The sequence below is a fragment of the Periplaneta americana genome, chromosome 12, assembly GCF_040183065.1.
Source record: "Periplaneta americana isolate PAMFEO1 chromosome 12, P.americana_PAMFEO1_priV1, whole genome shotgun sequence".
NCBI lineage: Eukaryota > Metazoa > Arthropoda > Insecta > Blattodea > Blattidae > Periplaneta > Periplaneta americana.
Window position 1 is genome coordinate 54,034,025 of NC_091128.1, and position 144,179 is coordinate 54,178,203.

The 144,179-nt window shown below is 34.6% G+C and overlaps 3 protein-coding genes across 10 annotated transcripts in view; 1 reads left to right on the top strand and 2 right to left on the bottom strand.

Annotated features, from left to right (window-relative positions):
- Window positions 1–7,456: 7,456 nt before the first annotated feature.
- Rac1 (ras-related protein Rac1) lies at window positions 7,457–43,073 on the bottom strand. Its single transcript, XM_069841333.1, has 6 exons — window positions 42,921–43,073; window positions 31,643–31,714; window positions 19,289–19,406; window positions 17,195–17,257; window positions 14,304–14,438; window positions 7,457–8,015 (listed from the first exon to the last, which is right to left on the bottom strand). Exons 1-6 carry the CDS (start codon window positions 42,953–42,955, stop codon window positions 7,860–7,862), a joined length of 579 nt encoding a protein of 192 aa, XP_069697434.1. The 5' UTR covers window positions 42,956–43,073; the 3' UTR covers window positions 7,457–7,859.
- A 103-nt stretch (window positions 43,074–43,176) lies between these two features.
- On the top strand, window positions 43,177–83,245 carry LOC138710439 (WD repeat-containing protein 13-like). Its single transcript, XM_069841332.1, has 10 exons — window positions 43,177–43,305; window positions 62,824–62,879; window positions 64,794–64,916; window positions 69,716–69,883; window positions 69,969–70,122; window positions 74,377–74,543; window positions 76,628–76,771; window positions 80,557–80,735; window positions 81,486–81,604; window positions 82,980–83,245. The coding sequence occupies exons 1-10, from the start codon at window positions 43,224–43,226 to the stop codon at window positions 83,189–83,191; spliced, it is 1,404 nt and encodes a 467-aa protein (XP_069697433.1). The 5' UTR covers window positions 43,177–43,223; the 3' UTR covers window positions 83,192–83,245.
- A 35,579-nt stretch (window positions 83,246–118,824) lies between these two features.
- promL (prominin-like) overlaps window positions 118,825–144,179 on the bottom strand; it is a 407,308-nt gene continuing 381,953 nt past the window's right edge. For 5 of the 8 annotated variants that reach the window (XM_069841337.1, XM_069841339.1, XM_069841340.1 and 2 more), the window contains 3 exons: window positions 133,190–133,288; window positions 130,833–130,917; window positions 118,825–123,443 (listed from right to left, as the gene is read on the bottom strand). In XM_069841337.1, the coding sequence (XP_069697438.1) occupies window positions 130,848–130,917; window positions 133,190–133,288 (169 nt within the window). In that variant the 3' untranslated portion in view covers window positions 118,825–123,443; window positions 130,833–130,847. The remainder of the gene's footprint in view (window positions 123,444–130,832; window positions 130,918–133,189; window positions 133,289–144,179) is intronic. The other 3 variants (XM_069841341.1, XM_069841338.1, XM_069841342.1) reach the window with 2 other exon arrangements.

Sequence of the window (144,179 nt, forward strand, 5' to 3'; positions counted from 1 at the left end):
AAATTTGAAATGATTCTTCATATGCTATGGAGAAGACAGAAATGTACTCTTTGGAGTTAAATTGTAAATATCAGATCTCTAAAACTACGACATTAACATGTCAAATTTAATAGCATAATGGGCAAAAAAATAAACTCCCATTTAATCAATGTCTTCTCTGTTCAAATTCACGAATAAATACAAATTAGGTGACGTACAAATTGTGATCTGGAAAGGGAGTTAAGACAAAAATTATAAAACTACTGACATTCTTTTTTTTATAAAGCACAAAAATTACAGTACTATAATTTTTAATTATTAATTATCTCTTGGAAATTCATATTTACATAGAAATGTCCATAATTGAAAGAGCATATTTTTAAATGCTTGTCAGCAATTATTTGCGGTAAATTAGTAACTAACTGAAACAATAATCAATAAATGTGGAACAAGGTCAGTACTATAAACAAAAATATCAACCGTAAATAGTGCATTATAACATAATCCAGTTGAATTTATAAATATAACAGTAACCGAATAAATGATTATTATATAAATAATGTACATTAGAAATTAACAGTCACTTATTTCTGCTGACTGTCCAACATGAATTGGAACATACACTCTCTATATTATAATGCTGTTTAAAATGAAGACAAAGAATCTGCATTAGTATAGTAAGTCAATTGATGGATCATCCAGACGTGTTTCAAATGTATATCCATTACTTTCATTAGTAAAAATGCTTGCAGCACTTACTTTCAATTTAAATGCAAAATAGGAAATATAAAATGTTAATACAATGCAAATCCTTTATAATCAGACCTACACCCTGTGGCAATTTTCTTTCTACATTCATCAGAGTTAGACCAAGCAAATCACAATTTCTATGTTACAATAATAGTCGTTCATTCAACTGTTACAAACTCACACAAAAATAGAGGAATTCTTACCATCAAGTACACCCACAGAGATGCATTAGAAGAGATACACAACTACTAAAATCAACACACCGATTTTTGTCACTGTATCCATTATCTGTTTTTAAAAATTAACATTTCCCTCACGAACCTTTACGATGTGTATGGCAACATATTTACGTAATTCGCTGGATAAATTTAATGGGGAAAATAGGGAAGGAACAAAAATTTACATTTTTAACATTTTATCTAGATGAAGATTTTAATAATTTATTGTGCGTGCATGATTGTATGTATACTAACTGTTGTGTATTTAGCCGCATGAAAAAGAAATATATTACGGCAAAATGGCCCCCATTTAACAAAATTGCGTTTTATTATTTAAAAATAATTCCACAGCACATCTGCATCAATGAAATAAACCAGAAAAGAATGTTCAAAACTTGACAGCTTAATCTTACAAAATTCAATGATACATCTAAGAAAATATAGCACCAACATTTGAGTCAATAGTTTTTTTTATATCTTATCTATCTCTGTATTTTCTACTATTTTCCAAAGATTTTCATATAAGAACTTCACGAAAACCTATAGTGCCATTGCCAATCATAACCAATGGCCAAAACTAGAAACCAATGGTTAAATTTTATCTGTCAAGCAATGGATTAGTGGAGCTAACCACTGCCAAGTTAGAGACAAAAATTTCATAGGAAACTTTTAGCACTAAAAGACCTATTAAATTGTCAATGACACAAATTTCCGGCCAAAGGTACCGGGAATAGCTATACTTAACTTCTACAACGCATCAAACAATTTAATCAGCAATGATGCATACAGATTTGGCTATATGCATAATTATTTCTAACTTCACTTTCACTCATGTATCAATATATTCATTTGAAACAATCAATAAATCATCTCTAATAACAACATAGCACACTCACTCTCTTCTTAGAATTTTATGACTACATACACGTCATTCAGAACAGAAGGATAGTGTCAAATTTGTGAAGTGTCTGCATCACAAATGTTTATTCAGAAACTTTACATTAAAGAACTAAATAAAACTTAAGGTTGTTGCACTTATCATTACAAATAAAGATATAACAAGTTGTTCAGAATACGAAAGACTACGTATATAACATTGAAATGCTTCATAAAGTGAATGGAAAACCAAACAACTAGATTAACATAACAATCAGTGGTAGATTTAAGCCAAACACTTTGTTAAGAAGTGGTTTTCCTTTATCTTAGTTATGATAGAATGATTTTTAAAAATATATATGCATTAACTACAAAAATTTAGTTTTTATCTGAGGTGATAATATCAACGTACAATGGACGTATTGTTGTTTTGTTTTTTTTTTTTATCTCTGCATATTACGTCCAGTCAGTTCATAGATAATAATGACACAATGAGAATCTGTAGTAATGCCAGTTATCATTTATGTATCTATAATAGTACAAAATAAATATTCTAATTGCCAATTAAAACAGTTACTAGCTTTGAGAGTTTGGGAAAAAAATCCTAATTCTTCAGTTTCAACAAACAGCAATCAGATAAAAAATATTCTTAATTCAATTACTAAATCGCTACTAAAAAAGTTCATTTCACTCATATATGACTGCCTAAATAAAACCTAATATAGCAGGCATGAGAGGATGAAACAAGAGTTAAAAGTGATACAATCCAATGCTACTCATCTTTATTCACTCGTACATTGTAACATTAGACGTTGATGGTTGTCTAACAATCCACAGTATTTCCAAAGAAATCACGATACTACATAATAGTATCTCAGGAGTTTTATATAAGAAGACATCATTTAAGGACTTTTTTTTTTTAATTACACATTCTATCCAAATTGAGTGGTGTTTTTCTAGTACTTTTATATATTACTGCATATCGTCTATGTATCTTAACCACTTATTTTTTTAATTTTTGCAGCATCACCAGTTTTACAAAATTTATTTATATATAAATTAAAACCCCGATAAGCCAGATCTAGTTAAATCAGATATTGTTTAACCTAGACAGACTTTCTGAATAAATACTGGATAATTCACTCTCATATCGAACTGAACAAATGCTGTGTAGTGCAGACGGTAAGATCAAATGTGTCTTTGCCATGTAACACAACTACTAAAGCAACTGCTGGACCAACGTATCAACTATAATGTGAACAGACTGTACAAAAAGAGATTTTTGTCTGAACTTTTTGAAGGTGAGGAGCCTGGGCATGGCACAGGCAGAAAAAAGAAAACCCTGCAGAATATAAAGTTATAGGCTACAATTTCAGATCGATAATTTTCAATTCTGGAACTCAGTGAATAATATAGTGATTTCTACATTAGTCAAGTCATGAAAGAACATTTTGTATAACAGCAGTGTCCAACTCGAGAGCAAAGAAATTAAAATCAAAGACTATCATGAAGCACTGATTAGGATTAGTGAGAGACTAGTCAGGTTAGAAGAGGCTGAAAACTGGCTCGACAATGATGAAGGTAATCCAGCCAATCATACAACGAATGAAGTAACTGAATTGAATGAACGAGGCTGGGGACTCTGATTGTGCATCTGACAATGAAGGTACTAATATTCGAATACCAAAAATGAAGTTGAGGTTAAACAATATTTGAATTGTGTGATCGATTTTATTAAAAAATGGCATTAAGAAAATTTCTGCACATTAATATCACATGAGATATTTCCATAAACATTAAAGATGTGCGGAAAATAACAAAAGAAAATGGTTTTTAACCCCCCCCCCCCGCCCAAAAAAAAACTATAACTGATGCTATCATCAGCGCAAGTATTGTACTTTGTTATGCTGCGATTATTATACTGTAATTGTTTTTATTCATGAAATAGCATATTTTTATTTCTGTTAATTTGGGCTTTTGATAATCTGGACAATTTTCAGTCCCAATTGGTCCAGATTAACAGGGTTTTACTGTACTATTATGTATATACATACATATATTCTTTTTCCCTTCCTACCACAAATATATCAATCTTTCATCACCACTACTTTCAGTTTTAACAGAATTATTCATACTTTGGTATAAAAGTTCTGTAAGAAAACTGATCTTTGAATGAAGTTGAAGCTGAAAAATGATCTTTCTCTACCTTAGATATAAATATTGTTTAAAATTTTATTAAAGTGATAAATTCAAATTTTAGCAACTGCCTGAAGACATTCTCTGTTTCAAGGTTAATTTTACTCTTTTTGAGCTTCGTCTGCTAAGCTTTCTCATTAGACTTTTTGTACCCTGCACTGTGAATTGTAAGAACTACCACTAACCATGTCCTGCTCCTCCTAATGAAATCTAAAAATTGAACGTTTATGAACAATATATGCAACTTTTCATAATTTTAAATGCTCAAAATGCTTCTTAAATCACGACATTCTATAGGCCATAAAACCAAATCCCAGAAAACCGGAAAAGGAGAAGAAAGTAATGATGACAGTGACTATAACTTCTCTACTTTTCATAAATGGATTATGGTTTATTTTCTTAAGCAAAATTTGCAATCTCTCGTGCGACAAGTTCAGAAAATTTTGTTATCGATGTTCTAGTCTAACATTTGCTAAAAAGTCCAAAAATCACACAGTAAACAAGGACGTTAAACTTCCAATTTCCACTTTCTGGCTGAAGGACATCATACTGTGTAATAACTGAATGAAGTACGGTGTAAGTTGTTTTAGGTAACTTGTATGACACGATGTATAGCTCGTTTATATACATGCAGTTACATTAAAAAAAAAATGATAAATTAATATAAATTAATCTTCCAGTGAATTACACACTGCTCAAATGTGGTGGATACTATGCATGAATCCTTGTGCAGAACGTAAGTGTTTTGTTTACTCTGTCCTTCTGATTTAGCACTCAAAAGGATTAAACATGCTCTTGCTTAGAATATGACTGTATAGGAAACTTTAATTAACATAACCTCAATATGATAAAATTTGTGGGTTTCTCTAAATATACCATGTGATCATTACCTTTAGACGCCACTGTGTAACAATCTTTGACTGCATGCGCGAAACTTGCAGCTGACGAACTGCTACAGAGACCACTGACTTGTGCTGAATGCGACGGAAAACTTAACATAAGTATTCATTCTAGTTCCAAAACAATGAATGTTTATATATGGTAACACACATCTCAGATGTAATTCTCAGTATTTTACAGATCTCTTTAGTGCTCGTCATTATTGTGAAGTGAAACATTTGCGGTATTTTTTATTTAAACATGAACTTCACACACGGGCATATTATATGGTAAGATAGTGATGTAGATCTCCAAAAGAGCAGTGTGTAGGACTTTCCACAAACATAAATATTACCCCAAATGTTCGCCTACTGTTTCAGCTTCTTTGCCAGCACTATAGCCATAAACATTCTAACAAAGTATAAACTCTCAAAAAAAAAAAAAAAAAAAAACTTTACTTGCTTATGATGCTTATTACAAGCTAGTGAACGCAACAAATTTGAAGTCTCGTATGAAAATATACTGCTAAGGAGTAATTAAATTTTCAAATCAATTTTTGATAATCATATGATGTGTTAAGTGGTATAAACTGCTACTGGGGAACTTTTAATAAACTCTACACTTCAGTACGGTACTCCGTATCACTTAAATCCACCACTGTTTCTGGGTAAATGGCATATTATCACAGAATGTGTGTATGTCAGCTGCATTATTGTTCTTCATTCCTGATATACAGGACAACTCTCATTCCACTTGCTAAAAAAGGAATCAATTTTTTGAACACAATCTGTGGACACAGACAAAGGCATCAACTACATTCATTATTATTTTTTTTTTATTTCAGGTAGTTTTCATAAAGAACAGACATCATATTAACGGTTAAACCACCACCAGTCTAAAATATCTTTCTTCATCTACATAACAGCTCCTGCCATAACAATGGATTGTTCTGAACATTTAAAAGGGATCTTATTCAAAATTACCCCTCATAATTACGAGTATCGAGAAACAATGTCTGGAAATTTAAGACTGATTTCATAACATAAGCAGAGCTGTAAAAGGAATACAAATTTTTTATAAACATACACTTAAACCTATGATCAAAAAACCTATTCTTTAATCAGAGTACAAAATTATACATTATTAATGCTTTATGAACAATCAGATAAGCTTCTGTACAATGTATTTTCATTTTAAAAGAATGTGTTAACATTTATTCTATATTGGAAAATTATGAAAATTTTCACAATTACAATAAAATTCTAGCACAATAAAGCTCAAGCCATTTACTTCTCACTATTTTTATAGTATAAAGTTATTTACAGCAATTAAGATAGGAGGAAACTTTACATGCCAAAATTAGTACCACAATGTTCAACAAAAATGAAACAAAGCTGTACAGAGGCAAGACTGGCGCTTGTAGAGTACACTGTACATACGATATGCTTTGTCAGGTTATGTCCCCTTACAGTGAAAGGTAAACTCCTTTGCATTTAATTTGCAAACACTGCGACTCCAACATAAGAAAAAACTCATCCTGCTAAATGAACAATTTTAGTTTTTTTAACTTTCGCGTTAAGACAACATAATAAAACCCTTATACCAGGAACTGAACATAGCCATAAATCTGGCCAAACAATGAGAGATATGTTTCACAGTATTTTGTCAACATGTACGGGTTGCTTTGTTAACATTGTTATTATTCTGTAACTTTCCTGCTGATTTAAATTTCCAACAGAAAACAGTACAATAGCTTCAAAATTTATATTACTAGATTCATTTCAGTAAGAGGCTATGCATAATCCAGATGGTGTTTAAAACATGAACTGAAGGCATGAACTATAAACAAAGCCAGGAGAAAAAATAATAAAAATAAATAAACCCAAAGAATAGAACAAAAACTTGCTATTACAAATACTGAACTAATGGTTTCTTGTAGTCAGACACACCATCTTTTAACATTTGTTTGGAAGTACACTCTCAACTTGATCCCATGCCAATAAGGTTTTTTATCAATTACCGTAAGATGTTGATTCAATTTAAGTATTAATAGCAAACCGCCCTATTACATAACATCGTGTGTTCATGGCAAGTTACATTCACTTGTTCTTATAGCTTTGATACTTTTCTTTACATCACACATCTCTAGTGTTTCACGCTGTCAGCAGTAGGAGAGTGAACTTTTTATTTGAGGAGATTATTTTGCAAGTCAGAGTTGATTAGAAAAAGACAGATCAATACTGAGTTTGCAGCTCTTTTGATCTAAAAACTGGGTGGAAGAAATGGAAAGGTACATACACATACAGCACCCCATTTTCAAGTAATAACAATCCAAAATTACAGATTTCCAAAAAAGAACTGAATTCACAGATGTATATGATAATTTTACAAAACTATCGATTGAAACAATTTACGTATGATAGAAATGAGCCATTCCATTTGTAGAGCTTATACACAGATGGTAATCTGTCTTTCTATGGGTAACACAAAGTTTTACATGGAATCAAGAAAATAAGGATGATCTAAAAAACATTTGTGAAAGACAAGGGACATGGTGGTTCTTATTTAGATGCACAGATCTCATAATAAAAATAAGCTAGCCTTTCATAGAAGACTCCAGCTACAACATATGATTTCTATGGAAAACTGCTATGAAAGTCAAAGCTCTGTGTATTGTTATGAGAAATGTACACATTTTTATTGACAAACATCGTTAAATAAATTTCATTGGAAGAACATTAAGGTAAAAATCTGTTAATCAACAAACCCCCTTATTAAAAGAAGAGGTGAACAGATTCCAACAGAAAATGTTAAGTTGGTTCTGCAACCACATGACATGGACCCATCAAACTTGTCTGCTAGCGGCCACTGGCATCCACTTGGGCATAAGCCCATATAAGGCTGACTTCCATTGTCATTGTAGTTTTAAATTCAAAACAACCGTTTATGTTATGTTACGGTCTACAGCAAGACACATTTCCTCTTTGGTTTTACTTGCAGCACAGGGCACAGTACTGCCCGAATTGCTTCATCAAACACTGTCTTCAAACCTTTCTGAGTTAATGCACTGCATTCTAGGTACTTAACAGCTCCAATCTCCTTTGCCATGGCTAATCCCTAGTGGAGAAAAAAACACACTTTTAGGAACAGTGACATGAGCAATCATACGAATACAAAAAACCATAAAGTGTAAAAATGTTCCTCACATTAATAATATTGTGTATTCCGAAATTACTATCACACATTTGAGTAAACTAATTACATAAAGTATATGAGAATATCCAAAGTATATGAGAATTATAGAAAGTACTAGTGGCTTGTGCAGCAAATGCTGTAAACTAAGTTCATTAGACATTCAAATAAAAATTTTTCAGATTTATTTTCAATGAAGAATACCAGACATTTTGAAAGTTATTTGTTTCCGTAATAATGAAATATACTCAATCTGAATGGTTTTTGTATGCCAAATACTTTTTCTTGAACCTATCCACCTTCAGTTTTTAAGTTTGAACACGAAAATGCAAGTAATAATGTCAGGGCGATCAGTGGGTTTTTCATGTGGGAGTAAAGCAATAGCTATTTCAGATCATTATGGATTGTAGGTGAAAGTTAAAAAAATGTCAGGTTTGCTATGCTTTCGAACAACAGACATAACATCTTAGTATAGCTGCCGCATGTAGAGCTTGAAATGTAGAGGGTAACATCATTTTATTCTGCCAGGAGATCTTGCTGAAATGATCGGAAGGAAGACCACATAATTTTGTAGGCTTCTTATTTTATCAGTAAGTAATACCTTTTGGTCTTTCCTTAGGAAATATAATTTTTGCGCTCTCTCGAGCCAATATTGAAGAGAATGACGCATATAAATATCTACACCACACCGACATTAAGTATAAGAGAAAGACCCAACCCCACTTGATTAACAACTATAAAAATATTTGATTTTTAATAACATTATTATTATTTTACGTAAGTTTTGTAGTTTATATATAGCCGCCACTCAGTAAATTATAGAAATAAAGATCTAATTTAAGATATTCTCTACATCTATTTACATAACCCCAAAACGTTTCATTTTCATATCAACAATATAGCATTAATATGTATAATTAATGAAAAATAGTCACATCATGGCATTAACTATAATAATATTTAATTTCTAATGCTAATAATGTCATCAAACCACCTCAAGTTTTGTAGATTTTAATATCCAATACACAGCTGTACTCAGAAAATTACACACCGCAGAATCAGACCTGTAAATTTTTTTAGTAAGTCTTGAAGTTTTTAATAACCAATTGAATTTGAGCTCTAAATATGTCAGCAATTCTGCAGGTCATGGCCTTCGTGGAATAGCCTATTGTTTATTATAGTGTGTGTTTTGTTTTATACTGAAATGCAATTATTTCACGAAACTGACGAAAGAAGGATTTTGGAAAATAGGAAAATTATGTAGGAAAACTAAGCTTCACTGAAAGTTACTATTTTTCTGAAAATCCTTGAATGCCAAGCTTCAAAATGACGGGTCATTCATTAAAATCCGTTCAGCTGTTTTCCCGTAATTTCCATTACCACTTCAAATTATATATATAGATATGAGAATATTCAAAGTATATGAGAATGGAAGAAATGAAATAGAAATTAGAATTAAAAATGATCCTGAGCACTTCAGTCCCAATGACTGCACTGTGCCTTCCTTTTACACATAATAGGGATTGGCAGTTGGTCCAGAACACATACTAGTAAACTTTTAAGGTTTTAAAGATCCCGAGATATATATTGCCAAGTAAATGAAATCTACATAAATCCATGTCATTACATTTTCGTACAATCTAGTGTGCCATCTTCTGCTGTTAACACCATACCTCGTATCATTTCTATGTGAGTGTGTAAGGAAAAATAATGATTAGAATCAATGTCGAGTGTCCTCTTTTAATCAGACATTACAGAAAATGGAACTTTCTGCGTATGATTTGGCTGTATCTATAGATTGACAAATCGAACTGAAACCCTGACCAAGTTGCTACGTGAGCGCTGTCTGTTTTGGGGTGAGTAAGTGAGAAAGCACGGGAGGAAGGGAGAGAGCACTATGAACTCAGTGTTGCCACATTTAGTAAGAGCGATACATAAGATTATTATTATTATTATTATAGAATTAGTATATTATTAATATAGAATGCAATACTTGTCTGAGGTGCTCTTGACTACCCTTATAACCTACATTCATCTTTCAGTGTAGCGCGGAGTTTTTAAATGTAGGTACTTAATTTTATTGTGTAGTACTCTTGTATTTTTCTCCTTATAATGCACCTATCCATGTCATCAAATATGATTTTTTTGCTCACTTTTCGGTTTTTACCCGGTGTGGATAATTTGGTTTGGTTACTGTCGAATACTTTCGTTTCTCTTCTAACTTTTTTAATTAATGATTCTGATTTTCCAGTTGCTGTTGCAGCTCGTTTCGTTGCTTGACACAATGGCAAATTAAATGAATTCCTGTTCTTCTCAGCATCCAAAAACTCAATTACCTTGGCAACAATACTTCTTCCTTCACTATGTACAACTTTATTCTTGCCTGTCTCCATCGATGTGAATTAAATATTTGATAATACTGTAGCTTAGGAACCTTTATACACAACACAACTCACTATCAGCTAGACTCTAATCGGCAACGTTGTGATCGCAGTTGTATTGTACTTGCAGGTCCACTCACAGTTTGTCAAACCTGCTAACAAAAGTATTAAAAGGTTGAGTAGTTGCCTGCAATGCTAGCATAATGGAACCTTCCTAGCCAACAGTCGAGGCAAAAATGAAGAATCCGTTATTGTGGTAATACTGGAGAGTGGTTCTTCTATTGGTCGCGATGCCCACACACACCCTCCCAGATACTTACAGGGGATTGGTGACTGAATGACGCAGAGCGAGGGAGAGAGAAAAAGAAAGAGAGAGATTCCAGAAGTTGGCGTGTTTTACAGGGTTTCACTATACTTGTTGTGACTTTCACTTTTTAATACCGAAGGTGAACAAAGTGAATGTAATTTATGAAAGTTTTATGCTATCAAAAGTAAAATTACGCAGTTTTTTCTCTCATTCCCACAGCTAAAAAGTTGAAACTTGCTAGTGATGAACGAAAGGAGAGTAATGCTACAAAAATAAATTCGTTCATAACAAACTCTACGAAATCTGCTGTCCAGTGATAAACAGGAACCTAAGGAAAACTGACTGGGACAGGTACAAACGAGACCTATCAAAATTGACATCAGACACCTCCAGGAATATTTGTTCAGCATTAATTAGATGTGGAGTTGGCAGTTGACTAGTTGTAACAGTCCATTCTCCTACCCGATAATAACAATTGTCAAGCTAAGGTTGCTGGCTCGCCAAGGCAAGTTCCTTGGTTGTCTAAAGAGCTACCTTAAAAAAATAAAAAAAACAACTTTTTAAATTTGCAAGATGAACTGGTGATTGGGCCCCTCCCAGGAAGATCTCACCAGTTACAATAAAGCCATTTGCAAAGCAAAAAGGCAGAGCACATTGCCAGGGGATGGGAAGCATTTCCAGCAGTGCAAGACTTACGAAGCCAATAGCCAAAGGAGCTCAAAAGATAGCACAATTAAACTACGTAATGGTAGTTACACACAGTCCGGTATGGAAACACTGCTTCAATTGCAAGTGTACATTTTCTGGACTCAAAAGTAAATATCAACTGACTGTGCAGGGGCGACCAAATCTGTGCCATATATGTCAGAACAGACAGGACTGGAATCTGATCAGAGATATCATCAACGTGACTAAAATTAGATCGGCTATTAATTCATTATAAATCAGTAAGACCCAATTCAATCATACCTATGCTTCTGCAACAGAAAACTGATTTATTGAAATTCTATTTTGCAGTAACTATAGCTTCTGGTTATGTTTCACTGGCCTGAGATGACCAAAATGATGTTTACACCTAAACTTGGACATCGTAGTTATGCTGAGGCTAAGCATATCGTCCAATAAGCCTATCATCATTTTTACTTACAGCATTGGCGAGATTAATGTATCGGTACATTTATAGAGACAGTTTAATAAAGGATTTTCCTTCATACAATACCAATTTCCCTATCCACTGGGTAAATTCACAGAAGCAGTGCTTCATCATGTTGTCTCAATCTTTGAGAAGGTGCTGGAATCTAAAGAAATTGCTATATTTTATACATGTATGGCCTTAGTGTGCCTCAATGTAAGTCATGTAAAACTTCAGATAGGTGTATTTATTTATTTATTAATTCATTTATTTAACCTGGTAGAGATAAGGCCATCAGGCCTTCTCTGCCCCTCTACCAGGGGATTACAATTATATCATGAAGAATAAAATAAAGATGTGCCCTTGTGAATGACTCAGAGTCAGGTGTGGTTCTAATGAATCTAAGGCGTTAAGACAAATGTCGGGATGAGCCCTAAGAGAAATGGGCCACGGACCTATATGCCCTTCCCCATAAGTTCCCCCTTTTTCTAACAAACAACTTAATGCCCTAGTTCAGAGTCTATAAAATTATGAAATACATGTGCAAGGTCACTCATGTAGTCGCAATGCAAAAGGACAGCAAACCTTTCAATTTGCAGATTCAGAATTCACTCCTCCTGCACTGTGAAATGACACAGTTCATTTCAATGTGGAGACTTACACCAGCCATCTCATCCTCGTCCCGTCCCGTGATCATTTTGATCACATTTCCATCCCCCTCGCGTATGTGGTACCTAAGAGGTTACGTCCATTTTTGGTTTTCCCCTTCAAAATTTTCTAGAGCTCCTTCAGTGGAGCAGCGTAACCCGGAGTGAGACTAGTGGCCAACAGGCTTGGAGCTCACATATTTAGTTTCTTGCAGCCCCGAACCTCTTGCAAGGATGCGTTTTGCGTACCTTTTAAATTTGTCCTCCCAACTCACCTCTTTCAATTCAATTCAATTCTTCTGCAACTGGTACTGATGATTTTAATGTACTTCTTTTGTGGTTTATGGATGGACAGTATAGAAGAATGTGTTCCAGATCATCATGATTATTACACCACAGACAAGTAGGATTATCAGAAATGTGAAATCGGTGTAAGTACAATTTATTGAGTGACAATGTGACCTGTTCTGGATCTTGCTAAAAATGTTTGAACATGTCTGGGCAAGTTTTTGTACATTTCCAGGTCATTTGGTTTCTTTTGTACAGACTGTAAAATTTTTCCTTTGTCAGAAGAGAGCCAATTGTTGATCCATAGGTTTGTAAAATGAGACTTTACTGAAGCAAAAGCATTGGATAGAGATATCACTTGAAGAGGTCTTGGTTGCAAATATGTTGCCTGTTTTGCAATATTATCGACTTTCTCGTTTCTAGGTATACCACAATGACTAGGTAACCATTGATATGTTATTTCCTTTTGGAGTTCTTTTGGTTTACTTAGTTGTTTCTGAATTGGAATAATTCTATGTGCATATAGGTTTGGTACATATTTAATTATATTAAATACAGCCCCCTTGGATTCGGGAAGTATGCAAATAGATTTTTCAGAAATTTGAGTAATACACTGAAGAGCAGCATCAATAGCTAGCAATTCAGTGTCAAGACTGAAGGAGGATGAACATGGTATGAAATAACTTTGATATTTTGGAATATAATACCCTGCTCCTGATGTCCCATTATTAGGATTTAGAGATCCATCTGTATAAATTTGAAGGTGCTCCTTATATGTACTGCAGAGTAGTTCCATGGAATCTAACTTAAGAATGTATGGAGGATCATTTTTGGAATGATTTCCTGGAATTTGTATGCTATGTTCTGGAATCACCCATTTATATGGAGGAATTTCGTTCACAACTGGAGTTTTAGCAATGAGTGTGTCTGTGATGTAGATTGGTATTTCTTATGAAATGACTTTTTTTACATAAAAATATATTTATATAAAACCCAAATAACAGCTCATTTTATCCTCCAGTCATTAGGGGCCTCTACTCTGGTCATGAACAGCATTAATAACAACACTGGGTGAGATCAATTCACGTGTCAAAACAAATTAAATGGAAGTGAAAGCAAGTGTCGTGATAAAGAGCATCAATTTGTTCTTCAATCATTAGGAGCTTCTGCTCTAGGTCTTGAACAGCATTAATACAACACTGTGCAAGACTGATTTACGTGTCAAAGCAATCGAAATAAAATAAATGAAAGCAAGTATGGTGATTGTTAAAACCCTGTTCTTTGGTCAATGAAGCAGTGCTTTTACTTTTACGAAAACCATAATTTTAACTAAGTTCCAATGATTTCAAAAGTGTCCAGACTTTCCAGTAACTGTATTTTACATGATCTCTATGAAATAACGTTCTTTATGCACATGTAATGAAGTGAACAATACATAGATAAACAATATGATGTTACCTGAGGATATGTTATGGGAGCCAGTTTCTTGTCCTTCAGTTTCTCAATGGTCTCCTTATCTTCTCGCAAGTCAAGCTTGGTGCCAACAAGGATGATGGGAGTACTTGGACAATGATGTCTCACCTCAGGATACCACTGTATTGAAAGAATGTGTTGCATTAGTGCCTACAATTATCCCAAAGTTCTGTAATAGCTTTCAGACAGATTTCCTCTCCCCTCTCCTCCCCAAAAAAAGCCTTCGTAGTTTGTAGTCTGTGGATGTGAGTTTTCTAACACCAATATGCGCGAAAATTTTAACAAAATTTGGTATACATAAAATGCTGCTCCTGCTACTATAATCGTTTCGCTGTAAGAAAAATCCTAATATAAACAATAGCACGTGACTGAAGTGAGGCTTCATTGGCTGTTGTTTGGCGCCATAAATTCTCAGTACGCGTTCCCACCTACTGTTGTACATTCTGTTCTATGTTAAACATTTCCCGTTACTCGTCAAGTAGGCCTAACCTCACTACTATGCATTTGTTTGCTTAGGAAACATTTACTTTATAATTACTGTAATTAAAACTCACTTTAATTTATTATATACATTAAGGACTTTTCTTTCTCTCCGCTTTTGAGAGGGTTTCCACTCTTATGTGATATTAGTTACAATATAGAAAGAGATATTGATTCTAAAATAAATAAATTTCAGACGGTATGTGGAACAATACAGAGAACGTTCAAAAATAAAGTTAGAAAAGAAACTAAAGTAAAAATGTATAAAGTTATGGCAGTTCCCACAATATTGTGTGGATGTGAAACTTGGGCTCCAACGAAAAAACAGAAAGATAGAATACAAACGGCGGAGATGAGGTTCCTCAGACAAGTTAAAGGGTGTACAAAACTTGACAGAATCAGAAATGAGGATATAAGAGAAGAATTAAAAGTACAGCCTTTATTGGATAAAGTCAAGAATTATAGACAAAAGTGGATTGAACACATGAGTGGAATGAGTAAGGAGAGATATCCATTGTTAGCAAGAAATTATCAAGCAAGAGGAAGACATGACGTCGGGAGACCTAGAAAACGTTGGGCTGATGAATTATGAAGTCGGAACAGGCAATTCCCTAATTCTTGGAGTGATGGTGATGATGATGATGATGATGATGTTTAATAACCACACATACCGAGGATGCAGAAGCCATACTTCAGTACCACGTGCTTACGTGAACAACTACGAGCTCAAGTGACTCCAGCTTGTTACAAGAACAGACTACCTTAGTATTATTGTTGGTATTCATCCGCGTTCATAGTACATAACAAAATATAAAAGTAGCTTTTCTCTTACATAGCGTTTTACATATAAGTGAAGATATATGTTTCATTGTATTTAATAACTAGAATTCAATTTTTTTATTTTCAAATAATACAAGATTATGGTTTCCAAATATGAACTATATTTTCCTGCGTCATGTGAGTGTTTCAACGGGGAACCAATCACGGGTACGACAGCAACGTGCTTATGTTTACATTAGGATTTTTCTTACTGCAAAAACAGTATAGTCCTTGAGTTTCAGTACTTAAATTGAAAAATTGGGATCAGAAGAAAGTCCTGCATCTTGAAGTAGTAACAGTTTGGAACAAAAACTTCAGCATTGTTGCATGTAGTGCAGCCCAGGAATTATGGGATAAAGTCAGAACTATACATGAACGAATATCAGACCTTTGTCTTCATCTACAAGCAGAAGACCATGGTTCAATTCAAAATTCATTACACCAGTTAAGTTCAAGTAGCAGTCTAAAACAAAATTACTTGACAATCATGTTCCAGAAAATAGAAATGAATACAAATTGGCAAATAACTAAGGTTAAGACAACTAAAATAAGTTAAAAGAAGCAGAAAATACGAGTAATAGACTGAACAATAATGTTAAATATCGTTTTACAAAACGGTAATTTTTTATGAGACATATAGGCCTCCGGCTTACATGGGCAATAGGGAGAGAAGATGGGGATGGGTTAGTTGTGAGGTTCGATATGAAGAATAAACAGAATTATTTAAAGAAAAAAGAAAAAGAGGTAGACACCCCTGTATCGAAACTGTGCCAATCCCTGACGACATTCAACAGAAAGGGGAATACCGAAATTCACCTAATTCCTAGCAATTTTAAAAGGGAGTTGGAGTCTACGGCGAAAAATGGGACACAATAAACTGAGTTGTACTATCAGCAAGATAATGGTAAGGTTATGGAGTCTCAAAAGCAAACGGTTTGGCAAAATGAGGAAGAGTACCTGAGCAGTCTCCTAGAGGGACTTATATGAATGAGTACTGACAGCTAAGACGTTAGAAGTAGAACATTTTGTGATGGGGAATGTTTTTGAGTGGATGGACTTCTGAAATGGTGAGGGTGACTATGGTCAGGAGCTGAGAGTGTGGCCTATTTGTACAAAAACGGGCTTGCATTCTCCCAAAAAACAGTGAAGTCTTGTCAGAAAGTGACCTCTCTGAAGAGATGTCTACCCATCTCAAAGAACACAATCTTGTAAACTGTCTTTTACAGCTTTGCCAGCTAAAGTTGGAACTTGTATAACACAAGGATGATGTGTCATAAGCCAGGGGAAGATTGAATAAGTAGTGTGGTAGATGAACTGCAATGTTTCCGCTGATTCTGGTGTGAAGGTGAACAAGTGATTCCAACAAAATGACATTACGGCATGTCAAGCAGTATCTTTCTGAGTATGTTGTTTGTTGAATTCATGAAAAAACAAAATTTTTAATTTTTGCTATTATTAGATTCAATGATGTGGTAGACGTCTTTCCAAAGTTCAAAATCATTATGTAATTATAAACATTTAGAGAGATTATAAACATTATATGTATAATACCTATTAAAATAGATTTCAATACATACCTTTGCTCTTACATTCTCAAATGATGCTGGATTCACTAACGAGAAGCAAATGAGGAAAACATCCTGCAAACAAACAACATGGTTACTATTTGCAAATAAATAAAATATAACATACAGTAGCTGTCAAAATTACAGACCGACTCTCTCAAACAGTAATTTTCACGTAAAGCTGCTACTTTTAGAAGTTTCATGAATTTTTATTAAAAAAAAATTAAAAGCCTCATGCTTTTATGACTTCCAAAAATTAACTTTTAAAAATATACACAATATTTCCACTTACTTACTTATTGGCTTTTAAGGAACCCGGAGGTTCATTGCCATCCTCACATAAGCCTGCCACTGGTCTCTATCCTGAGCAAAATTAATCCAGTCTCTATCATCATATCCCACCTCCCTCAAATCCATTTTAATATTATCCTCCCATCTACGTCTCGGCCTCCCCAAAGGTATTTTTCCCTCTGGCCTTCCAACTAACACTCTATATGTATTTCTGGATACGCCCATACGTGCTACATGTCCTGCCCATCTCAAACATCTGGATTTAATGTTCCTAATTATGTCAGGTGAAGAACACAATGCGTGCAGTTCTGTATTGTGTAACTTTCTCCATTCTCCTGTAACTTCATCCCTCTTAGCCCCAAATATTTTCCTAAGCACCTTATTCTCAAACACCCTTAACATATGTTCCTCTCTCAAAGTGAGAGTCCAAGTTTCACAACCATAAAGAACAACCAGTAATAATATAACTGTTTTATAAACTCCAACTTTCAGATTTTTTGACAGCAGACTGGATGATAAAAGCTTCTCAACCAAACAATAACAGGTATTTCCCATATTTATTCTCTGTTTAATTTCCTCCCAAGTATCATTTATATTTGTTGTTGTTGCTCCCAGGTATTTGAATTTTTCCACCTCTTCAAATGATAAATTTCCAATTTTTATATATACATTTCGTACAATATTCTGGTCACGAGACATAATCATATACTTTGTCTTTTCAGGATTTACTTCCAAACCTATCTCTTCACTTGCTTCAAGTAAAATTCCCGTGTTTTCCCTAATCATTTGTGGATTTTCTCCTAACATATTCACGTCATCCGCATAGACAAGAAGCTGATGTAACTCATTCAATTCCAAACCTTCTCTGTTATCCTGGACTTTCCTAATGGCATACTCTAGAGTAAAGTTAAAAAGTAAAGGTGATAGTGGATCTCCTTGCTTTAGCCCACAGTGAATTGGAAAGGCATTTGACAGAAAGTGACCTATACAGACTTTGCTGTACGTTTCACTGAGACACATTTTAATTAATCGAACTAGTTTCTTGGGAATACTAAATTCAATAAGAATATCATATAAAACTTCTCTCTTAACCGAGTCATATGCCTTTTTGAAATCTATGAATAACTGATGCACTGTACCCTTATACTCCCATTTTTTCTCCATTATCTGTCGAATACAAAATATCTGATCAATAGTTGATCTATCACGCCTAAAACCACACTGATGATCCCCAATAATTTCATCTACATATGGAGTTTAATAATAATAATAATAATAATAATAATAATAATAATAATAATAATAATAATAATAATAATAACACTTGCAAATGGTTTTTAAGGTACCAGAGCTTCATTGCCGCCCTCACATAAGCCCGCCATTGGTCCCTATCCTAAGCAACATTAATCCAGTCTCTACCATCATATCCCATCTCCCTTATATCCATTTTTATATTATCTTCCCATCTACGTCTCGGCCTCCCCAAAGGTCTATTTCTCTCCGGCCTTCCAACTAACACTCTATAAGCATTTCTGGATTCGCCCATCGTGTTACATGCCTTGCCCACCTCAAATGTCTGGATTTAATATTCCTAATTATGTCAGGTGAAGAGTACAATGTGTGCAATTCTACGCAATGCAAATAATAATAATAATAATAAATGGTTTATGATTGCCACGAGACTAGGAAGATGACAACAGATTAAAGTAACAGAATAAATAATTAATATAAAAAATAAAGTATTCAGTTACAGATATGGCACAAATATTTACATAGGAATAGGTTATCTAATACATTCACACAATGTGTACTCACAGTCTGTGGATAGGACAGTGGACGCAATCTGTCATAGTCTTCCTGTCCTGCTGTATCCCATAGTCCTAAATTAATAGGTTTTCCATCTACCATAACATTTGCTGAGTAGTTGTCAAATCTGAAAGACACAGGAAAAAAACAATGTGCATATTGATAATAATTATCATTAGTAAATTATTTACCAAACAAGAATTCCCATTTTACCACGATTTTGAATTGGCCTCAATGTTCAATATGTATTAATGAAGAGTTAAACATGTCTCCTGAAAACTTTTTATTTATTTAGTAGCAGTAGCAGTCACAATAGCAGTAGTACTATCATTTTCCATAACTATGGTCCTGAACACAACTATGGTCCATGATACAACCATTCAAAGAACACAATAGAAGTAACATAGACCGTTCGTAGATAGCTGCAGTGACTTGACTTCAAACTGAAGTACAGCAAAAATATAGATAAACGAAGTACTATGTTATGGAGTACAAAATTTGAAGGGTTGTATTGTGGACCATAGTTATGGGAAATGACGGTAGTAGTTTATTTAATTATACTTTCAACTTAGGAGGTTATTCCGCATAGAATTTAATGTGGACAAGAAATGGCCGACAATTTTGTCTAGAGTATTCTACATGGGACAGGGTTCTTTCACATGCTGTAAATCTATTACATAGGGCCCAAAGGTTTAATTACTTCTCAAAAGAAGCTGCCCTTTAAAATTCACAGCTCTTAATCACGTTCAAACCCACAAACCCCATACCCCAGGTCCAACAGCTAGTACAAAAACCTCTACACCACCAAAAATGTATATGGTATGTGGGAGAAATGTGCCTATACCCGTTTTTCTTAAAGCTGGGACATCACAGTTTAGCGACCAAGCTTGGAATTACAGCACTATGTTGCCAATATGGACGATCACGAGATCAGCTGATTGAGCTAGCAGTTGATATTAGTTGGCTAATGTTAAAAAATATTGACAACTGATGCGAAAGTACAGAACACAAAAATCGACAAAGCATGAAACACGAAATATATTAATACTGACGTGTGCACAACAAATGTCGCCAAGAGAGGTACTGAGAACTCACCACATGGGAACTGGAACTTTGGCAACTCAACAGTTGTTACCATAGCAACAGGCCTCTCATGTTATGTGATATTCAGTTATTTTTCTGATCACAGCACTAATGTCATGTCCCATATTTAGAAAAAAACAGGTATAATATACAGAGTGGATACTAAATATCCATCAAGTGAAGATCATTGTGTGACTGAGAATGTAGGAATAATGAATTTGAAAATAGAATGTTCATTGCTAATATAAATAATTGAGACGTTCTCTGGAATAATAACTTAATGTACGTTACATCGTTTTTCCGTTTCCAGCATAGATAGAATCCTTAATAATTTATCATCCTGCTGATAAAATATTATTTCCCTCTACAAACATTTGAATGTCATTTTTGCGCAATGCTGTTAGACTGTACCAGATCTGAAATGTTTGATGCTCTATATCTCAAATTCAAGATTTTATAGTTAAGTCCTTGTTCCAGAGAACAGAATTAAGGCTCATTCACAATGAAAATTAAACATAACGTACTCATTAACTTAAGAATATAAAGTTACGGTAAAATCAAGAAGTCATACCATCATTCATGATGGGAACATAAACATAACAGCAAACATACTTGGTAACCATGGAAACATAACAACGACGCCATTTCCTCATATTCTGTCGTATACTTCAGAGCTCCACGATTGTGTTCTGTTTGCAAATCACGTAAGCATAAGCATGAAAGTTTGGAGTTTGCAAACTTCCATGTTAACATCTTACGGTAATGTTTATGTCAATGCTTACGTGAATGATCCCATTTGGTACCCTGGGTGCAAACTTCTGTGTTTATGTTACGGTTATGTTTAATTTTCATTGTGAATGGGCCTTTACAGAAGCTAAGTTAAATTACTTAACAATCAAATTGAGTAAGAGGTACGCTGATCCAAAACACGATGTAATTAATGTATAAGCACAAGAAACTAATCTAGAGTGTTTAGAATGATGCACTGAGGTGCTGTGACATGTATTCGATATTGGAATGAGTAAGAATTTTGTTTTTCAGGAGAACGCATAGCAACTCACTGGGGGAAAAGACAGCAGAAAGAAGATACAACACTCTCGTTAATGTTCGAACACTGCAAATTTTTAAACATATTTTGGCTTACACCTTTAATAGATGGATTACAAAACAAAGGTATAATATTTTTAAAGTGGGTGGCCTACTCAAGAAAATACATCAGTTTGTAATGTTTTCTTGGCATATTTACTCAGAAAATTAAAACAAAAGTAATCACAGTTGGTTGCCAGTAAATAATCTGATATTTCTTGTACATACTTCTCAAATATATTAACCAGCAGCAGAGCATCCATCCATGTTCACAGTGTCACTTATATTCTTTTTTTTTTTTTTTTTCCCCACACTTCATTAGTGACATAAACTGTATAATCTTTTCGCTGTAAGAAAAATCCTCTTCATTGGCTGCTGTTTGGCACCATAGATTCTCAGTACGTGTTCCCGCCTACTGTTGTACATTCTGTTTCATGTTAAACAATTCCTGTTACTCGTCACGTAGGCCTAACCTCACTACTATGGATTCGTTTGCTTAGGAAACATTTATAAATACTGCAATTAAATTATTTTTAAGTCTTATGTCTTCACATGGACAGTTGAGGATACAGAAGACATATTGCAGTACCACGTGCTTACGTGAACAACTACGAGTTCAAGTGACGCCAGCCTGTTACAAGAACAGACTACCTCGGTATTACTGTTTGTATTCATCCGCGTTCATAGTACATAAAATATAAAAGTAGCTTTTCTTTTACACAGCGTTTAACACGTGAGTGAAGTTAAATGTTTCATCGTATTTAACAACTAGAATTTATTTTCAAATAATATAAGATTGTGGTTTCCAAATACGAACTATATTTTCCTGCGTCATGCGAGTGTTTCGGCTGGGAGCCAATCACGGGTATGACAGCAACATGCTTATGTTTACATTAGGATTTTTCTTACAGCGAAAACAGTTTTTTATAGTATACCAGGACTGACTGCTGCAAGCAAAATTCTGCTCGCTAACATGGCAAGATTGCTGTGCATCGATACTCGCACCAGTTAACTGCCCACCAGTGAGCAGAGTCCTCATGTTAGTGCATGATGGGTGTAAAGAAATAATAACATTCTTTGTTGATTAGAGTTTGTGAAAATAAAATGGATGAATGTAACTGCATTATACAACAGTTACTAACCAGTCTTTTGGTAATCAAAATAATAATTTGAAAGACAGAAATAATTGAAAAGGAAAGATCTACTCTGGCAATAACAACTTTTACCACAGAAACAAAAACCTGTGTGCGACATTTTAACCAAGAAAAGTATTTCAAGAGACCCACGGCTTTGTATAGTCGGACCATCGGATCTGTGCCCCCGTAAGATATGCGAACTAATTCCTTCTCAGCCTCGGTAATTCATTTCTCTCCCTGCATTCCTATCTCTCTCCCTTTCTGTCCCTCACTACTCACAATTTTGGCCTTCTTGCGGGACAGTTTACAATATTTGCACTTGCAGTCCAGTGTTGTCAACTCAACATGAATACTATAGCACGGAGTGGCGAAAGAAATATTATTAAGCAAGTATGTAATAGCATTTTGCGATGAAGAGAAACGAACGGGTCAATATCTGTTTCCTATAAATCAGGCAACGAAAAGAGCAGCTGTGATCACAGGTGAGGCTTATTTTATTTCAATTGATTATGTATTAAAATTACTTACTTAACTAATACTAATAATACAACATTTTATGTAATTTATATAGACAGGTCAGAACTCCTAATAAAGAAAATCAGGAGAGAGGGAGTCTGTGCAGGAGATGAAAGGCTAGAATCACCAGAGAAGAACAGACCATAGGGAACTTTTAATTATTATTGTAGATGATATGAACCAATGTATTTTAAGAAGAAAGATACAAGAATTTTATACCGTTCAAAAAGAAGTTTCAACATTGAAGAAATTACTGAAGCTTGCGAGAGAAGTAATAATTTCCAAGGTTGGAGAGAAGAACTATGGAAAGTGATTCGAGACATGGGATTTAGGTTTAAAAAATGTAGAAATACAAGATGTATTTTGATTGAAAGAAATAATCGAGGACCAGTTGTTTATGACAACGTTTGACGGAAGTTTGGCAACATCCCTTTTCGGCAAGGTTCGTGGCCTGCTGTTTAACGTGGTGGGAGGAAAGCGGGTGGAATGGAGTGGGTACAGGCGTTAACTTTTCCAAGAACGACAGCGCTGAAGGGGCACAGATCCGATGGTCCGACAATAGTTGTACGAATTTTGTTACTATTTTAGTGTAAGGAGAGTCATATAAACAGTTACCATGTTTTAAAATAGTGACGTGAGCTTACAGTACCAGACATTGGCTCTAAAATTGCTTTGTAGAAGTTTGGAAATACCAGAATACAAAAATGTTTGGTGTGGCATTTAAAATAAATTGTGACAAAGAACACAATGAAGAGGTTAAAAGCAACAGATATTTAATGTATAAGTTGTTTAGTAGAGGTCGAACAAAAACTCCCTTTCTGAGGACGTGATAAAAAGAGTGACTTGAACAGAGGCAATTTTGGAGAATTTCTCCACTACTGAGCTGAATGAGACGAGAGATTACATAACCATTACGAAAGTTCTTCTGTTTGCCAGAACGTCCTGTGACATTCAAAATGACTTGACTGAAGCTGTATTTTCAGTTGTAAAAACAAAATCAAAGAGTAAGTGAGAAATACATCCTTGTGTCTTCTATAGTCAATGAAGCAACTGATGTCAATCACAAGTCACAGAAGCATTCCATTGAAACAGGGACAAAACACGTGAAATTTCAAATTGGAAACTCAGTTAATAGTTTGCCTGAAATCACTTTTATATGAGCCGTTCAGAGCAAAAGTGGTGTAAGTCAAAATTGGGAAATGAGGTTTAAAGTAAAAACTGTGTAAAATATAGCGCAAAGTAGCAATTAATATGTCCTTCTTGCTATCCACTGACTACTAATAGCTTAAATAAACTGAATATTAATTGCTACTTTGCGCTGTATTTTACAAGAATGTTTACTTTAACTCTCATTACCCATTTTTGACTTACACCACTTCTGCTCTGAATGGCTCATATAGTTGATAGAAGAAATTTCTGTTGATGCAAACGGATATATTGTTTTTAATGTTGGACAGTTTGGTTTTGAAAATGGTGATATTATGGACTGTGATAAACAGGTGGTAATAACATTAGTTTCGGTTAAGCAACAGTAGTATTCTAAACTAAACAAAGTGCTGGATTCTTGTAATAGCAAAGGTTAAAACATATGAATTGAATATATAATGAGCAGATATATGCTTAATTAGGTACATAATTTTAATGTCCCATATATATGATAAGAGAAATTAATTTATTAGGTTATATGTATTGTTTGCTTTTGTTAAAATGTTTTATTCCAGCTGAAAGAAAAGGAGTGATTTGATACATGACATATTTTTTTTTTTTTAATTTTAACGTAATATTTGAAACCATTACAACCCTCTTTATTTATTGTCCTTTACATGACAAATTTCACAGAAACTAAGAAAAGTACCAGTTCTGAAACAATGAAGAAAATCAAACTAAAGAAGCAAATTTAAGATATTGCAGATCCTTCCTTTATGTTCACACACAGTGCAGAAAAATAAAGATTCTATAAGTAATGCTGATGAAACTTTATGAGGTAGGCTACTGAATCAAGAAATAGATATTATTTGGAGTGATGGACCCGCTGCATCTGAATAAAGAACAAATACAGTGAAACTTCCCAATAGCGGACACCACCAGGGAAAAATTAAATGTCCGTTATTGAGAAGTGTCCGCTATTTAGAAAATCGTTAGTATGTGTACAGTACATCAAAATTTCTCATACATATTCAACACTATACTCTATAGTACAGTACCGTAGATTGTGAGATTGTTTACAGTATTCATCCAGAGAGAAATCGTACCAATAAATGTTTTGTAAATGAAATAAACATCAGTCACTGTATTACTTCACCTTACACAAAGAAATCTAGAATTGCATTCTCAGTGTAGGCCTATGATTTTAAAATAACATCCTTGTTTTTCAAAATTTCACTAACCTGAGTTTTTCCCAAATAAAACTTTGTGGCCAGCTCACGAACACTTAATTTCTCTTTCTTTGTATGCTTCACAATATCCACTTTCTCTTTTAGAGACAAAAGTTTACGTTTTTGTGACATTTTTAATGTGAATGTACTTCCGAACACTCAACTTGACAAACTAAGAAAGTACGGACTGCTCACATACAGTATCACAACTAACAACTGTGCTGCTTACCTTCAATAAAGTACAAGAACGTTCAAATGCACGATAATGATTGTTGCAAAGAATTCCGTTTAATTTACAACCGTCTTTTTCTTTTTTTTCTTTCACGCTGTCCGTTATTTGGAAGTTTTAATTGTTGTTGGGAGATACATTTCAGTGTCCGCGTCCGTTATTAAGAATATCCGCTATTTGGAAGAATTTTATCATAAGGGCCAGGGGAATTTTAAAATGTCCACTATTGAGAGGAGTCTCCTATTGGGAAGTGTCCGTTAAGGGAAGTTTCACTGTATATGGTTCATGTTCTCAAGGTTTCAGCAAGCAGTTAGCAGAGGAATTTCAGTTGAAAGTGATTTCCCACTTCACATGGTAAGGTTGGTGGCATGGGAAGTAATGAGTCAAGGCAATGTGAAAATGGAGCAGCGTGCAGAAGAATTTGCACAGTTAGAGAACTCGTCCCATCAACATGCATTATGTACATTTCTCAGAAAGAGATAGGAACAGATAGAAAAAGAAAAACTTGGAAAAGAATTGCCACAGTGCCTGGAATAGCGTCATATTATGTTACATAGGGCAAAATCAGATGGTAAATTTTCTTCAAATACCATTCTTTGGAGACTGAGGAATCTGTTCTACCTCAAGTCTGAAAATCTGTAAAGGTGAGTGGCGTTTTATCAGTTTACAATTAAGTGAATTATGCTGGAAATGTACATGGAAATTTGTAGAATGGATGGAGTTCAGTTGAATGTTATGGCACACGCAAATAAGTGACCTAACACTCCCGATTGCATTACTTATCCTTTTAAGGATGTGATTAGAAAGATTGGCCCACTAACTGTGGCTTCTAAGTCTCGTCACTGCAGCACATTAACATTTTCTGAATTCTTCTAAATAATATGAATGAACAATTTAATTGTAAATGTTTTAATATTTCTAAACACATTTGTGTTACCTGAGTTAGTAAAATACAGTTTATAATAGCAATTGTATGCTGTAACTCATATTTAATAATCCAAAATTAATGTTTTATATTTTTATGCAGAAAGTGGCCAAATATGACATACCATGTCCCATACGCGACACCACAAACTATTTTTTTCCAAAGAACTACATTAACAAAACTGTGCCTAACTACAAACTAAATGTCCAACGAAGTGTCAAGATCTATGACAAAAAATTTTAATTACTATCCAGTTCATATTTCACAGAAATGCTCTATTGAAGATGAACATGTAGGCCTATATTATTTTGAGTCATTTGAGTGCAAGAGGTCAAATGACTTTATTGTCAAACGCCTGGCATTAGAAAACAACAACAACAACATATTATTTTGGAAATTTTGATGTCTGTATATGACATAACATTAATTATCCGAGGTCATTGTTTTCATCTTAATTTAAACATTTTACCTGCCTTTCTGTTTGTAATCATCATGTGTTTATATGATACAAAGTAAACATTTTTACTTTAACATTGCTTGCTTGTAAAACGAAGTTCTTTCTTGTCATTTTGAGTGCAAATGTCCCATACTTGACAATGGAATGCTCCCACAGCATCCAATTAATGTTAAATTATGGCATATATGATTAAATAACGAGTGAAAGTTAATCTGCTGACGATATAGCAGCACATTTCATTGACTTAATTTCGGAATTTGATTGTGAAAAAAAAAATAGTAGCACAAACTCATTATGGTTGTTGTGTAATGACCAGAGTGCACAATAGGCTTCCGAAATATATAAAGGACAAAATATCAAACCGCAATTTTTTTCTTTCACTAGGCACATAAGCTCAATTTGCTTTTACAACAATTGGTGGAATACATTAAGGAATGTAAAGTTTTTGAAAAAGTTTTCGGTTTTTCAACCTTTTATTTTTCAAGATCATCTAAAAGAAAACCATCTTATAATGAATTCTATAAAAAATGCCTACATTCAGTATGTTCTACAGGATGAATTTATACAGAAAAGCTAGTTAAAACTATCTGGGAAAATAAAGAAAAATTGTTAGAATTGAGTCCATACTCTGTGATCCTAAGGATTTTAATAGAGAAACTAGAATATGTGCTAGAGGTTTCGGTACTACTCTTAATGATTTTAATTTTAACTTTTTGCTCAGATTTGATGAAATTCTACGAAGAACAAAAAATTTTGTTTTGTATCCTACAAAAAAAAAAATGAATGATATAATATGTTGTTGTTTCCTAATGCCAGGCATTTGACAATAAAGTCATTTGACCTCTTGCACTCCAATATTGAATGATATAATATATAGCTCCGAAAAAGTTTAAGGATACCTGTATGAACTTTCTGAAAGATAAACATAACAACTCTGAACACTTCTGAAGAGGAATTTCAATGTAGATCAAGCAACAAAGTTGACTCTAAAACAGCACGAATTTACTGTATGTTATAATGACAGAACAACTACTTATTGTAGGATATACTTGAAAGTTTAGGATACTATAATTTGCCATTTGAAATTATGGATTTTCAAACATAATAAAACTTGAGTTCCTGTCTCTCACAGACTCGAACTTCGAAATTTACTCAAAAGTTTTCCCAGGAGGTGCTTCTTTCTGTTCTGTTAATCGTTAACCATTCCAACTAAAAGTAGCTATGTTGAGAGAAGTTTTTCTGTAATAAAAAGGATTCATGCAAATTCAGAAGCACTCAAACTGATGATAGAATATCTGAACTAATACTCCTTGCATTGAAAAAAATCTCTTAAAACATTTCACAACACAGAAAATTTTCATGACTGGGATAAATATTTTCGCAGGTAAAAAAAATGTTGACTGGAACTTACCTACAAATTTCAAAATCAAGAAACAAGTGGAACAAAATGTAGTACAAAGAAGAGGAAATGATGAGAAGATATTTATAAACAATGAATAAAATTTTATTTCAATAGAGGTATAGTCTTACATTGTTCACTTAAATTTTGTTTAGTGATTTAAAATACAGTCGATTTCCGATAATTTGTGACAGGGCCGGATTTAACTATAGTGCCATCCCTAGCCAGTGCTAAAATTTGCCACCCTCCAACTCCCACGAACAAGTTATAACCAGCTATTATACAAGTCATGTTTAGTTTAAATAATTTTTAAATGAAATGTTACAACTCAGAAAACAATAAATTATTAGAATCAAAATACATACATCTTACTTGTGAATTATAAAGATTTCCTTCACACTTACTTCACAGAGAAAGCATTGTTGATGTCATCAAAGTTGATCTGACGAAGCACATCAGACTCGATGCAAAGAAACATATTCAAACTTATTCATTGTTGAAACAAAATTGATTTGTGAAAGTCAGGCTTTTGATTATTTTTAAGTATTGGTTTTGTTGATGGTATAATTATTACGAGTATTTCTTACTTCGATAGGAAGTATAAAGTAAATTGAAAATAATCTCCAACTTTTTGCAGAAGAAACCTTTCATATAGAATTGTATAGTGCACATGCTGGAAAGTGATCAAATAATATTGTTGACGACATACAGCGTGGCGCAGATAAAAATAGCCTGTGTAAGTATAGAGTAAACACAGAAGTGAAGTGCTGAAAAGAACTTACCTCTTATAGAAGATGTTGAAAGTGGCTCCCTGCAGCATCAATACATAGCTGTGCACCTCTAATCATGTTCAGATACACTTGCTCAGAATGATACACTTTGCACAGATCCCATAGTGCGCCATTTTTTAACTAAACCCTGTATTGCTCTCTTTGCTGGTTGTCCTCTATCCAGAAACTTGTCCTGAAAATTTCGCGGGTTTCCTTATTCGAACCTGTTCTCACATACACATCCACAATTTCCACGCTTTCTTGTATCCAGTAAGTCATTTTGCAGAATGTGAACAAACACGTATAATTCAACTGATGACTGATGAAATACTGACAGGAAGAATGCCAACAATCGATTATTGCATAAAATTGTCCATTGTTGTAGCTGTTTAATCATTTCATTATGATATGATACGATAGAATACGATAATGGAATTTCAAGCAGTCAAAATATCACATTCGCATTCAAAGGGGAGGCGGGCTACTTTTATCTGCGTCACCCAGTATATTGGAAATTTAACTGAGAGTTGTGGTTACTATTCATAGCAATAAATAAGAAACACACATCCAATTTGATTTCCAACAATACATTATTGTTTATCAAGCAATTTAAGCAGTTTCATAGTATAATAACGTGATACCGGCATTACAATATAACTATGCAGCTGCACACTTTCCTTTTACTTTCACCACGACCGCGACTTCTGACTTCCACAAGTTGTTCAAAAACAACATTCAGAAAAGATTTACCAACAAGTGTTTTAAAAAGAAATTTCACTGTAAAATAAAAATAAAAAAAAAAGTACTTAAAATGGAATTAAAAAGGGAGAGAAAGAAAAAATGTCGTCCCCTTGGAAATTGCCACCCTAGGCAACTGCCTATGCGATCATTTGCAATTTTCGATATTTCGCAGAAGTTCATGCATTAATTATCGCGAATTATTGGAAATCGACTGTAAAGTGATTCTGCTCCCATGCAATGATTAACTTTCAAATCTGCTTTGAAATAGGTAGTGTCTCTCCGTAAATTTGGTGCCAGCACTACAGAGACATTATGACGTGAGGCAAGAAAATGACGGGTTACTGGCGGCCCGCTCCCTACACGGTCTGCAATGCGCGGGATGTTAGAGGTGTGGCATAGAGATCCTCAGTCACCATATGGCATTCACTGTAGTCACAAGTAGTGTTACAAAAGTCTTGATTCTTCAAGTATATAAAGTTAGTGTACAAAGTTTAGTGATTACTGTGTATTGAGGTAATGCCTACCAACAATTCTCATTGCGTGAACGTGTGTATATGTACAATACGTACATAAAAGGCAGAAGGTCATGTGCGAAAAGAAGACATAAATTTCGAATAAAGTTTCCAAAATAGACGTGTGCCTTCTGCCGAAACAATTAGAAGACTTGCTAAAAGATTTAAAGAAACAGCCTATATATGAGAAAAAAATTGAGGCTAACAATGATGTGGAACTTCAGAGTGTTGTTCATTCATTTATCAGAAGATGTCAGTTGTGTGTGGCAACAAATGGGAGCCATTTTCAGCAATGACTGTGAGCATAATAAGTCCAAATTATTGAACATTTATTGTTAGTGCTGTTATATATTGCAAAAGTGCCAGAGAAATGGTTACGCGCTAGCCAGAAACCATGCTAGCAGTGGGCCACGAGTCACTCACCATTTTCTCATCCCACATCAGAATAATGCCTTTGTATAAGTAGTCCTAGTTTAATAATACTAATGTTGCTTACAACTCGAGTTCATCCATACTCCACCCTCGATATTAATTCATAAAAGTTGAAATAAGAATGAAAAAATATCTAATAGTTCAGGTTAAAAGACTACAGACAGAACACAAAGACACACAGAGGACAAGACATCTTTCCTTTCTGCCATATGAGGGATGGTTACATTTCCTTCAGAATATCGAAGTCACTGTTTGCAACAGCACAACTATTATTTATTCAAAATATCAATTTAAAAATTCGCTAAATTTCTATCTGACAGGGTTTCACAAATCATTAAGCAAGAGTGACATTTCAAGGAAGTGCACTTGTCTTCAATTTTGCAGGACCATCTTCCCTCTCAGAAGTCCTCTTTCAAGATATTGGTTCAAGAATACGATTTTCTCTTTTATCATGGGCATGCAGTATACCAAAGTTAAGAAATTGTGTTAAGTTGCAGATGTGTGTCATTCATAACAATACCAATGTCAGGCATTTGTAAACCAGAAACTTTTTGTCATAAAATTGCAAGTAACTATTACTCGACATAATATAGAGTAAAAAATTTAAGACTGCAATACTGCATGATGATCACAAAAACAAAGAAAATCGTAAGTTAAAATTTGTTGCTCAGTGTTACAGCTGTATACAAAAGTATTACTCACACTGTCGGGATGTATTCCCCTGGGAAGGCATTTGTGGTGTAGCTGATCAGCAGACATGTCTTACCAACCGCACTAAAAAGAAACAGAAATTGGTATCAAAGCAAATATTTATTACTGTGGAATTCGCACAATACCAGACTACTGTATGTATATCAGTCAATCTCTGCAACATAGACCCAAACCTTCTGAAACAAAACAATTATAAATCTGCTATAAACAATAAACCAGAAACTCTCCTACCTCTAAAGTCTAGATTGATAACTACTTGTATTTTAAGATGTTAAATAAAAATTCTTGCATAGAAGTTTTTTCACATCATTTTAAGAAATTAAATGGAAAAAAATCTACTACTGTATAACTGTAAATTATACTAACATACTATGGAACTTCGAATGATGAATGCAATGTTGATTACACGTATGGTTTACAAAACAAACAAAAAATGCTATTGTCTTATAGAAATATTACAAACTCCTTTCTGTTCACTAATTCAAACCCTTCAAATTATACCAATACCAAACAACCACTCCATTCGAAGACGTCGATTCATGTATACTGGGGACTGAACATCTAGAAGCTTGGAGGCCATTACTTTTAAGCGGTCCGACCACCCCCTCCTACCGCACTAGCAGGTATGGTACCATTCAGCTGCAAAACATTTTCTGAACAGAAGTTATTGTATTGTGAGAGTGCAGCTGGATCAGTGAAAGTAGGTGGTCAACGTTTTCAGTTTGTAGTAAAACGAACAATTCTGCTGTGTGTTGGCACTTCTGTAGTGACGTCACTGAAGCCTCTAGTTGTTCTGTCCCCGGTATAACAATTTACATTATGCACAGAAAGTGCTTTGCTCCTTTATTAAACAGAGTAAGAATCATAATATGTCTTGCAGGTTTTTGCTTTAACATTACCATCATTGAACATCCAATCACTTCTAAACAAGTTCAGTGATCTTAAAATTATTCTCAGGGGGTGGATGTTGTTGTTGTTGCTTAGTCAACTGTCCAAAGACAGGTCTGAACCTCACAAGTGATACCAACAAGGCACCACTTATGAGGCAACTAGGCCAGGAGATATTGGGGTAGAGTGGCCAGTTCTTTTCCCCTACATTGCATACACCGCCATGATGACCTAAAATAGCTCAAAAGTGACTAATAAAAGGCCCTAAAAGCTTAAAAAAAAGTTAATTTATTAAAGACAGGGAACTACAGTCTACACAAAACTAAAAAGGTATTGACAGTTCAGCGGCTTCAAGGCGTCACCATGGTAACCGCTCAATTCAGCCAACTAGAGTGCATACTGACAGGTTGGAATTGCCGACTGTTTCACAGCGAGCACGTGGTAGCCAGCTGTTTTGTTCGAAAGAGTTTAATCTTCGTTACTAAGTCACAGCAATTATCAGTGTTCTGTCATGGCTACGTTTCTAAAGTTATTCCAACAGCATATGTACAGTATTTCCATATTACCGACTTCATTAAAAAGATGCAACTTTTACTAAGAAATGCGGAATCTTCCACGACAGTATTTCTTCTCAGCACACTATCATAAAGAAATTAGGTTTTAAATATAAAAAAAAATAATAATGGCAGCAAGAAGTTAATGGAGAGAACTGACACTATCTTTGTTGTTTCTCCACCATTTCTCATTATTCTGTAAAATAAAGTTTTACCTAAGTATACCTCGGAAAGACAATATATTGTCTGCATGAATTTTTATAATCACTGTCCATATTTTGAGTAATGTAACTTCATTTAGCGAATGGTTGTGAAGGGATTAATTTATTATTCACCTTATAGGGTCGTCATAAATAGTATCACTATCATATTTCGCCATATTTAAGTCATCAGGATAAAATCAAATAGGTCTATTTGATTCTGCATCATTATTACTGATACTAATATCTGAAATGCCTGGCCTCACTGTTTTCTGTACTGTTCGCCACATTATGGACACTCAGATTTATTTCTCCACGAGACATTAGCTGATGTACAGTAGTCCATGGAGCTAAAAACTGTATCTTTTCTTATGAATTCAAATTTAAGCCTACAGCATGAAATCTTGATTACAGTTTATACTACATATCATTTGCACACTGTATCACATTCACATTCACTCACTCTTATATTATTATTACTTATGGCTTTTAAGGAACCCAGAGGTTCATTGCCACCTTCACATAAGCCCGCCATCGGTCCCTATCTTGTGCAAGATTAATCTAGTCTCTATCATCATATCCCATCTCCCTCAAATCCATTTTAATATTATCCTCCCATCTATGTGTCGGCTTCCCCAAAAGTCTTTTTTCCCTCCGGCCTCCTAACTAACACTCTATATGCATTTCTGTATTTGCTATTATTATTATTATTATTATTATTATCATTATTATTATTATTATTATTTCTGGATTCGCTATTATTATTATTATTATTATTATTATTATTATTATTATTATTATTATTATTATAAGATTTGTCTAGTCACAGAGTATAATACACGTTACTGTTCGTTAACAGAAAACCACAATTTAAGTCACACAGAGTTAGTGTGCACTCAATGTTGGTTGCTTGATGGTTGTCAGCCCACTTTGAGGTCTGTGGATACAGAGGAAAAATTGGATCGGTGTTTGGTAGAGTTCCCAGATAGCTCAGTTGGTAGAGCATTGGTACGTTTAATCAAAGGTCCTGGGTTCGATGCCCGGCCCCGGAACAATTTTTCCCTCGAAATTATTCAAATCAACTTTACAGGGAGTTATACCTGAAAGCTTGATTTGCAGAGTAGCTATCTGAACAAAAATCATAGCATAGGTATATATTCAGATCACTTTAGATTGGACTTTATTAACCATAATTTGGAAAGTCAGGTTAAGTAAAAATAACTTAAGATGTAATTGGAAAAGTACACCGAAGTTTCAGATCAGCTATGAGCTAAGACCGTAAATTTTTTATATTTTGTTTTTAATAACAGACTGAAGAGAACAGTTATTCCTTCACTCAATTTAATAGCTCCTTCTTCCGAAAATATGGGTCAAATTCACAGCACAATTAAAAAACCGCTAAGGTCTCAAAGAAAGTATTAGATCTTGCATCGGGGAGGCTGCGGGTTCTCTGATGTCAGACAGAAATGAAGGAGACTTCTCTACCATGTAATTACAGTGCATCAGCAATGACATATTCTCTATGTTAACTTAATCAGTTACTAAGTTGCATAAATCTACTTTACTTTCTTTATGCAAAACACAATTTCTTTATAGCTTCTCCATATAAAAAAACTGAAAGTCTCTATCGACTTCTTCGAACCAAATAGATGCAGTTTAGGATGCGTAACATAAAAATATGAATTATTGATTTTGTAAAGAAAATGGACTCATGTTTTTTGATAAGTGATTCAGGTATTTATTCCGACAAAATAATTTGTCTAGCCTATATTTTCAAGTGTTATTAATATTAACTAAATTAAGTCAATTTCTTTATGATCCAAGAAATCCTAAAATATAAAAAAATGGCTCAAGATTTCCAAATAAAGATGCTTTCTCATAAATTACTTTCGGCTCAAATATATATAAATGCTCATTTAATTAAAACTGTTTTTTACTTGGTTATTTAACAACGTTGTATGAACTACTGAATTATTTAGCATCAATGGATTTGTTGATATCAAGAAGTTATTTGGCGAGATGAGGCCGAGGATTTGCCATAGATCACCTGACATTCGCCTTATGGTTGGGGGAAAACCCCAGAAAAAAACCCAAGCAGTAATCGAACCCACACCCAAGTGCAACTTTGGATCAGCAGGTAAACGTGCTACAGCCTGAGCCGCACAATTAAAATTGCCAAGATGATGAATTCAATATGTCACAAATGTGCTTAAAAAGAAATAAATGGGGAGACAGTATTCCAGTTACGACAAGTCTTGCTGTAATGCTCCATTATTGATCACCTCAGTACTACAGATTTTTAAGAACCTTATGTTTACCAACAGTTAGATCTCTCCAAAAGTGGCTTCATGAATTTAGTATAGGCCCCAGTATAAATACTACCATTTTATAGTTAATTATTAAAAATACGAGAATTGTGCCATTTCATTTCTATTCTAACTTTGTAACTTGTTATTAATTTAAAATGTTGTGGACAATGACAAAGTGACCCCAAATTATTCCTTTAAATTTTCTTATTGATACATCAAATGCACATCTCTCTCCTTTCCCTTACATAACCCAACATGCCGCAAGAAGTGTATCAACATTTCAAGCCACTAGATAGTAGTAGTTACTTTTTTGCCGCAGCTTGCAATGCTAAGCAGGCAAGCTTTCCAGTATCATTGTTAGAGAGTATTTGTTATTACACATTGAATGTTGCTAAATTTTGCATATTCAATACAGTATTTTAGGCCATTCACTCATAGTGTTTTTCCCAAGAGCAGGTCTTTTACTGCAAACCCAGCATTTTCCAGTCTTTCCTATTTTCTGTTTTCCTCTTAGTCTCCACATATGATCCATAATCTTAATGTCGTCTATTATTTGATATCTTATTCTGCTATGAAATCTTCTCCCATTCACCATTTCTTCCAGTGCATCCTTTAGCCAGTGACCCAGCCAATTCCTTTTCCTCTTCCTGATTAGTTTCGGTATTATTCTTTCTTCACCCACTCCTTCCAACACAGCTTCGTTCCTTATTCTGTCCGTCCCTTTCACATGCTCCACACTTCTCCATATCCACATTTCAAGTGCTTCTAGTTGTTTCTCTTCACTTCGTCGTAATGTCCATGTTTCTGTTCCATACAATGCTACAATCCAGACAAGACACTTCATTAGTCCCTTCCTTAGTTCCTTTTCCAGACGTCCACAGAAGATGCTCCTTTTTCTATTAAAAGCTTCCTTTGCAATGGCGGTGCCTTCAATGGTTCAGAGAACCTCCAGGAAAAACAGTTTCATTGTTTAAATAAATTTAATTATAATTTACACTATCATTCTTTGTTTCTTGCTCATCTTTAATAAGTTTACTTGCAGCTCTGATGTATTTTTGTGGTATGGAAACTTATGAATTGCAGAGATCGAATACATGCTTACGAAGTTCAATTTCTCCTCTGAATCTCGTCGAGCCAACTTCTGGATTTGCATGCGGGGCGAAAGGTAAGGGTGGAATGCTGCAGCGGAAACATGTGCATGTGCTGGTAAATAGACTTGCGCACTGCACTCGCATCTGTCCAGAGACGTAATAGTGAGACAGCCGACATGCTATGGCGGAAACATAAGAATGGTCGATCTTGGTGTTTTAGTCTTAATATATTCATCTCTGAGTATGACTAGTGCTCGTTTCCAAAGAAAATGAATAGTGTTCAATATCTTTTACAAACAAATTTTTCAGTTTTAATCTTGGAAGATAAGTGTAAAATAAAGAAGCTTGGAAGGCCATTACTTTAACTCGATTTAAAGCAAGCACAAACAAGCTGAGGTAAGACATTTTGCAGGGTTTTCAATGTAAACATATATGAAAGAAACAGCTGGATTTGCAGTTGTGAATCTACAAATAAATTATTTTGTTTCCCATCCCTGCTATTTGCTAAGGGTAAAGATACGAGTTGGACATGCACTGGTATGTTAGATCCTAGATCATGATCTAGGATTAGATTTTTATGTAATTACATATTTTATTCCTTTCAACCTAACCGTATATAAATAACAAATCTTTGCGAATCTTGTAAATACCATTAATATATTAAAATTTAATACTACATATTTTTAAATATTTACCCCACATTACATATTATGGCTTGGTATTACATAAATCTACATATTTAGGGGGTTTATTCATTTTTACTTCTCTAAAAGGAAGTTTACAATTTGAAATACACAGATTTAAAAAACCTTTTTACCTACCCAAGAAAAGATATATTTCGGGACGAAACATAATTAGGCCTAACATCCTTACAATTCATTTTAATATATCAATATGCCTGGTAAATTATTAATAAGTATTTAATGAATTTCAATCTTAATCTTAAAACCTCCAACACATCAACACCAGTACATACAAATAACTTCTTCATTTATATACTTCAATAAACCTGAGAACACGTAATAGTATGTCATCACATCAGAGTAGCCATTTCAAAGTCAATGACCTCTAAGTGAAACAATTACAAAACACACAACATCAACTACGAAAACTATCTTGAACTTACGACAATTCCCAGCCATGATTACTCTAAATATTTTATTACCTTCATTATAAAATTTAAATTTTAACATTGACTAATTTAATCACTGTATATCAATTGTAAAGTAGTCATCAACGTCAAACAACATTCATTCAAATGCCAACGGCCTCTCTAAGCGAAATAATTACAAAACACAAGAACATTAACTACGCATACTACCTTGCAACTTATGACAACATTCAGCCATGATTACTTGAAATATTTTATTATCATCATTGTAAATTTTAAAATTAACATCATTGACAAATTTTAAACATTGTATATTAATTGTAACATGAGCTATGTGTATAAAATAAAATATTCGTCCAGTCTAAGTTCAAATTCAAAGATTATCTCAATATTCATCCTGTTTCATGTTATATCTACATAAAGCTCATGAATTTCATGTACCACATATATTGTTCTCTATTTTCCTTGTTATTTGCATAATATGTTATTACAGGTCCAGATAATATGTTTTGTTATATCTGAAGATGCCCTAAACGGCGAAAACGTTCATATATTGTTATTAAATAGCAAATAAACATTTGCAAGTTTATATGTCTTAAGATTGAAATTCATTAAATACTTATTAATAACTAACATCCTTAGTTCCAGAAAGCAATAGAGGTACCCACCCCATAGCGCCCACTGTAAATATGAACGAACAAAAGGCAACCTTTCTCGTACAACTACCTTGTACTGTAAAAATCACTCACAAAGTAGCGTTGTCTTCATGCGGTGGAGTGGGACGAGGACGATATGATTTTTCTCGAACTATAATAGTTGTGCACACGTCTTAACAAGCCGTTCCCATGCAATTTGCAACCCTACTCACCTTCTTCCTAACCCTTCCATGGAAAACCTGTGTCAAGTCTGACATGAGCTGTATGGTTAGGGATTTTTATAGTATCTACAGAGTGGGCACAAAGCTATCCCCTATAAATACCTCAAATATACACATTATTTATGTAATTATTCCTAATTCAGACATATATCCACTTTACACTAACTTGTGTCCTAAATGTCCAAAGGATTAATAGGTATGTCCCCCATAATTCTCTTCACACAAAACAAAACGTTGCCAGGTTCAGTTTCGCCTCAGCACCTCAGCTGTGATTTAATTTCAAACTTTAACTACAGATGGAAAAATAGTAATGTGTCAAGTGTGCGGTAAAAAAGTCGGGTGCTCTATGAAATCACAACTGGAGAGTCTTACCTTTCCTATACCTGCCAGATATTGATATTAAATATTTTCATGATTTTACATATTTTGATACATATTCAGCTTATTTTTCTTACATAAATATGTACATATTTCACACCTTGATATTACATAAAAATCCGGTCCCTACTCATAAGAATGCTTGCCTAGATTTATCAGTCCTTGGAAGAACAGAAATTAGGCAACAGCTTAGCTCAGCTTTCAGGCAGAATGTTGAAAGACAGAATGATAACGTAAAGAAAAATCGCTATGTTCTTTCAAAGTTTATTATTATTATTATTATTATTATTATTATTATTATTATTATTATTATTATTATTATTATTATTCATGCTCTACTTTGAAGAACTGTAGTATTTTTTTAATTTTTCAAAAATGCGATATTGTTTCAATTGTGGAAAACTAATTAATATCATAAAAGTAGTGAACCCCTTGTCATTTTAGGCACGAACCGCCACTGTTCCTTTGCCATTGCAATTCTCCTTTTGACTTACATGTCACTGCTCAGCAAGTCATGTATAGAAAATTATTAGCTCAAACTATTCAACATTTTTTTTTAGTTGGTTATTTAACGACGCTGTATCAACTACGAGGTTATTTAGCGTTGATGAGATTGGTGACGGCGAGATGAGGCTGAGGATTCGCCATAGATTACCTGGCATTCACCTTACGGTTGGGGTAAACCTCGGAAAAAAACCCTAGCAGGTAATCAGCCCAAGCAGGGATCGAACCCGCACCCAAGCGCAACTTCAGACTGGCAGGCAAGCGCCTTAATCGATTGAGCCACACCGGTGGTTTTTCAGAGTATGTACAATACAACGATATCACTGAAAACAAATAAAAAATAACAAAAAAGATGACGACTCTGAAGAAGCTGAAGAAAAAAAGAAAATAGTCCTGAAGTGAAAGAAGACAGCTCTAATGTTAGTGAAGTGATAATATCAACAAAGTGATTTCTTGGATGAAGAGGCAAAGTGAAAAAATGACAAATAGGTCAGGATGTTCAGTGATCTAAGACAATCTAGTATAATATAGGATACAGAGAAGGTATGCATATTAGGAAATCTTGAGCAACAAGTAAAATGTTAAGAGAAGATGGAGGAAAGGAGAAAATGGAAAAACTTCAACAAAGAAGAAGGTAGAAAAAACTATAGGAAACTAAACAACGAATTAAGAAGAGAAACTGATAAGGCACAGGGAGAGTGGATGAAACAAAAATGTAACTTTGAGAGAAAATGAAGATATGATTTAATGTACCGCAAAGTAAAATGTATCCAGACTTTACGAATAAGAACATGAACTCTATGTGATTGATAAAAGACGAAATCGACAATGAAATAACAAACAAACCAGGAATATTGAACAAATGGACGAAATATGTAGAAGAGCTATATGAGACAGAAAATCGTCCACATGACTTTGTTACAGAAGATGAATAAGTCATATCAGAAGATGACAAAGGATATTCTATTCCAAGAGAAGAAGTTGAACTAGTGCTTAGGGAAATTAAGAATGGGAAAGCAACAGGAGTTGATGGAATTTTCAATGAATTAGTGAAAGAAAACAAAATTTTGACAGGCTATGTTGTTGTATGTCAAAGTGTAGTGAAAGATGAAGGGGAAATAAAAGTAGGCCTAGGAAAATTATGGTTTATTTAACGATGCTCACAACTGCAGAGGTTATATCAGCGTCACCGTAATTTTGTCCCACAGGAGTTCTTTTACATGCTAGTAAATCTACTGACATGAGTCTGTCGCAATTAAACACACTTAACTGCCATCGACCTGGGCTGGGATCGAACCCGCAACCTCGAGCACAGAAGGCCAGTGCTATACCAACTACGCTACCGAGTCCAACTCCCTAATGTATTTAAAGGTGTGTGGAGAAGGTGAATCACTATTTAAAATCAACAAGAACGACACTACATCATTATACCGATTTTGATCATAATCACGTAATAGGAACTTTGTCCACGTCAAGCATTGAACTTAAATGATATCATATGTTTAATAATGAACATCCATTTCACCAGATTTTTTTTTCAGCTTGTTTTGCTGTGTTGTTGATGATGCATACGCCAGTTGCAGCTTGCAGGTAACTTATTTATTATTATAAATTATAAATTATTTATAAATATCTTTTTTTAAGTTCTGAAAAACAACTTATGTTTGCTGTAATTTATGGCTGTATTGTATGCCATTGTTCGTTAATAGGCCTACTTCACTAATACACTCAGTAATTGCTTCTGAAGTGTCAATTGCTGTCTTCATAAAAGTCCAGTTCAAATCAACAAATTTGTAAAACTCCTTGAGAATGGTCACTGTTGTCACAAAGTTATCGAAGAAGGATGTTCCACTCTAAAGAATGATTCATGTCATAATATATAGGCCTATTTTTGTGCACAATTACTTATTATGAGTTATGGAAAGCAACAATGGAATATTTCTGGAATATACTATCTTGGGACACAAAATGTACATTTGTAATAAGGATTGTTGACAAGTGGTAGATGCAAAATTTCAATACAGCTGTAGCTACTCATTTTTAAAGTAGATAAGTCTTACAACATAAGATGATGATGATACATTCTAATTAGGCCTATAACTTAAGCTAAAATACGCCTTGTTCATTTCGCAATCTTATAGGCCGTGCTATTTCTGAGTGCCGTATTTTTCATTGCGAGTTATAAAAAGGAAAATTGTATTCTTGCAATGCATGCAGCCTATGACAAATGGCATTTGTTTTACATTTAACTTCACAGTTTTCTAAGAACAAAAAAACACATCAAGACAATTCACTAGGGCACTGATTTTAATTTAATAGTCAGCTACATATTAAATACCTGCCTCAAATAAACAGCAATTTGTAAGGTACAGTTTAATAAGCTGACGATAAGGATTGTCTAGTCAGAGAAAAATCTCTAGTTCAACAGGTGAAGATTAATGTACCTAACTGCTTAGCCTACCTCTAAATACAAAAACAAAGTTAAAATATGTTAAATGCAAATTAAACATGATTTATGAATGCATATTTGCAATTTTCGAATTTCATCATTTCAGCGTGTTATTTAACTTGTAACAAACAACACATGGTAACTTAAGACGTAATTTTATAATATCCAGTAAGCATGCATATTTTTTATTCGAATTCACTAATGACGAATTTAATGAAGTAAAAAAGCATTTGTCACGTGACAGCACTTTCAACACGCCAACAGAATAAAGGCTACCGTACCTCTAAATTAGTTAGCTGAAAAAGTTCCTAAAATTTTCTGTACCGGTAACACCATAATTCTAATGTCATACTTTCTATTAACCCGACTGTAAACAGAATATAAATAATATATCCATAAATCATATATAAGACGGATATCTAGGCTAATAAAGGTGATCTCATAAGTACGGACGTCACCGCCCCCGGTCACAAATGCCACAACTTGGGTATCGTACACAGCTTGCATTTAAAAATTGAATATCGGTACATAAAGAAGATCTCCGAGTAATATTATAATATTACTAAGAGATCGAAAGGTGTAACAAGAAGATTAGAAATCACCTTGACATAACTTACCGCTGACTCAATGGAACACTTAACCTACAGTTTACATATCGTAGATTTCAGTCAACAGTCAGTAAATGCAACATTCAGGATTTCTGTAATTGAACATTCGTGCATTTTAGTGTCACAGTAGTATATTTTTAACAAGATCCAAGCTGAGTAGCTCCAAATGCCAATAACCACCAACACAAACTTGCAATCAATCCAAGGAATTTGGAAACAAAAATATAGTTTTTTAACTTTAAAATCTTCTACAACATTCGAACATACAAAGACGATATGAGTAACTATACAAATACTTACCCATCTCCTACCACAACACATTTAATTGCTTGCATTTTTTAACACGAACGACACGTCCACCTTAATTCTTGCAGGAAATAAGCGTCAATGGGTGGGGAGGTAAATATGGAGGTAATCCACGCAAGTCAAATTCAAGGCCATTTCTCATTGGAATTATTTTGTGAATTGAAAATTATTTTAGTTTTAAACAAAACAAAATAAACATAAGGACTTCGAAGTCAGCCTGTAAATAAAATATTGTGAAATTATGTTAAGTAATTTGAATTACATAGCCATTGTTTATACAAATATGGCTGTCTAATCATGGCAGCTGTTTGGCAACAGCAGGTGTTTGCACTTGATGCCCGATATAATGCACATCGAGCACCGAATCATCCCAACTTCAGTACGTATTACAATTGCCACCTGATAGAATTGTGGATATACAAAATGGAGAGAGTTATTATATAATGAAATTAGTGATGTTTTTGCGAAATCTTGTTCAGTTTTGGGGTTTATGATTTATCCAAATTAAATAGGCCTAGTTTTCACAATTTAATTTAGTGATCATTACAAGTACAATATGCGTAAGTTAAAGAATTCAGATATTCGGGAAACATGTTAGGTAGTGGTATAGTTCTCAACGGATGTGCTGTCTTTTACTATACAAATTACACGGTATGAATTTGTAAATTCGTATGGGGTAAGAGATCAACATTGTCTCTTGCATTCGAGTGTAGGCTTTTACGACCGGCGTTAATAGGAGAGAAGTTTTTCGGGCCATCAGGCCGTGGTCCGTTGGTCGTGAGACCAACAGACCACGGCCTGATAGCCCGAAAAGCTTTTCTCCTATTGTCTCTTGCTTTTGAAGATAGGCCTACCCAAGTTGTTCTCAACTCAGCTCTTGTTAGGAAGTGCCATAGATTAATAATAATAATAATAATAATAATAATAATAATAATAATAATAATCCGTGGCGCTCCTCTAAGGACCTAGATCGACCAGCTGCTGCTGGCCTTACGTCCACATGCCGATCGTCTAGATCACCAAACCAGAATGGAAATATGTTGTGAACATGATAATCCCCCCTCCTCCCAGCCGTTATAGCTGGCTTTTTTACCGGATTTCGCTACCTATCACAGCTCCCAAAGTGCATCACGATGCTAGGTGGGCACTGGTTCAATACACTGGCCGAAATTTCTGAGAAAATTTCTTCCCCCATGAGGCCTCGAACCAGTGCACAATCCGTAACGCGAGCTCTAGGCAGGATGCCTTAGACCACTACACTACAGCGAGTGTCATAGATTAGATGTCCAAAAAGTTTTTCCTTACACTGCATGTAAACCTAACGTCAGACAGTGGATTTTCGGTTCCTACATAGTGACGAGAAGTCTTGTACCTTAGTGTACGGAAGGAGTGTAGCAAAGAATTCAATCTAGGGTGACCAGATAAAAATGTTCAAAAGCAGGACATTTAAAGGAAAAAAAAGTAGGATATTTTGAAAAAAAACTGACAACACATTAAATTCCTTTTTACTCACTGAGAACAATAAAAACAATAGGCAAACACAGTACCAGTACCAAAGTTATCCATTGTTATTAATCTTACAGTTTCATTGTTCATATTTCTGTGAAGAGGAAGTGTCCTTCAGTAGCTTTGAGAATTTCAATAAATAGGCGTGAAATTCTTTACATGTAAAATGCTTCAAATTATATTGTACTGTTACAATACCCTTACTGCTTCTACTGACAGTCTGTTCCTTTCATTTGACCATTGGGTATTGATTAGTGAAAATACCCTTTCAACATTGGCATTATGTGTAATTATTGAAAAAAAAAGAAATGGTTTTATATAGGCCTACAACAAAGTTTGGAAACACTTAACATTCACAACCTGCTCAAAAAATGTACTCCACTGAAAATATATTGTTTCCAAGAAAAATGTTTCATCTTACTTCAAAACAAATTCTTTTAGAGCACAGAATTCATAAAATGTAGGCCCTATATTCTTCATATAACGACAGAAACACATACTTTTAACCTCAGATTTTATCTTATTAGGCCCTACTGTGTTTCAATATTTGGTACCTACATTATGTTATTGAAAGGCAGGAAGCTGGACATTTTGGCTTTATCATAAAAAGCCAGCTGGATGTTCACAAAATACTAAAAAAGCAGGACATGTCCAGCGAAATCCGGACATCTGGTCACCCTAGTTCAATGACGTTCCTGCAACTGATGTACATCTAACGTTCAGTATCGGGACCGAAAATCTGCTGTTTGATCATTATGATCTCTGTGTCCAAGACATGGAGTTATGACCAACATAGGTTAGGTAGATAGGTCTACGCACTTTGAAATAATAAATAATGTCAAACTATAATTTTATATTATTTTAAATAAAATCAGACATTGACTTTGGGGAGAAGAGAGCACCAAAACTGCTACTTAAATGCTCATATTTAATGTCAAAGTTTTCATTCATAAATCTGTGGAAAAGAATAGGCCTACATTAAACATCATTTTCAGGCAGTTTTTCATCTGATTCTTTTGTAACTGATGTGACATGTTCACAGTTTTAGAAGTTAATTTTTAAAAATGTAAATAGACTAGTTTTTTTTTTATGTTCCATTCTCACCTCGTCAGCTTGCGGTCTTAAGACTCATGTGAATTTTCATCGTTATTGCTCTGAAGATTTTCATTTTATCTTCATTTTTTTGTGGGATAATGGATGTGACAAAATGTCATCCGCCTCAACATTTCATTTTATATTAGCTTAAAAATCTGTTAATCCTTTTGAATAATTATATTTAAAAAATTCTTTACCGCATCTAAAGAATGACATTAAGTATCTGTGTTGGTAAGTTCCATGATTATTTATTTTAATGAACGGACGTATATACGTCACCAAACATCGTAAGATGAAGATTATATTTATTTTAATTTAAAAAATAATAATTTTATCTCCTGTAACATATGTGACAGTTAACATGTAAAAACATGTTTTCTCTTTATTCAGATAGGCTATTTTACTACACATAATCTTATTTTCACACCAGAATAAAAGAGAACACTGGCATATATTTTACAATAGATCTTTGACATACCGTATATCTCTGATAGTGTAATACCAATCTTCAATTTTTTTAGTGTGAAATGTCTGTTGTAAAAAATGGCTGTTCAGGATGGGGTAAATTTGAACACAGAGGCTACTCAGTGTATAATTACTTTTAGAAAAAGCATGACAAGTACAGTAAGAGCAGGAGATGGATTGCAGAGTGGAGGGTGAGAAGCCCGTGCACACTTACGCCACTCATAAGGGCACACTGCACTACTTCCTTAGTAGCTCTTCAATAACTTCAACACCACTCAAGCCATCAAAGACTGAACGAGCTTAAAAATAATGAAGATAAGAGATGGGCATTGCATTTTAGAGAAAAAATATATTTATATATATGATTCCAGGAGGGAAGCTATAGGTCTATGTCTAAATCATTATTTAAGTACGAATGCTATGCTATGCCGGCACATACTTCACTAGGTTCATTCCAACAACAGTCAGGAACCGTCCGTAACTCGTGAGCATGCGCAGTACGAAGAAGCATTCCAACACACTCCGAACCAGTCCTGAACCGGAAACATGTACTGCAGTCGGGCGTTCCAACAAACTTTTGACACGAGTTCGGAATGGTCAGAAATAGTCAGTAGATTGAGGCATGTATAGAAGGGTACGCGAGATGCGCATGCGCATAAGCTCACCAACGTCTCCTGGATACTGAAGAAAGACATGATCGACTGTTCACATCACTGAGGTTAAGATGAAAAGTGACAGTGCAGACAAATAATAAAACTAGAGATTTACTTTAAATTTTCGCCAAAAAGAAAGGGAATGGAAATTATTTGGGTATTGATATAGTTAATTACAATTTCAACATGCAGCTTTGATTAAAAGTATAATAAATAACGTACATAAATTAATAATTAAAAAAAGAACTGTTTTTAGATGAGAATTCCTCAGTACGCGACATTGAATTAGCAGAATTCTTGCCTTCCATATTTTTTGTCATCTTTTTAGAGAAAATGATTGGAATTCTATTTTCTGCAATTAGAATTAGTTGCGAAACGATAATAATTAAGCATCCTGTTCTTAGCAAAGATGATCACAGTTATAGCATCTCTGGATTTAGTACATAACGATCCGTGAAAGCGTTCCAACAGCATCCAGTCCAGTTTCAATCCCACAGCAGATGCTCAACTAGCGCATGCGCATAAGATGGTACAGGAACCGTACATGAACTGATCCATGAACCGCTTGTTGGAATGAACCTGTTATTTATTCACTATTACAACCACTGGCATAGCTCAGACAGTAGTGCATTTGCCTATTGTTCCAGAATTGTGCTTCGGGGTGGGTTCGATTCCCTCTTGGGCTAGGGCCTAATTACTTGCTTGGATTTTTCCCGCGGTTTTATTGCAACTGGGAACTGTAAAGCAAATGTCAGCAAATCTCCAGCTTCTTTTTGTCAAATATCATGTCGCTATCACCAATTACATGGACATTATATAATCTAATAGTTGATACAGTGTCAACAAAAAGTCAGTTATAAAGAACGAAAATTACAAATTGCCTACTAAATCTGCAGTGCTTGGGAAACGTGACATAAGTCAGTTTCCACAAACCTTTTCTGATAATTTGTTGACAACTTACAGAACATCTGCTCGCTTGGAAAAAAATACATATATAAGTATTTCTCTCATCACAATAATGCATACAGAAAAAAATCAAATTGACATAAACCAGTGTAAGTTGTCAATAAATTATCAAAAAAAATTTGTAGAAACTGACTTATGTCACTTTTCCCAAGCACTGCAGAAATGTTTCCGATCTTTTAGGCTACTATGTCCACACATCGCTGAATGCACTTGCTAGATTCATCAAATCATTTTTTAAAACATTCTTGGGAAAATATACTCGCTCACACATGCACATCCTACTTACATCTCTCAGCACTTGCTTGTCATAAGGGACGAGCTAGATCGAAGATGTGCAAATTGTTGTTGTGGCATACTATTTTATCAGCATATTGTTGCTGCACCTCCAAAATCCGCTATGTGCTTTTAAATAAATTTTGCAGGAGAAAGAAAAAACATTGTCACTTTTAATTCCCTTGATTTTCAAAGTTATTTTCGGTATAATTTTAATCGTTACAGGAAAAATGATGAAATTGTACCGAAAGTAGGTTTGAAAATAAGGGAATTGAAAGTGATGTTTTTTTTTTTTTCTTTCTCCTGAAAAAATCTGTTTAAATGCACATAATGGATTCTGGAGGCGCTGTGAAATATATAATATTATTAGTTGTCCATCATCGCCGAAGAATATGAAAACCCAGGCAAAACAGAAGATGGTGGGTTATAACCATGCATCGAAATAGAATGAGGTGAGTTTAGATTTTAAAATAATTATTTGCACTTACAGTAAGTATGTCCATTTCATAGGCCTGGATAATATTAGGGATATTTTTTTCAACAATTTCAATGAAACAATTGTCTTTACAGACAATTAATATTAGGTACTCTCCACAAAACTGGCTTCATTTATACACTGATGGATCCTTGATCTCCAGAGAACAAGGTGCCGGTGCAGGTGTTACATGCTGTCTCTCCTCACTTTATAGATCTCTTGGATATGGAACAACAAGTTTTGATGGAGAAATCATTGCAATAAGTGAAAGTCTCAGGAATCTTCTATGCCACATCAATAAATTTAAGAATGCAGTTATATTGTCAGACTCCAAAGCAGCTATTCTATCAATAGTCTCTAAACACACACCTTCATCTCAAACAGCAGAAATAACTAAAATGCTCTCTCAGTTAATATCACTCAATAAAAGAATTGTATTCCAATGGATACCATCCCATTGCGGAATCCTGGGAAACGAGAATGTGGATGCTTTAGCAAAGAAGGGCAGCACTGCTACTTACAGACCTGTTACTAAATCTACGTATTACTCTGTGAAAAGATTTATTAAATCTACATACTTCGACTTCAACAAACAAAATTTGATAACACAATCTCAAGGGAAAAAATGGAACTACATCATAATCCACAGTTAATTCCCAATTTACCACGAAAATCGTCTATAGCTGCATTTAGATTGGCAACAGGCCATGATTGTTTGGCCAAACACCTGCATAGTATTGGAATATATCAGTCCCCTAACTGCCCATTGTGCAACTCAAACCAAGAAATGGATTCGGAACATCTCAAAATCTGTGCTTCAGAGGCTGACCATGATAATATCTTTGAAAAATATTTGAGTGCAAGAGGTCAAATGACTTTATTGTCAAATGCCTGACATTAGAAAACAACAAAATTTTTTTCAACCTCCAATAGTGCTGTCAGGTGGTCCATGAAGCAATAGGAGGTGGGACATTACACAGCGTGATTGGCTTCCCCATCACCATTATCACCACCACTGCCAAAGTTCCAAAGCCAAGTCTTCAGTTGAAGCTTGGCTATGGGTATATAAAGATGTCCACTACAATCGACTCTCCCACCAAGTGCAAGTTGCACAGTGTTTCGATTTGTTCAGGCAGAGAGGCATAATGCAGTGGAAATTCACGACAGAATGAAGTGTGTGTACGGTGAAAATGTCATGAGTGACAGCATTGTACGAGAATTTAGAGACAGCTAGACAGTATCCCTGATGAAGGTGGTCAGGGACGGAAGTCTGTGGTGGGAGATGAATGCATGCAGTGTGCATTAAGTGATTCGTGAGAGGCATCGGTTCACGATTTCTGAACTGTCCAAAGACTTTCTCGAAATTTCAAAATCAGTCCTTTACACCACTGTCACAGAACACCTTGAATACTGTAAAGTTTGTGCACAATGGGTACCCAAGATGCTGACTGATAACTACAAGAATCAGGAAATGGCATCAGCCTTAATGTTTCTACTGTGTTACGAGGCCAATGGGGAACAGTTCTTGGAAACAACTGTGACAGGTGTTGAAACGTGGGTTTGTTTCGACAATGAAAAAACCAAACGGCAATCACAATAGTAGATGGACCCCAATTCCTCAAACAAGCCCAGAAAGTTTAAACTGACATTCAGCAACAAGAAGCTGATGGCTACAGTATTTTGGGACTAGCAAGGTGTGTTACAGTTGACTTTATGGAGCCGGGGGCCACAATCAATGTAGATGCATACTGTGAGACATTGTGTAGACTACGAAGAGCCATACAAAACAAATGGAGATGCATGCCGTCTTCAGGTACTGTCTTGCTTCATGACAAAGCCTCTCCCGCATTCTGCTGTATCAATCAAAGAACTTCAACAATTTCAATGAGAAGTGTTTGATCATCCTCCCTACAGCCCAGATCTAGTGTCCAGTGACTTCCACCATTTCTCGACAATGAAGAAGTGGTTGTGAGGACAGTGCTCTTGCTCCAGTGAGGAGCTTCGGGACACCTTGCAGACCTGGCTCAACAGACAGGTGGCAACTTTTTTTGCAGAGGATATTGGAAAGCTGGTACATTGGTATGGCAGATGTCTCAATCTTATGGTAATTATGTTGAAAAATATCTTATAGATGTACGTAACTTTTGTATAGGCTAAAACCATTTTGCTGTTCACTCTAGTTTTGATTTCATTCCCTATCAGAGGTTGAAAAAGAATTGCCCTCATCCTCATAATATTAATATGTTTGTTGTTTCCAGACAAACCATGGAGAACATTTATCTAACTGCAATGTGAACAATTAGGAAACTTTTAAAAATATTTGTAAATGTCGACTGATTTTGAATATCTTCTTCAAAAGATACTTGAGTTGAACTTTTCTTTTTACTATCGCTATATACCGGTACTTGTGTTGTATATATTGTGCTCCTTGTTTTGTTTTTCTATATGACAAAGCCTGTAACATTTGTATTTTTTTTTTTTTGTTAATAAAGCTGATGATTATTACTATTATAATTATTATTGAACCAACGACAGTAAAACTTGGTTAAGACATTTTTCAAGGGACAAAACAAAAAATTGTTTCCTGCTGTTATATTACTTCTGCAACTAAATGTGGAGCTGAGATATATAACATTCTGAAGTTTACGATAGTAAAACTATTAGTGTCTTTAAACTTAAGATACATACATATGTGTTCTGCCCAAGGGCAGGTCTTTCACTGCAAACCCAGCATTCTCCAATATTTCCTATTTTCTGCCTTCCTCTTAGTCTCCGCATATGATCTACTTATCTTAATGTCGTCTATCATTTGATATCTTCTTCTGCCCCAAACTCTTCTCCTGTTCACTATTCCTTCCAATGCATCCTTCTGTAAGCAGTTTCTCCTCAGCCAGTGACCTAACCAATTCCTTTTTCTCTTTCTGATCAGTTTCAGCATCATTCTTTCTTCAACCATTCTTTCCAACACAGCTTCGTCACTTTTTCTGTCTGTCCATTTCACACGCTCCATTCTTCTCCATATTCACATTTCAAATGCTTCTATTTGCGTCTCTTCACTCTGTCGTAATGTCCAGGTTTCTGCCCCATACAATGCTATAGAACTGATATTTAATCCTTGTGGTGAATTTTGGTGAAGTCCGGAGGGCCCAATTAGTCAAATCCACGCTCTTCACTTCCGTGCTGGGACCCCTGGGATCTTTTAAGATGTGAAAGAGAGAGAGGTGTGCGGGAAAGTAACGAGAAGCTACTGCATTTGAATCGCCCCATGCAGAAAGGGCTTCAGTCACAAATTTTGAAAAAAACGAGATATCGATGGAAATCATATCTTTATGGGTGGCTCCGTTGGTCTGTGCAGAAAGGTATTCAGACCAATGCTTGGAAAGATAGAAACTGAAGCGTCATGCTCAGAGTTCTATGCAAAAAGGAATACAGTGTACACAATGTTTTTTTTTTTTTTCTCAAAACTAGGTTTAATGGACTGAAGCCCTTTCTGCATGGGGCGATTCATTTATTCTTCCCAAGAAAAATTGCAAACATGGCATGATGAGTCTTTCTACAGTAAAATATTCCGGACGTAAACTATCTGGATACTGTATACTACAGTATATTAATTATAAAAACATAGTGAGTAAGGGAAATTACTATTTTTTTTAATCTTGTCTCATTGGGTGATATACATAAAAAGAGCAAATTCTTGGGCGAAGTCTCTCTTGAGCAATACATGACGTAAGAGAATTTTGTCCGTTGCATATACTATCACCTTTATTTTTTAACTTTGCTCTAGAGTATGCCATTAGGAAAGTCCAGGATAACAGAGAGGGCTTGGAATTGAACAGGTTACATCAGCTGCTTGTCTATGTGGATGACGTGAATACGTTAGGAGAGAATCCACAAATGATTAGGGAAAACACGGGAATTTTACTTGAAGCAAGTAAAGAGATAGGTTTGGAAGTAAATCCCGAAAAGAAAAAGTATATGATTATGTCTCGTATGGAGAATATTGTATGAAATGGAAATATAAAAATTGGAAATTTATCTTTTGAAGAGGTGGAGAAGTTCAAATATCTTGGAACAAGAGTAACAAATATAAATTATACTCGGGAGGAAATTAAACACAGAATAAATATGGGAAATGCCTGTTATTATTCAGTTGAGAAGCTTTTATCAACCAGTCTGCTGTCAAAAAATCTGAAAGTTAGAATTTATAAAACAGTTATATTACCGGTTGTTCTTTATGCTTGTGAAACTTGGACTCTCATTTTGAGAGAGGAACATAGGTTAAGGGTGTTTGAGAATAAGGTGCTTAGGAAATTATTTGGGGCTAAGAGGGATGAAGTTAAAGGAGAATGGAGAAAGTTACACAACACAGAACTGCACGCATTGTATTCTTCACCTAACATAATTAGGAACATTAAATCCAGACGTTTGAGATGGCAGGGCATGTAGCACGTATGGGTGAATCCAGAAATACATAGAGAGTGTTAGTTGGGAGGCCGGAGGGAAAAAGACTTTTAGGGAGGCCGAGATGTAGATGGGAAGATAATATTAAAATGGATTTGAGGGAGGTGGGATATGATGATAGAGAATGGATTAATCTTGCTCAGGATAGGGACCAATGGCAGGCTTATGTGAGGGCGGCAATGAACCTCCAGGTTCCTTAAAAGCCAGTAAGTAAGTAAGGATATACATCAAAATCACATGCGGCCACATCGACATTGCCCCTCTGCGGCTCTGAGAATTTACTCCACTTCCATTCGTTATCTCATCCAGCTGTATAAACATGTCTACTCGAGACTACACAAATTCCTGGTGATGATGATAAGGTAAGAAGTTGCACCTGTGAGGTTCATACAGTAATGCGACCATCACATTTCAATACAACATGACAAGAGAAGAAGAAAGAGGAGTTGAATCTCAAGCAGGTTCGTGGAAATCATAAACCAATACTTGATATTTTTTTTGAAAATATAATTTATTGGATATCAGACAAAAAATTGACAGTAATAAAAACAACAGTTCAAATATACAAAAATGTACAAAACGAATTTGGTTCAGACTGAAAATAGATACAGATAAAAAACAAAAAGAATCTTCAACACGAAAAGTAAACAAAAAACAGAAAGAGATATTTGAAAACTATCGGAAATAAATGGATAGTACTGAAAGATTGGGTTGAGACCCTGCTTGACTCAATGAGCAAGAAAACTCCATTATAACCATGCTGATAAGTGAAGTTATTAAACATTACACTAATGAAACAAATGCAATATTTGTAAATATTTATTATTGAAGTTTAAACAAAATTCCTTTGAACATAAATACACTGTTATTCTAAAAGAACTATACAACTTCGTAAGCTTAAAGAAATGTATTTAGAAAACATACAGATCTGGTTTTAATACCATGTAATTGCAAAACTCACCAAGTTTTCACTCATTGTGGTTCAGTGTGACTTCCGTTGGTCATGCGGCAGACATCCCACCTGAACTCAATTTCTTGCCAAACTCAATGCAGCATATCCGGCATCACTAACTCAACTGCGGAGGTGATTCGGTTTCTGAGCTCAGCGAGTCCAGCTGGTAAGGGTGGAACGTACACTTGATCTTTAAGGAACCCCTATAAGAAGAAATAAAGTGTCAAGTTGGGGGACCGAGGTGGCCATGATGTCGGTCCTCCACAATCAATCCACCGACCAGGAAACCTCAAGTCAAGAAAATCACGGACGTTTTGGAGGTAGTGTGGAGGTGCACCATCCTGCTGAAATATAGATTCCATACATGGAAACTGGATTTTAAATGAGTATAAAAACTGTGTTAGAGAATCACAACATTGTAATGTATATCTAAATTTTGTATAAAAGACCATTAAAATTTTTAGGGACGTCCAAACTTAAGGAATATCATAATTTTAAGGGGTGTCCAAATTTTTATGAGAGTCGGTAGAATGTCTTTACAGAACACTTCTTAAAAAAAGAGAAGGAAGATATTGGGTACTTTGAGCTAGTTATAAATATGAGTTACTACCGGTACTTAATTTTGGAAGCCATATATTTTTCCAGCAGTTTCATCTGTCCTCTATCTCTAATACATGCAATTTCATTTCCTTGAACACCGTCTCCTTCCTCATTTTGTGGGATTGCATAAGCATCCTCATGAAGATGTTGAGCCATAATATGTAGAATAAAATAACACAAGATACCGGTAATTGAAAGTACCCTGTTCTGTATCTATTCTTATTTTGTAAAATAGGAAAGTGTTGCTTTACCTAGCCAAAGCATCTTTTTTTACAACTTCTTTTATGCACTTATTGTACGATCTCGGTCCTTGAGTTACAACATTTCGGTATAGTGTCATGAGCCTAGAGGCAATACCATATCTGTTGTCACCAAGAAGTAGTGCATTCGCCAGATTTTCACTCAATCCTCCGTGAACATCAGAATTCCTTCATATTCGCGAATCATGTACTGACCCAGGTTACCTCACATCTACACCAGTGAAATTTTCTTTAGAATTACATGTATACTCAACACTTCTTTTCTTGTAACGTACTTGTCTCCATAAATGCTTGTTATTTTTCTAATCAACACATGTGTGCAATCAAGATACCTATATTGTTCCTGCTATTCAGCTTTAGCAGCTTCAGTTGTGTTGACAGTTGAAGAAAATTTGATCCACAGATGAACCTTCTTTGTAATTTCATCCATTACTTTGTAAATTATACGAGATAGGGTGGCGTCTGTTTGTCTCCCTTGAGAGGAGGGAAACTGGCTGGGGACTGTCTTCGCATGTAGGCCATATGTGTGGGCTAATCATACTACCCGAAATAAGTGGTGTGGTATGCATGCCTTAAGGCCTCCCGTGCTATAGATTCCCCTGCAGGCTATCTCCGAACTCCCCTACTGTCTAAAGAATCCTTTTGCTACCTTTTGCATAGGGATCGATGCAGTCCCACAACCCCAAGTCCCACAAGCACTATGAGCTCCAGGGAAGAAAGCACAGTACATAGCACAACCACATACAATGGAGTCCAGTTCGGTGGCCGTCTGCAGCCAACTCTACATCGGAGCAAATCCAAAATATGGGAGATGATGATGATGATGATGATGATGATGATGATGATGAAAGAAGGGAAGTGTAATTAATTAATTCTGATGGAGAAATAAGTGCAAGGTCCAACACTGATAGTTACACCAGCAATTTTGTTTGAATTGGTATGGGAGAAACCCCAACCAGAATTTGAACCCGGGCTCGTTCGTTTCACGGTCAGATATGCTAATAGTTACTTCACAGTCTGGAAATCAGATCACCAACATAACATGAGAACATTTGCATATTTTCTTCACTAGATGAAGAATCACCTCTAGTTTCGTTAGATTTTCCTAGAAAGTGTTGCTCTACCCAAGTGATATTTTCCTTCTGAAATCTCCAAATCTCAACTAATGCAGAATCTCTGTGAGCTTTATAAACTTTTCTCGGTTCATCTAGCACATTGCATTCGTCCATTGCATTTAAAACACTTTGCTCAACTAAACTGGAGTCACCTATTTTTCTTTCTTTAGTAGTTATTTTACGGTGCTGTATCAACATCTAGGTTATTTAGCGTCTGAATGAGATGAAGGTGACATGAGTCTGGGGTCCAGCACCGAAAGTTACTCAGCATTTGCTCAAATTGGGTTGAGTGAAAACCCCGGAAAAAAACCTCAACCAGGTGACTTGCCCCAACCAGGAATCAAACCCGGGCCACCTGGTTTCACGGCCAGATGCGCTAACCATTACTCCACAGGTGTGGACGTCACCTATTTAGATTCTCCACAAATTACGAGCAGTTTCTTTTCTTGCTCTTGTTCATGTATACCAAAGTCAGAGTAATTGCTCTGCGGCAGAGCATGTTGAGAAACTTCTCTTGGAGGAGAATATTGCTCACAGAGTGAGCAAGGTTTATGTATGTGAATGCGAGAAGTTTCTCCAGAATCGAGAGAAAAGAGCAATTTATCTTTTTTATGTATATCTCCCAATCTGTCTTGATCCTGTAGTGCTACTGAATTTTCAACATGATTCAAATATTGGTACATCTTATCAGAAGACTCAGCAGCTCCAGATGCAATGTACTTGCAGATAAGAGAGATACAATTCTTTTATTTTATCTCTCCCGGTGTAGAAATTAAACACTTGCACAACCACAACTTCTTACCGGCACTATGTCACAATCACAAGTGATGAGTTATTGGTTCAACTTCCAAGTAAAATACTGTTTATTCTCAGCGTTGTTTACATTTAGATCTGCTACATCCTGACTTCTGACAACTTTCTTGAAGCTGACAGACAACTTTTGTGTGCCTCGTTCTATGGTGACAACGCTGTTTAGTTCTTTTAGCACTCTGATTATTATATTATTTATGTATTTGTTATATTAAGAATTTTAGATAAGGGCGCAAATAGCCATAGTAGCTGACGCGCCCTTCTTAAACCCTACTACTACTACAGACAACTTATGGCAGTGTAAATATGAAAAGACTCTTTAAGCCAGGTATAAAAAATTTGGAAACTTTCAAGGTCCAGACAGTAATATATTATTGTCCATTAGGAAGAATCTCTTCTTAGAAAATCCAGGCAACTGAAACAAAGTTTCTTCCATAGAGCATATTAACCACTTTTTTTTTTCATTCATGCAAGAGTGATTAAATGCGAGCATGTTATACAAGAAATCACTTTAAACAAGAGTGTTTTAAGGAGGAATTTTTACACAGGCTCATATGGAATAGTTCAAGGGACTGGAGAAAATGAGCATATAATGTGGGAATGCACATTAAGGGGGAGCATCTTAACAAAGTTTTACTGTATTTCAAAAGAAGATATTAACTGGAGAGAATGTATACCAGCAAAATACGACTGGCTTTTACTTTACAGTTTCTGGCAACATATTCCTATAGGAACTTTTTTCTTTTATTTCAAGAATTATACCGGAAATATGTGTGACTATAAACACATTGAAAAATGAAGTATAGGTAGGTCTAATTGAAATTGAAGACATTATTACAAAAACAACCCTTGTCAAAATTGCTATTTTTCAGGAAAAGAATAAAAAATAAAAGAATAACACATGTCAACTATTTCCATTCAATTGGTGTTTTATCCTTGTGTCTATTGCACTTGACATGGGCAGTTTTTGGAGTCTACAAACATTTAAAATAGTAGGAAATGTGTCCTTAACTCAATTTCATTAAAAATGACTAGGGCTGTTTTTGTAATAATGTTTTCAATTGCATTTCTCCCTTAAATTTTTATTTTGAATATTAAAGTAATTGGAAATCAATGAACATATGAAATGGAAAAGAACTCAAGGTCCGACATACTACGTATTCTGCTTACAAATATAATGTCATTTGATGGAATCATGTGTTCATGCGATGTGGTAGGTCTAATTTTACCAGAAGTTGGAAAAATGAATGTTTTGAATAGGTCTAACATTTATTTGAGAGAGGAGTCATTCCATGTCAAATCAAATATTTCTGAATTTTTTTGGACCCTAATATTCGAGATTTCCTTAGCTTTTTGGCATTTGGATGTACCACAAACACTACAAATTCTAGGATTTTTTGACTGTACAGAATTTTTTTTACTTTGAGTGATGAAAGAATGAAAAATTTTGATAATTCTGTAGAACTGAACCAGCAGAAGCACCATTTATTATTTGTTGTCTTCTTCTAGGTCTTTACACAGGTAAACACCTGGTTTTACTTTCTGAAATGTCACTGCCAGATGTTATCTTTGTTTGTTGGTACCTAGTTAACAGCACACGCAAACTTTAGAGTGCTGGCATCCATGCTCCAAAATGGATGTAGGCCCAAATAAAATTGAAGAATGGTCATACTTGAAAATCGCAGTTCTTCATGGCAGAAATGCTTGTCAGTGTCAGGCATCTATAACGAACACAGATCAAAATACCCCTCATTTCTCGTGAAAAACAACAACTGAATAGACTATAGTGGAGTTTATGTTGTCAGCAAACAGCTGGATACATTAAGAAGATTGATTACTTTGTCTTTCATTCCGGGCATTATTCTTGAATTGTCATCATCCAAGTAAAAATCGATCACTTTCTTGGTTGTCTTTTCTGATAGCTTCTTCCCTTTCCTTGGTTCGGGCAATGCCAAAATATCTTTCTCAGTCACAAGTGCACATGCCTGGCATATCATATACTTAGAAACGTCAAACATTTCACTAACTTTATTTCTAGCCACACTGTGGTACCAGTGGAAGTAGTTGAATTCTTTCACATAGATAAATTTGAATCGTTTACATATCCGTATTTTGATATTTCTAACACACTAAATAATGCTATAACAACACTTAACTAAAAACAAGTTAGTACATGTACGCTCGTGAAAAATATAAACTGGGAACAATCCACTTTAACACTATAGACATGACAGTGGATTGAGCACCACCCCCTTGGAAATGTATACACCCTTCCCTCACCATTCGGCATTTAACTAATCAGAAAATCATAAAAGTACATCTTTTAGGTTCCTTCAAGAACACTTTATGACCAGAAGCAATAAGCTATAGAGAATACTCAGTTTGCTGAGTTAACTCTGTGGTAGCGCATCTGCCTCCAGACTAACCAGCCTGGGATCATAGATATTCGTGTAAAATTTTTACTTCTTGACTAGGAGAGGTGGCAGTGCACAACTTCTAATCACTAAATTGTGCACCAATATGCCTGGGTTAAATCCCAAATCTCTCCTCAGTGCATATGAAGAGAAGTCATATGTCATTGTTGATACTGATTTGTTCATCAGACAGGGACGTTAAGCCTGGCAGCACCCTTGGTGCTATTCAACAGGAGTAAGCTATGTGCTGGCACCGAATTTCCCTCTTCTCCCTTCCTCATCTTTATCTTCATCATCCATTCCATATACTATACTTACACGAACACTTACACATACATTCAACCTAGTTCACGACATTTACTCTCCACAAATACAAATCACGCATAACATGGCCCGCCGAAGTGATGTGTAACTTGAAAATGGATCACAGTCCTACCATTTATTCGCTTTATGCAGAAGCTGAATCACATAAGTAGGTAGGCATTGGATACAAACACACATAGGGAATACCGGTACTCAATGCTGTGGGATGTTGACAGATAAGGATCCTCTAAAATAGGTAAGAAATCTTTCCCATTATTATTGAATGATGATGTGTCTATCATTGTTGAAAACAAACTAGCTAATATGCCAAAAGGTGAATTGTGCGAAATCCTAACGTGATATGCCAAAACAAATTCTATTGTCATAATAAGCATGAAAAATTGGTCCAAAAACACTTATTTTTATGGAAACAAAACCCATGCAGACCAGTGTTATATATTATAGAAGCCTTGCCATTTTTAAAGCACTAATTGCAGAGTTACATCAATTCATCCAAAGTTAAATCATAGGCTCATCACCTTCAATTTCTCCAGTACTTCCTTCACAGTATTTTTTTCTGCAGCATTTGAATTATACCATAATTTTTGTAGTGTTTCTTTCTATTTGCAGTTATTACATTTAATTTCAGTATATCTTTCTCTTCACTGTTCAGTTGTTTCATAACTTTATGTGATGATTTGTTTCCGATGTGGGTCATGTTCTAGTTTACTTATACAAAACAATTCCTTATCATCCAGACAGCACAAGCTTCTGAATACGCATTTGTGATGGGTTTTATGAATGTGTGATCTCGAGGTTGCAGCTTATGAAACTTATGGGGTGGTATGCTCAGGATATGAATGTTGTTATCACGAGCAAACTTTAATCACTTGAAGCATTTTGTGGCTACTATGCCTATCAAGTATGAGCAACACTGGCTTGTCTTCTGATGGTTGGATGAAACAAGCAAAGTGCTGTAGGTATACCCATAGTAGAAATATGTCTGCATTTATCCAACCAGTTGGATGAGCAACAACTATGCTTTTGTTGGGTGAATCAATCATGAATCGATCATTCATGCGCATACCGGGGAATATAAACATCGAAGGGATAAAGTATTTATTAGCACAAATGAAAAACAACAGAGCAATGGTTTTACCCCTTTCTTCTTATGTTAATTTTCCTTTCTGTCTCTTTCTCTTCACAGGCATCACTTTTAAATTTTCATGAACGCATGAGATTCTGGTTTTATCTGCATTGAAAATTCTGTTGATGAGAATGCATGTTTCACACTTAAAAGGTCAACAGCTCTCATTATGTCAATGCATTCAGGAGTTCTCAGTATGAGTTCAGGAAACCTTGCCATAAACTCACTGTAAAAGTGTTCGCTCGCCATCCATTTTATTTCGTTGAAAGAATGCTGTAAATTTAGTTCTTTAGCTAACTCATAAGTATGTTGTAGGAATTCTTTTCTCGTAACGGGCATTAACCAATTGTCTACATCTTCAACATGACCCACAAACTGCTTCTCAAATTCATCTGAAATGTCTTGTTGAATCGACCAAGTTTAACTTTAAAGGAGATCTGTAACTGTCTCTCTATGACTGAAGCTGTGTCCTGCAGCATACTTTTTAGTACACCATATCAATTTTCTGCCTTCCTAACAGTTACTTACCACGAAACGAGGTGGCCGGTTTCGCACCTCAGTCGGGGCAAGTTACCTGGTTGAGGTTTTTTCCGAGATTTTACCTCAACCCAACACAAGCAAATGCTGGGTAACTTTCGGTGCTGGACCCAGACTCATTTCACCGGCATTATCACCTTCATTTCATTCAGACGCTAAATAACCTGAGATATTGATACCCAATAAAAAAACAGTTACTTGTCTGCTAACCATCTTAAATATTTTCATGTCACTTTTCTTCCAAGATTCTCCATTAATCTTTCTTCCTTTGAGACTTGGTATGTCTTTAAGAACAATAAAAACTATTCCAGGACATGTCTGTGACTACCTGCTATGAATATGTCTAGGAGTTTTAATAAAAATGTTATTATCGATTGTGTTAATTTTTTTTAAATTAGTTGGTTATTTAACAGTGCTGTATCAACTACTAGTTATTTAGCATCGTTGAGATTGGTGATAGCGCGATGAGGCCGAGGATTCGCCATAGATTACCTTGCATTCATATTACGGTTGGGGAAAACTTCGGAAAAAACCCAACCAGGTAATCAGCTCAAGCGGGGATCAAACCCGCGCCTGAACGCAACTTCAGACTGGCAGGCAAGCGCCTTAACCGACTGAGCCATGCCGGTGGCTTCTGTATTAATGTTATGAAGATATTACCATAGAATTTTCTTTTTAATGATACCAATATGCACTTTATCTAGAAAATACATAAGGTGCAATAGATATATTTGACTGTTTTTTAATTGAAATTAAATACGAAGTATGTAATTGTGCTGAATGAATTTATTAGGAAACTAGACTCCATCTCGAAGCATTTAACTTGTAACACTCACTTCTTGAATAATGTATCCTTGAGGTGCTGTCCATTGTTGCAATTGTTTCTGAAGAAATTTATTAGGATCTCAAAGCAATTAATACAACACTTAGTTTTGGAATAATGTGTCCTTTAGGTGCTATCCATTGTTGTGAACACATTGTTGCAATCGTTCCCGAAAACTTTGCGTGACTCTCTGCAACATTTCAGGAGGAATTACTGCAACTTTATTCCTGATATTCTGTTTCAATTCTAACACAGCTCTTGGTCGGTTTGCATACACTTTGCTCTTGAGATATCCCCAGAGGAAAAAATCACAGATGTTGAGGTCGGGGAATCTTGGAGGCTATTCAACGTGTGAGATCATTTTACCTGGGAACATTTCACAGAGGACTGTAATTGAAATTCCTGCAGTGTTTATATATTGACTGCCGAGGACTAGAGCGCTGTACACATTCAGTGTTTTCAGGACTACACACAGTAGATGGTCTTCCTAGAAGTTTCTTCTTCAAAGCAGAAGCCGTTTGTCTGAAATCAGCCACTCACAACTTTACTGTATTGCAGATCAGAACACTTGTTATGATTAATATTGAAGTGCCGATGAAATCCAAACTGGGTTACAACCACAGACTGTTTTTCAACACTGACTCCACCACAAAGGCATGATGTTCCGCCCAGTCCAACATGACTACTAAAAGACTTTGAGTCAAACATCACATGTGCTCAAGAACAATCCCCCATTCCGAGCAGTTTCAGCCACAGTAGTATTTAAAACCTGTCACAAGACTCAACATTTTCGAAGTTTAGCTGTTGGTACCGTTGAATGCGTCTAAGTGATGTGAGTCTGCCTGCAAAGCCTCGTGAACCACAGTTTAATATTAATCGTGGAAAAGTAAGAATTTCAGTACAATGTAAGCTCGCAATTAATGGCGACAAAAATAGTTCTTTTCATTCTCCTGTAACATTTTTATTTGCATCTTAAGTGACAATAAGCTACTGCATATGTATTATAACTGGCAAATAATAATTATTTTTGTTTCTTTTACAGGAACACTTTACATAAGGAGGAGGAACCAATTGTTGAGGGAGCACACCAAAGGGGAGGTATTCCATTGCATTTGCTCAGCTTATGATTTTATTTTAAAATGTAAATTTGTTAGAAGTCATTAAAAAAAAAATAATACCGATAAATATACTGATAATTATGCTCAGTGATCTGTACATTAATTTATTGTGCTTCCTGGAAAGCTCAAACAATTTTCTGCTCCTTTTATGAGTAGGTTTGTTGATAATAGTTGCTTAGAAAGTAGTTCACCTGATTTTGTACAGCATTCAATTGCATCTAACATTGCCAGTGATGCTGGCAACTGCTGAAAGGCCATTTTCAAAACTTAAATTGATCAAAACTTTTTAAGGAATACAATAATAGAAATCAGATTAGGTGTACCGAAAATGAAACACGCTGTAATCTCAATCTTGAAGAAGTAATGGATAGACAAAGACGCTTTGGAAAGCTGTGAAACATGCATACGGATGTAGGTCTGTGTTTATCTGTGCAATGTTTGAGTCAGGTACAAGTCCAGCTCCTAGTCTGATAGACAACACAAGAAGGAACCATCATATTTCGGCGAGGTATCTACTTATTGTATTTATTTACTTTATTTCACTTTATTTTAAATTCACTCTCAATTACTTATTCAAGAAGGTTAGACTTTAAACATCTAACAATGTGTAGAACCGAAGTCCATAAATCTACAAAAACATCTGTTCATAAAGATAGGGAAAGTAACATTCCTTAAAATAGGCTTATTAAACTTAAATTTTCAAGTGTCTACCTACATAAGTGTGCATTGTTGTCATTGTAAAGAAATATTTCAACTATATTTCTAAAATCAAATAACGGCCCTGTAAGCTGTCTTGCAGGAGATCTCCCAACAATCTTAGTTTCGCCACTAAATCAATAATAATAATAATAATAATAATAATAATAATAATAATAATAATAATAATAATAATAATAATAATAATAATGTATTGGGTATACTACATGTTTTCTTTTGCAAGTGGGATGTGCATCATACACTATTGTCATTTTCTTGTGACACACTAGCAGATCATTGGTTAACTGCATCTTGCTCATGCAAGATTTGAAAGATGCAGCTACAACATTTTGCATTACAATTGAAAACAGAAAGTTGGAATGGTTAAGAGTTGATAATATTCATTACTACTACTACATAATATGGAGCACTAGCCATGGTTGGAGAGAAGAAACTAGTTAGTCAATAAAAGATTGAAATCTTATATTGAGGAAACTGGAAGAACTTGACAAGCTATACATTCTTCATTGAGTTGTGCATGAGAAGGCCTTTAGTGCAAAAAATGGCGAAAATGAAACACTTTAGATGAATTAATTTTTTTAATAGGTTATTTTACAACGCTTTATCAACATCTGAGGTTATTTAGCGTCTGAATGAGATGAAGGTGATAATGCCAGTGAAATGAGTCCGGGGTCCAGCACCTAAAGTTACCTAGCATTTGCTCATATTTGGGTTGAGGGAAAACCCCGGGAAAAACCTCAACCAGGTAACTTGCTCCAACCGGGAACTGAACCCAGGCCACCTGGTTTCATGGCCAGACGCGCTAACCGTTACTCCACAGGTGTGGACACTTAGGTAAATGTGGTGGTGAAAGCTACTAATAAAATAAAAAGGATCTCACTTCAGAATCGTCAATTTATGCAGTTAATGAAGGAAATATGAAAGAAATACAATGATATACTAGCATATTCTCAGTTGATCAGAGCACGTTCAACTTATCTCCTAACCTATTATCTCTTGTAGGTATTTTTAAACAGAACAGGTTCATTGTGGGTAATGGCTAATGTCTAGCTTTTGCCAGTGAGTAATATATCTATTATCTGTATCTAATCTATTAATAAGTATTAATAAAGAGTTATGAGGTATGAATTTCGTAATAAAATTTCTTCAAAATGAAACCTTTTCCTTTTTCATATAGGATTCATTGGTGCGAAAGCAGTACCTGAAGATACGCAGCCAGCTGCTACAGCAGCGATATGGAGTGTCATGTGATCAGAGTAGCAATCGTAGCCGTAGCATCAGTGCAAGGAGCAGTAGCAGGGTAAGGATTTTGTTTTTACAACGTTGATAGTAACGGTTTCCTTTGTAACGTGTTGCATGGGGAATTAGAATCGGAAATTTCATCTGTATCATAAAGAAAATGAGATGGAAAAGAGTCGTAAGTTGCTTTTGCAACACGTTTATTTTGAAAAATAACTTCTGTTTTCTCATCTTGTGCCAGCATAGATTCGGCATTTCTTCCAGCAGTTACCTTCATCCTCTCTACTTCGCACATTAAAATCTCGCCATAGGGGACAAAATAACAGCACTATAGTTTACTTTAAAAAGTTGTACTGTGTCCTGTTGCTATTTACATTTAGTTTTACTAGTTCATTTGTTTATCTTATAATTAATTGAAACACATACACTTACTTACTTATGGCTAAGAAACCGGAGGTTCATTGCTGCCCTCACATAAATCCGCCATTGGTCCCTATCCTGAGCAAGATTAATCCAGTCTCTACAATCATATCCCACTTCCCTCAAATCCATTTTTATATTATCCTCCCATCTACATCTCTGCCTCCCCAAAGATTTTTTTTTCCTTCTGGCCTTCCAACTAACACTCTATATGCATTTCTGGATTCGTCTATACATGCTACATGTTCTGCCCATCTCAAACGTCTGGATTTAATGTTCCTAATTATGTCAGATGAAGAATACAATGCTTGCAGTTCTGAGTTGTGTAACTCTCTACATTCTCCTGTAACCTCATCCCTCTTAATCCCAAATATTTTCCTAAGCACCTTATTCTCAAACACCCTTAACCTCTGTTCCTCTCTCAAAATGAGAGTCCAAGTTTCACAACCATACAGAACAACCGGTTATATAACTGGTTCGCCTGGTTGGTGCAGTTGGTATAGTGCTGGCCTTTTATGCCCGAGGTTGCGGGTTTGGTCCTGGGCCAGGTCGACGGCATTAACAGGCATTTTCCATACTCATTATGTGTTTAATTTCCTCCCAAGTGTCATTTATATTTGTTACTGTTGCTCCAAGATATTTCAATTTTTCCACCTCTTCAAAGGATAAATTTCCAATTTTTATATTTCCATTTCGTACAATATTCCGGTCACGAGATATAATCATATACTTTGTTTTTTTGGAATTTACTTCCAAACCTATCTCTTTACTTGCTTCAAGTAAAATTCCCGTGTTTTCCGAAATAGTTTGTGGATTTTCTTCTAACATATTACGTCATAGACAAGCAGCAGATATAACCCGTTCAATTCCAAACCCTCTGTGTTATCTTGAACTTTCCTAATAGCATACTCTAGAGCAAAGTTAAAAAGTAAAGGTGATAGTGCATCTTCTTGCTTTAGCCCACAGTGAATTGGAAAATCATCCAAAGGAACTGACCTATATGGACTCTGCTATATGTTTCACTGAGACACATTTTAATTAATCAAACTAGTTTCTTGGGAATACCAAATTCAATAAGAATACTTACTTACTTACTTACTGGCTTTTAAGGAACCCGGAGGTTCATTGCCGCCCTCACATAAGCCCGCCATTGGTCCCTATCCTGAGCAAGATGAATGCAGTCTCTACTATCATATCCCACCTCCCTCAAATCCATTTTAATATTATCTTCCCATCTACGTCTCGGCCTCCCTAAAGGTCTTTTCCCCTCTGGCCTCCCAACTAACACTCTATGCATTTCTGGATTCGCCCATACGTGCTACATGCCCTGCCCATCTCAAACATCTGGATTTAATGTTCCTAATTATGTCAGGTGAAGGATACAATGCGTGCAGTTCTGCGTTGTGTAACTTTCTCCATTCTCCTGTAACTTTATCCCTCTTAGCCCCAAATATTTTCCTAAGAACCTTATTCTCAAAAACCCTCAGTCTCTGTTCCTCTCTCAAAGTGAGAGTCCAAGTTTCACAGCCATAAAGAACAACCGATAATATAACTGTTTTATAAATTCTAACTTTCAGATTTTTTGACAGCAGACTAGATGACAAAAGCTTCTCAACCGAATAATAACAGGCATTTCCCATATTTATTCTGCGTTTAATTTCCTCCCGAGTGTCATTTATATTTGAATTTTTCCACCTCTTCAAAGGTTGAATCTCCAACTTTTATAGTTCCATTTCGTACAATATTCTGATCACGAGACATAATCATATACCTAGTCTTTTCGGGATTTACTTCCAAACCTATCTCTTTACTTGCTTCAAGTAGAATTTCCGCGTTTTCCCTAATCGTTTGTGGATTTTCTCCTAACATATTCACGTCATCCGCATAGACAAGAAGCTGATGTAACCCGTTCAATTCCAAACCCTCTGTGTTATTCTGAACTTTCCTAATGGCATATTCTAGAGCGAAGTTAAAAAGTAAAGGTGATAGTGCATCTCCCTGTTTTAGCCCGCAGTGAATTGGAAAAGCATCAGATAGAAACTGGCCTATACGGACTCTGCTGTAAGTTTCACTAAGACACATTTTAATTAATCGAACTAGTTTCAATAAGAATATCATATAAAATTTCTCTCTTAACCGAGTCAAACGCCTTTTTGAAATCTATAAATAACTGATGCACTGTACCCTTATACTCCCATTTTTTCTACAATATTTGTTGAATACAAAAAATATGTTCAACAGTCGATCTATTACACCTAAAACCACACTGATAATCCTCAATAATTTCATCCACATAAGGAGTTAATCTTCTCAAAAGAATATTCGACAAAATTTTGTATGTTATCAATAAAAGTGATAGGCATATTCTTCGAAAGTTACTACTGTTAGTTTTTTTCTCCTTTCTTAAAAATAAGTGCAATTATGGACTCCTTCCATTGTTTTGGTACAATTTCCTTCTCCCAAATAGCATGTATAAGCTTATAAATTTCACTAGATAATGCATTCTCACTCTTTTGCATTAATTCTGCTGGAAATTAATCAATACCTGGAGACTTGTAATTTTTTCAGATTTTCTATCGCAATTTTGACTTCAGAAAGTGTGGGTTCAGGTTTGTGCTTGAATTTCATTCCGATCATTTCTATTTGGCCTGTGTACATTTAGTAGTTGCCCAGAGTTGTATTTCTATCTGTTCAGGATGGAATGAGAGTCTGCAAGCAAGTCAATATTCTCATCCTTGATCACGTTTACTCTTGCCTAATATCCTTTCTTAAATTGCTTTATGCCTTTATATAAATGTTTAATGTTTTTATTCTTACTATTTGAAGAATCCACTGCAAGAATGATGGATGTCATTTGGAATACATTTTGCAGGAGAAGCGATTGAAAGTTTGAAATGCTTAGTGCTCAAAGCTTAACTGTGATTTTCCGATCATTACTGGACAATGACTGTCAGTGTTAATGCCATGTAACTCTCTATGTACATTCTATATGTCTTAAGCATTGACAGTCTTGGTTCATTTTCGAGAAAAAAGTGACATCCATCATTCTTGCAGTGGACTCTTCATTTGTTTCTACCTCATTCAGTTTTTCCTTCAAGTAATCTCTCTTTTTGTTCCTATGTGTATGACTTGCTTCTCGTCTTTCATTGAAATAATTCTCTCTATTCCCCTGAACTGGCTCCTGTAAGAATTTCAATTTTGCCTGTTTCCTTCTTTCTACTATAATAGAACAATTTTCATCAAACCATGGTTTCTTTTTCTTATTTTCATAATAACCTATGCTCTGCTCAGCTGCAATTTTTATATTATCTCGGTTATTTTCCCACACGCTATTAACATCTAAATCTTCAATGTCATCGGAACTTGCTAAAGCAGCAAACCTATTTGAAATTTTAATCTGATAATGTTGCTTAGTTTCCTCGTCCATTAATTTCGGAATATTGAATCTTCTAATATTAATTTGTTGTTATACTCGCTTGGCTACTGATAATCTTTCTCTTAGTTCTCCAATTACCAAATAATGGTCAGAATTACAGTCTGCCCCCCTGAAGGTTCGAATGTCTACTATACTAGTATGTCTTCGTTTATCTATCAAGATGTGATCTATCTGGTTGTGTGTCAATCTATCTGGAGAAGTCCAAGTATATTTAGATATATATACCGGTATCCTTATAGGGGAATGTTGTACTTTTGACAATTAAATTTTTTGATGTGGCAAAGTTGACTAATATAACTCCATTATCATTACTAGTTATGTGTAAGCTGTATTTTTCAATAGCTGGTTTAAAAATATCCTACTTTAGCGTTGAAATCTGTTCTACATTTTTCTTTGTTAAGTATTGCTTCTACATTTATATTAACATGAAGAAAATCTGAGCACCAGGAATAAGATAATTTCCGTGGTGAATAATATTACAGTGGATTATTTTTTGTCTTCCTATTGACCTCGTTTAAGACATACTGTATGTCATAGTAAAGTTAGTCCATATATTTCCATTTAAAATACAGAGACTTTTCTGGCAGGAATTATCCATAGGAGTGAGAGACGCCCAGTTTTATTTAGTCCTTAGACGCTTTTTACGAAAAGATGGCCGTGAGGAGTGAAAAGTAACACAAAATAATATCATATTTCTGTAGCATCATTCAGTCTCATATTAACTTGAGTTTGTAAAAATATTTTACTGTTACTTTGATATTTAAATCAAATTTAATATCGTAAAATTTCTATTAATTTTATTAGCACGTAACAAACGATTTCTCTGATTGATTTTATATATGAAATTTAATACTCTTTACCTGTTTTCCAATCTGTCATCAGTTTCAAGTAGCTGTACAGCTTAGTAATTGATACAAGCTATTTTGTGCTTGAATGTAGTGAAAATATGAAGATAAAGGTGAAATAAATAACCAAAAATTATATATTACATGATATGGTTCCAGATAAGTGAATCTCCAGAGATCTCACGATTTCCTTCAGAAAACAATTTCATGAATGAGCAAGGAACAGTAGTGCCAACAAAACAGGCTGAAGCATCGCGTGCAATTGTTGGTGGTACAACAATAGCAGAGAACTATGCTTTTGTTGGTGTTCATCACATATTTGATCAGGTATGCTATTCATAAATTACATCTTAGGAGTTTCTGTGAAATGTAAGAGGGTTTTACATTTTAAAGTCGACATCTTTTATTTCAGCACACAGCTGGTGTAACAATGTTAAAGTTTGCCAACAATGATCGTTCCCGCCTTTGCTGTGCCTCGTTTGATGGTACTGTGTCCATATGTAACGTGACTGCAACTCCACCTTGCATTGAAGTTGTGCTAAAAGGACATAAGAAAGGCGTTACTGGTGAGACCATTATTAATATATTAATATGTAATACATTGAATTGTTTTCCAGTGCTTAGAGCTGTGACCAACTAAGACCTCTCCATCAGTTTGTTACCTTGGTGAAACTGTATTCTATTTTTTCAGAAGGCACCAGCAAAGAGGAATTTATTATTCTCCTTAATAGGATAATAAACAACGATGAAGACTATAAGAGTTGCAGGGACAGGATTCTTTTACAATCCAAAAATCTAAGACAAACTCCCCAGCTTTACTTCCCTTCCTAAGGAATGTATACTAAGAATGCCCATCACTCTTTAAGATCTATACCAGGCATGCCAGAAATCAGACTCTAAATGTGCAGTTTTGTGCGCGGATTGCTGGTCTGTGCAGACTGCATCATTCGAGCGTTGCTCTTACCCTTTCTTAGCTGGAGGGGTGTACAATAATCTATTCTGTGCTTCTAGGGTTGGATTAAATAGGCATTTGGATATTATAAACACACAAACACACTTAGCAGAAGGAAAAAAAACACGGTTATTATCAGTGTCTATACTTGAAAATTGTAATACAAGAAACTTTAGGCTTACTCAGTTATACTTCACGAAGTAGTGGTTTATAAAGCATAATTTATTAATATGATTTTTATATAATATTTGAAGAAAAAAAATATTGCAGTAATTTCGAAACAACAAGTATTTCATTTTACGTAGTAGGTACTAATTATTTTAAAGTAATAGACCCTACTCTTTCATTGTTCGTCGAGCATTATTATTTATTGGGACCATTGGTACACAAATCTTGAAGAAAATATTATACTCCCAATTAATTAGATGCAGTAGGACATTGTGAAGTTTTTACACTAAAATAATTTCATTGCTGTATGTCAATATAAATTAACATTAATATTAATAAAAGAATATAAATTAAGCTTAGAATTTAAATTCACATATAGTTTATTTGGAAAACGTTGAGAGCAAGTATCAACAAGTTGGGAGCGTTACTGAAAGAAATTAAAAGTGTAGTTCACAAGCTGTGAAGCGACGATATTCTATTTGTCAGGTTTAAAAGTTTATTAATGTAAGTATATTAGCATAATATAGTGACGTGAGATGGAAAATTTGCTATTATATATTTTTCCAGAAAATTTTTCCGCCTTGCAAATAGTTGTTTTCTTCTCTCCTTACAACCTCAAGAGCTTTACATGTATTCCTCACTATATTCTCATCACTTACCAGCTTATGAAATGAAAGCCGTAAGTCGTCTAATCTTTGATGGCTGTGTTAGTACAGACTCCTAAACAACGCCATTGTCAAGTTTGTTTTGCCGTGAGAGCACTGATTAAGAAATAAACACTGGCAATATCATATTTTGAGAACTTTACTAATCTGATCTAAACTGTCACCTCCCAACACTATTGCCTCGACATGGGCTGATGAAAGCTTTTCATTTTAAAATAATTATTGTTGCCTGAGGAAAATATTATAACAATTATGTTATATGATTCGTAATTTCTCTTCTTCATTATCTGTGAACTCTTCACTTTATTTATTATAACTCATTCACTGACACAGCCAAATCAGCACCCATACTGAAACTGTGTTACTGAAACAAAAGCTGATATGCTGTTGCAGGTCTGTATAGCCCTGTCGCATTCCCCTCCAAGGCGATTCACTCCCTCCAGGTAGGGGAATAGAAAGTGCACATCGCACAGAGACTACTGCACAATGTGCGCGACTGCACAATGTCCAGGGTTTTGGCATGCCTGATCTATACAGTCAAGGGCGTCCACAGGGGGTAGCCAGTGGTAGCAAAATTGATAATTAAATTTTCTAATCGTAAGATATTTAATCGGTTATATCTTAAACATCAATGTAGTAGGCCTATAGACACGAGAATCTTGATTTTATAAATTTTTTGCACATCGAAATAATGCTGTGCTTGAGGGCTAGCTTCTGTTCTTTCAGGCTGCAATGCCTAATGTATTGCTATCTCTGAGATTTTTATTTTTTACGTGTTTTCTCTCTCTCTCTTTACTTGTTCAATACATGTTTTTTCAAACCCTCAGTAAACAATTCAACAAAAGCAAGTGCTTTAAACTACGAATGCATGCACAAGGTAATTTAGATTTTAGTACTGGCTATTTTTCATATTCACTTTTCTTTCTCCTTTCCATCCATTTCCTCTTATTTTCTAACCATCTTTCTACCACTGAGATTGGATCCTGTAAGTGCCCTTGTATACAGTGCATCATAAAGAAAGCATTTTTGCTGTTACTGTGTTCTTGTAGGGGTCATTCCATGCCAACCCAACCAAAGAGTGTTGCAGAAACACCACCAAATTGGCTTTTTTTTCAAGGTAGTTCACATTAAAGAGCTTGTAAACCCAGCAGGAAAAGCATTCATTGCAATTAGTTTAGGAACCCGGGTTGTCCAAATTTCTGAAATCCGTACCTTTTTGGGAAATAATATCACATCCATAGTAAAGTCGCAATATAACCATTACAGTTAATGCGACTATAAATAAAGCCAAAAAAAAAAAAAAAAAAAAAGAAGAATCATCAATCATTGCATTTATTTTTACACATTTTATCAATGAGTATTGTGGTTCATTATTGAAAAAAAAATTTCCTAACACTGTTTAAACTGAACAAAAGAATTTTGCTCCGACAGTGTGTCCATTATGGTTTTATGTGCGCTGAATCCGAAAATGCATCTCTTTTCTTCGTCTCACGTAAGATTTTTAACATGTACTATGATTTCACTTTTCGATAAATGCTCTCCCAGGAAACATTTGGTGCAAGTCAGGGGTTGTAAACCAAAACGAAAGCTAATGCATTTTATGAGTTTATGACCTATTTCCGGTTTCTTATGGTTGTTAGCATGTTATTTTGTACTTCTAATAAATAAACAGATATTGGTTCCTTTTATTCAGTCAATTTAATAACAGTTCAAAATGAGATCTATGCATTGAACAAACAAGGGTGTGGCTTTCAATATTTAAAAGAAAAGTTTATCAGTTTGAGTGAAGGCAAATTAAAGAGGGCATTTTCATCTGTCCACAAATTCGAAAAGTTATGGCTGACTCTTTGTTTGAGGAAAAACTTTCTGTTGCAGAAAAAATGGCATGGCGCACTCTCAAAAATGTTTGCTCAAATTTCCTTGCAAATTATAGGGCAGACAACAACATCGAACTTGTGGAAACCATGTTAAGTGAATATGAGAAAATGGGGTGTAATATGTTTCAAAATACACTTTCTACATTCTCATTTGGATTTCTTTCCTCCTGACCTTGGAATGATATGCGATGAGCATGGAGAAAGATTTCATCAAGAAATATCTGAAATGGAAAGGTGATATAAAAGAAGATCATCATCCAGCATGCTTGCAGACTATTGGTTGTTCCTTGAAAAAACAATCAAGGGTTTGGTTGTAAGCACAAGTGGAGAAGAGTTCAGGGCAGAAGAAGATATCAGATGACAGACGACATTAAGGGAACACACAGGTGAAATTACTAAATCTTACAGTTTTCATTTTTTTTCTCAAAGACCAAGGACACCAGAATAAAATTATGTGACACGTTTCCTTATTAAGATGCAATATAGGGCAGGAATTTTTTTCAACGTGATTTTCTTTAATTTTCGACGTGTGGAACCATTTATATATAAATTAATTAAATTAATATATAAATGGAACCATTTATATATAAATTAATTAAATTAATATATAAATGGTTCCACACGTCGAAAATTAAAGAAAATCACGTTGAAAAAAATTCCTGCCGTTTATTTCATCTTAATAAGGAAACGTGTCACATAATTTTATTCTTGTGTCCTTGGTCTTTGAGAAAAAAAATGAAACTGTAAGATTTAGTAATTTCACCTGTGCGTTCCCTTAAGATATGTGAATCATATGCAGAGACTAAGAGGAAGGCAGAAAATAGGAAAGATTGAAGAATGCTGGGTTTGCAGTGAAAGACCTGCCCATGGGCAGAACACTTATGTAGTCTTTCGCCAATTGTTTGTAGCAGTCCAATTGCATCTCTCATACCTTTTCCATTCCTGAAGCCAAACTGCTCTTCTTCCAATTGTCCTTCCATTTTATGCACCATTCACATTTTGTTTTTAGAAAGATAACAGTCCCTAAAAAAATTGAATTTAGCATGTTTTTGCATATAAATCCTGGCCCCAGTTATTAGGCAGAGGAAGGTTAGTGGGATTACGAGAAAATCATACAGTGTTCTACATGATGTGTTTTGTATATTGGTTTGATTACAGGTTGTGATTGGTCAGTATCTAATGATTTAATGGTTACCTGCTCTTTGGATACAACACTATGTTTATGGAATGTCGTCAGCCAGAAATGTTTACGTATTGTAAAGGATCAGATGGGTGCAGAGATGTTGTCCTGTCTTTTTCAACCAGCCAATAACAACATGGTAATCGTATCCTTTTATTCACATAATTTATCAAAGTATTATCCGTCATTTTTACTTTCCTTTCCTTGAAATGTTAACTTTCATTTCGGATTACTCTAATTTCTCTTTCCTCATTATCTGAAGTACAGTTGAGTGTGGCAGAAGCTATCAGTGTCCCTGATAAAACTAGGCTACTGTACTCCAACCACGAGAGTCTCCAGGGAATGAAACGAAGTGGGGTGATGCAGTGAATGAATGTTGATGTCATAAGGTCACACACGTGGGTACTCGCATCTCTATTGGCTATCTCTCAAAGCACAAACCATAACACTGATATATACATTTTTATACTACCCTAGTTACAAAATTAGATCACTGTTAATCTCCTGGTCTTTTAATCCCTCCATACAGGAAACATATGCAGGAGAGCGCATGATTTTTAAACTGACGTTATAACTCTAATATTATCTATCTACTTCGCTCCAATAGATGACGCAATAGTAAGCACATTCCTTTTACGGTTTATCTCCTGGTTGGAGAACAGTATAGGTTCTAAGTGAATGGAAGAAACATGACATTGAAAGAACATTGTTCGATACTCTGGAAAAAAGCACAATGTTTAACAAGAAATTACTGCCTTAGATGATTTCAACAAATCCACCATTCGACAAACCATCCATAACTTTTTAAGTCCAAGAAGTTATGGATCCTACAATCTCTAAGTTTCTACTAGTATGTTTGAGGAAGAACAATGGTTATTAGGGTGTATTGAAAAAAAAAAAAAAGTCGAAATTAAGATACATATAGTGCGGGAAAGTTATTTCACCTAATAATAAAGCACAAAAAAATCATAGCTCTAGATTAAATTTTCAATGTTCTACTGAAATATCACATTTTTTTTTTTTAATTTGGCACTTAGCACTTTTCTGCTGTTAAATATCCGATACTAAATGACATTATTAAGGAAAGCTGCCCGTACAACTGTCTTAATTAACATATTCTTTGACAAAGCTCTATCATTGTCTTTCTCTTGAGAAAGACAACTTTTTACAATAATTCAGGTTCGCAATAATGCAAAATTTAAAAAATGAATAGCCAGAACATAAATGAAAGATACCAAAGTCATAAGTAGAAGAGTGCATTGAGGTGGTAAAGTAACCAAAGTTCACATTGGCTGTTCTAGCAGTAAGTATTTTTGTGTTTTATATGACATTGGTTCAAGGGATGTCAGTTTCTCTATGTTCCTGTAGAGTTAGACATTGGCTGTTCTTCTTGCGTGTAAAAATACAGAACAATTTCATTTGATTGCACAATTTATTTTGATAAAAAATTGAGATTGGGTGTTGTACTAAGCCACGGATATATTCCATCCTATTAAATATAATTTATTATTTAAGAAAACTATATAGTGATAGATTTATTGATATTAGTTCACAAAAGTACAAAACTTAATCATTTAAAAAAAAAAAAAAAGATCTATATACGAAAGTAGTTATACATAATACATTTACTATTTCCTAAACTAATAATAATTTATCGCAAATGTCAATAATTTATTGGTTCAAACTAGCACTTACGTCTGGTTTTAGTGCATGTTTAAACCAATCGTGATAACTATTAAGACTTTAAACCTTATGTATCTGCTCCTTTCCACAATTTACTACCATAAATATTTTTAAATCAATTATTCTTTTTTTTTATACTTTAAACATCTAAATTTATTCTATAACTTTCGTATTTCTGTTTAGTTATAGGTACACTTATGTATGTTAACTAATTATTCCATGTCATCACACTGCATCCAGGTTAGCAGTTGTTGACACATAGCCAGCACACTGCAGTAGCTGAATCGGCATTTTTCAGTGAGTACAGTAGGTCAGTCTAAATTCCTGCTACATGCTTGTCAGCAAGTTATTTGCTTATTTATACATCTTGCCTCATACATGTAAGACACTTGACATATTAAATTTAACTCAATATCAATTACATTTACAACATTCTTTTCCATGCTCACATTTTCGTTTAATTCTGTTCTACTTTTCATTAAATTTATTTTATGTGTAGGCCTAATTTAAGGAAACTATCAATTATCAACCTTAACAACTTAATAGGCAGGAAATTCGCGGGGCATGGTGGAAGTATTGAATGTCTCAACAGGAATATACCCACGTGGTGGCAGCAGTAAACTTGGTGGTAAAGTACTGGCACTTGCTTGTGATGCTAGCGGTCAGTTACTCTGGGCTGGTAACAACAAGGTAATTCGAATTTTATTATTTTTTTTATTCATGTGTATAAAAATGTGTAGTTTATATATTCATTTACATTTCCTTTCAAGATCTGCTATCTGTACGTGCTTTTTCTTCTCTCTGTTCTTCCACTCCATTTACATAATATGCAAACGTACAGAGTTTCCAATCCTGAGTATCCCTAACACATACTAGTCATTTCCCAGTCTGATACTAGACCCTTGCCTATTGTAATGGACTCATTTTCACCATAGATACTACTCCTCGATCTTATGATTAAACTACAGGATTAAGAGAAAGTAGTGCACAGATAGTTCTGTGATTATGGAAGTGAACATCATGGAATTGATAAGGGATTTTTTGTGGAGATGGAGTTGAATATTTAAGGATTTTATAGCAATATATTTTTTTAAACAGAAGTGTTCGAAAATGTAGTAAATTACGTTTGAAATGAGAGGTGAATATGTGGTTGGTTTCTAGTGAAAAAAGGAAACTTAGCAATATAAAACATACAATATGATGTTATGTGAAATACACATAATTTGTATTAACGGAATAAACACAAAAAATAGTAAAACAGAACAAATAATATGAAATAAACACACAGGTTTTGTAATGTAACTTCGTTTGTATATCCACCATTACAGTAGCTTTAGGAGGATAGCAATGGCAAAGGAAGCTTTTATTAGAAAAAAAGCGTCTTCTGCGGACCTCTGGAAACAGAATTAAGGAAGAGACTAGTAAAATGCTTTGTGTAGAGTATGGCATTGTATGGGGCAGAAACATGGACATTACAACGAAATGAAGAGAAGCGAATAGAAGCATTTGAAATGTGGATATGGAGAAGAATGGAGTGTGTGAAATGGATAGAGAGAATAAAAAACGAAGCTGTGTTGGAAAGAGTGGGTGAAGAAACAATGATACTGAAAGTGATCAGAAAGAGAAAAAGGAATTGGTTGGATCACTGGCTGAGGAAAACTGCCTACTGAAGGATGCACTAGTAGAAATGGTGAACGAGAGAAGAGTTTGAGGCAGAAGAAGATATCAGGTGATAGATGACATTAAGATAAGTGGATCATATGCAGAGACTAAGAGGAAGGCAGAAAATAGAAACGATTGGAGAATGCTGAGTTTGCAGAACACTTATTTATGTATATCTGTACAGTAGGTTGTAACAGATCCGTACTGACAATATCACTAAATAGCCTTTTCCAGCACTTGAAAATTCTCAAACTTAATTGCTATCATCCATTCTTAGGATATTGACAACATTATTTCGTGATAACCCACCCACTCTTATTGTCAATAGGATGTCAACAATACAAATTCATGATAGTTCATTCTAAAAAAGAACCATCCACTCATTTAAAACACGATATCACTAACACACCCCATCACTATCAAAATACAAAAGCATACCAAAAATCTGACCAAACCAAACCTAACCTCTCATTGATCTCACTCAGACCTTACGAAAACTCTCTTTCTAGGTGAAGCTTCGATATCTTCTCACATTACACTTGGAGAGAAAACCTATTTAAATCATTGAAACCTTTTTACATTCTTCGGTCTCACGTTACTTAAATATCCTCAACTAACCCAACCAACCCATAACGAAATGCAAATCAGACATCAGCCCCGTGTATGGTGTGGGGAGATATCGAAGATTGGCCATAAAAAGAAACAGAGAATAGATCCATGCACGCTTAAACATACATAAGAACCAAGAAAAAATTAAACCTATTCTTCAGTAAGTAAAATAAACATATACCATCCGTTACACATAATTATTACTCTCCAAAAAGGAAAAAGAAACATCAATGTAAAATATAGGGGTTCATGTTACAAGATGATTCAGAATTGGAATCAGAAATCCAATGCTCACTCATTTCCTTCGCTTCATTAGTACCAGCAGCAGAATCCATAATCATTAATCAATCAAGGAAACAATAAATAAAATTTTCTCAAACACAAATAATATAATGATTTACTCACCATCGAAAACCTTGCTATACTGGTATATCATTCAAAGTATATTAATACCAACCAACAATAAAAATTACACACATACCAATCTAACCACCAAAATCCACAGTCATCTAAATAAACTAATACACCAGTAATTGTTATACAATGCTCAATACTTCCCGGCAAACACGAAAAACTAATCACAGTAACTGATGACATCAATATTATGACATCATTCATTTTCCAATCTAGCCAACATAAATTCTTATAAAGTCCTATAGTCAAATAGACCCCAACTTTCTTCTTACAGTGTAATGACACTTTATTTAAATCTTGTTGAAACTGAATGTCCATTACATGAATAAAGGACAATTAGGAAAGCTGTGAACGCATTATGACTGATGTGGATTGCCAACAGGATAGATTATAGTCAACCAAGCTCTAAACATGAAAAATTCTGTAAAATTACTTTTTTCAAATACGTCCATTTTCTTTAAGAATAAATTTCCAGATTTTTTCCTTGATTCCCTGACATTTTCCGATTTTTTCCGTCATTTAACAAATCCCCTTCAAATTTTCCGGTTTCCCATATGGGTGGACACCCTGATTGTCATTTATAGCTTAAAACATTTTTAAAAAGTTTTTAATGTTTCCAGTAAATCCGAATTTCTTCTTATTCATTTTGTTACTACAAAAAGATAAAATATGAAATAAACATTTTACATACAATATTAAACTAGGTTGCAATTAATTGAGTCATTTACGAAAGTAAGGAACTTCACATTCCTTTTGATTATGTAATGTCTATTCTTATAAATATTATCAAGGATTCTCTTCAAATATTACATCATCATCTCTATTTCAATTAATCCACTTATATTATTTGCCTTCAATAATTAACTTTCTTTTTTCTTTAATGTTTCAAATCACATTATATTGTACATGTTTATTGTATTCAGGACCCTTGTGGTCACTCAAATTCTTTGAGCTGATGTCTTTAATGGAAAAGAAAAGAATGAGGAAAAGCATGACTCACCATGTCCCACAAATAAGAGTTGGGAGTTAAAAGCCTATACTTTTTACTTCACTTGTGAACGAAATTAACATGTCTGCCATACAGAAGCTTTTGTATAATGAAATTGCTACATTTTTTTAAAACTCGACACGCACATGAAGACATTCAACAAAAATGCAGCCATTCTGTTGAAAGGGGACTAGCTTCCTTATTTAGTCATTTAATTCAACATATTTCACTGTTTTGTTCAAATGAGGGAGAATGTAAGATCAAAGGGAAAATTGTATGACATGCCTTTCTGAAGAAGGATACTTGCTAAGCCTGTGTATGGAATAGAATATGATAAATAAAACTTAACATTTGGAAGGTTGGATTACTTTCGTCTTCACTTGAACAAAAGAGTGAAAAGGATAATCTACTTACTGGGATCGTTTCAAAGGACTAAATCCACGTAACTGACCATAAAAGGCTGGAAATTATAAATGAAAGAACAAAAAAATGTGAAGGAATTCGAAAAAACGATATGGATCTATTAAAAAAAAAATAAAAGGTAAAATAAACAGAAAATAATTATGGAGTATGTAATAGATTTTTATTGAAAACATCTCGCCTACAATTTTGGTAGATCTCAAGATCCTAAATTTTGAAAAACATAATTTCTGAATAAGAAATATAATGCAATATTATAATAGGAAGAATAAAATAGAAGATCAGCATTAGCAGTAGTAAATCTAAACTACAACTATTTTGTAGCTCTCATGTCGTCATACACTATAAACGAAATTGATTTCTTTGCTTTACTATGTTTCAGGGTACAATAGTTTCTTTTTTATTTGATCTGGAGACAGGAAGGCTCAGCAAACTTCGTCGACTTAATGTGGCTGAGAATTGTCCTATTACCTGCATTTCATGGCGAGCATGGATCAGCCGTGAAGCCCGAGATCCCACCTTGTTAGTCAACTGTGCTGCCAATGTTGTATGTTTATTTAGGTACGAATTCTTCTTTATATTGTTGTCTACTACTGCCGCCGCCACCATAACCCCATCACCACCACAACCCCATCACCACCACAACCACCACCACCTCCTCCTCCTCCTCCTCCTCCTTCTCCTCAAAGCACTTCACTAGTCTCTTCCTTAGTTCTTTTTCCAGAGGTCTGCTGAAGATGCTCCTTTTCCTATTAAAAGCTTCATTTGTCAGTGTTATCCTCCTTTTGACTTTCTGGCAGCAGCTCATGTTACTGCTTATAGTAGGCCTACACCCCAAGTATTATTATTATTATTTATAGTTATTATTTATAATTATTGCGAAGTCTTTTTCCTCGGAATGGGGAAATTTCAGATTAAATATTTTAGGAACAATCTCTGTAAGTAAAATGTCCACATTGTTTAATATGATGCTAGATTGTTTTATTTTTTCACTGTCCTAGATATAGAAACAGCCAATGTTTCGGAGCTATATGTCAGCTTCATTATCAGAGAAAGAAAAGAAAGTAGAACCCATAATTAGGTTCTCTTACATACAAGAGGAAAAAAAAACTCAAACCATGTTGTTTATCACACATACTGTTTTAAATTAAACAATTAATTAAATTACAACTACATAAATAATGTAGTATTACTACTTTTTTGGTCTTTATTAATGCCGGTGGTGGATAAATAAAAAAAAAGTCAGATTCTAATGTGTAAGAAGCTCCATTCGTTTTATCTTGAAATGTTTTTATTGCTTGTTTCTAATAGGGTGGTGGATAAAGAGGGAAGCCTTCAGTTGAAACGCAAATTTTCAATTCGCCACAAGAATTACCTTGTACGTTCCACTTTTTGTCCCATCATGTCCTTCCGACAAGGAGCATGTGTAGGTAAGTTCATAAGTTGTTTTTGGAGACTGTATGAGGCATGCAGTTCCAAAACCCTTTAAATCGATTAGAGCAAATTTTTCAGGAAATGGAAAAAAAAAAAAAAAACTTTTACTTCTTTTGTTTGTACAGTGAAACTTCCCTTAACAGACACTTCCCAATAGTGGACTCCTCTCAATAGTGGATATTTTAAAATTCCCCTGCAAAATAATATTGGCCCTTATGATAAAATTCTTCCAAATAGCGGACATTCTCAATAACGGACTCTGACACTGAAATGTATCTCCCAACAACAATTAGAACTTCCAAATAACGGACAGCGTGAAAGAAAAAAAAGAAAGAGATGGTTGTAAATTAAACGGAATTCTTTGCAACAATCATTATCGTGCATTTGAACGTTCTTGTACTTTATTGAAGATTAGCAGCGCAGTTGTTAGTTGTGATACTGTACGTGAGCAGTCCGTACTTTCTTAGTTTGTCAAGTTGAGTGTTCGGAAGTACAGTCACATTGAAAATGTCACAAAAACGTAAACGTTTGTCACTAAAAGAAAAAGTGGATATTGTAAAGCATAGTGAGAAGGAGAAATTAAGTGTTCGTGAGCTGGCCACATAGTTTAATGTGGGAAAAACTCAGTTTAGTGAAATTTTGAAAAACAAGGATGTTATTTTAAAATCATACACTGAGAATGCAAATGAGAACACAAAAAGAGCTTTTCCTAAAACTGAGGGGCTTGCCATTGACAATTTAACATATGAATGGTTCTGCCATGCTAGAGCAAATAAGATGCCTTTATCTGGGACCTTGATTAGAGAGAAAGCCTTAGAAATTGCAAAAGAGTTGGGTTATTCTAATTTTAAAGCTTCAGGTGATTGGCTAGACAAGTTTCGGTCATGACACAATATTTCCTATAAAAGTGTATGTGGTGAATCTGCTTTTGTTCATCCAGAAATTGCATCTGATTGGGAAAGTAAACTTAGTGATATTTGTATTTTGATGTACTGTATACATACTAACGATTTTCTAAATAGCGGACACTTCTCAGTAACGGACATTTAATTTTTTCCCAGCGGTGTCCACTATTGGGAAGTTTCACTGTATTCTGAAATGACTAGGTATTTAGAGTATATTGGAAAAGTAACTATTATTCATGTGAACTTTTTCACTGTATGTAAAGCTCTTTGAAACATTATTGATATATGGGTCAATATGAGATAAAAATCGTTTTGCTAAAAAAGTGGATTTAGAGGCTTTTGAAACTGTACGCCTCATACAGATTGGAGGATAGTCATGTTATGTAATCTAATTAATTATGTTATGAGTATGATATATTATGTAGATATTTATAAGAAAAAGATTAATATTACCTCTGTTCAACAGTTACAGGAAGTGAAGATTCGTGTGTATATTTTCTGGACATAGAACGAGAAGAGAAGCCATGTGTGAACAAACTCCAGGGACATGCATGTCCTGTCCTTGGAGTTAGCTTCAACTATGATGAGTCACTTTTGGCTACCAGTGACTACCAAGGTCTAGTCATAGTCTGGAAGCGAGAGAAACCTCCAAATAACTCCCCACAGCAGGCCACATAATTATATACATACCTGAAATATTGTAATGCAATACAAATAAAATTATATAGAATCTCAGAGACTTTCAGTGTTAAGAATAATAGGAATTTTATATGGACGCAACAGAAGTTTCATCACGTTTCAGTGAACCTCATAAACATTCTTTGAATTGTTAAAAATTGCATTTAAAACATTCTGGTATTTTTATAAATTAATTAAAATATTCATAATTAAAAGTTGGGTATTATTGCAGTTCTTGAAATAATGAATATTTATATCAATACTTATTTATTTGTAGTCTAGTTATGTTGAAGCTGAAATAACCCCACTTCTGGCTTAGTTTCTGTGACATCATTATCATGGTGGTGGAGATCATTGTTAACTTATAAACAGATAAATAAAAATGTAACAGCTTCTGTCATATGATGCATTTATGAGTCTTTAAGGTTAGTCTTATGATTGAAACCTGCATTGTATGGTACTATTTACTATTGCATGGTGTGTTGTACTGGTTGACATACCTAATGATTGGAATGCTTATTCCCAGAGGAAAGTCATATTCGTGTTTCGTTTATTTACCTCATGTGTGACAGAGACTAATATTTCTTGTATCAATCACACCCGTGCTCAGATGCAACGACAGTGCAAGTCGCTGCATAGGAAGGCAGTAGTTGGGTGAGAGTAGAGCGCAGCAAGTTCCTTGTTTATCTAGTTGTTTACTACAGAGTGGTCCTATAGTGACCCGAGCCGTAGCCAAGCAGGACCATGACTCGATCACCCATTCATTTGTCTATAGCATTCAGGCAATAAGTCGAAAATGAAGACAGAGTCTGCTGAAAGCGTTAAACATAAGGTGAGCAGTGGTATATACAGAGTGTCCCATTTATCTTGTGCACCTATTATAACTTTTTTGTTTGGATAGGTATTAGAATTTTTGTTTTTGAGCGTTATGTTAGAACAAGGGGCTAACATGAGTGTGGAGATTTGGTGCATGTAATTACAGTATGGTACAAGATACACGTGACATCATCAATTTTTCAAATAGCACTACATACTTTAATCATGTTACATTGATTACACACATTAAAAATGTATCACAATGGCACCTTCCTAATCAATAAGAACAACAAAACGAAACAAAAACGTACTTCCAATGTGATAATGTTATGCTTTGAGAGTCATAGAAGATGTTCCAAATGATGACCATTAACATTAATGCACATTCGAAAGACCGTATGACTGCCTGGCATGTTGCTGACTGAATGGACACACAAGCCTGTCCAATGCGTTGCTGCATGCTGTCTGGTGTTATCAGAATGTTCTGGTACACACTGTCCTTTACAGTTCCCCACAGGAAGAAGTCGAGTGGCGACAGGTCCGGAGAACGTGCAGGCCACTACATGGATTGTGGCATCGACAGCTGTTGTGGTTTGTTTACATGTTAAGACAGCAAACACAACAACACACTACGTGTACGGACGTCAGTCGTCTTTCCTTTTGTGTAAGTTAATGCACAAGATGAATGGGGCACCACAACAAACGGTACATTCTGATGGCATTTATTTTGTATCTTGTTGTTGTTATTGATTGGGAAGGTGACATTGTGATAGATTTTTGAACTCTTCTTAATGTGTGTAATCAATGCAACATGATTAAGTATGTAGTGCTATTTGAAAAATTGATGACGTCACGTGTATCTTGTACCATAATATAGTTACATGCACCAAATCTCTACACTCATGTTAGCCCCTTATTCTAACATAACTCTCAAAAATAAAAATTCCAATATCTATCCAAACAAAAAAGTTATAATAGGTGCACAAGATAAATGGGACATTCTGTGCATTACCAGAGAAAAGGCAGGACGAGTTCAGCATGGGATACTTTTAAAGAAATTTACATAGCAGATGGAAAAAGTAAACTGAGGTTTGCACACTGCAAAACAAGTAGTGAAATGCTTTCTCACAATTCAGGACTGTGACAATCAGTGTTAGTAAACAATACCAGAAGACTATCACAAGGAGTTGTGTACTCATGTGTGCAAGTGATATCCGTCCATTTGAAACTGTTGCTGGTAAAGGGTTTCGTACTATGGCCTATAATCTTGTACACATTGAGGCTAAATACGGAAACATAGACATTGATAAAGTACTACCAGATCCACGCACTGTATCCTGTAATGTACAGTTGTCAAAAAAAAAAGTGGCTGCACTCGTGAAGTACACACACACGCAGTGCAGCAACAAGTCCTAAGCGAGACCATTCAGTTGAGATCTTAGCACAGTTGGAGAAAGAGAGCCAGCTAGAATATTACTAATTCGCTGTAAAACTGGATGTGGAGCCAGGGGTACACCCAGAAATATGGTTTGGTGGGGACTATTTATAATAATAATAATAATAATAATAATAATAATAATAATAATAATAATAATAATAATAATAATAATAATAATGTCACAGAGCAACATTAAAGCTGTATAGTTAGGATTGCCAGGCCATATGACAATTTTCTTTTTATACGATAATTTCTAGTCAGTTTTTCAGATTATAATGAAATAGGTTTTTTTTTTTCTTATTTTGTATTATCACTGATCATATAGGTCTATGCCTATGATATGACCTCCATAAGCATTTATTACAATTTAACTTAAATTGTATGTATGTATGTATTTATTTACACTGCAAGTGGGCAAGCACCTGGGGCAGTGGTATACACAATAAAATGACAAGCAATACACAATAAAATTTACAATACACAATACAATTTTACAACACATATACAATTTTATACACAATACAATAAGAATACATAATAATAATAAAACATAAAATAAAATACCTAATTTTACAATACAACCTACATAATTATGTATAGGTCCTACATAAGTTTCAGTAGTCTTTCACTTTACTCTCATCTCATTCCCTGTAGTGGCACTATGACGCATTTCACTGACACTTTAGCACACATTTCACTGACACTCTGTAACACATTTCACTGACACTATAGAACACATTTCATTGACGCTATAAATTATCAATGATCGGAACTGTTCACTGCACTGTAAAACCATAACTTCACTGACTCACCTCGCTTCACTGATACAACAGTTCAAATAAGTCAAATAATTACATCCTTATGCATACTTATAAACAGAACTACATTTAAACTAAACATTTCTAGTCTAAGGCCCTCTTACACGCTATTTTTAAATAATTTACAATTCAAACCAAGGAAGTAAACTCGTCAGGCTAGATAAATATATGTCACCTTAAAAAATTAAATGTTGAATGTCACCTTAATTTTAATTTGCACTTTATACACAACTTTTTAAGTTATTCTTGAATCTCCTTAAGGAAGGACAGCCCTCAAAGACCGCTGCAGGTAGGTCATTCCAATCATTTATAGTTCTATTTAAAAATGAGAATTTACCTACATCCGTTTTCTGTTTCCTACATTTGATTTTAAAATCATGATCGTTCCTACCATAGTACATTGGCTTTTCTAACCGAGCCGTTATGTCTACCCATGCTTTCTGACCTAGATGTGCTCTATACAATGATGTTATTCTAGTTTTTCTACGTCTGTTTTCCAAAGTTTCCCATTTAAGTTCTTTTATCGTATCGTTTCCATCTTCTCTTTTACCTTTAACAAATTTAGCTGCCCTATAAATTGATAATATTAAAGGTTTTTTTTTCTCCTCAAATATTAATTGTCAATATTACAGATATTATTCTGTAGGACAAAAAAAAAAAAACCTTTAATATTCTCATAGCTAACAGTGCATATTTCTGTACAGATTACTGCACACTTAACTGCGGAATCCCGGCCAAACAGTCACTCAGTTGAGTGCATCCCGTGTATAATGGCAGTTGACTTGGAAATAAAAAACGTCAACGTATATGCCTAACTTGGGGTCCGGCCACAAAGGGAAACACTGAAGGAGGAAAGTTCGGTCTGTTGCTGTGGATTGAATTTGGCGTAGCTCAGTGGTCAGAGTGCTTGGTACGTAAAACCAAGAGACCCGGGTTCGATCCCCGGAGCCGGAGCGAATTTTTCTCCTCAAATATTAATTAAATAGTAATTAAATTGATAAGGACATTGACTGCCTGCGCTTTTGTTAAAAATTACGTGTAATTGTTATGGGGCAAGCAGTTCCTTTGTGACACAGTGCAAGTGTGAATTGTTGACATTTGCAAAGCAGTAATTGTAATCTTAACTCAGATCGAATTTAATATTTCTTGTATGCTGTAACAAGGAATAATTAAAACACATATGCTTACCAAGATGATGTTGATGGTAACTGGTAATACTAATTTAAAATTATATTTTTATACTTTTTAAACCAAAAATAGCTTAGCAATATTTCGAGTAGCCCTAAAAGTCGCCAGTAGGCCACTGTAAAAATTAGTAGTCAAATAAAATTACATGTACCCTAAATTCGTTACTTTTCGCCTTGTGTGTTAATTCTGAACCAACATGGGCCTCTTGTCGCAATGGCGATGAGCTCCAGCATTCAGATGTATGGTATGCTTTTTCTGCTTTCCCCCTCCCTGACCACACACACACTCACACACACACACACACACACACACAAACAGTTTCTCTTAATATGCAACATCAAAGAGGATATCATTACTAGGACCAGGATTCATATGCAAATGCATATATTTACAGGCTCTTTGAAAGTCATGCAAAAACAGTTTATATTCGTTTTGAACATCTGTAATTACGAATATGCAGAGTCAATATTGTATATTTTTTGCACATTTTCAGAATTTTGTTGCACAAATCGCCATATATACAAACTTCGAATTTTTTTTTTTTTTTTTCAGAATATTATTTTCTCTAAACAAACAAAGGTCTATTGTAGCCTCATATAAAGTGTAGCCTATTCACTCTGCTGACAACAATCAACTATGATGCCATTTTTCTCAGTACACGCAAAACATAACACAGACATATTTGTTCCCAGTTAAGATATTAATATTCTCACTTGAGAGAGAAAGTATCAGTCCAAGGACATTCTGTGTGGTTTGTGTGAATTCGCGATGCCACCTATAAAATCATCGTTCCAGAGCACCCTGAAGCAATGGGCAACAAATGAAGAAGACTTGAGGACAGACTGAACGACTGTATTCTGCGATTTTTGTGAAAAACATGTAGGCCTAAGTACCTATTTATTTAAAATCACAACATATATTTCGTAAGAGCTGGTGAGGCTGTCGAAAGAAAATTAGATATGGTGCTTAAAAAGAACCCTGAGTATGCCACAGTCCTCAAAGTAAAAAGGTCATGTGCCAGGAAAATATTGATTGCATGAACTTGGAATTATCAAATTCTCAAGTCTATGCACTAAAATTTTATCCAATTACCTCATGTGATGTTGAACGTTCATTTTCTGCTTTCAGAAACGTCCTTGCAGACAATTGGCAATCCATGTCGGTAGAAAATCTTGAGAAATTGTTAGTTGTGTTTTGCAGTTAAAAAACAATGTATGTATTAGTGTCCTGCAATGTTCGAACATGAGAGAGGCAACCAGGATATTAAAAACTTCTTGTTTCTTTTGTCTCGATATGTATTTCATGGGCAACTAGATATTTACTTGTTCCTTGTGGATCCGTGTTCTCTGTGTTTATGTATTATAGATCTTGCAAAGAGAAGCTTTTGGAAAATATTCAACTTATCTCTCTGTAACTTTTTCCTTGTGAGCGAAGTAACACAACTTTATCTCGAATAGAGGATGAATGTTCACCTTTATTCAGTCACATGTTGACAGTACAAGCCGAGCACTACCACACCAGACTTCGACTGACTGGTAAACAACCCTTAGTGAAGGTACATAAACATGACCTTGTGTTCAATACAGTTTAAATGACAGAAAAGTGTGATGGCGCCACAATGCCAATAATTTTTTGGTGATTCTAATACTGTATTTTAATTTCTAGAAAGTTTGTTTATCGTGCCATTGAATAATTTCGTTTAACTAGCTTACCTTTGCCCATATATGTCAATTGAATTTTCAATTATCTTAATTTGAACCCAGTATTACAACAAAATGGGGTGTTTTTGAAACCAATGTAGAATATTTCTGAAAGAAATCTACAGTTACATAACAGTGTCTTAATAAGATAACTACTTGATTAAGTTTGTGTATGCTACTGAAAATAAACTATCTAGAAAAGAGAAACCACAAGCTCGTATTGCAGTAAAGTATTCTTTTCGAAAGTTTAATGGCCTAGTTGTTATTGTTTGTGCTAAAACATTCTGATTGATCACCAAAGTCGGACAGAAAAGAATGAATGCTGTGTGTAGGTATTTTATAAATCAAGATCACATAGACCAGAAAGAAGATGTGGTAGCAGGCAAACTACAACGGATGTTCACATCTCAGATTCGATCACTGCATTTATTTCGAAACTTAAATGTCCGGAGAGCCATTATGGCAGGGGAAAATAGTTCATATTTATATTCATTTATTGCGTCCAACTGATCACATACATGATACGGGACATGTCAAAAGTAACACATAATCACTATGGCAGAAATAACTTTGCCAGAAAAAAAAAATCACAGTGAATCAAAATATTAAAAGCATATTTCTCTTCATTTGAGTGTAGAGTTATGGTTGTATTTTAGATCAAAGTCCTGTCCTCCATAAATTAACGAAACGCAATGACCGAATAGCGTGGGTAGAAAGAGGCGGGCTTGTGAATTTAGCTTGGTAGAGGTTGACTGCAGGGGTGGCATAAGTGTTAACGCGCGCTGGTAGAGCTTCACTGTGTCCGTGTCCAGCTTCGTGTACAGACGGAATTACGATTTGCCCTGTCTAATGCACATCAATTTGGTTGTGTTGTATTAGTTCGAGGAAAAAACGTAAATTTCAAAGTTAACAGGTCGAATGCACATTACATGTGATTGTTGTATAATGCATATCGAGGATAATTTGGTTATTACATGTGGTTGTCTAATGCACATCAATTTGGTTGTATTGTGTTGTGTTAGTTCGAGGAAAAAAACGTAAATCTGGTTGTATTGTGTTGTAAAATACGAAATACGTGCGAGGCAGTAGGCAGTGATCCACCGAATCGGGACAGATAGTAGAGAGAGAGAGAGCAGGCGAGGGTGAGGATAACTTCCCCTACTGGCGTTCGCTGTTTTACGATTTATCCAACCATAGTAATACATGTTTACAATTGCACCAAATTCATGTTAACAATTACCCCCCCCCCCAAGCAATTAAAACTATGGGGCAAATGTAAACACGTCATAATTTAATAAACTGAGGTTATGGGAGATCTCTAAACCATACTCGGGCATCGTGCCTCACTTGAGAATTTGTGCCTCACTGACCTTCACAGAGCTTATCGCTCTGAGTGACATCATCTTCACAGTCCCCGTTCCTCCCTCACGTAGCTCCTAGGCGTGGGCAGGTTCTATATCAGTTTCATAAGCAATATCAGTGGTGGCATAATGGCATTATCCAGGGGCGAAGCTGAAGGGTAATCTGTGAGCCTTAGAATACCCATGGGATTTTCAAGAAATAAGCGCATTTTCATTTTCCTGTTTCCATTGGTATAAGTAAATGAAATCTCTAGTTTTCGGTATTATGCTCTCTAGTTACGGAAGGATTGACGCTAGCTCCTCGGCGCGGGACCAGCGCACAACTACATTATGGCTACTCACCAATGAGTTATACACTCACTGAATGAGGAGACTGCTTCAAATAAGGCTCGCTGCAGCTGATAGAGAAAGCATATGCGCATGCGCCAAGCGGAGTGCTTGCATACGTCACTAATGCTAAACCGTGTGCTGTGAAGTCTGGAAAGAGCCTAGACTCTGGACATGCTCCGGACGACCATTCAGCGTTACCAACCTTAATATTAGTGAGTCTGCTACAAAGGTCCGAAATTCAGCTACAAATACCAAAATGAAGCAACACACATTCACAGAGTAATAACCAGAATCTATGACCTATGCTATAGTTACAATGTTCGAAGGCGGATGTGTTGGAAATGTCATTCATTAATTTAGGGCCAGTTCATTTTTGTTGCATAGTCGACTCCCAATAAAGACACTGTCAGGTGTCGGCGAATTCACGAATCCAGGAATTGACCATTAAACAATGGGCGCAATTCACATAACAGGAAAAGAAAACTGAAAATAATAAAGTTTTCCTTGCCATAAATAATGGTCGCAGTGTCCGGAATTCAGTCCTAACTTAAATTTTCTATTATGTTTTCGTAATTTTTTTGAGGAAGAGAGAAACTTCTTATGGTTATTAGAGTGCGAGAAAATAAAATTTGACAGAAGAACGTGTTTACAAATAAAATCGAGTATTCACAAATGGTCATTCGATCGAATCTCATTCGGCTACACTTTGCCATTCGACTACGACCATTCTGCTAAAAGCTACGTTTAGCCGAATTCGGCCACGGTTGGCAAAGCTGCAGTCTGTCAGTGTGTGAGAAATTATGGTATAAAAAAAGTATCGCAGATCTTTTTGGCCCCTGAAATTTTAAATCTTAAACAAAGAAGCGAGTCACTGTCCAATTTGTATGTCTCCCAACCAGCTGCAACCCCCTACAGACACCATCCTGCCAAACGCCGTGACAGTAGAAGTACACTCAGAACTCGTGTAAATAGTCCTATAATGCCAATAAGTTAAGAAAACCAAATCTAATAAAACGTTACAGACTGTGAGTTTATTGTTATTGTTAGAAATTTTTCCACAACACTATCACTACTGCTTTCATTGTATTTTGTTATTATTATGATCTCCATTTGTCAAAGTCGTCAATATCAATAGCGGTCTTTTACATTGACGTTTCTTCCCTGATTCACTCATTGATAATCCTTCAGCTTCATGTTATTTTTGTTCAGGCAAAATCCTCTTCACCTTTGTTTTTCTTATTTTTAAGTAGATTATTTTACAACGCTTTATCAACATCTTAAGTTATTTAGCGTCTGAATGAGATGGTGATAATGCCGGTGAAATGAGTCCAGAGTCGAGCACCGAAAGTTACCCAGCATTTGCTCATATTGGGTTGAGGGAAAACCCCGGAAAAAACCTCAACCAAGTAATTTGCCCCGACCGGGAATCGAACCCGGGCCACCAGGTTTCGCGGCCAGACGCGCTACCGTTACTCCACAGGTGTGGCCTTCACATTTGTTAGACATCTTGTTTGCATCTGCTACTTATTTTTTACTATTCTGGTTATTTCCTCATAAAATTTTATACATTAAGAACGATCTCTCTTGTTCATCCTCTTTTAGTAGACCTACTGTATTTTAGTTTAAAAGTAATGGAGGCGTCTCGCCTACAGGTCGATTTCTTCTAAGCAACTGAGTATACTTTCCTTGGTGTCAATGCTTCTCCCTTGTCTACCCGAGTCCCTTTGCTTGACCCAATCCTGCACAGGACCATCACCATAAAGGCTCGCTTGCTAACTTCCTCTTTCCTCACAAGTGACAAAAAGATCTGCGATACTTATACTAGAGGACAGTATTCATTTTTCGTCGGTCTGTTTCCGTAAAGTGCAGTTGTGTTCATTATTATCGTGTATCATCCATTATTCACTTTTCGTTTTTATTCAGTCAACTGTGGGTGCGGTATTTCGGTACTACGAATACACTTATAGTATAGAATTCGAATTAGATTAGCTACTGAAACGAACGTGAAAATTGAAAATACATTTAACGGTTGGTAAAGAATATTTCGTGAAAACGAACTTTTTCTAATGACACTTTTCGGCGCAGGAGCATGACTGTATTGGTTAGCAGCAGCGTCTTTAAATAACCACGCGATGAAGTGAAATGAAAGCGGCATTTCAGTTCATGTTTGTTTGTGAGTTTAAAAACATGGATTAGTATAGTGATCTAATAGTGTATCTGAAATCAAGACCATTTTCTTCGTTGTCCTATGAAGAGAAATGTGCAGTGAAAGAGAGAAGACCAAAACCTCATCTAAACATTGTACAGCGTGATAAACATCAGTCACGTAAGTTTCAGTCTCAGTGGTATGAGCAATATGAATGGTTAACAGCAAGTGTAACGACCGGCATGATGCATTGTTACGTTTGTCTTCTGTTTGGTGGTGAAGGCGATAATAAAGAATGGAGTGAAACTGGGATTGCATGTATGAAAAACTTCCATCGTAGAGCACGAAAACATCAAATTACTAAGAAACATATTCTTAATTGGGAACGATATCATCTTCTGGGACAACCAGAATAGAGCATGCTCTATCAGAAGCGGCTCGGCTCTCGAGTCTCAAGCACAACGAAATGGTGAGTCGCAATAAACGATATCTTGGCAGACTGATTCAAGTCATCTGCTTCTTAGGAAAGCAAGAGCTCTCATTTCGTGGACACGATGAGAGCGATCAGTCAGAAAATAAAGGCAATTACCTAGAAATATTGGACATGCTTGCGCAAGAAGAGCAGTTTGTTAGAGAAAAGTTGGAATCTATATCGGGCTTTAAAGGGACTTCAAGTGAAATCAAAAATGAATTAATTGAATGTGCAACATTAGTAGTCAAGGAAACAATTCAGAAGGAATTAGACTTGGCGGAATTCGTGTCAGTTCAAGCAGATGAAACACTAGATGTGTCTTGTAAATCACAGATGAGTGTTATATTTCGTTATTGTGTGAACGATTCAGTACAAGAACGGTTTTTAGGATTCTTTGATGTATCAAAAGACAAAACCGCCTAAGGTTTATCAACTGTTATCTTGAATATGATGAAAGACAGCAAAGTTTAAAATAAGCTCATCTGTCAAACTTATGATGGTGCTTCAGTGATGTCAGGCTCTCGTGGTGGGGTTAATGCGATAATTAAGCAGCAGTGCCCTAATGCAATGTTCATTCATTGTTACGCTCACAGACTTAATCTGGTACTTTTGTATGGTGCCAAAACGATTAAGAAAGTTCGTCTCTTTGTTTATGATTTGACAGCCTTTCACACATTTTTCAGTAAATCTTCAAAAAGATCTATGCTTTTAAGAGAGGCAGGTTTCAAACTCCCTCAAGTAAGAACTACGCGCTGGAATTATCACTCTAGAGCTACAGCAACTATAACTGCTCACTTTCAGGAACTAAGAAGAGCGATGTCTCATATTATTGACAATGATGAAGACTGGGATGAAGATTCCTATAATGGCGCTGTTGGTTTGTTAAGAAGATTAGAAGATCCAACCTTCATTTTCTTGTTGTGTTTTTATCATAAAATATTTGTTTACATTGACCACTTATACAGTGTGTTGCAAATAAAGTGTACATCAAATATCAGCATTTGCAATCATGAAGTAAAACTTGCTATAACGAATGTAAAATCTCTTAGAAATCAGGAAACTGTTGAGGAGTGCATCAAAGATGCTAAGGTGCTGAACAATGAGGCAGGATCAGGATCATTTATGACACTACAAGTCCTAGCTTTTGAAATAATTGATACCATAGTGACACAGATGGAATCGAGATTTGAAGATCTTAAAAACTTTAATTTTGTTGAATTATTCGATGAAAGACAGTTTCCTGCTTATAGATCAGTGTTTCCGTCACTTAAGTTGAGTGCATTGGTAAAAAAGTATCCATACTTTGACAGTGAACAGCTTCAAAATGAACTCACAAACGTTTATTCTGACCAAACAAAGCATTTGCCTGCAGGTTTGTTGCTGAAATATTTTTTGAACAATGGCTTAGAAAAAATCTATCAAGAAACAGTGCGGCTCATAAGACTGATTCTCACCTTCCCTGTATATACTGCGTCGAGTGAACGAAGTATGAGTGCATTGAAGAGAGTTTAGACATTTTTAAGGAACTCCATGTCAGATTCTAGACTGAGCAATTTGAGTACTCTGGCTATTGAGAAGGGTTTGTTAAACAGTCTTTCCAGGGACGACATCTTCAAAGAACACATCATCGACATCTTTGCAGAGCGAAAAACACGCCGACTGGAGTTTATCTACAAAAAATATAAGGTATGAATTTTAGAATACCCAGTTGCATGAATGTAGCTTCGCCACTGGCATTATCAAAGCAGTGTGTACGCGTTAGAAAACCATTATTTCATGAGAAATGGGAGGAAGAATTTTTTTGCTGTTTAGAAGGGGAGAACATATGATGTACGTTATGCTCGAAAATCCTATTAGGCATTAATAAATTTAATATACAACGACATTACTCCTTATGTCATAAAGAACATGCTGAAATAGAAGGTAAGACAAATTAAATGTTATTTTTCGTACTATTCCGAAGAAAATTTATGATCTTAACATTTGCATAATATTCTAAATACGACATTATACCTTAAACTCGCTGCATTAAGGCTACGGTTTGGCTACGACGATCTTCGTCGAACGAACATCGCCGACGATTGAAATCGCCAGCGGTCATCGTCAGAGAGCAGTTTCTTTACCGGCGAACTTGGTAGGTGGATAGTAAATTGTTTTATATAGTTGACCATGTCTGATCAGCTGATAAGTGGATGACAATATGATAACGTTATAATATAAGTTTTGCCTTGAAAAACAAGATGGATCTTTAAAGTAGTTAATGTCATGTTTAGAAATAGATATACAGAGGGGTCTTTTAATTCATTGATATTAAGACATCTTGAAAATGAACCTACCAATTTTAAGGATTATTTCAGACTTTCTCCCGAACAATTTCATTTTGTTTTAAGTTCAATTGAAAAGATATTGTAAAATTACCCACAAACTTTATTCACAAACCAATAAGCCCACCTGAAAGATAAGCAGTAACTTTAAGGTAAAAACCAATGATATAAACACTTTATTTTTCTTTTTACAATGTTTCCCTCCCCCCATTTAGGAGCATTTATTTAGGAAATGTTACAAATAAAAAATAATAATGTAAGGAGGTTGTTGCACTTCTCTCCTTTGCTCGGAATTTCACTTCACTTACTATTTCACACTCAAACTTTTACTTCAGTAGCTATATCTGCCGCATCGTGTGTGTCCTTCAATTATGAATCACTTTACTCAATTGTATTAACAGTTCTGGTTGTTGCAAAATATAGATTTGTTATTGTTTACGTTGGTTCTTCTTTTTGGCTCATGTCGAACAGGGATTTGTGTTTACTCAATTAATATCTCGTCTTCATTAGTGGAGAAATTGCAGAAAGATTTCAGTTTTACCGCCATTATGGTATGTATGATGTACAAATCACATGTTATTAAATGATTTAATTCATCACCTACTGTAATTTTACAATTGGTTTCTCGGCGATGATCGCCAGGTTTTTGCCTCCAAGGCAAACGCCGACGATGTTCGTCGAGCCCAGCGACGTTCGTTGACGGTCATCGCCGTCCATCGCCGTAAAGAAACCAGGCACATTCAAATCAACGGGACAGAATCCCAGCGAAGATCGCCAGCGATGATCGTCGGCGAAGATCGCCGTAGCCAAACCGTAGCTTAAAAGGTACGAGGAATTAAATGTTGTTTGTACGTATTATTTCCAAAAGAAATTTATAAAAAAATATATATATCAAATTTCCGTAGAAAATGAAATATGATTTTCTGAAATTATTTTAGGTCGAGAACGTGCAAATCTATTAAGTAATCTTGATAAACGCAAGAATATTCAAGAAAATAAACGTAGACAACGTGATGGAATATTATTGACTAGTTACGCAATTTCTCGTCTGTGATTTAAATGAATTCAGCGACGGAGAAACAGAAAAGAAATTTATGATTAAAGCTGCCGAATTAATTTGCCACAATGAATAAAAGTTTTCGAGGGTCTCACGTTAACCAAACGCTTTCCTAACAATTCGCCACTGACCGCCTTAGCGATTACGATAAGGTGACGCAGGTCGCAGCAGTTTATATTTCCCATCCTACTCTGCAGTCTCCTCTCCTAGTAAACAAACTATTTCAAATCGAGTGCCTCACGTAACCGAAAATTGTGCCCATGTATGCTCTAAACCATTGTAATAAATGTTAACTACTATACATTGCTCATAAAAACAACACATTCTTAAAAATAGCAGTGTACGTTTACTTACAAAGCCAAAAATGAAGGTGAAGCAAAATTATTTCTCAATTATTTTTGTAGACTCTTACAAAACATTCGTTCACAACTAAACAGATACCGGTACTCTTATTTGGCGCCAAACTTTGTAGGTTAGCCAACATGTTAATTTAAATATTCCCCGAATTAAAATTTTGATATTGACAGTTTTATATTTCTCACAGCATTTGTTTACAATTACCCTGGTCTACCTGATATCATTGAGAGCATAAACGCATAGGGCCGTATTCATAGACATTTTTAGCGCGGGTTTCCGGTGGATGATCAGCGTTTTTCGTATTCATAAACCAGTGTTAGCGATAGGATATGATTTGAATTCTGTACAAGTAACCAGTGGATAGCCGGGGCTAGCTTAGTACGCTCGTAGCGCGTGCTGCGAAATGTCTATGAATAGCAGCCTTATATTTTAAACATTTACCCATTGAATTTTTTCAAATTGTAGAAAAAAAGTAAAAGTGAAATTGAAAAATGAAGTCCACAAAAGTTAGACCAATAACAGAAAGAACAACTTCGTTAATAAAGCTTGTTTCAATATTTCGCGTTAATCATACTAAAAAAAAAAAAAAGCCGTGACTAACTTAACCACAGATGCGTAACTACTGTCCAAATTTCAAGAGAAGTTCCCCTGCGAGGGGAGTAAGGTCCTTACGGGGGTAAGAGGAGAGTAAGCCAGTAACTCGGCGTTCTTGAAGGAGCAGGTGGATAGGAGTCATGTCATTGGTCGGCTGGGACAAGCAAGGCCCAGTTAATGGCCGGCCGGTTCCATGTCGGGGATAGGTTATAAGAGTGGGGGAAAAACTCGCATTCCTTGCTCGGATCTTCTCATGAAATGCGGACAGTAAAGTAGGCCTAACTTAAACTTCGTGACCAATGTTGGCTTAAGTTGTGGGCCTAGTGAACAACTGGAGCGCTAGTCAAAAGTTGTACCAGTATATCTCTTGGACATTTGAATGGGATGGTTAATGTTAATAATATTTATTTCAACTGTCAGAAATAAGGTTTTCTCTTACACTCAACCACTTGTTAATCTTTCAAATAGGCATATAAATATTATACTTACAAATGACTTTTAAGGAACTCGCAGGTTCATTGTCGCCCTCACATAAGCCCACCATCAGTTCCTATCCTGTGCAAGACCAATCCAGTCTCTATCATCATATCCCACATCCCTCAAAATCCATTTTAATATTATCCTCCCATCTACGTTTCGGCCTCCCCAAAGGTCTTTTTCCCTCCGGTCTCCCCATTAACATTTTACATGGATTTCTGGATTCACCCATATGTGCTACATGCCCTGCTCATCTCAAACGTCTGGATTTAATGTTCCTAATTATGTCAGGTGAAGAATACAATGCCTGCAGTTCTGTGTTGTATAACTTTCACCATTTTGCTGTAACTTCATCCCTCTTAGCCCCAAATATTTTCCTAAGAACCTTAATCTCTGTTCCTCTCTCAAAGTGAGAGTCTAAGTTTCACAACCATACAGAACAACCGATAATACAACTGTTTTATAAATTCTAACTTTCAGATTTTTTGACAGCAGACTAGATGACAAAAGCTTCTCAACTGAATAATAACAGGCAATTCCCATATTTATTCCTTCCGAGTGTCATTTATATTTGTTACTGTTGCTTCAAGATATTTTAATTTTTCCACCTCTTCGAAGGATAAATCTCCAATTTTTATATTCCCATTTCATTCAACATTCTGATCACGAAGACATACTCATAAACTTTGTCTTTTCGAGATTTACTTCCATACCTATTGCTTTACTTGCTTCAAGTAAAATTTCCGTGTTTTCCCTAATCGTTTGTAGTTTTTCTCCCAACATATTCACGTCATCCGCATAGACAAGAAGCTGATGTAACCCGTTCAATTCCAAACCCTGTCTGTTATATAAATATTATATTTAAATTAAAAATAGAATAGGCCTATTATTAAAAAGTAGTTAGTAAATGTTAAGCATTATAAGTAACTATACAATATAGGTCTAAATGTTATGTTATCTACCTTCTTCTTCTTCTTCTTCTTCTTCGTCAACTTCCCTAGTATACCACTATCTATTTAATTAGCTCCATGTCTTTCCTCTCTTAGATGCTAATGTTATCTATCACTAAATTTATACAAAATAAAAAAAGACAGTAGGCTTAATTACAGTACGGTAATAGGAATCATGTTAACTAAAAGAAAATCGTGTTTAAATTAATTAGGAGCCTACATGATTCTACATTTAAGTCAGTAATTCTTTACAATTTCGTTATTAAAATGCATATATACACGAGTTACCAAAACCTGAACTAACCTCACCTAACCTGTCACTGATACTCGACCTTACAGAAACTCGCTTTCCATTTATCTATGTACCTACTAAAAAGCTTACATGCAAGGCATGTGATTCCGCTTCTCTGTCGGCCACCATTTGCACAGAAACTTTCCACCCTTATTCCAGTGCGAAATTGATATCGTTGCTAAATTTTTCTTTTATTTATGGTACTATAATTCGATTAAATACCAACTACGTAAATATATGCTACCTTTGCTTGATAACGCAATTGTAAAGAAATACCGAAGTCAGTACCGGTATTAATATTATATTATTTCATAAATATAACTTACCTCCCAAATACATCTATATATCTAAAATTTAGTATCGGTAGGCCTATTAATTCCTACTTTTTCCATTTTATACCACAGCATTTCTCTATTCTTTGAATTGAGTGTTTTTTCTAAACCTATGAAGCACCAATACATATATATCCTTTCAGAATTCAGATATTTGTCAATAACATTCTTTGGGCAACTTGGAAGCTTTAATGAAAAATTATTGTACCAGCTTGCTTCATACATTGAAATTGGGTGATTAGTATGTTGTGTCGTATGAAATCAAACACTAGGTGAGGTCAGAACAATTGATCTTATCTGGAAAGAAGTAAAGATTTCAGTGAGGACTGGATGTGGAACTTACTTCAAATAGTCTCAGTCCAAAGATAATTTTTAGTATAAAGAAGAATACATTATAAACAGAAAGTGAATCCTCCAATAGTTGCTAACAACAGAGGTTATTTTACATCTCTTGATTAAATTTAAATGGGTGTTATACATTTTTGTGTGTTATATGTTTTCAATCATTTTCTAACATTGAGAAAAGTAATTTATAGCATATTAAATGACCTTAAGATCAGTAGTGGCCCGCTGTTACAAAAGTTGGCAGTCCTGCATGAAAAATAGGTGTATTTAGCAAATGCATGTAGTTTATTACACCTAAATCGGACAATGTGTATAATCACAGTGCCATCTCGAAGTCGACTGTGCATCCAAAACTGTACTGTGCTATCCATCCCATGCGAGACACTTCTCCCACACGGCACAACTAGTAGTGTAGTGGAGGATATGCCCTACATGTTGATACCTGTATGAACAACCATCAAGAACTTTCTATCATTCGAATTTCGGTATGCCAACTTTTCTAGCCTACACCCATACCAGAAGACGGAATTATAAGACATTACCACGTCAAAAAGCTGGGAGTTCCTACTGATTTGCAATAAAATATCTTAAAGAAATGGACTAGACGGCATTTCGGAAGGCGGTTGGTTGCTATATGCGCCGCAGCATTTCTGGTATGTGATGTCACAAGCTTGTACAGTAGAACCAATTGAATCAGTCAGTAACAAGTACTTCTCGAGTTGGTTTGTTCATGTGTGAGTGTTTCAATACATTGAATAAGAACTACTAACATTTACTGTGTGTGTGTGTGTAAGATAAATAAATGAAAGAAACTGTAAAAAGACAAGTACTGCACAGGCAGGTGCGGAAAATAGTGTTTAAGGTGTATAATTATTTTTAAAACGGTGATGAGCAGAATGCTGCCAGCCATCTTGATGATGAATGAAACGTTGCCAACATGCAAGAAACGACTGTAGAAGCATGTGTTGTGGGATTGAGAACCGTGCAAAGAATATTGTTAGTGAAGAAAAGAGGGTTTGTTTGGTATCATGCTTACAGTAATCAACGGCTAAGGTCATTATTGCCTTTTGATAATTTAAATTCTCTCCTGTGCTATTTGTATTGCACGTGCGTGTGAAGTACGATGTGGCAATATTGTACGCTGCCTTGCTCTCTCTATCTGTCTCTCTCGATGCAAATTTAGCAGACTACCGCCTTCCGAATTGCCGTCGACTCTAGTTTGTGAAATGTTTGTTGCATTATTAAATTTAGTTCTTCAGCATAACAGCGTAAGAAATGAGCTGTAGGACACACATTTATATATAATCTCTTTTCTGTAGCCCTCCATTAACACAGCACGATTAATTTATGTGGTTCAATAACTGGCTGAACTGCCATTATATTATTCCATTAAAATAGTTTGTGCCAAACTTTCAGCATCATGTTTCGGTAGCAAGAGAAATTTCCTTAACCTTTCTACTGGCACTTCATCTTAGATATAATGGAGGATTAAAACCATTTTATTTTAATTTCATTCAATTGTAATTTTGTGGCAGTATCCGTTGTTTTGTTGGCCATTATTACAACATAACGAGCTTTTTAAATTCCTTCGATAATTTTATTCTTCACGACTAACTGCTAACATGCTATCCAGCAGTTCCTTTGAAATTGTGACGAGCCCTATAAATGATCTTTGAAAGTTTAATCTAAATGTAGAGTAAAATCAGTCAAATCTCGAAATATCCTGTAATTTCTTGAATCTTCCAATTCAGCAAGTCCTCGCATTGCTAATTCAAATGTGGCACAGAATTTCATACTGTTAATTGTTTTAGATAGAACATATCTATTCTTGGAAACATTTTCATCTTGTTTCTGAATGTTAGTCCAATATGCAGAATCAACTGTGTTTGAATATTTTAATATCTCCAGCAGTGACAAATCTATTTGATTGTTGAAATGAGTTTTCGAATGTTCATGATTTTCTATTTTTTTTTTTTTAAGTCAAATGAACTAAATCCTTCACTCCGGTCTTTGTCCATGTATTTACTCCTCCAAATAGAAGACACAGAAAAAGAAACAGAGCATTTTCGTGAGCACAGCAAAAAACTCAATTGTTTCCATTACAGATTTCGGTTTTAAAATGGCTAGTATTTTCCTCGACTTTTTCCTGAAATTTCAATGTTTAAATTTGGTGCAGGATGTCCTAATTCCTTAAGTTAACGTGCAATTTCTCTTTTAATTTCGAAAAGGTTTGAGCTATCATTCATTTTTAATACAAAATATTTTCTAAGAAACACTGACTAAACACATAACACAGTACTATAACACAATCTTTTCGACACTGCAACTGTAATATATAAAGTAAGTCCAGAAGCCTATATGTTCTCCTAACGCAGGTCATAAAGAGATGAGGCGTTGGCCTATATTTGAAGAGTTAGCTGCTTCAGTCGCAGCTCTAATGCAGTCTTACGGGACAGTGAAGGAAACCAGTTTCCTGCTGCTGACTACCCTACATTGAGCTACAGGAACTGCTGATCACAGATTCGAAAAGTACACTACAGATAAAATTCTCGAGCAGTTCAAGGCTCCTACAGACAGTAAAATCTCGAATCGAAAGAGAATGAATTGGAAATATAAATGAAACAATGAACTATACACTTGTTTTTTTGAAAGATGGGACATGACAGTTAAGCAGCCAAGCTTGGAACTACAGTGTCATGTTGCCAATATGGACTACCATGCTGCCAGCAGATGGAAGCTAGCAATTGTCGTTAAGATGGCTGACGTTAAAACATTCATTGACAATTGACATGAAAATAAGAAAACAATACAAAAATCGACAGAGTATCAAAGACGAAACGTACCAATGCTAACATTGTGTGCACAATAAATGTCGCCAAGAGAACTATTAAGCACTCGCCACACGTGAACTGTAAGTTTGGCAACTCAACCATTGTTACCATAGCAACAGGCCTACCACGTTATGTGACATTCAGTTATTTTTCCGATCGCAGTGCTCCTGTCATGTCCCATCTTCCAAAAAAACAAGTATAGATTAATTTTACAGCTGTCCATGTAAATGATGGTTCTGCAGCTCTGCAGTTCTTATTGTAGAGCTGTCCCTGCTATATTCTAATTTCAGCGTGCACATAATGTTAAATTAGTCACATTCGTTAGTCACAACACCTGTCAGACTATAATTTTTTTTATTGTCTTATAATTTGTTTCAAGTCTTAAAGACTGTGTTTTAAAAGTTTTAGCATTAAATTCATTATTGAAAAAGTCTGTGCTAATTTGAACAGTAGGCACCGTTATCTTTTTATTAACTAACTTTTTCATTGCAATAGGCATGGCATGGAATACAAATTGGCAGAAAATAAATCGATGGTGTTTGAGTAAAGGGGGATAAGTCATGAAAATGAGTTTTGAAATAAACAAAAATTAAACTTCAGACCCTTATTGCAAATAATTTTTTACAGAAATAAAACACATCAAATGGTAGTATTATTTTGTTTTTTGCACACCTACCTGTAGAATTTAACTTGTGCATTCACCTAGGGAACAAAATTCTATTTGCACAAAAAAATGACTTAACCCTCTTTACTCGAACACTATCGAAATATTATTGTAGACTAGAGGTTATCATAGAGCATGTTATTATTACAATGAAACCTATTCAAATCGGAACTGAGTAATCCGGAATCCTGTCTATTTTGGAACAATTTATTGGTCCTGGCGAAATTCGTATGTATTATGTATAATTTTTACTAAATAAAATGGAAACTGTCCAACGTGGAAACGGAAACTGCCTGGTACTGTTCAAAACGGAAATAATATTTTGGATACACTGCTTTAATGTAAACTATATTTTGAAACAGCGTGTAATTTCAAGGAATATACGAAATATGTAGGTCACTAAGACAAAAACAAGTTTTCTTTGCAAAATTTTAGAGGGTGCGAGGGTGTGTTGGCCTGTCGGTCATAAATTTTATTACCCTGTTGACTAGGCAGACGAGTCCCTTCAAAGATTTTCACACCCGTATACTGTCGTAGCTAAACAGAGCGCAAGTGTAGTGAGTGATTTTCTGGTAAAAAAAAAAAGAAAGTTGCGTAAAATGAGGCATTAACATTAAATGATGAAGTAAAAGTTATCGAGTTAAAGGAAAATTAGAAACGAAGTGTGTATGAAATAATATTGAAGTTCAGTTGTGGAAAACTCAGGTGTGACACTTTAAAAAATAAAGATCATAATGAGTGAGTGGCTTGCGGCCAATATTGGTGACATAGGAACCAAAAAGAAACTGTTTATGTGGAAATAAATGAACTGTTGTGGGAGTGAGTTCTTCATGACCTTTCAAAGAACATGCCAATTTCTGGATATATTCCGCAAAGCAAGCAATTGAATTGGCAAAGAAATTAAATAAATCAAAATTCCAGGCTTCTAATGGATGGCTCCTAGTCCAATTAATAATGTGCAGTGATATACAGTCCAGTATTATAATATAGTGTTAGATATTAAATTGAATGAGATTAGTAAACTAATGAGGAGTCACGATAACATTTATACAGAGAATCTGATTTTAATCAAAATGATTCACCAACAAAGGCTGATTTGATGTGAGTAGTGTTAAACAGAATACTTTGTACTTCTTGCAGTTTGCGGCATGCCATTTTGTTTTTCATGTATAAGAATGATAAAATATTCCATTTTAATTTCACACCTGAATAATACGGAAACCTGTCCACAACGGAAAAAAAATTAGGACCATGTCACTTCCGTCTTGAACAGGTTTTACTATATTAAGTAACACTTAGTTTGTTCTGGTTCTGGGCGAACAGAATGTCTGTAAAATGCTGCTGGAATGTATACGTCAAGAAATCGTGAGAACAAATTTAAAGCAATTTCAATTTTCTTCCATTTTTACTTTTGAAGCTTATTAGAGCACCGTTACTATTTTAGAACAGTCTTGAAATTTTGTTGATATGTTTCATAAACATAATTCAGAAGAGAGGTTGCACACAGACAGGAAGGCAGGATGAATCTCTTAAAAGCATTTTTTGCAGTTTCAGAAATGTTGAAAATATATATTTCTGTCTACATTTAGAAATCAATACACAAATAGAAAATGATCGTATCCTTAATAACAGAAAGCATTACAATGAGTATGTAAAATTATCCAAACTTAGAACTTTTCAATATACAGTAATACAGATAAATTATCGTAGTGATGAAAAAAATAAACACTGAAATGTTTAGATTTTCAGCATCCACTTATTTTCATATCGTAACATACTGCTGCTCAAGTTCAGCTAACATCAGGCTGAGTATTTTTTCAAAATACGTTTTACGACATTATTTTAAAAATCTTTGTCTCATAAGACAGATATTTTAATACAGAGACATAAATTCCAAAGCAAGTCATTTTTAACAGGTTTTTTTTTGTCGTATCTACAGTGTTTAATAAAAAACAATCTGTAATGCATAAGTTATTTAAGAAAATATTGGAAATGTGGACTATATCAAAGTGACTTAAGTAAATAATTAATTTAGTGTTTTATGCCGTACATGTACTTTTATATGAGCAACTTCACAAACATATGGCAATAAATCATGTATGTTCTTTTTATGACACATTCTAAATCCATAACAATGAAACTCATTTTACTTCTGTGGCTCCATGCATGAACTCAATAACCCACATATTCAGTAAAAAATGCGATAAAGCCATTTATCAGGTGTCTGACGTTTGCTTAAATTGTTGAGTGCATGGGTAACCAGGTGGAAGCTTAACTCTGTGCATGAACCGAATAAGCCATAGACTAGCTGAGTATGCTACACAAGGCACAATGTCTGCAGTGAGGTCAGTGGATTCCATGTCTGCAATACTGCATAATACTGCATGTTCTGGTAAGTGGATAGTAGTGCTTCTGAACCAGTTTATTGTTGTGCACAAATTAGCTCATTGTTATATTGCAAAGAGTAATACAATAGGAGAAGTTAAGCATAATTTCGTTTTATGGTGAACTAAACAGCAATACAAGGCATGATAGTTACATGTGAGGGCGAAAAACAATGCAAAAACTAGACACATGACCAAGAAAAATTCGAGCACGATGTTTGACAGGAAAAGAGTAATGGATTGTAGAAACCGCGTTCATCCTGCAGTAAAGGAAGATCCTCCATATAACTGAAGGTGTAAGTATTTCACTAGTGTGTCACCTGAAGACTGGAAAAAGAGATTCATTTTATAGATTACCTGATGCAACATCACAGAGGCAATTTTTTGGTTTATATATCAAAGCACTGGCAAAGAAAAAAAAATATATAAACAAAAAATCAAGAATTTCGGCGTAAGGAATACAAATTGTTAGTAAACAACGTGCACATAAGAATTTTTAAACAGACTTTAGGGAACATAATGCACCACAATATCATAAATTCATATACAGTGAAACCTGCCTTTAAGTGACCACTTAATTTAAACAGCCACCTGGTCAAAAGGCCAATTTTCTCTGGAACCAATTGGATTTTCCATAAGATCAATACAAATTCTCTCTTTATTTAGCGGCCAACTCATGCACCTGACTATAACAGTCACTGTCCAACAAAAAATCTTTTCACGGTTACTGTCTGACCTATTTTTTCGATGGTTAGAGGACAGGGGACAATAGCTAAGTGTACAACAGTACACCCTCCATATCTTGGGGTTAGTTGGTTACTGTTTTATGACTCTTTTGTCACTTTCCACTCCGACTCTGCACAGCTATAAATTCTTACTCGTTTTTAAAGGATTGAAACACGGACTTTTTCTATCGAAAATGTCATAGTATGTTTTAGGTCAGTAGTTAACCATTCGAATTTTTTTATTTATTTTTTTTTTCCTCTTTCTATCTTTCTCTATTTGGACCAGCTTTTACGAATGTTTCTTCTTTTCATTCAGTTGATTCAGAGGAACTGTGAAGTTAGTTTGAGAGAGAAATCATGTCTAACAATAAATCTAGAGTGGTGTTAAGTTTAGAGGTGAGACGAATAAATGGTTGAAGAAAGTGAGAAGGGAACATCTGCGAGAAAAATTGCAGAAATATTCAAATATGGAAGGACACAAACGGTATAATTAAGAATAAATATGAAATATTAAAAGAGTGGGAGGAAAATAAGCGTGGTGGCCAAAAAAGTAATGTGAATGATTTTGTTTACGAATGGTTCAAGTATGCAAGGGTGAAGAAATTGCCAGTAAGTGGGCCTATGATTCAAGAGAAAGCTCTTGAAATTGCCAAAGAACTCAATGTAAGCAATTTTGTTGCTAGTAATGGTGGTTAGAGTGCTTTAGAAAACGGCATAACATTGCATTTCGTTCTGTGTCTGGTGAAGGAGGTGACATTGCAACCAATGTTATTGAAGAATGGAAAAAATAGACTGCCTTCAATTCTTGCGGAATATGAACTCAAAGACATTTACAGGTTTTTTTCAGGGCCCTCCCTAACAAAACTTAAAGTTTTAAGAAAAAAGAGTGTAAAGTGGGGGGAAGTTGGCAAAAGACAGAATAAACCTGCTGTTTTGTTGTAATGCTGCAGGAGAAAAAGAACCACTCTTAATGCATTGAAACCCAGATGTTTGAAAAATGTTGACATGGGCTTATTGGAGGTGTAGTAGACTGCCAACAGTAAAGCTTGGATGGCATCATCATTGTTTGAGAATTGGCTATGTAATTTCAATTCGAAGATTAAACGACAAAATCGCAATGTGATCCGTGAAATTGGTGTTTCTTCCTCCAAATATGACATCACACCTCCAGCTCCTTGATCAAGGTATTATCAAGTCATTTAAACTGAGGTACCGCAAGCAAGTTTTGAAAAGGCTAGCTGTAAGAATGGAAGAGGCTGACATTAATATGCACGATTGTTGTACGCGCACAATACTAAAAAGTCAATGAAATTCAGTATTTTAATGCTGATTCATAAAAACCGCAACCTTAATCAAGCGGCCACCTGATAAAACGGCCAGTTTACAAGGTAACTTCAGATGGCCGCTTTAGACAGGTTTCACTGTATATGTATGTATAAAATGATACAGAAGTGTGGTAGTCCTGGAGAGGAAAAACAGAGCAAACATAACACCAGATCTAATAAAATACTGGTATAAAAAGCATGTAGTGAGAGTATTTATAAATAAATTTCTAAAATATAAGAGCTATCACACTCGGGGGCACAGCCTCACCATCACTACCTTTCATCAGAATTGAATGTAAGGTAAATGCATGAATAGTATGTTGAAAAATGTGCGAAAACTACAGAAGAATAAGTCTCATTAAGAATGTATAATGATATATTTACGAAGGAATTCAATCTATATTTTGGCCATCTAAAGTTAGATACTTGCAATTGTGTGTTAAAATCGAGGCTGCAAACGAAATAGAAGCCAGCATATTATGACAATAAGAGGAAGACAAGTGACGAAGAAATTGAACATAGCAAAACTGAAAAATGAAGAGGAAAGAAGAAAATTTGAAGCAAATGGAGGAAAGGAAAAAGTAAAAAACATCAACACAGAAGAAGGTAGAAGAAACTACAGGAAACTTAACAACGAAATAAAAGGAGGAACTGATAAGGCGAAGGAAGACTGGATGAAAGAGAAATGTAAAGAAATAGAAGATCTAGAGAGAAAAGGAAGATATGATTTAATGTACTGCAAAGTAAAATGTTTGGACTTCACAAATAAGACAAGCAAATCCATGTGGTTGATAGAGACAAAATCGGAAATGAAATAACACACAGACTAGAAATACTGAACAGATGGACGAAATATATAGAACAGTTATACGAGACAGGGAATCGTCCAGATGACTTGGCTATAGAAGAAGAAGCAGCCATATCAGAAGACGAAAAAGGATTTTCTATTTTAAGAGAAGTTGTACTAGCGCTTAGGAAAATGAAGAATGGAAAAGCAACAGGAGTTGATGGAATTCCCACTGAATTAGTGAAATGCTTCGGTGAAGACACAAAGGAAATTCTATCATTATGCAACAAAATATATGAGAAAGGCGAGTGGCCTGAAGATTTTACAGAGACAGTGTTGCTTCCAATACCAAAGAAAAATAACGTCAGGAAGTGCAATGACTTCAGGACTATCACCCTGATATCACACTCGGCAAGATTCTTCTGCAAATACTCAATTGACGTCTATATTCTAAGATGGAAGAACAGTTGCAAGAAGAGCAGTTTCGCTTCAGGAAGAGAAAAAGTACAAGAGATGCAATTGGACTGCTACAAACGATCAGCGAAAGGGAAGAATAAAGAAGTGTATATAGCATTTGTGGACCTAAAAAAGGCGTCTGACAGAGTGGATTGGAATAAACAGATGGGGATTCTAAAGAAAATTGATGTGGATTAGAAAGAGACAAGGCTGTTCAGTAATATTTATATGAAATGAGTCAAAGTCAGGATAGGAGAAGAAATGTTCGGAAGAAGTGAAATAGAGGGAGGAGTGTGACAAGGATGCACTTTATCATCTATCCTGTTCAACATCTACTTGAAGAATTTAATGAATAACTGTTTTCAGAGCATGGGAGAAGTGATAGTAGGAGGAAGAAGAATAAAGTGCATAAGATTTGCTGATGGTCTGGCATTGTTAGCAGAAGAGATGATACTAAGGGATATGCTACTGGAGCTAAATGACAGCTGTGAGCAGTATGGAATGAAGATAAATGTCAAGACGAAGACTATGGTCTTAGGAAGAAAAGAAAGAAGGTAAACTTGTGAATTCTACATGAGGCAATAGAGCAAGTTGATAGCTGCAACACTTTGGCCATCACTTTTTGTCTGCACCAAGCTCTACTAGCATCTCATATGAACAGTAACAATGTTTTACAGTTCACAACTGTAGATCTACAACCTGGATGTCCGGGATAGTAATGCTCACTCATATTACGCACATATGTTTGGAAGATCAAGCAGGTAGAGAAGCTCTGAGTACAATGTTTTCTGTTTAAATATTTACTTTGAACCTTTTTATAGTGGGCAGCAGAATAAATATTTATTAATAGTACAGCCGGATTCCTACAGAGGATAAAACACAAATTCCCCTTATAAAGCCACATCTTTCTTCCCTGTGACAGAGATTTTGGCGTGAGTGAAAATAAAAAAAGGAAAACACTGGTGGTATATGATTCTGAATTGTGGTATAATATAGTGGCATCAGCATAGAGCAAAAGGTAACTAGAATGACTCAGAAAAAATATTTTGTGTCCATAAACTCCTTGCACAATCCTTGAATTTTCGAACTTTTGACATATGGCAGTAAAATAATATTCACTAAAGAGCATCCTACAACAATGTCCATGGAATTGTGTGCAATCATGGATAAACACCACCTGGAAAATTGCGAAACTTTGTCTGTTCACCTCAACATCACAGAAAAATACTGGATTGCAAGATGGCTGATGGCTTCATTGCCATGATACCAGAGCATTGGCTACCAACCAAATAACAATGTTCATGGGCTACACACGACACTTATGAAACACTGCAAGTAGTTACTATAGCAAGAAGAGGAAGAATGCTGAGTAAAGAGAATGTTTCTTTATAACAGTTATACTGTGGTAGAATATTGTACCTATTTTCCATCGGAACTTGCAGATACATATGAGCAATGTCAAACATTTATAAAAACAGTTGACATTGTAATTGGACAAAGTATTGTGGCTAGTATTATGTTAGATATCAAATAATAACATTTGATAATTATGAAAAATTGTTCTAGAAACTGTGTATCAATTACTGTAATAACCTTCTACTAAAAATGAATGTGAAAATCTAATGGGCATTAAATTACATGCATAATAAATTTCATGTTGTGGATTATAAGGTTCATGCATGGAGAGTTTGTGACTAGGTATGTGTTCATAATCATCATTATTTGTAAATATGTGTTTCCTATATTACGAGCAACCTTCAGTAATTTCCATTAATATACATTTATAAACATCAAGACTCATGTGTAGAAAACGGTTTCATAATATATTTCACAGTGGAGAAATTAATATTCTCAGAAGAGAGAAAATTTGAGTTATTAGGTTCATGCATACAGCCACAGACTTGCTATTCAATTTTTTTTTTAATAAGTACTATTGTCGCACTTTGAATTGACATCTAAAATATACGTTTATCATATTCATTTTTTATAAATTTCCCCTAAAAAAAAAGTCTCTGCAAGTTACGCCTGATTTTAAATTGAATCCTATAACAGTTTTCGAGACAGTGGTAAGTGAACATGACATGGAGACAAAACATCAGTGATCAATCGAGTATCTACTTATATTTATTTTTTCAATTGTTTGTGGTCTATTACATCTGAGTCAAATAAAGAACAACAAATTACTGTATTACTCACTAATCAACAAAATTTCATATTTCCTCATGGCATAAAAGAGGTTAGCTGTATAGTACACAAAAAGCACTTTTCATTCTAGCCAAACACATAAATGTTAACACGCACAAGTGGTCCACATCAATTTTCTGCAATATGTAACATATTGAAAAAAGTGGTAAAACACAGTACATTATATTATGTAATTTACTGAGATACAATTTTATAAAACAGGACAAAATTTAAGAATAATAATATGGGAATGAAGTGTAATTTTGTTGTTTATATTACAGATCTGAAAATAAATTACTGAAATTAAGCTTCTACATTAACGAATTTTGAAATTGATAAACATTTCCTTAAATTAAAAACGTTCATTAAGTTCGTAAAATGAGAACACAGTCTAAGACTGAATCAAAGAAGTATATCAGTGAACCTATGTGCCATAAAATAAAATGTATTTATAAACACTTAATAAAATTAGGAAAGTATACATGAAGTTAAATTAAAAGACACCGTATATAAGTAATATTAAAAATTTTAAGAGTTTATATTTTACTGATTGGGATACTCTTTTAATTGAAATGGATCCTAACGAAGATTTTAATTAATTTTTTAACATGATTATTTCTTTATTTAATTATTGTTGTCCTGTTTATAACTTACGTAAAGTAAGTCACACTAAATCATTAATTAAATGGTATATGCCACAATTAAAAATATGCATAATAAACTTAGGGCCATTTATACTGTTTGGAAAAGTACTAATAATGTTTCAATTGGAGTACTGTATCGTAAAACGGTGAAAGGTTACAGGCAAGCTGTTACAGATGATAGACGTTTGGCAAATGGTAATTATATTATAAATGCTAACAATAGATGTAAATCCTCTTGGAAAATGGATCGTAATGAAACCAGAAATACTGATAATAATGTTTGTGTGTTAAGTTTTTCTCCTGGTGATTTTAATACATTTTGTATTGGTTCTGTGCTGGAGTTAAAGCAAAACATGAATTTTCAGTCTTTTGAAAATTCAAAAACTTTACTCAAACATGGTCCTGATGTAGAGACTAATTTTAATTGGTTCCTTGTTTACCCTTCTGATGTTATTAAGGCAGTAAGAGGTCTCAAGACATCTAAGTCTTGTGATTTGTATGGTATGTCGAATTATATTTTAAAGAAGATTGTTTATGAAATTTCAGTTCCAGTTTCTAGATTAATTAATTTTTCTGGAAGTGGGATTTATCTAGATGTTTTAAAAGTAAGTGAAGTCATTCCTGTGCATAAAAAGGGAAAAGAGGACAGTGTAAAAAAACTATAGACCTATTTCTTTGGTACCAGTGTTTTCTAAAAATTAGAATCTATTATGGAAGATCAATTGGACAAATTTTTGGAAACATGTACAGTTTTTTCTTCTAAACAGTTTGGTTTCCGAAAAGATAGGTCTACAGTCACTGCCATGGAGACTGTGGTTAGCAATATCATTTCGGTGTTCGAAAGTAAATTATTTGCATCTCTCACAATGTTAGATTTAAATAAAGCCTTCGACTGCATTTGACATAATTTGTTATTAACTAAATTGCAATATTATGGCATTTGTGGAGTTGCTTTGGATATACTTCATTCATATTTAACTGATAGAAAGCAATGTGCTTGTGTAAATAGTAAATTGTCTGACTTTTTAAATGTAAATTACAGGGTGCCACAAGGTTCAATTCTCGGGCCCTTTTTACTTATTATTATGATAAATGACCGTGTTTATAATGTACCAACTACTTTTCCAGTTTTGTATCCAGATCATACGTCTTTTATAAATGTAAATCAAGATCTTGAGGTGTTAAATGCACGCTGTAAAGATATTATGGAAACAAATGAATATTGGTTCACAAGTAATGAATTTGTTTTACACAAGAATAAAACTTAAGAAATGACATTTAGTCTTAGAGCAGTTCAAGATACTTCCTCATCTGTGAAATTACTTGGATTCAATTTAGATCCAAAATTGTTATGGAATGAACATGTATCTTTTGTCTGTAATAAATTGTCTCGAGTTTTGTACGTTCTTCGGAGACTTGTGAATTGTGTAAGTCAACAAGTTATTACGAATGTATATTTTGGTCTTTTTTCATTGTCTTTTATTGTATGGTGTACATGTCTGGGGCCATTCGTCTAGTGCCAGCAAGGTTTTTATATCGCAGAAAAGAGCTTTTAGTATCATGGCAAGAAAATCTCATTCTGAACATTGTAAAAGCCTATTTATTAATTATAAAATACGTAACTTTTCCTGAAATTTATATCTTTGCTTGCCTGATTTTTATAAGAGAAAATGTGGATAAATATTGTAAAAGATCAACCATTCATGATTACGGTACTAGGTCATGTGATGATTTGAGTTTTAAATATTGTCGGACTTCCAAAGCACTAAAAAGTTGGGAAACTATGGAAATAAAATTTTTAATGCCTTATCTGTTAATGCCAAATGTGTTGCTCTTCCTCATTTTAAAAAAGTTCTCTTAATGTAGTTAACTGATAAGGCTTATAATTTGTAATGTTTTCTTTTAAGGAAGCCTATTGTAATTTTAATCATTAAATGGCCAATAAATATTATTATTATTATTATTATTATTATTATTATTGTCCAAAATAACTGACTTTTTTTGTAAAATAATCAGAAGTTATTAAATGAAGATCACATGATAAGAACAAGGTAAGTCAATTTCCTAAAATTTGTTGGAGTTTGAAATGTAATATAGCAGCCAACTTTAGCTCCAAGCAGCTAAGATTTCCTACAAGTAATCTTACATTCTTCAAGAATATGTGTTATAAATTGAGTAGACCTACTGTATTACAGGCACAAAGATGGCTCAACTATGGAGTTCTAAATTTATCTCGTGAAAATTTTACTAAACTGACATAAGTCGTTCTTCCTGCATAGTCTTTAAATGCTATTTCAGATGTTATTAAATGTCATTTCAGTTTGTTTTTCTCACTTATGCGTTTCTTCTCTTAAAACTTCCAAAGAAATGCATAAATTAAGTTATACTGTAAAATACATGTGATTGTGAACTCCAGGATTTAGGAATACTGCAACTAAATCAGATTGTAAAGCAGATCTTCACATATAAAACTATATTTTATTATTGTATCTGTGTATTATTTTATGTGCATTTTTTTAAGTATAATTTGCCTTTGCTTTTAAGAAATAAATTCCAATTTATAAATTTCCTTTTCGAGAACTGCAGATAGATGGTAGATAGTACTGAAAGAAAACAAATATACATATTATCTCTAATAGTATAAAAATGTAACAAAAGGAGAGTCAAAATATTGATATACAGTATTTGAACTATGATACGTAGTTCATAAATGGAACAAAGAAATACATAAGAAAGTCATTTTTTAGAACTTTAAAGTATATGTCAGAAAACGAAAGAAGCCAAGTGGCTGAAGTGGTACAATATAAAAAGATGTTACATACCAATAATTAAAATACATGTGATTGTTTATTTTACCAAATATTAAATAAGAACTGCAGTAGCAAATATGAGTAAATCGACTTCATTAAAAGGATGGGGGCTATACTGAACTTAACACCCCTCATGGACACAAAACCTTGATGATGATAAGGGGCTTAGATTGTAGACCAAGCAAGCAAGAGGTATCCACAGACACTGCAGTCCCAGATAATATGTGCTTCAAAAGGAAAAATGGCCCTGTACAAAGTTTAACAAAACTATGCATATAAACTAAAACTATTCATCTGGATCACCAAAGAAAAATCTATCCAAACAACTGAGGAAGATTCTCAATACTGGTATTAGAAAAGAAACTATAACGAGAGAAAGAGGCAAGAACCTTTTGAAAATCCAATGTGCTGCAAAGAAAGAATGCTGAAAATCTACAATCGAATAGCTTAAATATCGCTAAGTGTAAACCTCCTTCAAAGACAAATAATATAACGGAAAAAATATATGTCAAAGTCATGCAATGGGATGCCAGATGTCTCAACAAGATCCATGAACTCAAATAACCAGCCCCCACCATAAGAGCAACACACCCCCACCCCTACAACTGACGAATACACATCGCAGAATTCAAGATCACCAGTAGTTCAGGAGACACTGATGAAGACGCAACATCGCGTCGAAACGGGCCGTCTGTCCAAGGTATATAACCTTTTTTAAAAAATTTTAACACTTTTTAACGTGTGACTAAACAATTTTATGTTTTTAAACTCAAATAAATAATAGACGCGAAATCCATGACTATAATATGTATCCAAGAATCCTATCTGAATTCCCAGTCTGAAAATGAGAATATACAATCAACAATTCAACTCATGAGATTGTTTGAACTCACTATTCTTAACAATAAAGTATATTTCAACCTAATATATATATTTTTTTTTATTAGAAACTTTCCTCATTAGAGGATTGCCACGAAGACAAAGTATACTTAAAAAATTTGTGCAACTGTATAAAAGAAAATTAATATTACACATGTAGCCAAGGAAAACCTGATCTTTATACCTTCAAGGAAAAAGAAAATATTATAGTAGGTGGCTAACTCTAAACAGCCTCTCTGGAATAATGACCCTGAAAACTCATTAGTGCTACATTAAACGAATGTATTATAACAAGCAATGAAATTTTACTTCAGTTGTGGTACTACTAGCACATTCAAATCTGGTATGAAAATATAACTGAATGGTTTGCTCGTGAAGACCTTCAGAGTGTGCATTTTCTAATCCACACTACTATTATGTTCAAAAACAGACCTCATTTTGCTAACAATAGAACTCCATGGAAAAAATTCCACACTGTTACCAAAACTTCCAAAGATATCAATGACCTCCACATATTTAACGAGTGTTACTCTACCTCTGCTGAACCCAATTTTTCTACCAGACAGACCCATACACATCAGATGAAACCAGATATCCTTTGTAACAAAAAACAAAATATCCGCTAGAAGAAAACGAATTTAAAAAAGAAAAAAAAAAAAAAAACACTTCTCAATACAGAACTGAATATAACAAATAGAATCCTAAATCAAAACGAATTATTATTATTATTATTATTAGTGCTGGTGGTGGTGACGAGTATTATTAATATAAAAGTTGCTACATGACTGACACTGTTATTTATTATATTGAAGGCTAGAACTTTCTCATTAACTTTGTAACTTATTTTACTATGCCTTCTTAACTGTAGAAGTGGGTGGTAGACATAGCAAATTAAATTGCTGTACAGAGTCATTTCAAATATTATATAAGAATACCACTGTAATATCGAGACAAAATATTTTAATCATGGCTTTAGACAATAGAATTACATAAGTTACAGAACGAAGTTTGTTAATAATGTTGAAAACAACAGTTGAAACTATTTTCAGTAATGTATCGTGAGATACCCAATTTACTAGATTTTATTATAATGTAATTAATTTACAGTATTCTGCGTAGAATCTTTGGCCCAGTCAATGATCATCAAAGACGGAGGATACGCTCCAACAATGAACTTCTTAACCTGATAGGAGGTCAAGATGTTGTAAAATTTATGAAAGCTCAAAGACTGAGATAGCTGGGACATGTAAACAGGATGCCTGAAACAGACACTCCTATTAAAATGTTAAGGATAGACTATATAACAGGAGGAGAAAGGGTAGACCAAAGTTAAGGTGGATGGATGGGGTATCCAAAGATCTTGAAATTATGGGAGTGAGAGGATGGACTAACATGGTGAAGGACAGAGTAAGATGGAAGGCTGTTGTTAAGGAGGCCAAAACCCACCCAGGGTTGTAGCGCTAACTGATGATGATGATGATGATGATGATGATGATGATGATGATGATGAATTAATTTACAGTAAAATAATCCACAACAAGGAGCAGTTACCATTTTCTTCTTACATGATAGCAGGATTATTTTCAGAATTTCTTTTCTAAATTTGATAACACCTTTACAATATCTGCAAACGTATTAACATCCATTACCTCACAGACAGATTCTTAATCTTTATTTGAAAATACGACGAATAGTAACGGATAGTAACATAGTCTAAGAATAAGAATGAAAAATAAAAATAAAGCAAGCACCAATTTCGTAAGATAAGATATTTACCGAAACTAATCTAAGTACCACCACGATCTAAAATAACTTCTGTGTACGTAAATTTTCAAATACTACACAGAAATTCTGCCATTAGACTTATTATTAATAATAATGAGAATTAAGCAAAATATGCATGAATCAGAGCAAGGGAAGGATTGTTGTATAGGAGAACGGTGTCTCGTATAATTTTGTAAGCAATTATACTGACTGCCTCTATGAGTATAATGAAGGAATGGCTTTTGGCATAAAATTTTTACCAGGGTAAAGAATATACGAGGAGGTATTTGATTTAATGTCTTGAAGGTAACTTTGGAAGCAAATGTTTTCGTGATAGAATCATAAACAAGAGACGGCTGCTAGTGCGTTATAATTACAAGGAGAATAGAGTTGAATTTGGTAGAGAAGATTTTCATAATAAGCAACTGCTCAACACCTGGCACATATTTACGAAAACAAATTATGAACATCAAATGCGTTATGGTGGCTTTTAACCAACATGATTAATAGGAGCAAAATACATATTGGCCTACTAAACAAGAGACATTTTCGTACTCTTTAAATTAAGACTTATTATTTAGTTCTGAATCACAGTATTTATTTTCTTAATAATTTTTATAATACATGTACCATGATAAGAAAAAATGTAAAGAAAACGTGAAATGCTTGCAAAGAGGAAAATCAAGGTATATTTTACAGAACATACCATGCCATGAAGAAATATTTTAGAAGAAAAATACTTATGGGAATACTATCACTGATGAAAGTATTAATATTAAAATGAACATGAGTAAAAAGTTGTACATAAGAAAGTACTGAAGAGACACTGCTGTATACAGTCCAACTGCATATTTTAATGTGATAGCTATGATCCTTTGGAACCCGGAGCATGAACTGGCTAAGAATTGATTTACTGAAATGCGTAAGAACTGTAGGCAGCAAAGAGTCCACTATACAAACATTTTTAACACACAGTGATCCAGTTTTGATACTCTCTTCAATGCTATATGACATGACATCCATATATGTACAGTACTGCCTTGCTATTGAAAGACATGGACTTGAAAAAGTGGCACACACAGATAGATATATAATATGTTCTAGTATAGTAAACTTGTACTTTATTGTGGACAAAATTCACTTTTTATGGAAGGAAAAACATCTATTATTAGAATAACCACTGTTACAGGCAGGAAATATTTATATTTTTCTTTATATAAAAAAAAAACAGAGAGAACATACAATCTTCTATAATACTCTTTTTACAAGCAAATTTCTTTAAAAATATACTGCTTCTTATAGTCTTACAACCCGCATTCTCAACTCTCTCAAGTTTTGTATTTCACCTTTTAGAACATTTCATGTTGATTCCATTGATGTGGACGGGAAAATTAACAGCTATTCTACCCTTGGTCTCCCCTCATGATCGTGACTTCATAAAGTCAAGATCAAACAATTCAGTACCATACCAGCAAATCTCACTCGTGATGTATGCATGAACAAAAGTCATTGATTTAGTTAATGATGTAATACTTTTCTGGTTAACCAAAAAGATTCATAGTAATAAAACTAAACACAAATTGAGATTACAAAAAAATAATAATATATTCTGTTATGATACTTATGATGGTGAAACATATGAAACGAAGACAGTAATTCAGAATACTTGTAAGGTAATGATGCACACACTTAGAGGAAATGTTTCATAAACTAACCACACTACTCTGGCAGTAAATCATAAAATCGCTCTGAATACACAACTTGCATTAATACAAAACTAAAAGATATTAATCAGTAACTTAAAACGAGGAAAATAAATTAATGGTCTCTCTAGATAAATTTCAGTAGTTTTATAACAATCATCAATTTGTTTAACCAAATCATTTGTCCAAAATAAACAGCTAAGAAAGGTGTGAATTGTGGCATTTAACACTATTGAACGAAGAAAAGGGAGTAAGATTTCAATATGCACTGCAATATGTTTTAACACATTTATCAATGCAAATTATTATTCTAATACAAACTAATGTATTATACTTCAAAGGTTTTAAGACTACTGTCCCAGCATTCATTCATAAAAAAAGTTCCTTATATCAAAATAACTACAGTGAAACCTCTCCTTACGGACACCCCCAAGATACGGATACTCCTCATATGCAGACAGATTTTTATGTCCCAACTGAAATAATATAGAAATAATGATGAATTTAACTCTCGTTTACGGACACTCTCAAACACGGACAAGGACAGCTGTTTCACAGTCCTAAAGCTTGCTTTACCTCCTGATTGCGTAGAGAACTTGGATTTGAAGACATAATGTGTTACAAAAATGGAAAATTTAGTTTTGAGAACTGTACAGAAATTCTTTAACATGAAAGAAGACAATAAGAGTCTCGTAGGCTACCACTAGCGCTGCCGGCTACTCCTTGTTAGCTGGAAGCAGGTGGATAAACAAAGTCATAAAATTTAACCTGTCTGATGGGTCCAAGGTTTCCGTGATCGTGAAATTGTATTCGACACATGATAGGGTTAATAGGATTACTCTCTTCACTTCAATCAGTTCTACTGTTTCGAGAGACATGGCACCTAAACGTAAAGGTTAAGTTGAAAACTGTAAATTACAGTACAGCATAACTGTAGACCTAGAATAAAATTGCATGGCACAGCACTGTATTTTCCTTTTTCGGTCTTATCTACTGTAGTTCAAAGTTGCAAAGAATTTATTGCAGTAGACTGTATTTAGAATTAAACTACAGTAATACATTTCATTTAAAGCGAGAAGGGACACATAATGCATATTATAAATTTACTGTTAGATTGGGGAGCCTCCCTCCCAATTAAGGACATCTCCCAGATGCGGACAGATTGTTATGTCCCTTCGATATCCGTAAATGAGAGGTTTCACTGTACATGGAATTTTGTGTTAAAATTATACTTGTCTTTTATAAATTACGAAAGTTTTTCATTCATGTGCAAATTCCAATAACAAGTTCAGAACTTCTTTAATTCTCAACGAAACACTTCATGTTTCAAAAGCCCTTAACATTTATTTGGAATTATAGTCAACTTACGCGAAGTTAAACTGCTATTAAATATTCAATAACATATTTGCAGTGGAGAAAACTCGTGAAGTGTTTCACTGTTTTTACAATTATTTAATGATGCTGTATAGTTGGGGAAAACATAGGAAAAGACCAAACCAGATAATGAGTTGCTGTAACAGCACGCTGCTGTATGGAGTGCTACAGCACGATTCTGTCAATTAACAGTTAACCACACTTATCATTTTGTCTATACCAACTCAATAAAGTACTTAATGTTCAATTTGCTGAAAACTATGTAAATACATTACTGACTGCCTAGACTGCATCTATCAAAGAACTGCATACTATGAGAAAGCAATTAAACTGATGAACTAGTGGACTTACTCGTATTAAATATGTAATATTTTTCCGGCTTACAGCTGTTTCAGTGCATCACGCACCATCATCAGAGCCTACTAGATCTCGGCGTCATCTCGAACTTCTCTGCCTGTTAGGAGGGTGTTTTATTGTTGGAATGTGTTGGATTGTGTAGTCGAATAGTGTGTGTGTACTGAAATTGATCTGTGTGTTGAGGATTTGATCAGGGTGTGTTTTAGTGTGTTTGTATATTTCGTATTGTTCTAGTGTGTTGAGTTTTTGGTTCTTGGGTTGTGTGTGTACGATTTCCATGTCTGTTTTTATGTTATTGTATGTATGGTTAGTATTGGTTATGTGATCGGCGTATGTAGATATATTGTGTCCTCTGGTTATAGCTTTAATGTGTTCTTTGTAGCGAGTTTGGAATGATCTGCCTGTCTGTCCTATGTAGAACTTGTCGCAACTATTACATGTGAGTTTGTATACACCTGTGTGGTCGTATTTATTTGTTTGTGTTTTTTGTGTGTTGAGATGTCTTTGTAGTGTGTTTTCTGTTCTGTATGTTATGTTGTATTTCTGTATCAAATCCTCAACACACAGATCAATTTCAGTACACACACACACTATTCGACTACACAATCCAACACATTCCAACAATAAAACACACCCTCCTAACAGGCAGAGAAGTTCGAGATGACGCCGAGATCTAGTAGGCTCTGATGATGGTGCGTGATGCACTGAAACAGCTGTAAGCCGGAAAAATATTACATATTTAACACGATAAGTCCACTAGTTCATCAATTATTTATATTCAAGTGTTAAAAGTGATGTACGCAAGATTCAAAATGCAATTAAATTGTCTAGAACTGTATTTACAGTATTAAATTTGTGACTCATTCCTTACAGTATTCTGACAGTCATGTTTTTCTCTTGTGCATATCACAAATACAGTATGTAATGAAGGTGGTAATACCAGCACGGGAACATAAAAGATAAACAACAAACCAAATCTTTTAAGAGTTCAATACTACATTTCTACAAATCCCTCCTACACATAATATAAATAATCCGAACACTATTTAAAATTAAATTAAAATGTTCATTTCTTAAAAGCATAAAACTGTCATTCATGTAAGGATGTTTTATAAGAAGAATGTAATATTTTAAACAAGATTGCGTAAATAAGGCATATTAATGTCCAGCAAACATGGATCCCAGAATAAATGCAATACATTCAACAGAACAGCACTGACTGTCCATATGTAATACATAACTTTATCGACATAGTGTGAATTAAACGTCAAAGTAACATTACAGACAGCAACATGAAATGTCAGAACTCAGATCTCTGAACCACATTACACAATGAGTTTTCAATAATTAAAATATAGTTAACTCCTTTGTAAAAACAGAATGGAAATATTCTATCAACAATCACGTGTCTGTGCCATTGCATAGATTGTGCCTGTAATTGTACTTCAATAGAACACAATATTACTCATGCATACTAATTCAGACTGCCACTGAACAATGTTTCGGATGCAGCGACTCTCCTTATGAAAGAGAATAAATACAAAAATACGGAAATCAGAGTAAACACAACAATAGTACACATATGCAAGTTATTATTTAAAACAATAATAATATACTTATCGGCTAAAAACTAAACTTCCATTAAATTATATTAATAATAATGTTATATGGCAAAGAGAGGCTCAGACACACTTACAAAAATAAGATGCCCAAGATTGAGATTTTTTAAAATCTTTTTTCTTTTATTAAATAATTTAGGGTTAAAACTATTGCTTAAAGAAGCTATGATTATGCTCGTTTACTGCAACAGCAGAATATCACGTTTCCATTCTACAGGTAAAATGTAACATTATTAGCATAGTTTAAATGCACCAAATTTTTATTCTATTCATAGCAATATAGAAGTGTTTTCTGTTTCTTTTCATAAGAATTTTTTGGTAAAATATTGACTTACAGTATGAACATTTTTGGCTATATATATTCGAGTAATTAAAAACACAACTACAACAGATTCATCAACAGTTTCTTGTTACTCAATTACGAGACCTAAATATCAAAGGTCTTGGAATTTGGTGACAATATTTCCCCCCCTCATCTATAGGAGGGAATAATCTTCACTTGTATGTCTGGCTTATCATAGATGAAATCAAAGGTTCAATTTTGCACAAGAATTATTATTTTCTTGTGCAGATATGATCTTTAAAAATAGCTGTGTTCACTTATAAAATATGATTTTAATGGGATGGCTGGCTGTTGGACGGCCATCTTTGCTGGGCGCACGTCTGGCCTGCAGGGTGGGATGGTTCTTCATCAATCACAGAGTGTAACAACTGTCGCCATGGCGATGCCCTATCTCCTGCTGTTATCCCTGACAAACAAACAAGTATTACATTTTGCTCCAAATTACCTATCAGTCTTATTACACACTAACTACATCATGCACGTTATACTGCTACATCTCCCACACTACCATATCTGCCAATCATTTCCTTTCTTACTGCAAAAAAAGAAAAAAAAAAAAAAGCTTCATTTATCTATAATTGACATCTGTTAAAAATTATATTATCAGACAAAATTTAAGAGGCATGTTGGTCCGACAAGTTAGCATATAAATGAAATAAGTATAATAAATCCTTCAATAACTGTCTATTTTAACCTGAGTAGTACAAGAAAATTACATTAGGTCATTACACAATAAAAGTATGACTAGCGCTTTCGCCAATTAGATGGCAACTTCAGGTCTAATTAGTATATGGTGATGCTTTAAGCATAAAGACGTAGGTAAAATGCAACATAATAAAATATGATAAAATACATGATGTGAGAAAATTACAACATTATAAATGACTGCACAAACAGAACGCAATGTGATAATAATAACTTGAAAAAGGCATGGTAGTGGTGGTAATTCAACTTCATATAGAGTCTAGATGTTAAAAATACAGAATCTGTGCCTTGAATAGAAGTCTGCAAAAACATGTGTGCAGCTTATGAATATAAAGATGACATGGTTAAAATGGATAAAAAGTTGCAACAGTCATCTCTTGGTAATAATATTCCTTTACTTAATGAACAACTACCTAATCCTAATAACTCTTTATTCAAATTGGCCAATAGGAGCTCTTCTTACTGCAACACGTACCCCCCTCCACTTACATCATGATGTGGTTCTCATATGTCAATGCACCAGTCAACACCATGCAACTGGCTATGTAACATCGACTCTTCGTACAGCTCCAAAATTTCGTAAGTGTTTTATTGCTAGATAACTTTCTTTTGTTCCGTATATGTCTACTTTCCTTACTTAAACACTTTTTTTTTTTTATTCTTACAGATTCACAACACACTACCATTCTTTGTGCCGTGATGACTGTTGCAACTTTTTACCCATTTTAACTGTGTCATCTTTATACTCATAAGCTGCACACATGTTTTTGCAGATTTCTATTCAAGGCACAGATTCTATATTTTTAACATCTAGACTCTATATGAGGTTGAATTACCACCACTACCATGCCTTTTTCAAGTTATTATTATCACATTGCTTACTGTTTGTGCAGTCATTTATAATGTTGTAATTTTCTCACATCATGTATTTTATCATATTTTATTATGTCGCATTTTACCTACGTCTTTATGCTTAAAGCATCACCATATGCTAATTAGACCTGAAGATGCCATTTAATTGGCGAAAGCACTAGTCATATTTTTATTGTGTAATGACCTAATGTAATTTTCTTGTACTACTCATTAGGTTAAAATAGACAGTTATTGAAGGATTTATTATACTTATTTCATTTATCAGACAAAATTAAAATAGCAACTGCCCTCTACTTCACAAAATCATACAGCAGTGACTCTAATGAAGCATGCTGTCCACTCACACAATGTGCTCAATTACACCAAGCAGTAGGGAATTATCATTAATATGACTCGCACGTCTCATTATTAGTCACACATACAAAATCATAAAAAGTATTAACCAATGGAACACAAACACACTACCTAACAAAAACGAAGATGAAAAAACTAATATTTTAGAGAAGGAAGAGCAGGTCGGACGATACTCGTGGTGTCACAATGTCTGAAAGTTTTGACGCATCATTGCCATTCTTCCTTCTAAATGCATAATACTTCCTTAACTCTTTCGGTACATCATAGTTTTTGTATAGTGATAAGAACAGCCCAGTCCAACATTATATGAATATGAAGAGAACAATGTTTTCAACAGTAATCTCACTAGAGGTTTTGATTTAAATAGAGAAAATCAAAACTGGAGTGGGATTTAATTGACTACTACACGATTAGAAGAAAGTATGTAAAGATTAGAAGTAACAAAGTACTCCAATAGGCTACATTAAAATATTAATTGGCTTACGAAAATACAACTGTCTTCAAATGTATTATTGTACCATCTCAACATTACGCTACATGGCAGTAGTGTTTCATGATTATGTTTTCTCGTTATCAGTTGTGCCAACTATAGAATCTTCATTGAACTCTGTGAAGGTTACTAGTCAAGAAGGCTTTGTTGATTCAGTTTCATTTTTATTAAAACATTTGCATTCCACTTCAATCATCCGGATCCCAGTAATCAACGTCACTTGACAGATGATTTTCAATAAATCTTAGTATTAAACAATCTCTATATGTGACTATCCATAATATCATATAGCAGAAGCTATAACAAACATAACCTAAATAATATAAACAAGTGTTAGAAAAGTTTTAATTAGGGATGATGAAATAAACAAGAAACGTTTTAATTAACGATGATGAAATAAAAAATAAACATGAATAATTTTAAAAGAAACAATTATTGACAGTACAATTTTCAAAGTTGAATGTTTTAGTAGTTGGTGGTTCAGTTGATGTTATATTGGACGTGTGCGTAAAAGAAGTGAACTCGATGATGTACATGGTGTATCCCTCAACTTATTCAGGATTTCCGAATGGTGCTCTTCATATATATTAATTTTTGTTCTTGTTCTTGAATGCCAATGCGAGTCATATTTGAAAGTGCTGTGCATCGACTGGAGTGGTTTGTAATTTTCTGTTTTTTTTTTTTTTTTTTTTTTTTTGACGTCCAGTTTGAAATGTTGGCAAGCAAAGAAACAAATGCTAGGGTAGTGGCAAAAATAAACAAATGCTAGGGACGCGATAAAATTAAACAAATGCTAGGACGCGATAAAATTGTGCGATAAGCAGCCATGATTGGTTGAAAGACGTCCTTTCGTACCATTTTATTGGTCAAAAGTAGTGTGACGTAGTAAAAGTGTAATAGTCAATTTAAAAAAATGATTACACTTCATTCTTCTAATTACTGATTCTAATCTATTTTGTAACACTTGTATGTGCAAATGTGGATCACATGCTACTACTCTCCTATTCTTAAGTGACTAGAGTAAATCGTGTTTTTAAGGCAAACTTGGCACAGCAAAAAAGAAGAAAAAACGTTCAGATGAATAGGTTTCATACATATTTATGTATTCCACTGCCTTATGGTGGAATTAGGAACTTATATGAGACTCTTTTAAAATCATTGTGACTACAATCTGCACGTTCAATTAAGAGAGATGAGACAGGAATGTGAAGGATACAAGTTATTTCCAACAGATGCAGGAATGAAGATGCAATCACTGCTAAGTGTGTAAAGATATTGATTTGCCAACAGCGAACAGCCTGACTTCACGTAATGTTCAGCAGTAATTTTCTCAATGTAAGTCAATAATAAGGTAATAAGAGAGAAATCGCGAAGAATGTTGATTATATTGCATATTGCATTGTATTAACATTCCATGGTATTCATATATTGCTTACCGCTAGAATATGGAACAATTCCAAAAACTTAATACTATTATAAAGTCTTAATTTATAGCCACAGTCTAGATGAAATATATACAGATGAGATTTACAATATAGTCTACTAGTACAACAAATAGTTTTAGTATCAATTTCATGAAGTGTTATTGAATGTCATGAATTCACCTACAGAATAGAAGGCGTGAGAAATTAGGTACTTCTTTAATTTGGCCCTAAATAATTTTATGTTTTGAATTTCATTTTTTATATCGATAGGGAGGCTATTAAAAATTTTTACTGCCATATAACACACTTCTTTTTGGTAGCACGATAGACTAGCCGATGGAGTATGAAAGTCATTTTTTGATGTGTATTTATGCTATGAACTGTTGAATTAGTTACAAAGTTTTCACGATTACATACGAGGAAGATTATTGATGAAAAGATATACTGACAAGCCATGGGCATTATTTGTAGCTTTTTGAAAATAATCCTACACGATTCCCTAGATTTGGCACCTACTATTATTCTAATTACTCTTTTTTTGTAATAGAAATATGCTGTTACTATCTGTGGAATTTCCCCAGAATATTATTCCAAAACTCATTACCGAGTGGAAGTATGCAAAGTATATTGTTTTTAAGGTATTGATATTTACTATCTTTTGCATAGATCTAATAGCAAAACAAGCGGAATTTAGTTTGGGGGTAATTTCTTTAATATGATTTTTCCAATTTAACACATTATCGATTTTTAAGCCAAGAAATTTGGTTGTTGTTGTTTCCAATAGGGATCTATTGTTAATTATTGTGCTAGAAATTTGCGACGTTGAATTTGGACAGGATTTAAATTGAATTATGTTAGTTTTGTTACAATTTAATACCAATTTATTGACTGAGAACCAGTCACATATTTTGAAGAGAATTTCCTCTGTTGAAGATTGGAATGCGTTGGAGTTATTGGCTGTAATTACTAGACTTGTGTCATCTGCAAATAATATGGGATGACCTACATCTTTTATTAGGGGGGCAAGATCATTTATAAACACTAGAAGAAGTAGGGGACCTAATATTGAATTAAGTAATGAGTGCATTTAAATTCCATGGAACTACCAAAACAAGGTACTGACTTCCACTGGGTAATTTAGAAGTGTAGAGATGCTTAAAAAATAAACATTTTACACATTTTGCAGGATAAAATCCGTTCCTTAAGACATGTAAGAATCGAATAATACATTTATCTCCATCTCTCGAATTTGTATGAATAACAATACTTATGAAATTATCTAATTCTCTGTGTGTTTCATGATTTACCTTATCCTTTAAATTGAATATAGTTGTGATTAGCATCAATAATTATTAAAAAATCTTGAGATAAAGTTTTCTAGTACATGACCTGGTTTTAATTACAAAAGTGATGTATAATCAAAATGCTTAACTCAGAACTGCACAAATACTTTCTCGGAATTACAATATTCATACTTCCATAATTTAGAACACATTTCTTGTAGTAATTATTTGTACATAATAGTTGATTTCTCTTATGAAGTAATTTAATATGGAATAAACAAAGGCACATCAATTTCTTTCTATATATTCATTTATTTATCAAATGGCAGTAACATCATTTTCCCTCTGGCCTCCTAGTACAAGCTGATTTTTTTTTCATCATCATCATCATCATCATCATCATCATCATCATCATCATCATCATCATCATCATCATCACTACCACCACCATCACCATCACCATCATCATCATCATCATCATCATCATCATCATCATCATCAAATTCTGTCAAGGATTAGGCCTTCTGTCCTGTTCCGCCTATTTCTAAATATTGATATAATTATTTCATGTGCAACATTCCCGGATAAATTGACTCAAAGATCGTAAATATGAACAAAATCCATCCAAGAGTTTATAAGAAATCACTCTATGAACAGACAGACGCGCTCAAATTCCCATTCAGTATTAGGAATGCCGAAAATGCATATTTCCATGAAAATGTGGAAATCAGTTTTCTTTGCTTGCCACATTGTAAAACATACTCTTTATACTTCGTACAATAAGGACGAAAAAAAAAAAGAAGTCGAAAAACATTACAATTTTAAAAAACCCTCTGAAATTACATGATACATCAAATGATAAAAAAAAACTCATGTTATGCAGTGAGGCTCAATTGTAAAACTAATACCAGTACATGCCAATTTCAGTGTTATGCACAAAGCAATGTATACCAAATACAGCAGACATATTACCAATTTAAGAAAAAACAATTTAACTTACACTCTAATTCTATTCATTGTCATTAGCCACGTAAATGCTAATATGTATTCTGCCTTTCACTTCTTAATAAATGACATTATTTAAACTAGAAATTGCTGTAAATGTCACAAAATAAATTCGATTAAAATAACTGAATCTGAAATAACTACTGAAGCTTTTCTGGCGACGTGATAACTCAAAATTTTTTCGGGCTTCCAGCCAGGTCATAAGTTGGTGATCCACCATTTCGAGGATGTTCATCTTTCTCATCTTCAGGGTTAAATGATGATGAACATCCTCGAAACCAGTGGTGGTGCGTCAATAAGAGCACAAGAGCACGTGAACACCTTGTTTCCATTAATGCATGACTAGTTTTATTATTTAATACCGTATTGACGTAGTGGGGATGTATAATATCAGAATCGAGTATTTTAAACTTCCCGGATCTTGCATAAACTTCTTATGTAAACTAGGCAATATCTGTTCACGTACAAGCCGTGCTCTTTTCAAGAAGGTTACAGGAATTTCAAGCATGTGCGGGAGAAAATTGTCTTTCGCTGGCCGCTAATGACTCGTCAAGAGCACAAAGCATTAAGTGAACAGTGAATCTATCCTACAGATGTCAGGTGCATCGATGCCTATTGTTCACGTGCTATATCTCGAGGACGAAATTTAATAGTCTGTATTTTAGCCTATAGGTGTCAGCATCTCACTGTCGCAACGTTTACTTTGTGTGGATGTGTGTACAGTGCTGCTACGAGAGTGTAGTTTGTGAATTATTATACCTCAGAGTCAGCATAATAGCATGGTTTGGTTTTCAAACACGTGCTAGTTGAATGTGATGGTGGTATGAATTTAAATATCTGTATGGTGGTGTATATTATTTAAGAATAATATTTATTGGCATGTATTTATAGTAATCAATTTATGCGAATGGGATTACAGTATTGGTATAGGCTACAGTGTATCAGTGTGTTGTGAATCAAAATATATTACTGAACACACGCTTTTGTAAATAACGGCACTGTGGTATGTATTAATTTCTAACAAACGTAAACAATGAAATCTGTTCAAGTAATTTTGAACAGTAAAGAACTGGGTAAGCTGGCTTACCAGGAAAAATTGGAAATAAAAAGACTGGGTTTCATTATTATTATTATTATTATTATTATTATTATTATTATTATTATTATTATTATTACATGTTGTTTTGAATTTATATACGGTTTTTTCGGTAGTGAAATATTGGGATCGTGACATTTCATATTAGGCTAAACTCTCTTCGATTTTGGAACACAAAATTGTGAACATACTCAATATTTTATCACGAGCCGCCACTGCTCGAAACGTGGGTGGATCACCAACTTACGACCTGGCTGGAAGCCCGAGAAAATTTTGAGTTATAACTGAATCTATGTATATGTTTGTAGACATGCAATTTAAAACATATTGCAATTATTCTGAATATTTTCGGATAATTTGAACATAATAGCAGATTACAGTGATTATTATATAAGAATTAGTAATAATATATACATTTGTTTTTCAAAAGTAAGATGTCTAATTCATTTCTGGGTTCAGTGCGTGCAAGAAACTACTGTTTTGGTATCTGCATTGGTTATGTTGGCAGAAATGCATTATGTGTGGAAGTCTTGCACTACATAATTCCTACTGGGTATGAAACTACCTCGTGAGGCAGAACTCATTTCTTGTTCATGGAAGCCACGAGCCAAGTGCGGGTTGGGGGCCAGCCCCTGTAAATCCTCCTATATCTAAAAGTTTTATTCAAGCCCAAAAAGGAAAATGTTGGTAACTTACAGATAGGATGCACAGTCATCATGTAGCATGGCAGGGGGGAATAAGAAAGGAAAAAAAATGTCAGAAACTATTGAATTTAAAGGTACCTACTAACGTAAAGTAACTTTACTCTCTTTAACAACTAGTATCAATTATATGAATAAAATATTACGTCAATGATATCTGAAACAATATCACCAAATCTCATATGCACAAGTACACACACGCACACATGCACACACAATAGACATGTTTGTCACTTTAAATTAATGTTACATTACCTTCCATCACAAATCTGATTAGAATGACAATAATATCAATATACAAAAAGTAAAAAAACGGTTCCTTCCCATTTAAACATCTGTGCTTGCAGTTCGCAAATTAATTCATACGTACTCCACAAATAAACATGAGGCACAATTATTTAATTCACGACTGTAATAAATTTACCCTTTTTCTCTCTTTTGTGGGTAACAATTGCTACGCTTTTTACAAAGAAAGAATTATAATTGTTCGTTATCAGTATATAGCGACAGTATGTTGTGCCACAATTCGTTATTATAATCAATCTTATAATTTATTTTTATTTCAATACCTATTTAAAACCTATGTTCCAAAAATATATTGTGCAAACTAAGTAATATTGAATAAATTTAAAACAGCTATAAACGCTTGGCACATAATACAAATTAATCTGCATATGAGCTATTCCATCTTAAATCGACCGAAATATAGAGAAAATTGACATTACAATTTCTAAATACAATAAAACTTTCTTTTGTACGTAGAGAACTGTGATACAATGCTTTGTGCAACGTTTCAGGCATCAGAACTTCATAGTGTTTAAATTAAAATATTTAAATTTATCGTATTTTCATAAAATTTGCAACTTCAAACTGTTGTAGCTCCGAAATCCTTTCACCCAATGATCAAAATCATGGTTTATTTTGATGTTGAGAAATTAAAGTTTATATTGACATATAAACAGATTTTCTTACTTTTTATGGAAATAGAAAAATTTAGATTTTTCCTCATTAAGATGTCTTTGCCAACGAAAAAATATTTTAAAAATATATAGTTAGATTCCGCATTGAAAGTACAAATAAACAAATATTTTTTACTGATGGCAAGTTGATAAGAAAGTATTGAAAATATCAAATAAAGAAAATAAATAGTACGCGTGTGAACTAACCAGCTGACTGTGAGGCGGGAGCTAACCAAGGTAAGCAAGGCCAGGAAACATAAACACGTGATGTGTCGTCTAGCAGTCATGGCTGTGCTAGCTTTATCACAGATTTTCATAAACACAGGAGTAAAATGACGCCCAATGCTCGCTTATCTTCAGCTCTTGGCCAGTGCGTGTGGTATTGCGCAATTCAAGTCTAGGCGTGTAAAAATAATTTATTTAATACCCTCGAAACTTATTGCCGTACCACTAACCAAACAATGCCGAATCCCTCTTAATAATGCAAGGTTTTTTCTCAATATTTTTTTTTACATTTTTACAAATTGGCAAAAAGCCTAAAAGTAAGGAAAATCAGATTATCTGTCTCTCTGTATACAATAAAAATAAGGATTACTTCTTAACATAACCTACCAAATGTCAGCTTCAAAATGAGCTCTCGTTCAATGTTCTGCAGTAAATGGTTCCAGAGTTCTGAGCGCTGAAAGAGGCTTGTTTTTATAAAATACGCTAAATTTGTTGCTCAATAATACGAAAACCGTTTGGCTTTCGATAGTATATTTTTGAAAATGCACTCTCCTCAGCACCTTGTATAAATAGGGAAAAAATTAGAGTATAAAAAAATGCGAGGTTTTTTACTGATCGATTTCATATGGAATAGCCCATATGTACAGATTAAACTAAACACACTGTAGTGTAATATGTATTACAGTCTGATAGTAAAATTATTTCACTCTGAATACATCTCTTGAATTTGAAAGTTAATATGAAACTATATTACATACAGTATACACAGAATATTGGGAAGTTTGTTTACTGGTGTCTATATATACTGGTGAAGAAACATTAATGATTTTCTTTTCAATAGAAATTCTCAATATCTAATTTGACATGTCGAACATTTTAATATTCTTTCATGAACAGGTAGTAGTATATAGATAGCATAGAAAGCAGCTTAAAGCTGTGTTAATGGTAATAAAATTATAAAAGGTTATATGGAATTAATTTCAAGCTTTGTACAGAAGTGTTACTAAGAAGCTGTTTATTATGAAATAAAAGCTTACCCGGGACCTGGATAGTAGTATGGTGGGGGCCGTTCATACTCTGTGGACAACGGTGGGCTGTGATAGCGAGGAGGACCACCATTAGGGTAATCCCAATGCCTAGCAAAACACAAGGCAATAGTCACAAAACAATAAACAGTTTCACACAAGCAATATAACTATCACGATTATAACATAGCATATAGGCATGTAGGCTAACACGTACACAAGAAATTACCAAAGACAAAAAATTACCATATTTACTCAAGTCTAAACTTATGTGCTGTGAAATAGCCAGTTGGAGCATGCATTTTTCATCACAAGTGAAAGCTGTGGTTAAGTCAGTAATGAAGAGAGAAACACACACTCGCACACACTGTTATCATTGCATTGTCTTATCTCACGTTTATTCCTAAGCAAATGTTAATACAGGATGCAGCAGAAAGTAATAATGACACATTTCAAATCACTTTAACTTTTTTTTTTAATTTTACCGTGCGTACTAGATTTCAGTGACAAAAGGAATCATATGAGTTTTGTTCATTGTTGTCAACTCAGTTCACTGTCGAATACTGTTGAGTATAGAAGCGTATTGATTGTACTGAGCTGTTTGTTGAAAACAATTTAATCACATAAATGCAATGAAGATTTCAACGTCAGTTTCATTGCTTCTTGCAATATCATTTGACAGTGAGCGACAAAGTGGCATACAACAGGGTCAGTACGAAATGAGTATGGTCTTTTTCACTGCAAGAATGTGTCAATGCTTGAAAACAGATTGCGTGTAAAAATGGCAACCAATCAAAGTCTGTCAGAAGGCATGCATTGCCGTTTCGACTATCAGACAGAAGTACTGTATGAGAAGAATATTGCACTAAGAGAACTTTATCCCTATAAAATCTGTGTGATACAAAAGTTGTTGCATTGTAATAAAGTGAATCACATTGAGTTCTGCAGACAATTTTTAGAGTTATACCACACAATGAGTTAATAATGTCTGATGAATCCCATTTTCATCTTTTGGGCTCTGTAAATAAACACAATTATCAACAAAGTTCTTTCAATTGCACAATGTTGGTTCTTCTTGATTCTGCCCAACTCAAAATGAGTTATAATGTAACATCTTCCACCATAATCGAACCTTACTTCTTTGAGAACAAATCCCACGAATCAGTGACATATGCTTAAGAACTTGTTTGTCCTGAAATGCACTGGCTAAAATTAGGAACATATGGTTCCAACAAGATGCGGCAACGAGCCACATAGCCAGGATTTCAATGGGTACATTAAGCAATGTTTCCAAGACGACCTCTGTCTCAATTTGGAAACATTGCAAGGCCTGCTAGATCGTTGTACCTGGTTGTTCCAGACTTTTTTCTGCGAGATACACTAAAGGCACATGTATATTAGACACAACAAGCAACGATTGAGGAGCTAAAGAGAAGGATTCGAGCAGAGATTGCTGCTGTATCACAGGAAGAGCTACAGAAGTCAATGTATACCATGCTTCCTCGGTTAAATAAAGGTGCTGATTACAATGGAGATCATCTGAAAGATATTGTCTTATTGTGTGCTATACACCAAATCTCCAGTGCTTTGTATTTCAATGCAACGTTATTAAATATTATGCAATTACTCTATGAGTTATTAAAATATATAATGTGATAATGTATCAGTACTTTCTGTCGCAACCTGTACATTTTTTAATTAAACATTCCATTTTAAAGTTACTACAGGGTCTCACATATAAACTAAGACCGAACGCATGGTGTTTGTACTCTGTGCTACGGTAGTTGCCTTAGTCGAACTTGTCACGTGTGGCCGCCCTGCTTTAAGCGTGTATACAATCTTATATGAAATCTTACCTTATAAAAGATGCTGGAAATGTGGTCCTTCCTGGGTTATACAGGCATTGTATCTGGTAACCACATTCTGGCTGATGCGAATGATTTCTACCACTGTAATGTTTCTGATTTCATTCGTAATGTATTCTTTCAGTTCCTCCAATGTGTGAGGATTTGTTCAATACACCTTTTCTTTCAGTTTACCCCACAGTTTGTGTTCTTTTAGGATGAGGCCTGGTTTCATCTTAATGGACGTGTGAACAGTTATAACTCTCGCTATTGGTATGTACAAAATCCTAAAGGTGTTTTATGAAGTCCCTCATTATGATACGAAGATTGGTGTTTGGTGTGCTGTTAGTGCAAGACGAATAATTGGACCTATTTTTTTCGAGACAGTAAATGCAGAGAGGTACCAAGTTGACATTTTGACGTCGTTCTTCCATCAGTTAATGGAAGAAGAAAAATCGCGTGGGTGGTTTCAACAAGATTCAGCCCCTGCTAATTCAGCAGAAGATTCCCTTCTTACAATCTCGGAAGTGTTTGCAGACAGAGTGATCAGTGCTGGTATATTCCCCCCTCGTTCTCCAGATCTAACAGTGTGTAATTTTTACTTGTGGGGTAAACTGAAAGAAAAAGTGTATTGAACAAATCCTCACACATTGGAGGAACTGAAAGAAAACATTACGAATGAAATCAGAAACATTACAGTGGCAGAACTCACTCGTGTCAGCCAGAATGTGGTTACCAGATACAATGCCTGTATAACCCAGGAAGGACCACACTTCCAGCATCTTTTATAAGGTAAGATTTCATATAAGATTGTGTACACGCTTAAAGCAGGGCGGCCGCACGCAACAAGTTCGGCTAAGGCAACTACCGTAGCGCAGAGTACAAACACCATGCGTTCGGTCTTAGTTTATATGGGAGACCCTGTATTTCTTGATAAGTATATGATGTAACAACACAAAAAGTTTTTTGTGTAAGATGAAGAACAAATATTCCATATATAGAAATTGCACATTGCTTAATAGAAACTGTGTATCTACTACACGTACATTTGAAAAATTGATGGTGTCATGAAGTGGATATAAATTTAGCCATTACGATACATTTTACACATTTAGCAATAGTTCAGTTCTCTATGATGTTACCACTAACATTCATGTTTATGTACGAGGAATGGGGCATAAGTCATGGCAACTATTTTTTTTTCAAAGTCAATTAATGATATCACGAGATGTCTTATGTCGTGTATTGTATGCTTATTGTGAATTCAGTTGTGAGTCTACTGCTGTGCCGTGCATCTATAGTACGAATATGTGGTCGCAGCACTATGGAGATGACAATGTGATATGATTATCGCACAGAGTAATGGTTTTTTTTTCTTTACTGGGTTATTTTACGACGCTGTATCAACATCTAGGTTATTTAGCGTCTGAATGAAATGAAGGTGATAATGCCGGTGAAATGAGTCCAGGGTCCAGCACCGAAAGTTACCCAGCATAGGTAATGTTATGTGTAATGTGTAATGCAGTTGTGAGTTGACCGCCATGCTGAATGAATGTGACCCGATGGGTAGGGTGAGTATCTGTGTTGTAATGCTATTTCAATTACCTTGGAGACATGAGTAGCATGATGCTGTGTCATTTATAGGATGTTTGATCGCTATTCTACCCTACCATACCCCACTAATACGCATACTGCCCTTTCAAGTAGCACATGCATGTATTCTGCTCTTTCAAGTAGCACGATGCTGCGGATATGTAATCCCTGCCATATCCTACGCCATTACTACATGCACCCTGCCCTTTAATTTTCATATTTCAAAATTTCGAACTGAGCCCACATTCTTACACAAAAAATAGTTGCCCAACTCTCGTATATTTCTTGAATGAATACTCCAGAAATCAATTACTTTACTCCCAATTGTTTTCAGCATTGCACAATCCCAAAAAATAAGATATTTGACTTCATTTATAAATTGTATAGTTGAAGTAGGTGTGTGGAATTAATTTTACACATATTCACATGAAACCCCCATTCATATACAGTTACTTGTCTAATTTAATTTTGATAGAAACATTAAAAGGGACTAGAGGTTCATAAGAGATTCTAAGTAACCAATAGTGCCATGCAAGCAAATTGTTTGAGGGGAGGTTTTAAAGCAATATTATATTACTGGCATTCACACATTTACTCGAAAAATGAACGACCATATTCGTAAAACGAAAATCTTTTCAAATCCTGTTCATACATAAGGTCCTATATATGAACACAATCTTTGAGCTAACGACATACTGTATCTATTTAATAGTTGTTGTGTAAAATGAATAAACACATTATGAAAAGCATATGCCACTTACATTACACTTTGTACTTCAGATAATTATTTAATTTAGAAAAAATGTTTTAGAATTAAGTAAATATGGTTGAAAATTAGTGTTCTGAAAGAAAAGCACATTAATTAAGTAAAAGTGATGTAAGAGTATAAGCTCAAGATAGACTGTGAAAATTGTAAATTACAATGAAATTTATATTATGATGAACAAAATAAACAAGTGATTCAAGAAGAAAGATCGTAAATTTAGGATATTATGCTTCTTGAAACCACTAAGTGAAAAGTTCATATGATCATGGGTCCGATTTCAAATGGTTAAGGCAATTTGTAATTGGTTATTTTACGATACTTCATCAACTCTTATGATTATCTGGAGTTTGAGTGAGATGAAGATGGTAATGCCAGCGAAATGAGTCCAGGGTTCAGTGCCGAAAGTTACCCAGCATTTGCTCTTAATGGGTTGAGAGAAAACCCCGGAAAAAACCTCAACCAGGCAACTTGTCCCAACCAGGATTTCAACCTGAGCCCATTTGTTTCACAGTCGGATGTGCTAACTGTTACTGCATAGCGATGGGCATTAAGGAACTACAGTCATTTACTTGGTACGAATGCATCACTATGAATCCTGCATTATCATGTTATTTCCTGTCATGAGGTTCTTCAAACATTACTCATAAGTCATCAGTGTGAGAGGGCATATTATTGAAATGAAGATAACAGGAGTTATGTTCGCACACCAGATGTCAAAATCAAGGACAAATTAATGTCAAACAATATGAAAAATGTATCAGTTGATTAACATGATCAAAGGTGAACAGTAGTTGAGTGTTCTATTGTCAAGACGCCTTTTAAATTTTGTAATGCTGAATATGCCGATATATATTTTGTTTATGGATTTTGTGATGGAAATTCGGTAGCTCTGTCACTGAGAGTCACAAAGAGCTGGTTCAAGCAACACACTCGATTCACATGAAAGAGCTTATATGTATTGACGTAGGCAGTGGTAGCCTACATTTGAAAATCTACTGCAAGCATTGACTTTCTTTACAGTAACACTATATACCTACGTAGCTGGGAACATGAAGTATAAACATTCTGGCTATCAGTCTCTAAACTTGATTTAGAGCTGTAAAAACATAGCTATTTTTGTAGACTAAAATAGCCACAGTTCTCTAACTGCTCGAAGTCGGATCCTTTATGAAATCTTTTACTTGGAGTGGTTTCAAAGTAGTATCACAAAGTTAAGGCTTTTCTTCATGAATCACTCTGTATATGTGCCAACCTTCATGCAAAAAATAAAGTCACTAACTTAAATATAGTTTTAAAGGTAAAATAAATGTTTCAGTTATTATGGGTTTTATATGAGGAACGTTGTTGTTGTTTTCTAATGCCAGGCATTTGACAATAAAGTCATTTGACTTCTTGCACTCCAATATTTTTCAAAGATATTATCATAGCCAACCACTGAAGCACAGATTTTGAGATGTTCTGAATCCATTTCTTGGTTTGAGTTGCGCAATGGGCAGTTAGGGGACTGATATATTCCAATTCTATGCAGGTGTTTGGCCAAACAATCATGGCCTGTTGCCAATCTAAATGCAGCTACAGACGATTTGCGTGGTAAATCGGGAATTAACTGTGGATTTTGATGCAGAGAGTTCCATTTTTTCCCTTGAGATTGTGTTATCAAATTTTGTTTGTTGAAGTCTAAGTATGTAGATTAATAAATCTTTTCACAGAGTAATACGTAGATTTAGTAACAGGTCTGTAAGTAGCAGTGCTGCCCTTCTTTGCTAAAGCATCCGCATTCTCGTTTCCCAGGATTCCACAATGGGATGGTATCCATTGGAATACAATCCTTTTATTGAGTGATATTAATTCAGAGAGCATTTTAGTTATTTCTGCTGTTTGAGATGAAGGTGTGTGTTTAGAGACTATTGATAGAATAGCTGCTTTGGAGTCTGACAATATAACTGCATTTTTAAATTTATTGATGTGGCATAGAAGATTCCTGAAACTTTCACTTATTGCAATGATTTCTCCATCAAAACTTGTTGTTCCATACCCAAGAGATCTATAAAGTGAGAAGAGACAGCACGTAACACCTGCACCGGCACCTTGTTATCTGGAGATCAAGGATCCGTCAGTGTATAAATGAAGCCAGTTTTGTGGAGGGTACCTAATATTAATTGCCTCTAAAGACAATTGTTTTAGTATTTCAGTGTTTATTTCTGATTTTAGTATTAAATTTAGATTATATTCTATATTTAATAGAGTTAAAGGGTTTGGTTTAATTTGTAGGTTTTCTTTTAAATTCGGGATATTGATTTTCTGTTTTAATTCTTGAACAATGGATATGAAACTTTTTTGAGTTTTCAATCTCAGAGAGGACTGTATGATTGCCAATTGTTTCCTGGTAATCTAATATGAGGAACGTAAAATTACGGACACAGATCAATTTACTACGAAGAAATGCAAAAGCATAGGTCACAGACTTATTACAAAAAACTACAGAAGCATAAAACAAACACTTGGATCATACATTATTGAATGAAGTGACCCAATTGAATAATGAACTAGAGAAAGAAAGAAACATATTTCCCAGGAACAATAAATATACTTTTATTTCAGATACTATATTCATTCATAGGCCTACATTGTATAATTTTAATTTGAAATATAAATTCATGTAACAAGTGAACACTGCTTCTAAGATTCCCATTAGAGTTAGCTACATTTTCTCAGTACTGGTATTCTACTTAAACAAACCAATAACAATACCAACAATAATAATATCAACTTCTGATAGTAATTTCATGACTGTATTGTGCTTTGTTCCTATCAATCTATTATTAATTTTGTGTGACATTTTTATTAACATGCTTCATTATTCATTGCACTAGCAATATAACTGATGACAAAACTGCACTAAATATTTACGATACTAAAGCAAGAAATCAATTTTTTGGCCACCATTTACCTTATAGTATGCATGCCAAATAACTTTTTCCACGTTTATGTGGAAAATACCCATTTCATCACGATATTTATCTCTCGATTTGTTAGCATGAAACAACTTTATTTTTTCCCAGAGAAGTCTTACCAATTTCATATTCAGTGCTATTACGAAAAAGATTCTATATTAACCAACAAATTTCTAATAAAATGAAAATGTGGTACTAAAATGCCAACCACCATCAATCCATAGCCAGTCAATGTAAGTTCCCATATTTATTTGTATGCAAAGGGGAAATTAATGAATTTTTGAGAAGCTTATCATAAAAAACTAGGTAAATAGAAAATTAAAAGTCTTTTTAGGATTGTAAAAAAAGAGAAGGATAAATATTTTTAATTACATAATTTTTATAAGATGACATACATAATAAAACATGTAAAATTTAATGGAAGATGATAATGAAAAATTATACTTTCAGGTCATATTTATAAATATTTATTGCTATGCAATAAAGAGAGTTGAGCATTATCAAGACCTATAAGAGATCTAACTCAAATAATCTGTTTCCTCCATCTCATTTTGGTATCATCATCAAACTACTGGAGGCAGTTGCATTGCACTGATGTTTTTCTGTATAATTCTCACTGTGTGTTAAACTTTTAAGTTTTCTCAGTATAAGTACTTGAGGTTATGAACTTGTGAATAGTGAAGAGTGAGCTGTTTTTAATTATGTATCAATATTATCTTTTAATTTAAATTTAAATTTCACTTCATTATTGTAAAGTTGCTTGGAATTAAATGTTACAAAGTCTTATGGTCCCCATACACACAGTTCGTCTACAGTTCCGAACTGTGACAGATCTGGCCTTCAGTTAAGATTGCGACATACACACGCAGGCAGTCGAAAGGTTAAGATCTGACGCGAAACTGTGTGTATGTTCGTATATCCACAGATTCTGCCTGCAGGTCGGAACTTTCAGCTTAGTAAAAGTTTTGGCTTTTAACAATGAGTTCTACTATGAGTGATCAGTAGAGACGAGAATTCCATGCAAATGCATGTTTTTATAGAAACATAAGACATAGCTCAAACTTAGTACTTATCCATTTCATTACTTTCCGGTTCCAAACATGTGTACTTTTTCCATGCATATTTGCATGTTTTGGCCTTTTTGGGGATAAAAACATGCAAAATGCATATTTAAGCAATTTTTGGCTTAATCATGTATATAATGTACATTATATTCAGTTTAAATGCATGTTTTAATGGTTTTGAGTGGATACCTCAGTTTCTCGACCCCCATTTTAGTTTCAGGAATCAGGATTGAAGAAGAGAAAAACTAAATAAAAGAAAAAGGTTCATTCAAGTTTGCACCCATAACTTCTTGCAATGTAGAGAAGTCATTCTCTGCCTACAAAAACATATTGACTGACAAGCGCGGAACCTCACAGAAACCAATTTAGAAATGTTGTTAGTTGTTGTTAACTGTGCAAAAAAAAAAAAAAAGGTGAAGTGAAATAAGAAATTTGGAACAAAAATGAAAGTGCATGTTTTAATGTATTTTTTGCTTGATCATGCATGTTTCATAGTTTGATAGTGCATGACTGCATGCATGAAATTCTCGTCTCTAGTGATCAGTAATCACATATTTATTAGTAGACTTATTGATTTACTGCATATCAGCAGTTACTCGCTTTGTGGAACATAAGTTTAAAGAATATAGCAATAAAAAACTAAAATTACATAATTTGAAAAATTGGTGACCTGTTGCAAGACCGTAGACAACGAAGCCATTGTAGATACAATTAAAAAGAAAATCAATAACATTCGCAGTGCTTTTTGTAAGGAACGTGATTTTATTTCAGTTACAGTTTTTGTACAATTGGTTCTAAATAAATATTTGTATAATGCACAGTGTAGTTATTCAATACTTACTTTCATACACTCCGCCCTCAGAGCTTCGTACAGGGTGTCTCCAACCTTTAGGGTCAAAATTATAGATGTCAGAGGACTCTAAACTGAGCATTTTGAAATAAGGAACCAGTGGTTGGAAATGAATATTTCGGATGCCACGAGATCTTGAAAGTGTTTGTGAGGGATGTTTTTGTAAGCTGCTTTAATTTTCATAACAAACAATTGCCTGGCGCTTCCATGGTGATATTTGTTATTTGTTATTGCTTACAAAATTTCATGCGTCGTTGTAATGCATGTATTCAGACAGGTGGTCGTCACTTTCAATAACTGTTCTGAGCTCTAAGTTGTTGCTATGAGGTGTATGTTGTTTTGGAAATAAAACATTAAATATCTTAATCTACGTAAAGATGATTTTTTTTTTTCGTTCCTACAGAATACATCTGTTATGGTAACAATTAATTTTAGAGGAGATTCGCTCCGGTGCTGGGGATCGAACCTGGGTCCTTGGTTCTACATACCAAGCACTCTCACCATTGAGCTATGCCGAAGTTCAATCCACAGGACCGGATCGAACCCCTCTCCTCCAGTGTTTTTCCCTTTGTGGCCTGACTCCAAGTTGGGCATGTATGTTGACATTTTATTAAGTCAACTGCCATTATACAAGGAGCGCACTCAGTTGAGTGACTTGGTAGCCGGGATTCCACAGTAATATACACAGTACTCTGTACAGATTCTTCGAGCAACAGTGCATATTACTGTACAGATTACTGTGGAATCCTGGCCACCAAGTCACTCAACTGTAACCATGAAGGTTGGAGACACCCTGTATATAAAATGACGTGTTTCTGGAATGATTTTTCCAAGTGCTTGTGGAGAGATGACTGCAGAAAATTTTAAATCTTCAAATGAACAGCCAGTTGCTAAATATCTTAACATCACTACCAATCTTTCGCGCACTGATTGCACTTCTCATTATTGTATTTTTCTCTGAAAATAAGATTTGATCATTTTCAATAATTTTCCGAACCATTCTTAAATATATTTTCAAATCTTCACTGCTAGTATTTTGCAGACATTCCCAAAGCTTCATGTGTGATAAATTTTCACGAATTAACAACCATTCTTTCGTCCACAGACATTTTCGATTTTCTTTTGACATTAAGAGCAGCAACATTAGAAGCAATGCAATCCTCATTCTGGTGTTTGTGACAGTATGCACCATTTTCACAATGGAATTGAACTAAAACTTTTCACCGAGATATCTGACTGCTAGACTGTGTGTGTGTGGTGAACAGACAGTGGAACTCCAGTCCTGAGACTGTTCCATCAGACTGTCAATTCACACTGTCAGCACGGACTGAATAATGTGTGACCTATTTCAGTTTTGATCTGCCATTCTGAACTGACAGTCCCTGAACTGCAGGTGGACTGCAAGTGTATGGAGACCATTAATTTGTATCAATTAAAATTTGTAAAAATTTAAATATATAATTTTATGTCTTTTATTATATCTTTGTAGTTTATCACTAGGAACCAGATTTTTATGTAATATCAAGGTGTGAAATATGTACATATTTATGTAAGAAAAATAATCTGAATATGTACGAAAATATGTAAAATCATGAAAATATTTAATATCAATATCTGGCAGGTATAGGAAAGGTAAGACTTTCCAGTTGTGATTTTATAGAGCACCCGACTTTTTTACAGCACACTTGACACATTACTATTTTTCCATCTGTAGTGAAAGCTTCGTCCATCGCAATCCATGATTTTATTTTTGTCATTAGGGTTGAAGATACAGAGGCCATTGTAGTTAGTTAAAAGCAGTAAACTCACTTGCACTTTATTGTGTAAAACTAGAGAACTGAGTGAAATGATGACACAACAGTACAGCAAGCACTGTTTTACTTTACTGGATTAGGAGAGAATAAGAAGAGATGTGGGACACGTGCATTTTA

Bases quoted from the DNA above. Each gene is read 5' to 3' on its own strand.
- Rac1 (XM_069841333.1), bottom strand. From the start codon at position 42,955: ATGCAAGCAATTAAATGTGTTGTGGTAGGAGATGG. The intron at 31,715-42,920 runs GTAAGTATTTGT...GTTTCTTTTTAG, and splicing joins TGTGTTGTGGTAGGAGATGG to TGCGGTTGGTAAGACATGTC. The intron at 17,258-19,288 runs GTGAGTACACAT...GTTTGTTTGCAG, and splicing joins CACTGTCCTATCCACAGACT to GATGTTTTCCTCATTTGCTT.
- LOC138710439 (XM_069841332.1), top strand. From the start codon at position 43,224: ATGGCAGCTGTTTGGCAACAGCAGGTGTTTGCACTTGATGCCCGATAT. The intron at 62,880-64,793 runs GTATTCCATTGC...TTTTTCATATAG, and splicing joins GGGAGCACACCAAAGGGGAG to GATTCATTGGTGCGAAAGCA. The intron at 64,917-69,715 runs GTAAGGATTTTG...ATATGGTTCCAG, and splicing joins GTGCAAGGAGCAGTAGCAGG to ATAAGTGAATCTCCAGAGAT.